The sequence below is a fragment of the Aotus nancymaae genome, unplaced genomic scaffold (assembly GCF_030222135.1).
Source record: "Aotus nancymaae isolate 86718 unplaced genomic scaffold, 86718_ANA_hifiasm-v0.15.2.pri h1tg000076l, whole genome shotgun sequence".
NCBI lineage: Eukaryota > Metazoa > Chordata > Mammalia > Primates > Aotidae > Aotus > Aotus nancymaae.
Window position 1 is genome coordinate 9,938,431 of NW_026988491.1, and position 140,749 is coordinate 10,079,179.

General features: G+C 49.0%; 4 protein-coding genes across 14 annotated transcripts in view; all 4 read left to right on the plus strand.

Moving 5' to 3' along the window:
- Positions 1-6,391: 6,391 nt before the first annotated feature.
- Positions 6,392-40,227, plus strand: HMGXB4 (HMG-box containing 4). Of its 4 annotated transcripts, XM_012434302.2 has the most exons (11): positions 6,425-6,473; positions 10,960-11,058; positions 11,713-11,861; positions 12,406-12,484; positions 13,266-14,221; positions 27,967-28,048; positions 30,892-30,956; positions 32,262-32,367; positions 33,121-33,290; positions 37,486-37,608; positions 38,105-40,227. In XM_012434302.2, the coding sequence occupies exons 2-11, from the start codon at positions 11,028-11,030 to the stop codon at positions 38,147-38,149; spliced, it is 1,806 nt and encodes a 601-aa protein (XP_012289725.1). In that variant the 5' UTR covers positions 6,425-6,473; positions 10,960-11,027; the 3' UTR covers positions 38,150-40,227. The 4 variants fall into 4 exon arrangements, with proteins under 4 accessions (XP_012289727.1, XP_012289725.1, XP_064224021.1 ...); XM_012434304.2 differs by lacking the exon at positions 10,960-11,058 and having other exon boundaries at positions 6,392-6,473; XM_064367951.1 differs by lacking the exon at positions 6,425-6,473 and having other exon boundaries at positions 10,149-11,058.
- A 3,815-nt stretch (positions 40,228-44,042) lies between these two features.
- Positions 44,043-88,481, plus strand: TOM1 (target of myb1 membrane trafficking protein). 8 transcript variants are annotated; one of them, XM_012434296.3, is made up of 17 exons: positions 44,069-44,158; positions 56,976-57,139; positions 60,515-60,599; positions 63,442-63,520; positions 64,525-64,674; positions 65,316-65,450; positions 65,579-65,725; positions 69,048-69,164; positions 71,697-71,830; positions 74,266-74,299; positions 74,688-74,781; positions 75,602-75,722; positions 80,830-80,905; positions 85,382-85,435; positions 86,842-86,901; positions 87,990-88,032; positions 88,115-88,481. In XM_012434296.3, the coding sequence occupies exons 3-17, from the start codon at positions 60,562-60,564 to the stop codon at positions 88,267-88,269; spliced, it is 1,437 nt and encodes a 478-aa protein (XP_012289719.1). In that variant the 5' UTR covers positions 44,069-44,158; positions 56,976-57,139; positions 60,515-60,561; the 3' UTR covers positions 88,270-88,481. The 8 variants fall into 8 exon arrangements, with proteins under 8 accessions (XP_012289716.1, XP_012289717.1, XP_021524451.1 ...); XM_012434293.3 differs by lacking the exon at positions 56,976-57,139 and having other exon boundaries at positions 44,043-44,158; XM_012434294.3 differs by lacking the exon at positions 56,976-57,139 and having other exon boundaries at positions 44,044-44,158; positions 87,990-88,029.
- Positions 88,482-112,372: 23,891 nt separating this feature from the next.
- On the plus strand, positions 112,373-124,252 carry HMOX1 (heme oxygenase 1). The gene is made up of 5 exons (XM_012434306.3): positions 112,373-112,470; positions 115,021-115,141; positions 118,891-119,382; positions 121,446-121,545; positions 123,503-124,252. The coding sequence occupies exons 1-5, from the start codon at positions 112,448-112,450 to the stop codon at positions 123,631-123,633; spliced, it is 867 nt and encodes a 288-aa protein (XP_012289729.1). The 5' UTR covers positions 112,373-112,447; the 3' UTR covers positions 123,634-124,252.
- Positions 124,253-129,400: 5,148 nt separating this feature from the next.
- The window catches only part of MCM5 (minichromosome maintenance complex component 5), a 21,123-nt gene continuing 9,774 nt past the window's right edge, over positions 129,401-140,749 (plus strand). The window contains exons 1-9 of the mRNA XM_021668775.2: positions 129,401-129,483; positions 129,699-129,873; positions 132,864-132,990; positions 133,071-133,199; positions 134,573-134,745; positions 135,023-135,178; positions 137,095-137,261; positions 138,900-139,071; positions 140,370-140,481. Of these exons, the coding sequence (XP_021524450.2) occupies positions 129,707-129,873; positions 132,864-132,990; positions 133,071-133,199; positions 134,573-134,745; positions 135,023-135,178; positions 137,095-137,261; positions 138,900-139,071; positions 140,370-140,481 (1,203 nt within the window). The 5' untranslated portion in view covers positions 129,401-129,483; positions 129,699-129,706. The remainder of the gene's footprint in view (positions 129,484-129,698; positions 129,874-132,863; positions 132,991-133,070; positions 133,200-134,572; positions 134,746-135,022; positions 135,179-137,094; positions 137,262-138,899; positions 139,072-140,369; positions 140,482-140,749) is intronic.

A 140,749-nucleotide genomic window follows, 5' to 3' on the forward strand; every position in this document is an offset into this window, starting at 1 on the left:
CATTACGATTACCTTGGCTGGAGTTATCTGCCCACTCCCGTAGCCTGGGCAGTGGCATTTTCTGCTACAGACAATGGGGGATGGACTGAGTGAACCAAACTCATTTTCAATACACCTCCTATAACTTTCCCAAACAATTCTCATCTGCTCCCTCTGAGTCCCAAGAAAAGTTCTTTGTCCACTCTTCATTCAGTGACATCTAATCAAAAGGATTCACTGAATACTGTACCTACCATGTACCCAGAGGGACAAAGATGACTTAGAAACAGGCCCTGTCCTTGAGGAACAGGGAACAAGGTGTGTAAAAAGATTGTTGCAATGCAACATGGGAAGCGCAGGAATAGATACATGCTACTAGGTGTGTAGGAAAATCAGATGACTTGGAGAGGGGGCATTCAAATTAGATTCTTTTTGTGGCTTTAGCTGATCTTTTTAAAACAGGTTTATTGAGGTATAATTGATATATAAAGAACTGTACATATTTAATGTGTAAAACTTGATGACTGAGACATATGCAAACACCCATGATACCATCATCAAAATCAAGTTAATAGACATATCCACCACCTCCCAAAGTTTCCCTGTGTCCTTTTGTTTTTGTTTTTGGTGTTTTGGTTTGGCTTGGTTTTGGTGATTAAAAAAACCACTGTACCTGGTAGTTTTGGCCAGGTCCAGCGGCTCATTCCTGTAATCCTACCACTTTGGGAAGCCGAGGCAGGTGGATCACCTGAGGTCAGGAGTTAGAGACAAGCCTGGCTAACATAGTGAAACTCCATCTCTATTAAAAATACAAAAATTAGCCAGATGTAGTGGTGGGCGCCTGTAGTCCCAGCTACTTGGGAGGCTGAGGCAGGACAATCACTTGAGCCCAGGAGGTGGAGGCTGCAGTGAGCCGAGATTATGTCACTGCACTCCAGCCTTGGCCACAGAGAGAGACTCTGTCTCAAGAACAAACAAACAAACAAATAAAAAACACTTAACATGAGAGCTACCCTTTTAATATGTTTTTGTTTGTTTGTCTTTTTGAGACTGAGTCTCGCTCTATCGCCCAGGCTGGAGTACAGTGGCATGATCTCAGCTCACTGAAACCTCTGCTTCCCAAGTTCAAGCATTCTCGTGCGTCAGCCTTCCAAGTAGCTGGGACTACAGATGCGTGCCACCATGTCTGGCTAATTTTTGTATTTTTAGTAGAGATGGGGTTTCACCATGTTGGCCAGGCTGGTCAGGTGTTCGAGGTCAGGAGTTCAAGACCAGCCTGGCCAACATGGTGAAAGCCCATCTTTACTGAAAACACAAAAATTAGCTGGGCATGGTGGCAATGCCTGTAATCCCAGCTACTCAGGAGGCTGAGGCAGGAGAATTGCTTAAACCCAGGAGGCAGAGGTTGCAGTGAGCCAAGATTGTGCAACTGCACTCCAGCCTGAGTGACAAGAGCAAAACTCCATCTAGGAAGAAAAAGAAGGAAGGAAGGGAGGGAGGAAGGAAGAAAGGAAAGAAAGAAAGGAAGGAAGAGAAAAGAAGTCATTAGCTGGAGTATAAGCTCACGTTAGCAGGGCTTTATCCTGATGGCAATGGCGGATGACTTGGAAGTGGGGAGGAGGCCCTGAAGATACAAATCAATTAGGAAGCTATTGTAATAGCCCAATGAGAGATGGCCCATCTATTGAGGCACATCTCTCTTTTACATTTGTACCATGGTAATTATGGACTTGGACTTGATTGACATTGCCCACAAAATACACACAGACACAGAGAAGATAATAAGTTGCTCAAAAGCAGGAAAAAAGTATCATTGCTTCACCACAGGAGACATTTATTATTTGTCTTCCCAGAATAGATCCCCTTTCTTTTGTGGAAGGACTAATGCCCTATTGCAACTTTATGGTGTGCCATGAACAGTCTGTAACAATACTGATCACATGACCCCATGCCAGCCAATTGGAGTTCTTCTCTGGGAGTGTGTGTGTGTGTGTGTGTGTGTGTGTGTGTGTGTGTTGCTGATGTGGGAACATGCTCTTTCCTCTCTGGTCAGGAGACTATAAAGACGTAAGCCTATGCCACCTGGGGCCGTGATTCCAGGCCCCTAGAGACTGCCAGCCTGAGAGAATAGAGTTAGAAGGGAAGGATTTGAATCCCTGGACCCAGCTTTCCAGAAGGCCTGCTTCTCTCTGGCTCTGAGTAGTTTCTGTTTTGTTTTGTTTTTTACATGAGTTACATATATTTCTACTGGTCTCTTTGTTTTTTTATTTTGCAATTTGGGGCATACACACAGACTGAGTATCTGTGGTATGTCCCTCTGCCTGCCTCTTAAGGTAGTTATAATTAGGTCCTGTCACTTCTAGCAAAAGGCACTGTCTGATGTATGTACCCAGGATGGCATCCTCCCATCAGATCTAATACAAAGAAGCTGCTCAAAACACATCTGGAAAGAGCAGAGCACAGAAAAATGGTCTGAAGAAGGAGATGCCCAAACAAAGCACAATTTGATAGGCCCTCACCTGCTGCTGCCATGCACCGGGCAGTTTTCTTGAGGTCAGGTGGACCAGAGAAAAGCCCACACTTACGGGGTGTTCCATCTTCACATATCCTAGATGCCATCCTCACTTGCCATGGGAAAAGGCATTCTTTTCTTTCTTTTTCTTTTTTCTTTTTCTCTTTTTTTTTTTTGAGACAGAGTCTCACCCAGTCATCAGGCTGGAGTGCAGTGGCGCAATCTCGGTTCACTGCAACCTCTGTATCCCAAGTTGAAGCAATTCTCCTGCCTCAGCCTCCCGAGTAGCTGGGACTACAGGCGCACGCCACCAAGCCCAGCTAATTTGTATGTTTAGTAAAGACCAGGTTTCACCATGTTGGCCAGGATGGTCTCGATCTCTTGACCTCATGATCTGCCCACCTTGGCCTCCCAAAGTGCTGGGATTACAGGCGTGAACCACTGCACCTAGCTAGGAAAAGGCATTCATATTCACAAACGTTCACCATGACTAGGCCACCCCAGGGGGTCCTCTTTTCTCTCTTTCCAAGTTTCAAAAATGCAAGAGAACTGTGAAAAGATATTCAACAAGGAATAGTTTTCCATCAAGGTACAGAGGAAGCACTTGAATCCATTCAAAGAACTATGACCTCCTGGCTCCCACCACCAACCCACTTCTGGCTGAGCTAGCTCCAGTATGCACCTCAACAGAGAAACTTCCCTGATTACTGTTTCAAAAACAAGCTGTTCCTACCCTCATTCCCTGCTAGTACTCTCTTAGCCAACCTGGCATCATTTTCTCCACCTCTGATTATCACTGAATGTAGTATTTCTATCTTAATTTTGTGTCCCTCAATCCAACTGGAATGTAAGGTTCCGGGGGACCAAGCACTCTCAATTCTGTTCACTGTTCTATTCCCAGCACCTAGGACAGTGCCTGCTACGTGCTGTGTTTTCGATAAATATCTGTTTAATGAGTGGACGTGCAATGATCCAAGACTGGGAACAAGTTAATAGCATTTCGTAATTGAGAGAATAGGCTGAGGAGGGATCTGACTTCAGGTCTCCAGGAGCTTAAGATAAGCAAGAACCTGATATACCCCATCTTCAGGTGGAATAAAAGAAGCAATGGGACCAATGGGACTCATAAGGCTTTTAGGTTCAAGCTAGTGGTACACTGTGGGGACAGCTACTGTTTTTGCCTTCCTAGCATGCACTCACCCTTCTGACAACAACCCCTAATTTTCCTTGTGTCTACCCCGACCTACTTTTGGAGGTAAGCAAGTGACCTAATTTAGCCAATCAGCAGACCCAACGCCTTTGCTCATAGTGATTGTTTTTTGTCTGGACACACGATCCAATTCAGGCAATAAGAGTCAATCCCAAGCCTTTTGCCAAAGCAAAAAGGAAAAAGAAACTCCCTCCTAGGTAAGGCTTGGTGGCTTACACCTCTAATCCCAGCACTCTGGGAGGCCAAGGCAGGTGGATCGCTTGAGTCTAGGAGCTTGACCAGCCTGGGCAACAGGGTAAAAACCCCATCTCTACAAAAAATACAAAAATTAGCTGGGCATGGTGGTGTGCACCCATGGTCCCAGCTACTTGGGGGGCCGATGTGGGAGGATTGCTTGAACCCAGGAGGTCGAGGCTGCAGTGAGCTGTGATCATGCCACTGCACTCCAGCTTGGGTGACAGAGCAAGACCCTGTCTCAAAACAAACAAAACCTCTCTCTCCAGGCGGACCCTGCTAGCAGGAAGGAGGATGAAGCTTGGGGCTGCCGGAGTCATCACCTGAATCAGAAAATAAAGCTAACTCGGAGGAAAGCACCACAGAGACGTCAAGGGACCAGCTTGAGTTATATGCCTGGATGTAACCATGTCTGCAGGTACTAGAAATTTCAATCATGTGAGCCAATAAATTCCCCTCTTCTGGGGAACTACGTGGAATCGGGTTTCTGTCACAACTGAAATCATCCTGACCAATGGATTTAGGATTCTGAAGAATGAAAAGGAAATACATCATTAGGGCTCTTAAATGCCTCAAAGGGAGGCCAGATGCGGTGGTTCACGCCTGTAATCCCAGCACTTTGGAACGCTGAGGTGGGCGGATCACAAGTTCAGGAGTTCGAGACCAGCCTGGCCAACATAGTGAAACCTCAACTCTATGAAAATTAGCGGGGCGTGGTGGTGGGCACCTGTAGTCCCAGCTACTCAGGAGCCGGAGGCAGTAGAATCATTTGAACCTGGGAGGCAGAGATTGCAGTGAGCTGAGATTGCGCCACTGCACTCCAGACAGAGCGAGACTCCATCAAAACAAACAAACAAATCTCAAAGTGAAGCCTAACATCAGGCAAAGTGTCCCAGAAATGTAATCTAACACCTTTTGGTGAAACTCATTGCCTGTCTTTTTGGTGAGTAGGATGGAAGCTGCAGAGAAAAACGCTATGCTAGTTTTATTAAGTATTTGCAGTTACATTTTGCAAATAATTTCAGCAACTTTAACTCAGGTGTTTTAACATCTCAGCATCTCACAGTTGTAAGAAACAGAATCAGTCTTCAACTCAGTGCAGAGGGAGAGAGAGCATGACATAACAAAAAGAGCACTGAACCAACAATCTGGCTTTTAATCATCTGTATCTGATCACGAATTAGCAGTGTGGTCTTAGACAAATCACCTTGCTTCTATTGGTCTCATGACCACATCATCTTCAAGCACTCGCCTAATTCTGCAATGATAAATCCACTAGGAGAGGGGTTCTTAATTTTTGATGGGGACACACATTGCACAAACGTACTATTTTATGTTGCATGGGGTTCACAACTCTAGAAGCCAATCTACATCTCTAACCTCTCTGCTTAACAGTAACACCAGCTTCTGTTGAGCTCCTCCAGTGAAAGGGAGCTCACTACTCACAAGGAAGACCATTATACTATTGAACTGTACTAGAAAAATAAGTTCTTCTTCATATATATATATATATTTGAGACAGAGTCTCGCTGTCGCCCAGGCTGGAGTGCAGTGGCTTGATCTCGGCTCACTGCAGCCACCGCCTCTTGGGTTCAAGCGATTCTCCTGCCTCAGCCTCCAGAGTAGCTGGGATTACAGGCGCCCGCCACCACGCCTGGCTAATGTTTTGTATTTTTAATAGAGACGGGATTTCACCATGTTGGCCAGGCTAGTCTGGAATTCCCGATGTCAGGTGATCCGCCCGCCTCAGCCTCCCAAAGTGCTGGGATTACAGCGTGAGCCACCGCCCCTGGCGTTCTCCTTCATATTAAAGCAAGTTCTGCACACCGTAACTTCCACCCATTGGTTCGAGTTCTCCACAGCAAATCGGAAAAATTGTGTTCTCGCCTGTAAATGACATCTCTTCCTCTCTTCTGAAGACTGTTTCTAAGAAATGTAGATGATTCGCCATGCAAATTATTTTGCTGTACATTGTTACAAAGATAAGTTCTTCCACCTCACTCCTAATCTGCCAAATAGCCAAATGTAGATGCTGAAGTCCAAATAAGCACACTGCTATTAATCTGCATGAATCTAGGTTTTGCAAAGAGGAGAAGTGCTGTATATAAATATCTTGAAAGAAACAGCATAGTATTTTGGGGAAAGCACCGCATTCAGAAGCAGAAGACTGGAAGTAATACTCCGTCTCCTATTCCAACTACCTGCGCATCCTTGGGCACGTCACTTCTCTCAGCCTGGTTCTCTTCTGCAAAGTGCGACAGGAATACAGTGAGGATTAAGCGAAATATTTGTAAGCTTCCAAGGCAAGGCTGGCACATAGCAAATTCTTAATAAATAAATGCCAGCTCCCGCGCTCAGCAAGCTCCGAGTTTTATTCGATGCTCTCGACGCTCTTGGTCAAACGGGATTCCCCCTCCGGAGCCTGAGTCTGCGCTCTGGGCTCGACTGAGGCTCCCTGGCCGCTCGCGCTTTTCTCTCCTTCTCCAAGATGGCGGCGGTCGGCGGCGCTGAGGCGGGATCCGGGCGAGACGAGTGAAGGTAGCGGCGAGCGGAGCCCCCAGGAGGCCGGGCTGGGCCCCCACCCAGAGGCGGCAGCAGCCGAGCCCCGCCGCCACCCGCCGTCCTGGGCCCGCGACACAGCCTCTGAGGCGCCCCAGGCCCGTCGCGGCCTAGCCCAGGGGCCGAGCCGGGGACTGGAGTAGCGGCCGTAGCCGCCCCCAGGAAGGGGCTGGAGCGGGCAGAAGGAGGAGGGCGGGCGGGAGCTGTTCAAACGGGGAAGGCGGGAAAGCTGCGGGGCCGGGAGGGGGCGTGCGGCCGCCCCGGGGGCCTGCGGACCCGGTGCGCCCCTCCCCCTGCCCGGGCCGTCTCCGCCCTCGGGGGCGCCGTGAGGGCGCCGGGGACGCGGGAAGCCGGGTCCAGGTCGAGCTGTGCGGCTCGGAACCCGCGATGCGGGGGTCCCGGGGGCTGTCAGGGGGAAAGGGCCCGGGGCCGCGGCCACGGGAGAGCTGGGGCCGCGGCTGGCAGGAGAGGGTACGAGGAGCTTTCTTCTTTGCCTCTTCATAGAGCTTTGTTGAAGTAGCTGTTGCCGCAAAACTGCCGGGAGAATCCCACTGGTTTGCCGTGGGGAACCACAAAAATGGTGGTCCCGGGGGCTGATGGTGTAAATCACCTGGTATTGTGTGTATTCTTTGCGTGCAACCCGGCCTGGCCTTGCCTTCGTGGTGGGAGCCTTCTCCATGCAGGCCCATTTTCCCTCCACAACTACTACTTGTAGATTCACTTTATAGCGTGCAGAAGCGGAGAGACATCTCTGTCCCCTCTTTCTGAGGGCTAACTGGTGGCTGATTATATTTCCTCCTAATAGAATACATTAAAAAAAACTGAATCCCAAATAAAGCCTGTTGATTGGACAAGGCTTGTCAAAATTTCTATTGCTAGTCTTTTGGAATGTGTGTTGTCAGCCAATCTGTGCGGTGGTCGTGGTTCCGGTTAATTGCACTGCAATGAAAGGATTCCATCCCCATCCCAGACTGTTGGGATCTCTGCAGGTTCCAGAGCTGGCAGGGGCTGGGAGTGCTGCCTAGGTAGGTCCCCGGAGAAGGGAGTGGCAAGAGGATTCGGAGCCGCTGTGTTCGGAGATTGGAGGAAACCTGGACGAAAATGAGAAGGCATCACTTACTTGTATCCTAGAAGTAACAACAAGAAAATTTCAGAAATTGGCAACCGGTGGATGCTCATCTTCCTTTACCTGCACTGACTGGCATTTTGAGTTCTTGAAAGGAGTGTTGGAAGAAGAGAACGCAGAATCTTGGACAAGGCTCTTATCCTGGAACAGACCTGGATTTCAGAATTTCTCTCACTGGCCCTTTTGTGGGGCTCCCTTTGTTTCCTTTTTTTTCGATATTCATTTACATTATGGGGTGAAGAAGCTTGTTAGTGATTGCAGGAGCTCACGTTACTTCAAAAAAACAACCATCTGAAACCTTTTTTTTTAGTATTATTTGAAGTTTCAAAATAACAAAGATTTGTTATAATATGATTTCAAAATCATATCTGATGATTTTTCCCCCTACTTACTTTGGGCATCCCAAATTAACATAACTTGTATACTTGTCTACAAAGGAAAGAGCAACTGTGCCGCCTCCTTTTCATATCCTGAAGAAAAGTCCCCGAAGAGCTATTTAACAATTTGTACATAAGTACACATTTTTGTATTACAAGTAAAAAATAATGAACTTTTACTTCTGTTGTCATATCTTAGCACACTGAGACTAAGTTATTCCTTCCTCTTGGAGTTGACAACATTGAATTTTATAAACTCCCAAATTATTGAATTGAAAATGGATTTCAACACCTGTTTCACATTTGCCAACATTTAATGTAATTATGACCTCCCTTTTCTAATGTGAAAAACCTAATATTTTTCATTTCCATTAATCCTCACAATCTACTCTCTACCCCTGAACTCTGAATTTTCACGGATCATATTCAAGACCTGGAAGGAATATCAGGGGTTCATCTGATCTTATATAAATGTTGCCTAAACTCTGGCTTTCTTTCACACTGTTGCTTGAGGTTTATCTGGTATCCTTCTTCTATGAGTCAACAACCAAAACTAAACCCTGAGTTGCAATAATATCTTGATTTTAAAGAATCTAGAAATTCAAGGCCCATCAGTCTGCCCAAGCTGTGAGTGATATAGTCTGTGTTTAATTTTAGTTTTTCAAGCTTTTGGCTGTCCCAGTTCTTTAGTGAACTGGACTTGTCTTCAGGCCTCATTCATTTTTTTTCTTCAGGTTATTTAATCCAGTAATTTATAAAATGCTTTTCAGTGTTTTTAGGAAAATTAAACAGTAGCAGACCTAATCTAATATGTAATGCTAACACCACATTTTCTGTGTTGGTCTGTGCCTCTGAGAAGCAGTTCCTAATTTTCTATTCCCTCTCACAACTTTTTAATCCACTAGTTTTTTAAAGCAGTCAGTAGCGAGACCACGATACAGTCATCTTCTTACTGTCTTCAGAGGTACTTATTTCTATTCTGTTAGGTTGCCCTACTATGTTTTATGTTGATTTTGATGTTACCAAAGGGAAGGATTGTTTATAAGTCTCAGGACCAGCCTTTGCTTACATTTACAAGTGCATTTTGTTGTTGACAAAATTGATGTTGTTGACAATACATTGATGGCTGTATTTATGACATTTAATATTTAAGTTTTTGCTATTATTTCTCAAATATTCTTGCCAAAATTCATGCACAGAAAGCATTTAATTTGAGGTCTCCAGTGGTAGTTCTTGGCATTATCAGCCTATGAAAACCAATATCATCTGTATATTTTTCTTATAAACTCAGTATTTTAGTGCCATTGAGAGGATGTGCTGTTTTCAAATAAATGGATGTAATTCCCTATATTTCACTTCTTCTACCTGCACCCCTTTTGGAGTTAGCACCACTTGGGTGGAAAGGGGAAAACAGTAGTTTCCATTGAGAAAGTTTCATACTTAAATGCTGGAACATGAAAAACTGGCTAAATTATATATCTTGCCTTTTCACATTTTTATCTGAGGGCTGACCTTATGTCCCCTTCATTTCCTATGAAAAGGCCCTTCGAACAGGCAGTTCTCCAGTTTATCTTTAAAACAATCCAGGTTAATGTAGTTTCATTACTCTAGCTTCTCTTACTTTGACTAAATCCATTCTTTATTTCACTTCTCAGAGAAGTGAAGAAATGCTTTTTTATGTTTCTTTTCTTAATGTCACTTATAAATCATTCTTGGTAATGCTTCGTTTTCCTGTTTTCATTTTAGGCCTACCTGTACATTGTATTTTATCTGATTTGTGCAAATAAGTCTTTTATTTTTAAAAATATATATATAACTCTTATGAAAGTTTCCCTTGTTAATCAAATTCATCTTTTCTTTCACAAAAGTTCCATGCTTTGGTATTGTCTACAGCTACCTGAAGGAATTAGTAATGTGTAATTTAAGTGTCCTTCAGTATTTCTAAATCCCGTTATAATAATGAAGGTAAATTTAAATAAATGATCAATTAGATTAACTTTATAATCATTTGACTTAATTGCATGAGAACATTTCCAAAATATTTAATATATAATTTTAAATTTCCTGAAGGACTTGTGACATTGCTTGTTCTTAAAACATTTAAAGAACTTTACCTTACAGTGCATTTTATAGCACTGTCATCTTCAGTCAAGATGGGCATATAAACTGAAATGCCAAAAAATGTTGTAAAAATTCAATACAATATCTAGAACATTTAAATTATATCAGTTATTAGTGAAGATATTAATAATCATAAAAGTTTTATGACCAGTGGACAAATGATAAATATCTCCCTGTTTTCACCCAGGCTTTAAGAAATTCTTGGTAGTGGTGAAAGCTGTCATATGGTCAACTGATGTAAGGAGTGTTCCTGCTTTTACAGTTATATAAATTTGAACAAATTCATGTAGGCCCCCAAAAAATGCAAAAGAAATTGTGCTCTGAAGATATTTAATATCCCTATACACTTAATCATTTCTGTTTAAATTGCAAAGCAGTAGATGTTACCATTTCACCAATTCAGTTGGTAGGATTTTATGGTCTTCAACTGTTTGGTGTGATCTGTCTTCTCTGCGCCTTGCTTTACCTGTGTATTTTTTAACCATGATTGAACCTATCCCTCTAACTTACTGTTGGTTTCTACCCTGTCTCAGTGTTGTCAGTCCTGTTGGCATTTCAGAAATTCTCATTAATTTTGAAAATACTTTTTATATTGGAGGTATTTTATATACTTCCCCAAATGACAACTTTAATTCATGACTGAAATCTAATTAAGCCTAGTGTACTTCCTGCAGTATCAACCCCAGTATATTTACAAAGAGAATGAGGAGGTGACAAGACATTTCTTTATTTCTTGCTGCCCTTCCGGTCGGCCCTTGGATCACTACGCGTTTCCATCTGGAAGGTTGCTTCTCCACAGTGATTTCGCATTACAGGAGGGTTTTCCTTCTTTGTTTCTCAGACCTGGCCCTGTAGACGGGAAGGAGACTGGACACAGTGACACATTCTCAAAGGCCCTGCAGGACCGCCATGGCTTATGATGACTCCGTGAAGAAAGAAGGTATGACCCCATAATCAGAAGCATTCCAAAGGGGGTATCCTCTTCAATTCTTGCAGCCCATGGATATAGAGACCAGGACTGGGCACCACAGCCTGGACTCCCAAGTGATGGTCCAGAGCACTGTTATGACACTCAGCCTCCACGCCATCCCCAGACTGGGCCCATGGAAACGAAAACCAGGACAGGGGTTCCTACATGAGAGTCTGAAATATGAGTCTTTTAGTTTATTGGGGTGATCCCCTGCAGCACTCTTGGTCCTTGCCAGCTCCAGTGTGCAGGAGTCTGGGGATAGGAATCACATACTGGACTCCCACAGCACAGCACAGCACAGCACATGAATCCTTATTCTTTTCAGCCTTTCCTCCGCAAGTCTGTGTCCACCTACCAAATCACAACTAAGAAACCATGTCTCAGGTTGCACATGGGGCCTTTACATAGCATGGAAACATTGTTTCTTCTGGTTTCATTCTTGTGTTTGCAGCCAGATCATCAAGAAATACTCTGTTCCCCTGGGTCTTGCCCTGTATTTCAGTGGACCGTACTGAAACATTTTAATTTGGAAATAGAGGGACTGTTGCATTACGTGCATGGTGATTTGGTCATTACTTACTTGACTTTCTGATTTCCTTTCTTAAATAAACCTGTGCTTGTCAGATTGTTTTGATGGTGATCATACCTTTGAGGACATAGGACTTGCTGCTGGCCGAAGCCAACGAGAAAAAAAACGTTCTTACAAAGATTTTTTAAGGGAAGAGGAAGAAATTGCTGCTCAGGTCAGGAATTCTTCCAAGAAGAAGTTGAAGGTAAGTCCGGAAAATTTAAATTAGGAAAGTTTTAAATTACTCTTTTTTTGGAGGCGGAGTTTTTTTGCTCTTGTGGCCCAGGCTGGAGTGCAGTGGCACGGTCTTGGCTCACTGCAGCCTCCACCTCCTGGGTTCAAGCGATTCTTTTGCCTCAGCTTCCTGGGACTACAGCCATGCGCCACCATGCCTGGCCAGTTTTTGTATTTTTAGTAGAGACAGGGTTTCACCATGTTGACCAGGCAGGTCTCAAACTCTTGACCTCAAATGATTCACCTGCCTCAGCCTCCCAAAGTGCTAGGATTACAGACGTGAGCCACTGCACCCAGAAAGTCTTAAACTACTTCTTACCATATTTCCTAATATTTGAAGAAGGAAGTGTTTTTTAATAACTTTAGAACAGAAAAATAAAACATCGTGCACGTCTATTTTTATTATTTCTTGTGCTTTGTTTCCCAAAGTCAAAAATCATCAAAGACAAGTTTGGTTCCAAACTACATTTGCCTCATCATCTTATTATTGGTCAATTCTTCTTCTTTAATTATAGGATTGTGAACTTTACTTCTTGGGGACGGACACACACAAGAAGAAGAGGAAGCACTCCTCTGATGATTACTACTATGGAGGTGAGGATGGGAATGGGCAACAGGTGGGATAAACACTTCTCTGGTTCTTGGAGTCGGGGTAGGGGAAAGGGATCCAGATGTTGCTGACTCAGTGGCCTATTTAACAGGACAGTGGTTCTTGTTCTGAGTGCCGATAAACCAGTGTGAAGGAGGAGAGAGGTGGAGGGCTGGTATTTTGGAGGATTCAGCATAGAAGAACAGTCTGCATTTGTGATACACCAGGTACCAGGTTCCTTCTCCCCCCAATCATCCACTTATCTTGTGCCCATTGTTATCTAGCATCCCTTTTGCCATATGTAGTCCTTGGGCCCTCTGGCCTGCACCTGTGGGTCAGTTCTCAACCAGCATATATCCACTCACAGAACCAGTTTTCTTAGCTATGTTATGCACATAGCTGATGAGACTCAACTTTCACCGAAATGGGTTTGTCCTGAACACAGAAACAGATGATACTCTGTCTGCAATCTGGATTATTAACTTCCCATAATCCCACAGCTATAGTCAAATCTTCTGGGTATGTGCTCTTTGGTTGCTTCTGAAGACTTAATGAAGAAAAACAACTTTAGTGGCAAGAACTGTGTCCAGGGTCAGAGGCAGAATCTACCAAGCTGAGAAGCACAAGGCCATCATTTTTCAATGTTAGGAATCAGTTAAAGGGTCTCCCTTAAAATCATTCCTGTTAGCCTCTTTCTCATGTTAGCTAGGTGCTTTTGATGAGAGAGGAGACTTGTTAGAAGTTGCTTCCCGTCATACTGACAGTATTTCTCTTGATTATTTCTAGATATTTCCTCTTTGGAATCGTCACAGAAGAAAAAGAAAAAGTCCAGCCCACAATCTAGTGATACAGCGATGGACCTGTTGAAAGCTATCACTTCCCCACTGGCAGCAGGCTCCAAGCCCTCCAAAAAGACTGGGGAGAAATCCTCTGGCTCTTCAAGCCATTCAGAGAGTAAAAAGGAGCACCACAGGAAGAAAGTCAGTGGAAGCAGCGGAGAACTACCCCTAGAGGATGGTGGCTCCCACAAATCCAAAAAAATGAAACCTCTCTATGTGAACACAGAGACACTGACCCTTCGGGAGCCTGATGGTTTAAAAATGAAACTTATTCTCTCACCAAAGGAGAAGGGAAGCAGCTCTGTTGATGAGGAGTCCTTTCAATATCCCTCCCAACAAGCGACTGTGAAAAAATCCTCAAAGAAATCAGCTCGGGATGAGCAGGGTGCTTTACTCCTAGGACATGAGTTACAGAGCTTTCTGAAAACAGCCCGGAAAAAGCACAAGTCATCCTCAGACCCACATTCATCTCCTGGCCCTGAAGGCTGTGGGTCTGATGCCTCCCAGTTCCCAGAGTCCCACAGTGCTAACCTTGATCTTTCAGGACTTGAACCTATTCTGGTAGAATCAGACTCATCCTCTGGTGGGGAGCTAGAGGCTGGGGAGTTAGTGATAGATGATTCTTACCGGGAAATCAAGAAGAAAAAGAAGTCAAAGAAGAGCAAAAAGAAGAAGGACAAGGAGAAGCATAAAGAGAAGCGACACTCCAAGTCCAAGAGAAGTTCAGGACTTTCTGCTGTTCCAGTGGGAGAGGTCACAGTGACATCTGGCCCTCCTCCCAGCATCCCATACGCTGCAGCAGCGGCTCCTCCCCCACCACTTCCTGGCCTCCACACAGATGGGCATAGTGAGAAAAAAAAGAAAAAAGAAGAGAAGGACAAAGAGAGAGAGAGAGGAGAAAAGGTAAAGCATCTTTTAAGTGTGGTGGGGGTAAGAGATGAAGCAGGTTCTTCCTGGATAGTCAGTGGACTTGGAAGTTAAGCAGTTGAGGTAAACCACTGGGAATTTAGCATGGTTGGGGGATATGTTGGAATGATATAAAGTGTAAAATATCACCAGTGGCCCAGTCTGTCTGATACAAATATAGGAGCAATCTTCCCCCCTCCCCCGCCGAGAGGGAGTCTCGCTCTGTTGTCCATGATGGAGTGCAATGGCACAATCTTGGCTCACTACAACCTCCACCCCCCAGGTTCAAGCCATTCTCACTGCCTCAGCCTCTTGAGTAGCTGCGATTATAGGCACCCACCGCCATGCGTGGCTAATTTTTTGTATTTTTAGTAGAGATTGGGTTTCACCATGTTGGCCAGACTGGTATTGAACTCCTGACCTCAGGTGATCCACCCGCCTTGGCCTCCCAAAGTGCTGAGATTACAGGCCTGAACCACCATGCCCGGCCAGAGCAATCTTAATTATTCATGGGTTTTCTTTTTTTTTTTTTTTAACTGTAAAATAGAGACGGAGTCTTGCTCTGTCACCCAGGTTGGAGTGTACTGACATGATCTCAGCTCACTGCAACCTCTGCCTCCCGGGTTCAAGCAGTTCTCCTGCCTCAGCCTCCCAAGTAGCTAAGATTACAGGTGCTCGCCACCACGCTTGACTAATTTTTTTTTTTTTTTTTTTTTTTTTTTTTTTTAGTAGAGATGAGGTTTCACCATGTTAGCCAGGTCTCAAACTCCTGACCTCAAGTGAACCGCCCACCTCAGCCTCCCAAAGTGCTAGGATTATAGCGTGAGCCACTGTGCCCGGCCTGGATTTCTTAATAGAATTTTTTTCCCATTGTGCCAGGAATAGGTTTAGGTATACTATGGCTTATTCTAGCTGGTTCTTGAAATTCATAGAAGGAGCTAAACCCAATTTATTTCACTAACCATCACTGTCTGCTTAGGGCAGTTGGGAGATGTAAAATGGTATTCTTTGAGTTCATTTTGAAAAATAGATTATAAAAATTGGTAGAACAGTGAGCAATCAAGTTAACAGAATAGCTAATGACTTTCTACCAGCTGGTCTTGGCTACTTCCTGGCATTCTTTTTAGTGTCAAATGTATGTTCTTTTACCGTCTTACTGTATGCCAAGTGCTTACTGTATGCCAAGCTCAATGTTGTAGATGGTGCCAGGAAGTAAAAACACAAACAGGACATACCTGTTTACTGTAGGGAGCTCACTGTTGATTAGGGAGATAGGAATGATATATGAGTCACCTTGGTTTGTTTTCTTTCCTCACAGCTCAACAATTTCTGGCAGTGAACTCTAGGGTCTCATAACTTTGTCATTAAGGTTTCTTTTTTTTGTTTATAGTTCTGCAAAATGCGCCACCATGCCGGCTAATTTTGTATTTCTAGTAGAGACGGGGTTTCTCCATGTTGGTCAGGCTGGTCTCAAACTCCTGATCTCAGGTGATCCACCTGCCTCAGCCTCCCAAAGTGCTGGGATTACATGTGTGAGCCACCGCGCCTAGCCATACGTTGCTGTCTTATTGCATATAGGCATTATCTTTGTACATATTCTATTTCCCTTATTAAAGACTATAAGGGAAGACTGGTTCTTAGAATTCATAGAAGGAGCTGGGCACGGTAGCTTACATCTGTAATCCCAGCAGTTTGGGAAGCTGAGGCAGGCGGATCACTTGACTGGCCAACATGGTGAAACCCCATCTCTACTAAAAATACAAAAATTAGCTGGGCATGCTGGCGTGCGCCTGTACTCTCAGCTGCTCCAGAGGCTGAGGCAGGAGAATTGCTTAAACCTGGGAGGCAGAGGCTGCAGTGAGCTGAGATCGTACCACTGCACTCCAACCTGGGCAACAGAGTGAGACTCCATCTCAAAACAAACAAACAAACAAAATAGAATTCATAAAAGAGGCTACATCCAATGTCTTTAACTTAGCACCACTGTCTGCTTGGGGCAGAACATAAGCTCCTATACCACCTTATTTAGTATCTTCAACTCCTCAATGTCCTTAGTAAGCACTTTGTAAGTATATGTCAGATGAATGAATATATGGATGAAAACATAGTACTGAAAAGGTAGGTTGGGAGCAAATTGTAGAGAATCTTAAATGCCAAAATAAAGGGCTTGGCAGTGGGCAGTTTGGAGTTTATAAGCAAGGTTTAGTTATGATCTAAATGATATGAATAAAATGAGAGTTGTACAAGGTAGACTAGACTAGAGAGAGACTAGTAACCAAGGGATTTGTTATACTCCAGAAGGTTAGTAATAAAAGCCTAAGAGACAGGAGGATCACTTGAGGCCAGGAGTTCAAGGCTAGCCTGGGCAACCTAGCAAGACCCAGGTGTGGTGGCGCATGACTGGAATCCCACCTACTCCTGAGGCTGAAGTGGGAGGACCACTTGAACCCAGGAGTTCAAGTCTACTGTGAGTTGTGACTGTGCCACTGCACTCTAACCTGGTTGACAGAGCAAGACCCTGTCTCTTTAAAAAAGAAGAAAAAGAAAAAAAAAAAAGATTGAGAGAAATAAAATTGAAGAGATTGATTCAGGAGAGGCTCTGAAGGAAAAATTGACAAGATCTACCTAGAGCAGGGGTCTGCAGTTCCCAGACCACAGATAAGTAGCCCTCCATGGCCTGTTGGGAACCAGGCCACACAGGTGAGCCACAGGCACACAATTGAAGTTTCATCTGTATTTACAACCATTCCCTGTCACTCACATTACCACCTGAGCCCTACCTCTTGTCAGATCAGTGGCGGCATTAGATTCTCATAGGAGCACAAACCCTGTCATGCTCTATCTACCCTGTCGCAAACCCCAGCAGGCTCCTTATGAGAATCTAATGCCTGATGATCAGTCACTATCTCCCATCACTCCCACATGGAACCATCTAGTTGGAGGAAAACAAGCTCAGGGCTCCCACTGATTCTACATTATGGTGAGTTGTATAATTATATGTTACAATGTAATAATAATAGAAATAAAGTGCATAATAAATGAATGCACTTGAATCATCCTGAACCCCACCCTGCCCCCGCCCAAGGTCAGTGGAAAAATTGTTTTCCTTGAAACCAGTCCCTGGTGCCAAAAAGGTTGGGGACCGCTGACCTAGTGGGCTTGTGTCTGAGAAGCCAAAAATATAAACATGTCTAAGAAATATCTCTTCAGGTTCGAACCTAGATATGTTGGAAAAATCATAAGCTCTTCAAAGTTAATGACTTACTTATCTATAATTTGCCCATGTGGCTAGCAGTTGCTACTGAAAAATTAATTTTAATTTATAGCAAAAACCTTATTAACAGTTAATATTTGATTGTAGCTGTCCAAAAAATCTTAAGTAGTCATAATCTGAATTTTATCACTTATTTGTCCAACAAATATTTATAGCGTATATACTGTAGTTTTTAAACCTGACTTGTGCATAAAAAATTCCTATAAAGCTTTTTAAAAATATCTTTTCTTGGGTTTTGCTTCAGTGTAAAAAAGAACTGCATAAAAGTCAGGGACAGGCTGGGCACAGTGGCTTATGCCTGTAATCCCAACACATTGGGAGGCTGAGGCAGGCAGATTACAAGGTCAGGAGTTCAAGACCAGCCTGGCCAATACAGTGAAACCCTGTCTCTACTAAAAATAAAAATATTAGTGGGGCATGGTGGCAGGCGCCTGTCATCCCAGCTACTCAGGACGCTAAGGCAGGAGAATCGCTTGAAGTCAGGAGGCAGAGGTTGCAGTGAGCCAAGATCACACTACTGCCCTCCAGCCTGGGCAACAGAGCGAGACTCTGTCCTCAGGGACAGGCAGGCACAATGGCACACAATGTCATGCACCTGTAATCTGAGCTTCTTGGGAGGCTGAGATGGGAAGATCATCTGAGCCCAAGAATTTGAGACCAACCTAGGTGATACAGCAAGGCTCTGTCTCTTAATTTTTTTTTTTTTTTAATTAGCCAGGCACAGTGGCAAGCACACCTGAGTTCCAGCTACTTAGGAGGCTGAAGCAGGATTGCTTGAACCCAGGAGTTTACAACCAGCTGGGCAATATGATCAGACCCCGTCTCAAAAAATTTTTTTTAAATAAAAGGTCAGGGACAAAGTCCACTCAGAAATAGAAAAGAATGCTTTAGGAATAGTGTTTCTTCAGCCTACTGGAGAGCCAACTGGTAGAAATGCCAGAGGCCTCTGTGGGCCCCTTCTATCTTAGATTCTAGGACCAGGACTCTAATAAAAGAAGGTGAGAAGAATAGCTGGTTTGGGAGAATAAGATACGTTAGATTTAGATCAGGAGATTCAGCATAGCTAAGTGGTTGAGAGCATGGGCTGTGGAGCCCACTTGAGTCCATTTCCTGGCTCTGTTTGACCACTTACAAGCAATGTGGTGCTGGATAAGTTACAGAACTTCTCCATCTCTAAGTTGGGGATAATAACAGACTTACCTCCTAGGATTGTGAGGATTAAATGAGGCAATACATGCAAAAGTGTTTAGGACCTCAGTGTGCCAAGGTGCTCTGGGATGTCACATCAAACTTACCAGGACAACACTTGATATTTTAAAAACATTTTGAGACAAACAGCAGTACTTGACATGTCTCAGATACCTTATGAACTATTAGTTCAAAATTATTCCCAGTTTCAACAATATATGTTAAATTCTTTTCAGTAGTGCCATATCTTTTCAAAACCAAGTGTAAGTGTTCTAGAAGTAAAAAGCAACTACCACATTGAAAACCCACATAAGTACCGCGAACCAAGAACATTGGAGAACTTTGTCCTTGCACGATGCTCAGCACATTAGTGAGCATTCAATTAATATTATAATCATCATCTCAGTCGCAATGGAAGTTCAAGACCTAGGATTTAGTAGAATAGTTGGAACTTGGGTTAGAAATCTGGTGTTCATGTGCGATAAATGAAATAGGTGAATGAATAAGAGGAAACTGAGCTCAGAGCAGAATTTTTAGAACACTTACACAGAGGGACTTAGAGAAGGAAGAGGGGGCAGCTATGTTGGAGGAGAAACACAGAAGGGAGGAGAAAGTTTCAGGGGTAGACTGATCTTATGCTAGAGAGACCAGGGAGTTCAAGTGCAGTGGATATGAATGGAGCTGGATCAGGGGTTGAGGGAAAGAGTAAGCGGTGTGGAAGTGAACGCAGCGGTGGGCTCTTACTCTAGAATTTTTTTTTCTAGTTCTTTTTGTTGTTGTTGTACTTTAGGTTCTGGGGTACATGTGCAGATTATGCAGGATTGTTGCATAGGTACATACATAGCAAGTTGGTTTGCTGCCTCCATCTCCCCATCACCTATATCTGGCATTTCTCCCATGTTATCTCTCCCCAGCCTCCCCACCCGCCATTGTCCCTCCCCTAGCCCCCACAACAGACCCCAGTGTGTGATGCTTCCCTCCCTGTGTCCATGTGTTCTCATTGTTCAACACCCGCCTGTGAGTGAGAACATGCAGTGTTTGATTTTCTGATCTTGTGTCAGTTTGCTGAGAATGAGGTTTCCAGATTCATCCATGTCCCTTCAAAGGACACGAACTCATTGTTTTTTATGGCTACATAGTATTCCATGGTGTATATGTGCCACATTAAAGAATTTTGACTGACACAAAGAAGGGAAATTGGACTATCTCCTGGGTGAAAAATAGCCTTTCAGTTGTTTCGGAGGTGGTTTTTGTCTGTTTGATTGGTTTTGTTGGTTTTGAGTTCTGCTTTTTAAGGAAGAGTAGAGAAATCATATGGTAATATCTTGATGATTTCCCACTAAAGATCATCTCAATGGAGTAGAATTTTTTGTTTATATAGGAGGAGCAGGATACAGTTACATTTTAAACTTACCTTACTTTTGGTTTTACCAAATAAAAGCCCATTCTTTGTCATTTAAAATAGTATCAGCCAGGCACAGTGGCTCACAGCTGTAATCCTAGCACTTTGGGAGGCTGAAGCAGGTGGATCACAAGGTCAGGAGTTCAAGAACAGCCTGACCAACATGGTGAAACCCCATCGCTACTAAAAATACAAAAACTTGCTGGGCATGGTGGTGTGCGCCTGTAATCCCAGCTATTCAGGAGGCTGAGGCAGGAAAATTGCTTGAACCCAGGTGGCGGAGGTTGCAGTGAGCTGAGTGCCACTGCGCTCCAGCCTGGGTGACAGAGCAAGACTCTATCTCAAATAAATAAATAAATAAATAATATCCTGTAATGTTGCCATTTCAGAGACATGCCTTTGGTTATCTGTATGTTCCCAAAATATGCATTTTCTCTAAACCTAAGGCTGGGCCAGGTAGCCTAGTGCCCAGCACACCCAGACATTGTTGATCTACTAATAAACAAAAGTCTGAGATATAACTAGACTTGTGATGCTATTACTTTAAGTTCTCTCTCTGGCAAACCTGAGGCTAAGTAACAGCAACAATAAATGGTAGAAATTAGTCAGTACCATCTATTGAGTGGCCGCTATGTGTCAGGTTCTCCTAGGCATTTTCTGTATTTTACCACTCTTGATTAATAAGTACCACTAGCCCCACTGACAGAGGAAGAAGCTATAATCTTTCCACTATGCTACATGCCTTTCTAAAACTTTAAGACATGGTTACTCGGTGTCATGATACATCTTTGACTCAAGTTCAGCAGACTTGGATTCTTCCTCTCTTCTGCTACTTACTAGGTCTGTTCTCCTGAGATTGCTTTCTTGCTTCTGCTTATTTGCAAATTGGGGTTAGATTAAATTAGGTGGTACATGTAACACGCTTAGCACAGGGCATGGCTTAGTAAATGTCAGCTGTTACAGTTACTTTCACTTACATCTTAAGTTCTTCAAAAGCACAAAATATGCTTCAAAACATCTTTTTAAAATTTTGTTTTCAGCCATTCATTTCATATGTTAGACTAAGCAAGGAGACTATGTTTTATGCATATAATGCCCTGCCTTAATATAAATAACCTCCCACCTTCGGGAACCAAACTCTTTAGTTACCTCACATATTTGGAAAATAGTTAAGAACCAGAAAGAAAACAGGGCCTCTAAGGTGCAAAACAGATGTTATAAAAGTCCTGGCTTTGGAGCCTGTACTTGTAACCGTTTTACCACCTGATGCTCTTCTGAACTAACCTGACTGATTTCCCCAAATCTGATCTGGCTAAAAGGAAAGCTAGCAGATAAGTAAGGTTTCCACACCAAAGTTTTTATTTTAACCACTTTGAATGAAAATCTTTCTGAATGTACTCTATACTTCTATAGCATCCACCTCCCTCAGTAGGATCTCAGCCCCATTTGGACAAGGATCTTGGCCTGTCATTTACCATTGAGTCCTCAAAACCTTCAATATTTCTTGTCTGAATGAATGAGTGAGTGAATATTCTCAGGAATGAGCCTACCCAGGAAAATGTCATTAAGCCCCTTCTAAACCACCACCTGAGGTCTGGGGCTTTTACATTTTATTTATTTTTAATGTTATTATTTTTGAGATGGGGTCTCACTCTGTCACCCAGGCTGGAGTGCAGAGGTGCAATCCTAGCTCACTACAGCCTCGAACTCCTGGGCTCAATCAGTTATCCCACCTCGGCCTCCTGAGTAGCTGGGACTACAAGCACACACGATCACACGCAGCTAATCTTTTAAAATTTTTGTAGAGTTGGAGTCTCACTATAGCAATAGCAAGACTGCATCTCTACAAAAAATTAAAAAATTAGCCAGGGATGGTGGCATGCACTCGTAGTCTTAAGTACTCAGGAAGCCGGGGAATCACTTGAATCCATGAATTCAAGACTGTAGTGAGCTATCTATGATTGCACTGCACTCTAGCCTAGATTACACAAGTGAGATGTTGTCTTAAAAAAAGAAAGAGAGAGAGGGATTTTTGAATAATAATTATTTATCAGCTTTTGGATAATAGTCCTTTTTCAGCTATGCCCCTTGCAAATATTTCTCAACCTATGGATTATCTTTTCATTTTTTTAAGTGTCTTTTACAGAACAGAAGTTTTTAATTTTAATGAAGCCCAGTTTATCATTTCCTTCTTTCATGGATTGTGTTTTTGATTTCTGTTTCTAAAAAGCATTTGCCAAACTTAAGATCATCTCCTGTGTTACCGTCCAGGAGTTTTGTAGTTTGCATCTAGGTCTGAGGCTTATTTTGAGTTAATTTGTGAAGGGGGTAAGGTCTGTGTTGATTCCTTTTCTTTTTTTTTTTTTTTTTGGCATGTGTGTCGGAGTCACATTCGGGGGGTCTGTCCTGCAGACCCTGACTCAGTGACGGATGAATAAAGTATACTGACACACCAATATCATGCTTTGCCAGTTCTACTGAGTGTGTCCAGGCAGCTTGCAGGCACCCTGGAGAGTGCTGTAAACCGTTGAGACCACCAGCCCTCATCAGCCAGTGAGACTAATATTTATTCAGTAAAATTTAATTGACAAAGGCTTCAGTCAACACCACTAGAGGTTGAAGATTAAAGGACAGGTTCCAGTGCCTAAATCAGACACCATTAGTGGATAATATCCCTGATGAACCTCCCCGAGAGAGCCATCTAGCTCAGAGGTTAGTCTTATGACCACATGAGTAAACCAAGTTATTCAGATAAACTCCCATGCATACCCTAGCTATTTGCTTTTCTTGTTAGCTAAGTGTAAAGGGAATTTAGACTGCCTTCCGCCGAAACTTCTATTGAAACTATGCAGACTTTTTGGCCTTCCAAGAAAGTCTGTGACTATATTCTGTAACTTTCTCTAATATTTTTGCCACCACCCTGAGTGAATCTGCACACATGTGGGTATCCAGTTGTCCCAGTATCATTTGTTGAAAATACTACTTCATTGTATTGTCCTTGCTCCTTTGTCAAAGATTAGTTGACTGTATTTAGGTAGATTTGTTTCTGGGCCCTCTATTCTGTTCCACTGATGTATCTGTGTATTGTTTCACCAGTGCCACACTGTCTTGTTTATTGTAGCTTCATAGTAGTATTGAGATATGGCAATGTCAGTCCTCCAACTTTGTTCTTCATACTGTGTTGTCCATTCTGGGTCTGTTGCCTCTTCATACAAACTTTAGAATCAGTTGATACCTTCAGAATAACTTTTTGGGCTTCTTACCTCTTTTATGTGCTCACCTGCTACGATCAGGCTCAGTCAGAATAATCTCCCTTTTGACTAACTCAGAGTCAACTCACTGGAGACCTTAAGTACATCTACAAAATCCCCTTTGCCATATAACATAATATGACCATGTCTTGCCCATACTTATGGGTGTAGGGTCCAGCCATACAGGGTCCTGTCAGCCCCTCGCTACAGGTGTGGAGACGAGAAACTGTGGAAATAAGACACAGGACACCAAGAAAGAGAAAACAGAGTTTGGGCCCAGATGTCCACTGCCAACCAAAGCACGGGAGTCCAGCAGTGGCTCCGAGTGCCTGGACACTCTGAATTTTATTGAGTACAAAGCAGGGGGCAGGGTAGGTAGGGTGAGGTAATAGTGGTCTGTGATAGGGTCAGGTAAATCATGTGTCTTGGAGATAGGGGCCCAGGTCTTTGAAGTATCCGAGGCGAGGAATAAACCTAATGCATCAGCACTTTTCTTATACTTGTCAAGAAAGAATAAAGACATTAAGATTTATGTTACTATTACTGATTCTATCTTCTAAGAAAAAGAGGGGCCAGGTGCAGGAGCGGAACATGAAAGTAGACATGGAACGTGACTGCTGAAGCACAGCACCACATAGAGACAGTTAAGCCCACAGATGTCTGTGGGCCTTCCTGACAGCCATCAGGCCTACCACAAGAGCTTGGAGAAGTGGAGTTTTCTCCTAACTCCCCCGAGGAAGGAGATGTCTCGGACATTTTGGACATCTCCTTCCCTAGCTGGCTAAACAGCAGGCGCTTTCCCAGCGCTGGCACTGCTGCACAGCTGAGGTGCCCTCCAGCAGCCCTTATGCGGGTGTGACAGAGGGCTTAGAGCATCTTGCCTTAGGATCACTTTGTTCACAATGTCACCTCAGTTTCATGCTTCATAACCCGATAATCATTAGTAAAATTCAAAGGTTATATTGAATATATATATTTCTGTGATTACATATGAATAACTATGATTATTTATGATTATATACAGGAATAACTATGTAACTATATCTCTAATTCTTTTCTAGTTCTGTATTCATATGGGAACAGGCTGAGGCTTCAGACTCTTGCCTCGGCACTTGTGGGGTCTCGCCCCCACATATGGGAATGCAAACCCCGGAGCAGGGGCCTTGAGTGCCATCTTGTAATTCTGCCTGCCACAAAAATAACATCAAGTACCTACTGAAGTGCCACACACCAATGGAGTAATTCCCACTTTTGAGTTAAATGGTGTTATCCAAGTTTTACTTGTAGAGAAATGGAATGTCAGGAAAATGAAGCGATTTGTGTAACTAGCAAATAGTATGGTCAGGATTCTAACACAGATTGACTGGTCACTGGTCTTCAGAGTCATTTTGCCACACTATCTCTAATAAATCCTGTCACATCTTCCTCCTTCCCAGTTTATTTGCTTTTCTCCCAGCCCCGCTGTCTTGATTGTAGGCCATCATCATCATTCCTTCCTCGCACTCCTGCAGCAGCCTCCTGACTGGTCTTCCTTCCTTTGCTTTTGTTCTTTGGTTTGTTCTCCAAAGTCCTTAAGTGTAACCCTGAGTGTTTAACTTCCTGCTTAAAATACTTGAATGGCTTCTTGCAGACAGAATCCATACGCTTTCATATGGGTTACACGGCCTTAGTTTATGGGCTCTGCCTCTTCTCTAACATCATCTCTTACCTGTCTCTTCTTTGATGAATGTGCCCCTATGTTGTTTCCTCTGCCTAGAACACTCTTAACCACCCTTAATCTGCCTATTTCTACCCAACTCTCAGGTTTAGATTAAATGTCACTTCTTCCAGAAGGCTTTCTTTGACTCCTTAATTTGGTAAGGTACTCCTTCTATGTGTTCCCATAGCACCCAGTGCTTTTCCTATAACACCACTGTATTTTATTAGAATGACATATCTAACTGTCCATTTGTTAGATCCTGTGTCTGATCCTTATCTGTATTTCCAGTGTCTGGCATATATGGATACTCAGTAAATATGTATTAATAAATGAATAGGAGAATACTTCAATGGGTGACTTTTTTCTATTACCTTTGAAATCTTAGTCTCTGCTTTTCCTTCGTTGCCATTGAAATATTTCTAATATCACATATCAGAAAAGCTGTCTATGTTTTATTCAGGATCAAATAATTAGTATATGGTGAAGCTGAGACAAGATTGTGGGTATTTAAACTTTAAATTTCATGTGTTTTCCACTATTTTATGCAGCTTAACTGCCTTAGAATTAGATCTGGGCTTCAAAAGCTTACCTTCCTAACTATTTACTATACCACCACCCAGCACAGGTACTGAATAAATGCTAATCTACTTTCTACATAATTGAATAAAGTCCTTTATAAGAGTTATGAAGGAAACCCTTTTCTTCAGTATGTGAATTTGGATCTATAGTATATTGGCCAAGAATTGCGGTTAGTGTGACAGCTATGGATAGCCTTATAGAATAGGAACATTAACCTTTTACAGTATTATATTGTGTTTGAGAAAACATTGTTAAATGCCTTCCTTGCAAGTTTTATAATATGGCCAAACACAAGCTATGAAATCTCTCAAGCATATGTACTTTCTGATGTTCTCAGTATTTAGTAGTGAGATTGATTCGACAGTTGGGAAAGATTTGGCAGTGTATAGATTTCTACAGATTATTCTTTGATCTTGTATTCTAGTAAATGTCAGGCATATAGATAAGCCATTATTAAAAGGTTAGTATGAAATTTAACAAACACGCCACAAATTTTATCTTTAAATAAGTGCTATCTCATTCAAAGCAGTTACCTTGGAAGGCATTCTAGGAACGTTTCTTTTCATCAGATGATTTCAGAATTGCTTTTGGAATTAAAGTCAGAGTCGTCACATAAGCTTTTTATTGCCATCAGTTCAGCCAGTCTTTGTCCTTTGAGGGTCGTTATTTTATGAAAACAACATGAAGAACTAAGGTAGCTAAGCAGAGTGCACGATCAAGCTTGGTTTAAAGCAAGAGACAACACTGTAGTTATGAGGCAGGACTGTGTGGCTGGTTTGTTTTCCATCACAAAACCTGACTCTTAATTCAAACAGAAGCTCCCAAGGGCTTTTAAAGCACCAAACATTTGTGTCATTTTAATAACTGTAGGGCCAGAAAGGACTAGGAGTAGATAAAAAACTGAGAATCATATTTTGATGCTTCCAGATGAGTTTTTGAGGAAAGCCATACTGAAACTATTTGTTCTTAGATTAAGATTATTAAGTGATAACCCTTTCTTTATTTTAAATAGTAATTTTTTCTGTAAGGGAGCAACATATATTCTTTCTTGGTCCCATAATGCATGGCCCTGAAAGTCAGGGCTACCTGAGTTGTAGTTATAACTGCCAGGGTCTGGTATTACCAACTTAGTGGTGATACCCTCAGCAAGCTACAATTTCTCTAAATTTTTTTCCCATCCTTACAATGAGAAATTTGGACAAATGAACCTAATTGCATGCCCCTTTATAGATAGGAAAAACTTAACTTTTTCCCCTTAAGCCCATGTATAATTATAAAATGGAGTGCATAGAAATATAATCTGTTTCATATGTCTCTTGTTGAACTGACTTTAAAAATAATTTGATTTTGTTTCTCAAAAATCATATATTCCTTTTGACATTGTCAGAATGTAGTGAAGAACAAACATGCCTCAGAGCGGTTTGTTGAAGTGAAGGAATTGCATCTGACAATGACTACCAAAGAATTGTCTTCATTTATTTGTTAACTTCTCACCTTGAACCCAAAGAATGTAAATAATCCAATCATGAAAAGCTACAAATGACAGTAAAAGCAAGATAAGAGAAATTACAAGATTAGAAATCAAAACCAGAGAAACAAAAAGAACACAGATTTGGCTCTTGGATTTCTGGCTCCAAAGTTTAAAAGGAAATTATGTGGTTCTGATTTTCAAAGATGAGAAAAATAGACATCACAGGAGTGGTAAAGATTTCCTTAGCACTTAATTCTGAAAGAAATATGTAACATGGTATTGTATATAGGGAGAAGGAAAGTCTTTGCAAATAATATAGCATGTGGCTTTTACCTACTAAAATTAAAACTGATGTTCATCCCTGAGTGATAAGTAACGTAGATTAAAAATTTATTATCCTGCCCAGGCACAGTGACTCACGCCTATAATCCGAGGCCGAGGTGGGTGAATCCACCTGAGGTCAAGAGTTCGAGGCCAGCCTGGCCAACATGGTAAAACCCCATCTCTACTAAAAATACAAAAATTAGCCAGGCATGGCGGCAGTCACCTGTAATGCCAGCTACTCAAGAGGCTGAGGCAGGAGAATCGCTTGAACTCAAGAGGTGGAGGTTACACTGAGCTGAGACTGCACCACTGCACTCCAGCCTGGGCAACAGAGCGAGATTCCGTCTCAAAAAAAAAAAAAAAATATATATATATATATATATATATATATATATATATATATTATCCTGTTTAGGAAAGCTGGTTAGTAGTTTCGAACTCTTCCCTTGATTAAAAAATTTAGGTACCTTTCTATTTTATTACTATGGATTCAGCATTACTAACCTTGGGTTCTAATCAAGTCTTACCCTGTTGTATCTTCTATGTGGTACTAGCCAAAAAAGAAGAACATGTCGGCCTACCAGGTGTTCTGTAAAGAGTATCGCGTGACCATTGTGGCTGACCATCCAGGTATAGGTAAGAGCATTTCTGATCTTTAGCACTTTTGCTTAAGCAGTGCAATTAATTTCTTCTTCCTGTAGCATTAGAGCATCTATCTTGTTTCTTTCCTCAGTTCTGCAAATCACTTTAGATTTTGCCTTTAGTTTACCTCATCTGTAAGAGAGATGAACTTTCTATACATATCTCTTAATCTGATGAGGTGGCAAACTATGTAAAAATAAATGTTATAAAGCACACACATAAATGCACATAAATCTGCAGTTGTTTATTTCCAATATTCTATAATTGGCCTTTTCCTTGAACTGTCCTTGGATATAAAGTTTTAATGAGATATCTTTTATTATAATGTCGTAAAGATGCTCTTCAACTTATGATAGTGTTACATCCTGCTAAACCCATTCAAAGTTGAAAATATTGTAAGTCAAAATTGCATTTAAGGTCGAGCCTGTAATCCCAGCACTTTGGGAGGCTAAGGTGGGTGGATCACGAGATCAGGAGTTCAAGACTATCCTAGCCAACATGTTGAAACCCCATCTCTATTAAAAATACAAAAATTAGCTGGGCATGGTGGCTCACACCTGTAATCCCAGCACTTTCGGAAGCCAAAATGGGCAGATCACAAGGTCAGGAGTTCGAGACCAGCGTGACCAACATGGAGAAACCCCATCTCTACTAAAAATACAAAATTAGCCAGGCATAGGGGCACATGCCTGTAATCCCAGCTACTCAGGAGGCTGTGGCAGGAGAATTGCTTGAACCTGGGAGGCAGAGGTTGCAGTGAGCCGAGATTGCGCCACCGCACTCCAGCCTGGGAAATAGAACAAGACTCCATCTCAAAAGAAAAAAAAAAAAAAACTTAAAAAATAGGCCAGGTGCGGTGGCTCATGCCTATAATCCCAGCACTCTGGGAGGCCGAGGTGGGCGGATCACAAGGTCAGGAGTTCAAGACCAGCCTGACCAACATGGTGAAACCCCATCTCTATTAAAAATAGAAAAATAGCCAGGCATGGTGGTGCGCACCTATAATCACAGCTACTCAGGAGGCTGAGGCAGGAGAATCACTTGACCCGAAAGGCAGAGCTGAGATCACACCACTGTACCCCAGCCTGGGCGACAGAGCAAGACTCTATCTCAAAAAAAAAAAAATTTTTTTTTTTAATAAAAGTAAAAATACAAAAATTAGCTGGCCATGGTGGTGCACACCTGTAGGCCCAGCTACTCAGGAGGCTGGGGCAAGAGAATCACTTGAACCCAGAAGGCAGAGGTCACAGTGAGCCGAGATCGCACCACTGCACTCCAGCCTTACAGAGCAAGAGTCTGTCTCAAAAAAAAAAAAAAGCATTGAATACGCCTAGCCTACAGAATCATAGCTTAGCTGAGCCCACCTTAAATGTGCTCAAGACACTTACATTAGCCTACACTTGGGCAAAGGCATTGAACACAAAGCCTGTTTTATAATAGTATTGAATATCTTGTGTAATGTATTGAATACTGTACTGAAAGTGAAAAATACAATGGTTGTGTGGGTACTAGAAGTACAATTTTTACTGAGTGCATATTGCTTTTGCATCCTCATAAAATTGAAAAATCAAAAGTCAAACCATCATAAGTCAGGGACCATCCGTATTTGTCTCTGTATTAGAAGTTAGTGAGGTGAGAAAAACACCATACCCAGAGACCTTGGACAAGTGTCACATAACCTCTATAGATTTCATTTGCCTAATGTGTCAGATCACCGCCCTACTCACTCTAACAGGTTGCAATGAGGCACACTTTCATGCTTTATAAAGCATGAAACTGTTACACAGTAGAAGGGTAAGATTACACATCTAGAGGATTGCTTCTGAACTACTACAGGGAAATCCTTCTTTGGTTCTAATCACTCAGAAATTTGGTAAAAACCTAACATCTTTTATCAAATTCTACACATTCTTTTTAACCTAAGTTGATAGGCCTCATATTGTGGGATCAAATTAAAGATACTAGAGGCAGAGTTGAAGTGGCTCATGCCTGTAACCTCAGCACTTTGGGAGGCCACAGCAGGAGAATTGCTGGAGCCCAGGAGTTTGAGACCAGCTTGGGCAACATAGTAAGACCGCATCTTTACAAATAATAATTTTTTTTTTTTTTTTTTTTTTTTGAGACGGAGTCCCGCTCTTGTTACCCAGGCTGGAGTGCAATGGCGCGATCTCGGCTCACCGCAACCTCCGCCTCCTGGGTTCAGGCAATTCTCCTGCCTCAACCTCCTTAGTAGCTGGGATTACAGGCACGCGCCACCGTGCCCAGCTAATTTTTTTGTATTAGTAGAGACGGGGTTTCACAATGTTGACCAGGATGGTCTCGATCTCTCGACCTCGTGATCCACCCGCCTCGGCCTCCCAAAGTGCTGGGATTACAGGCTTGAGCCACCGCGCCCGGCCAACAAATAATAATTTTTAAAAATTAGCTGGGTGTGGTAGCCCATGCTTGTGGTCCCACCTACTTGGGAGGCAGAGGTGACAGGGTCGTTTGAGCCCAGGTGGTTGAGGCTGCTGTGAGCCATGATCACACCACTGCACTCCAGCCTGAGCAACAGAGCCAGACTCAGTCTCAAAAAAAGACACCAGAAAGATGCTTAAGGAATAAATCCCTAGGGTGTAGATGTGTTAGGAGTTGAGACTGTCTCGTGACCATCAGAACATCCCCTTCTCTATAGAAAAAAATCAGAAGAAAAGTGATGGGGTTGGAGTTGGTTTTCTGAAAGAATCTTGCGATGTTTAATCTGACATTCAAAACCCTTTTCCAGTTTTCACTCTCATCAATCTTCTGTTTTGTTAGTAGCCAACACTTTACTGTATTGTTTTACTCTTTTATGCCAGATTTTGGGGAACTTAGTAAAAAACTGGCTGAGGTATGGAAGCAATTGCCAGAAAAAGACAAACTGGTAAGTACACTTTACAAACATATTTTTCATTGCTGTTTGCCTTCCAAAATATGTAATTCTTCCATAGACCAACCAGACAGCACTGAAAATAGTGAAGAAAATTACAAATCAATAGAAAATGGTTTAGCAGAGGACATTAACACTGTTAGTGTCAATTCACTGTACATGAGGATTTAGCTATAGCAAGACTGTCTTTTCTAACCTGGTCTAATTTTTTCCATCAGTGTTACATTTGAGTCAAAAGATGATCTTAGTTGGGGAGTAATTAAAGTGTTAAAAGAAAGTCTAAAATCAGAGCCCTTTACTGCAAACACCTAGTCTGAAAACTGAGGAAGGTTTTCAGCCATAGTCTGAAAACTGACGAAAGTTACCCACTTAGTAGTCACTGCAAACAATAAAAGCATGAGAGCCGGGTGCAGTGGCTCACGCCTGTAATCCCAGCACTTTGGGAGGCCGAGGCAGGCAGATCACAAGGTCGGGAGTTCAAGACCAGCCTGGCCAATATGGTGAAACCCATCTCTACTAAAAATACAGAAATTAGATGGGCGTGGTGGCGTGTCCCTGTAGTCCCAGCTACTCTGGAGGCTGAGGCAGGAGAATTGCTTGAACCTAGGAGGCAGAGGTTACAGTGAGCCGAGATCATGCTACTGTACTCCAGCCTAGGTGACAGAGTAAGACTCTGTCTCAAAAAAACAAAAAAAGCATGAAAATGTGCTTAGTAGGTAACCAGGTCCAAGGTCATCGTCCTTATCAACCATTACCAAATAATGTACCCTACTATCAAGAAGCTAGTAAGACATTGATAGACAGTCATACCTGAATCATTGACACTTTGCAGGTGGATGATATGTGATATGAAGGTCATATAGGAGCAGGATGTCATCTAGATGAACAACCATTTTTCACTCAGATAGATTATCCTTAGGATTTGTTTTCCGTGTTATTGTTATCGTGCTATTGTTTCGGTATTGCCAACCAGCAGGTTAGAATAACCACATAGACATTATATTGAGCCAGTTGTTTAATCTGTGACTTTACATTTCAACTTAGAATGATCTAAAAATCAGTGCAGAGAATTGACCATTAGCACTAAGGAGTGTTTATAGTCCTCTACTAAGATATTAATGTAATCAGCTCTGTGAAGTCAGTTCAGTGATCCCCATCTTAAAAGTTGGCATTAACTCTCTCTCTGCTCGCCTCCTCCTATTGCCTTTTTTTTTCTCCATTTTGTTCTTTCATGACTACTTTTCCTTTTCCTTTTTTGTCCTTTTAAATCTAATTTAGTGTTCACTGATGTGATTGCAGATTTGGAAGCAAAAAGCTCAGTATCTGCAGCACAAACAGAACAAAGCAGAAGCCACAACTGTGAAAAGGAAAGCATCCAGCTCAGAAGGTTCCATGAAAGTCAAAGGTAGTGACCACATCCCCTTCCTGCTTTTCTCTAAAGCTTGTGAATTTTGCTTCCTTGCTAAGAAACTGGGAAAACAGCTTGCAATTTAGAAGCAGACCTTGTTCTCAGGTATTATTACTGAATGTTACAGGCCACCAAAAAGAGATGTTCAAATTTAGAAATTGTAAATCAGCCGGGCGTGGTGGCTCACGCCTGTAATCCCAGCGCTTTGGGAGGCCGAGGCGGGTGGATCACGAGGTCAAGAGATGGAGACCATCCTGGTCAGCATGGTGAAACCCCATCTCTACTAAAAATACAAAAAAATTAGCTGGGCATGGTGGCACGTGCCTGTAATCCCAGCTATTCAGGAGGCTGAGGCAGGAGAATTGCCTGAACCCAGGAGGCGGAGGTTGCGGTGAGCCAAGATCACGCCATTGCACTGCAGCCTGGGTAACAAGAGCGAAACTTCGTCTCAAAAAAAAAAAAAGAAATTGTAAATCAGAAGTCAGCAAACATTTTCTTTAAAGGTCCAGAGAGTAAATTTTATAGGCCTTGTGTCACATATTCTTTGTTTTTTATAACGCTCTAAGAATATAAAACCATCTTAGCTCACAGGCCATAAAAAAAGAGACCATGGACTGAATTTAGCCCACAGGCCACAGTTTTGCTAATGCCTGGTATAGTTCATAAAAAGGAAAAATCAGGAAGAACAGTTTTGTGTTGTTCAAGGCTGTAGGGAAGTTTTACCTGTCTACCTCATTGCTCTGTTCTCAGCCTCTTCTGTAGGAGTACTGTCACCCCAGAAGAAGTCCCCACCCACCACCATGCTGTTACCAGCCTCACCAGCCAAAGCCCCTGAGACAGAGCCCATTGATGTTGCTGCTCATCTTCAGCTGTTGGGAGAGTCCCTAAGCCTCATTGGACACCGTCTGCAGGAAACTGAGGTGAATACAACTATCAGCAGCATGACTACCGTTTCCCATATAATTTGGATTCATTCACTCATTTTACATACATTTATTGATCATCTACTTTATGCTAAATTATGCCAGATAATCAGGATGCAGTGATAAAGAAGATATAATGGTAACAGAAATATCTAGAGATTTGCAGTCTACCTATTAGCTCTCAAAGTTTCACTAATGATATCCTGTTGAAACAATGGCACAAAAAGAAGTTGGAATACCCCGTAACTTATTTTTATTTTTTAAAAATGCAGTGGAGACTGGGCGCAGTGGCTCACGCCTATAATCCTAGCACTTTGGGAGGCCTAGCTAGGAGAATCGCTTGAGGCAAGGAGTTCGAGACCAGCCTGGTCAACATAATGAGACTCCATCTCAAAAAGATATGTATACTAAAAAAATTTAAAAGAAATAAAAATGCGGGCCATGTGTGGTGGCTTACGCCTGTAATCCCAGCACTTTGGGAGGCCGACATGGGCGAATCACAGGGTCAAGAGACCGAGACCATCCTGGCCTAGATTGTGAAACCCTGTCTCTACTAAAAATATAAAAATTAGCTGGGCATGGTGGTGCACACCTGTAGTCCCAGCTACTCAGGAGGCTGCGATTGCAGTGAGCTGAGATTGTGCCACTGCACTCCAGCCTAGTGACAGAGCAAGACTCCATCTCAAAAAAAATAGGATAAAAATGCAGTGGAGGCTGGGCACAGTGGCCCATGTCTGTAATCCGAGCAATGTTGTCTTGTAATCCAACCAAGGCAGGAGGATCGCTTGAGGCCAGGAGTTGGAGAGCAGCCTGGGCAATGTAGCAAGACCCCATTTCTGCAAAAAAAAAAAATTAAAATATTAACCAGGCATGGTGGTACACACGTGTAGTCCCACCTGTTCAGGAGACTGAGGCAGAAGGATTGTTTGAGCCCAGGAGCTCAAAGGCTGCAGTAAGCTGTGATTGTTACACTGCACTCCAGCCTGGGTGACAGAGCAAGACCCTGTCTCTTAAAAAAAAAATAAGAAAAAGTATGAGTACAAATTCCAAAGCAGTTTTGATTACTTCTACTACTAAGAGACTTTGAATTTTTCTGTGCATTTCCAGCAATGTCTTGAATAGAGAGATTCAGTTGTATAGATTAAGAGTTCCTTATTTACCTAAGAAAATAGGTAGCAAATGGAGAAGTTAAGGTTCCCAACTCTTCATTCCTCTGCACTTAAATTATACAGTGCTATGTGCCCTAGGGAGATTTTTGTCCTTTTAAGCTTCAATTTCAAAATCACACAGCTGTCGTGTTTTGTTTCTATTACCATATTCAGTTTCTAACTACATTGTCTTCTTAGCTAACTCAGAGTATAGTAGTTTTGCTCTTCACCAAGTTCTAATAAGACATTTCATCAAAGAAGTCAGTCTAAGCTACTAAAGCCATTTTTAAGCTAAGAAATTTAGTGTAGGAATGTAAAACTAATCACTTGCTTCTATGTAGAAATTGAATTATTACTCAACAAATAAAATGCCAAAGGCCACAAGAGCCAAAGCTGTATCTAAATTCTTTGGCTAGTTTCAAAAAATTTAGCAGGAGTCAAAAGAACTTTAGCACTTTCATACAGGCTCAACATCTGAATGGATATAGGTATTTCCAGAAGAAATATTCTGTGAATTACTTTTTATAATAATCATTCTTACACTTCTTAAAAAGTTAGAAGTAAAAAGTTTGTTTTAAGCATATTCCGAATTTTCCCAGATATTTCCATTTAGTTTAGTAAGCACAAAGTTCACCCTTTTAAAGTGCAGAATTTAGTGATTTTTTGTATATTCACAGAATTGTCTCAATCTGTGGGACTACTGTCTCATTCCAAAACATATTATTACCCCTCAAAGAAACGCTGTACCCATTAGCAATTATTCCCCATTCCCCCTCTAGTCCACTTTTTACCTGAATTTAATCATTTGCATATATTCCCACAATTTTACAGTTTCCACATACCACTTAAATTATTATTTACTTTATAGTTTTATTTAAATAAACTTGTCTGTGCTTTTACAGTGACGTTCTTGATGTCTCAAGGGTTATAGTCTATTTTTTTATGTACATCATAATGGACATACAATTATCAAAATAAGATATTCAACAATAAATTAACATTCATCATTTTAGCAATAAAACTGGAACATATGATGCATAAGTTACAAAATTAAGGCTAGAGGCCCAGCACTGTGGCTCACGCCTGTAATCCCAGCTCTTTAGGAGCCAAGTTGGGAGGATCATTTGAGGCCAGCAGTTCGAAACCAGCCTGGCCAACATGACAAAACCCGTCTCTACTAAAAATACAAAAATTAGCCAATTGTGGTGGCGCATACCTGTGATCCCAGCTACTTGTGAGGCTGAAGCAAGAGAATTGCTGGAACCGGGAGGCAGAGGTTGCAGTGAGCTGAGATCACACCACTGCACTTCATCCAGCCTGGGCAACAGAGTGAGACCCTGTCTCAAAAAAATAAAAATACGTATATATCTCTCTCTCTTAAGAAAGTTAAGACTAGAACCCAAATTGCAGAGGGACTTCATAGACATTGTGAAGTGTGTATACTTTACTATTGAGGAAATACAGGAGTTTTTAGAGTAGGAAGGGATGTGATCCGAGCTCTTTTACTTTTCTCTGAGAATATCTTTTATTTTAAATTGGAAGTGAAAAGAGACCAGAACTGGGGAGAAGTTATAACAATAATCCTAGTCTAGATATGACAAAGATAAATTAGCTATAAGTAACTATAGGGCAAAGGTAATGGAATACTAATTACTGACATTTTTGGTTTTTTAAGCTATTATCTTCCCCATATATAACATTTTATTAAATGTTTACTCACCCAGCTTTGGTTCAGAGTGCTTAATATGAATTATTTAATTCACACTACAGCTTTGTGAGGCAGAATTTTCGTTCCCTCTGTTTTGCAGAAGAATAAACAGACTTAGAAAGGTGAAGTCACTTTCTCAAGAGTTCAGCCCCTAAGTGATAAAGCAGGGACTTGAATTTGCAGTGTGGCCTCGAGGCCCGGGCTCTTAACCTCTTACTGTACTGCTGCCCTCAGAAAGTATAGAGGGGAGATATTGACAAGGAGGGTGAGAGAAGGGAAGAGTCAGTGATGGCTAGGCCTTGAGACTGGGCAGTTGTGTGAATAGTGGTGAATTTGGCAGAGAAGTGGATGCTAAAAGGAGGGCTAGATTTGGATGGGAAGGTTATTCTCCCTTACAGCATGTTGAGATTGAGAAATATCCAAAAGGAGAGACCCAGAAGACAGCCAGGAATGCAGTTTTGAAGATAAAGACGCTAGTAGTAATAGTCATAATTACTGATATTTTTTGAGTACTTAACCATGTATTAGACACCATCCCAAGTATATTGTATCTGTTATGTCAATCCCTTCTGCTGCAGATGCTGTTAGTATTTTACAGGCACAGCACAGTAAGCAACTTGCCCAGGTACAAAACAGTGAGTAGTGAAGCCAGGATCTGGACCCAGGCGGTCTCGAATCCAGAACTCATTTTCTTAAGGACTCTGCTGTGCTGCTTCCCAACATGACAAATCCTCACAGTGCTTCTAGTTAAAGCAGATTATACAAGAACTGGGCAGCAGCAACAGTCTTTCTTATCTCTTTGAATCACAAATATATAGACAATGTGAATTACATAAAATGTTAAAATTTGAACCAAATTCACTTCTTTTGAGAGTGAACGACTTAACGTAGAAAAATTTTATCATGACCTATCAAAAGCTACATACATGTAGGGTTGTAGGATTCTCATAGTAATCACATATGAGCTGTATTTGTGGAGTTTATAACAGACATACTTCGCATACGTAATCACAAATCTTAACCAACAGCTCTCCAGAGTAGGTAAAGCATTTTTTACTGTTCCTGTTGAGGAGACAGAAGTTAAGTATGTGACCTCCCCAAGGTCCCATAGAAGGTAAGATGGGCTAGAATTATAGAAAGGAAACCTGGGAATGTGTTGTAAAAGCTTTCTTTCTAGACAACTTACAGAGTTTTCAAAGTAATCTTTTCATTTCTGCTGTAAAATTTCAAATTGTAGGATTAGAACTGCCTAGGATTTAAAGTACTTGTGAGGAAGTTAGCCAGAACACAGAGCATCAGGAGTGTGACTCAAGCAACGACCTCCTCTCCTTTTCAGGGTATGGTGGCTGTGTCTGGCAGTTTGTCAGTGCTTCTGGATTCCATTATCTGTGCCCTTGGCCCCTTGGCATGTCTCACCACACAACTACCTGAATTGAATGGCTGTCCCAAACAGGTCTTGGTGAGTTTTCCTTGGATTTTTAGGGTCAAACCCATTGGGAGTCAGAGAGGCCCTGCCTTAATGAGCACTGTCAGAGACAGGCTCATAAGGCTTTGAGACACATAGTGCTTCCTTCATATGTTGGTCCATGGAACACGATGCTATATTACCAAATGCATGCTGCACTTTCACTGAACTAGAAAACAAGCCATTTACCAAAATAACGCTTAAAGAGAGAAGCATTCTAGCCCTTAAGGTACTGCAACTCTTTTGTTTCTTGTTTGCTATTCTACACACAAAGACAGTACAGGAATTGTCTCCTTCTTTTTTACTAGGATTAATAGGAGAAGTCAGCAGAAAAATTCCTAGCATAACAAACAACAGGATGCCACCTTCGTTCTCACCTGTTTTTCTAACTCCATTTGATTTTTCTTATCTCTTTCCTTGAACAAAGAAACATGTATCAGGAAACCAAGGTAAAGAACTCTTCAGTTGAACTTTTTTCTTTGTTTTGCAGTCAAACACACTAGACAACATCGCTTACATCATGCCTGGACTGTGACAGCAAAGAATCCTGGGGCAGAAACCTTGTCCTACACCATTGCTGGTTTGTGTATATAATGACTGTTCCAGATTCCTTCACTGGCTTCTGGGTGTAGGTTTTAAATTTTTACATCTATACATACATATATACATATATATATATAATGTACAATATATACATAGGACTGTAACTACTTTGCTTTTGATAATTTTATGAAATGGCAAAGGTTTAGCCAAGAGGAAATTTTGGCATGAATACGGGCTTGGGATTCTTTTTTCTCCTGTGGTGGATAAATCTGCCTTAAAAATCAGTGTAACTTGGGGGCTGGGGGCTTGTTCTGGGTGCCAAGTGCATCTCTTTATGGACAGCTAAAATGTGATTATTTTCCAAACTCAGTTGGACCTCCAGACCCATCACTGACCATTTGCCTTACCTGTCTTAGTCTGAAATGTAATAAGAAAGATTATGGAAAGATGCCAGTTAACTGAAAATACAAAGCCTTTCCATTTGAAGAGGACCTAGGTGGGAGGTGATAAAATTGTTCCCATTATAGTTATGGAGATGGCTTAGGTGATTTGAGTAGGGGGTTCATTCCAATTCCTACTATATAGGTGTCCATGTCTCAAAATTTATTGTAATATTGGTACCATTGGCGGCCTCAACAGAGGCCAAGGAGTTCTGTGAGCCCAGGCAGCAGAAAACACCTTGGAGGGTTCGTGAAGCTGTCAGTGCCACCAGTTGGACTTCCATACATTCTGAGCTAACCCAGAATATTTGGTCTGCAAAACTAAGAGCTGGTATCTTTCGTTGGCAGCATGAAGTTAACCACCAAGTCCTCATAAGCCATGCTGCTTAGTTGCTTGGTGGTTATGGATAAACTTTGCCCAGCATGATTTTTGGGTTCATCTTATCGGTTCCCCTGGTGGGCAGATACACAATGTTCTGTATTCCACATATAAGTGAATTGCAAAAACAAAACAAAACAAAACTCTCTCTCGTAGGTTTATTTATGTGTGCGTGTGAATGTATATTTTAATTATGTGTATTTAACTCTTTAAAATCTCTTAGATTTTAATTTATCCTGTAAATTTCTGTATATATAATTTAATAACAAAGCCTCCACCAGCAACAGCATGTGGAAGATACAGATTTGTTATTTCTCCTTCCCTTCTTTCCTTCCTTCCTTCCCTCCTTCCTTCCTTCCTCCTTGTCTGTTCCAATAACTCTGAATCATCTATATTTTAAGGTATTTTACCTCAAAAATGAATCATGTTAGGATTCTAATTCTTTATAAAGAACTTCATGGCCTTCAATAATGTCTAGAAAGTAAAATAAAGAGGAATAATAAAGAGGACTATTACCATCCCCAGCTGCCCTTATTTCCAAAGAACCAGACTTTTGCTTCCCAGTTGGAAAGAAGACAGTTGAGCACTTCAGAGTGGTTTTTAAATTTGGTGTGGGATTTTCTGCCACCACCAAGCTCTGAGTCAAATCCTACTTAATTTCTTCCCTTCGCCCCACCAGTTTTGTCTCGGGGCTATGTTGCTTAAGGGTAGCCTGGCTGCTGAATCCCTTTCTCACCAGAGCAGTTTTAAGATTTAATTGGGAATACAGAGAAAGAAACAGGATTGTTTGGGAACCAAAATCAAGAGGAACAGAAGTCTTAACTTGATTTCATGTGTTAGAACCTTGTACCATGCCTATTCTGTATCTGTAGAAGTTTCCTGTTTGACACAGGGTATCTAGGAGGGGCGGGGGAGACATGGATAGTAGAAAAGACATTAATCCTAGCATTGTCATTTATATACATTAATGAAATCCTGACAAGGACCTGCTTTTTGTTTGTTTTCCTTTGAAACCTAGCCCTACTGTATTTGTATTTAAAATTTGTACACATTTGTATAATAATCTGTACCTTGTGGTATTTGGTACTATTAGAGGAAAAACTTTGGAATCAGACCTTCTTGCAGTTTTTATATCATTGTTTTATTTTGTTTTTTAAAATTCTAGTGGTTTGATCCAAATCCCATTACAGTTGTATAAAGAAATAAAATTTTGTACTTATATTATTAAAAATCACATTTTTAATATTTGTAGTCCAGTCTCAGCTGTCTTTTCCCTAATCATGATAATCATAGTTGCTATGAAATTTTAAAACCTGTTTTTCAGTCTATTCTACCATAATTTTCTTAAGAAAAAAAGCAACCTACAGTGGAGATTAAATTTCTAATCTTGGCCATTTTCCTAACATGCGCTTTACTCTGCTTCTGTTAGTTTTTACATTGTAGAGGCTCTCATTTCCCCTTTCGCAAATTGTAAATTTAGCAAATCTGATAACTGTCCCTCCGTTTGTTGGCAAACGAAAGTATGTACATTATGGTGTTGGCCTAAATCAAGAAAATGTTCATTAATCTTATATAAGGGTTGCATCTGAATCATGTGCTAAATGATATGTTTCAGTACTGTCCTGGCTTAGTAATGCTGTTGATAAGTCACTTAATCTTAACAGGTTTCCAAAGTCCCATCTGTAGAATAATGTTACTTCCCTGTCCGTAGACCTGCAGCCAGCCAGCCTGTCAGAAATGTTTAATAATATTATGAATATTGAATATTGGAGATTCAGTCTTTCAAGGTAAAAATTTCAGTGCAAACACAAGGTGTTAAAAGTCATAAATAGTGAATTAGTATGATTAATTAAAAGGTGAATGTCTTATGAAGGGCAGTAAGGAAGAAACCACCATATCACTGAGTGGCTATTAGTGAGAGTGATTTACATACTTGGTCTCACTCATCCTCCCCCAAAGACTCACGAATATTATCTCCCTTTATAGATGCAAAAACGTACTTTTCCTAAGTTTATACTGCTAATAAATGGCAGAGGCAGAATAAACACTGGAATAGCTGACCCCAAACCCTAGACTTTTTCTAACCCAAGCTACTTTCAGATTTAAATCATGTATATAATTCATCAGAATGCTTTCCAGTATCTCCATTATCTCAAGTCCTGAGCAGATGTGATTGTAGGAAAGCCAGCTGAGATCTCTGCATTGTTCAGATATCTAGCTGGTTTTCACTCTTGTCATACTATTGTCTTTAAATTTTGAAGGCAAGGTATCTTGATTTTTGTCTGTAAGAGCTTAAAGGATATAATAGCTTACATTTATGCAGACTGTCAGTCTGAAGAAATTTGAACATTTTAACCCTCAGTAAAGCATGATGTTAATATTACTAAAACACTTGAAAAAGTAAATTGAAACACCATTTACTAAATGAGTTTGCTCCTTATTAGCATACTTTTTTAAGACAGTTTTATACTAACTTAATGTTTGCCATTTACATCCCTATCTACTGTGTTGATAAAATCCATATACTGGCTGGGTGCAGTGGCTCATGTCTGTAATCCCAGCACTTCAGGAGACTAAGACAGGAGGATCACTTGTGGCCAGGAGTTTGAGACCAGCCTGGGGAATATAGCAAAACTCCATCTCTACAAAAACTAAAAATAGCCAGGCATGGTGGTACGCATCTGTAGTCCCACCTACTTAAGAGGCTGAAGTGTGAGGACATTTGAGGCCAGGAGATCGGGGCTACAGTGAGCTACAATTGTACCACTGTACTCCAGCCTGGGTGACATGGAGAGACTCTGTCTTTATAAATAAATAAATCTATATACTTCCATTTCTGTTTGAATAGCTATATAGTAATCAGTTTGCATGGAGTTTTATGATTCCACTTCCTTTTGGGGGTATATGAGTTGTTTCTGATTTTTTTTTTTTTTTTTAACCATGAAGAATAAAGCTTACAAGAACCTGTTAAAAGCTTAAAGGAAGAGTCAGGCATGGTGGCTCATGCCTGTAACCCAGGACTTTGGGAGGCTGAGGTGGGAGGATCACTTCAGCTCAGGAATTCAAGACCAGCCTGGGCAACATAGTGATATTTTGCCCCTAAAAATAAGTAAATAAAGGTTAATGGAAGAATTCGAAAGAAGTTCATGCTAAACATACTCCATATGACCAAGCAATAAGGTTAAGTGAAGAAAGACACAGAAAGTACCTGACATGAAGGTCATCTTAAATGGACATCTTCCCGCTTATACTCCAAATACCATTACTGAAAGGTAGATATATTTAAGCTTTCATATGCTAGTCAGTGGGTTAGACAATAGTGGTGAGTAAAACAATAATAGTAGCCCAGCCCTCATGGAGATCCAGACTCGTGGGGGCAAGGGTATTTGTGAACAGGTCTCATGAGTGTTGTGGAAACACTTCAAAGCAGTTCTTACATTGTACAGTAAAGACCATCGGGCCCCATGGCTGCTCAGACAAGTGAATCTACAGAAGTGATTAAGTTCTAATTTAGGTTTTGTTTTTGTTTTTTTGAGACGAGTCTCTGTCACCCAGGCTGTAGTGCAGTGGCATGATCTCAGCTCACTGCAACCTCTGCCCCCTGGGTTCAAGCAATTCTCATGCCTCAGCCTTCTGAGTAGCTGGGACTACAGGCGTTCACCACCACACTCAGCTGATTTTTGTATTTTGGTAGAGACGGCATTTCACCATGTTGGTCAGGCTGGTTTTGAATGCCTGACCTCAGGTGATCCGCCCGCCTTAGCCTTCCAAAGTGCTGGGATTACAGGTGTGAGCCACCACGCCTGGCTTAATTTAGGTCTTCTATCTAAAATTTGTGCACTTTACTAGCCTTTCAGATTTAAAAACCACAAACATCACAATAAATACTAAAGCACCCACAGTAGCCAGACTACTAAGGCCATGGTTATTGTATTTTTGGAGTACATGCCAGAAGAAAAGGTCATAACCCATAGATAGTGTGTAGGTGTCAGCAGACACACCACACACAGCCAGGAAGGCTGAAAAGATTAGAATCTCAACGCTGGGAAAGGCCTCTGTGATTATTAGCTTGGGGTCCACGGTTGTACTTCAGGGACCCCAGAAACTCCCTAAGGTTATAAGCAAAATTGTATCGCTGCCTTTTTTCTTCAGAAAGGCTCATGGCTTTTGTGAAATTCTCAAAGGAGGCTGTGACCTAAATAAAATGGTTACGAGTCCTTGATCTAATTCCAGTATCTAAAGAAAATGGGAGCTGTGTTTGGCTCACACAGAAAATTTATGACAGAGACAGGTTATCAGAGCTCCACTCGTGACTACGTCTCTGTGCTTTCTGCCATCCTGGGCGCTAGCGGGAATTGCGATGCAATCCATTAAATTGCCTCTCAGTCTCAAGAGATGACAAAGCCCTTGCCCTTGCTTCTGATTTAAGGTAAGATAATTTGGGCTGCAAGCAGGGTGCATCTTAGAGCAAGGAGGCCTCGACATCAAAAAGGAAGAGTCCCAGGAGGCTGAGGCAGGAGAATTGCCTGAACCCAGGAGGCGGAGGTTGCGGTGAGCCGAGATCGCGCCATTGCACTCCAGCCTGGGTAACGAGCGAAACTCCGTCTCAAAAAAAAAAAAAAAAAAAGGAAGAGTCCTATCGGGACAAGGAGACAGCCCAGAGAGGCTGTCACCGAGGGAAGGTAGGTGTGCAGTCACAGTGAGGTCCCAAAGACTAAGGGCTAAGACACTAAGAGTCTCAGCTTCTGTGTAACCTCACCCAAGTCACTTCCCTGGTCTGCGACCCGGTTTCCCAGATATGTAAAGGGTCCTTTAGACCACGCCCCTAAAACCTCTTTTTAAAAGTCAGGGGCGTGGCTTAACGAGGCCCGCGCTTCCCGGGTCCCGCCCCCAAGCCCTACGTAGTGCTTGTCGCCCGCCGCCGCCGAGGAAGCCGCAGTGAGGTCGTCGCCCTCCGCCTCGGGGGCGGTACCCTCGCGCATCAGGGCGGGGCCTGTGGTCGAGCTCCGCGGTGCCGCTGCCCCGCCCACGCCAATTCGCCGGTCGTCGGGCGCGTCACGTGACGGGTCGGCGGCGCTGGCGGTTGCTGTCAGCTGATTCCCGGGGTTGGTGGCAGCGGCGGTAGCAGCGATGGACTTTCTCCTGGGGAACCCGTTCAGCTCTCCAGTGGGACAGCGCATCGGTGAGTCCCTGGAGCCCCCCACAGGTCCGCCCTGGTGCTCCGCACCCAGCTTCGGTCCCCTGGGTGCCTCCGGGTGCCTAGTCACGGAGGCAGGGAGGGCAACGAGGCTGGCGTGTCGCTCTCCGACCTAGCCCTGCCCAGCGTTCCGCCCTCCATTAATTGACAAGAACTTGGGCCATTAGGAAGCCTCGACTTGTGATAGATGTATATGACAGCTTGTAGGTAGGGAGAGAGGGCGGGTCCGGATGTCCACGTCGCAGCCAATGTGCGTCTGCTGGGGGTCCTGAATCGAGGGAGAAAGTTTTAGGGGTTAAAGGGACTGCGTTGTTGGCTGTGGCTGGGTCGCTCTTCTGGGTCCCGCCTCCTGGGCTCTGGCCGGCTCCTTCCTGGCTCACCGGGCTCGCCGGACAGGGACACCTGAGAAGGGCTAGAAGTCCCTTCTCCGAGGACCGCGGACCCCGGGGCTTGGCGTCTAGGGGGCGACTGGCCGGAGGGGGCCCAGCACCGGACAGCCCACGGCCAGGCCTCACAGACCTGGGTCTCACTTAGGACGTGTCCGCCTGGGCTTCTTTCTCGACCCAGCCTCAAATGGACCCGCACAGACTCTCAGAACCTGAGCGGAAGGTGGTCGGAGAAACCCCCCAGGTCAGCCCGCCTCGGTGTTCCGTAGATGGGGCAGCCGGACACTCGGACCAAGCCGAGCCCAGGGCACCTGGCGCCTGGCTGCTGGTCCGTGGTTGTTTGCACCCTGGTGACAGGAGACTTAAGTTTTGTGACGCAGCCTCTCTGGGCCGAGGTTTGTTCGCCTGTAATTGGCGGGTAATAATGGTTCCCACCTCCGTGGGCTTGTTGTGAAGATTAAATTCATTAATAAATGTGAAATATTTAGAACAATGCCTGGTACATGGCCAGTGCCGTATATAAAAAAAAAAAGAGTGGTAATATTTATTATCATTTATTATCATTGGGCTGGGCGCAGTGGCTCCCGCCTGTAAACCCTGCACTTTGGGAGGCCAAGGCGGGCAGATCACTTGATCCTAGGAGTTTGAGACCAGTCTGGGCAACGAGACCCCGTCTCTACAAAAATACATATATATACAAAAATTAGCCGGGCAAGGTGGTGCGTGCCTGTGATCCCAGCCACTCCATAGGCAGAACTGGGAGGATTGCTTGTACCTGGAAAGTCGGGGCTGCGGTGAGACCTGATGGCGCCACTGTACTCCGGCCTGGACGACGAAGGGAGATCTCAATCTCTTGAAACACATACACACACACATACACATACATACATGTACATATACATACACATACATATGTATTTACACACACACATTGTTCCTGAGATGCCACCAAGTGACAATTAGGAATCTGGAAATTGCTGGGCAGTAGGTCTCATAGGGTGCTCATTCGTGGATACCAACACCGTGAGAACCGACATGCCTTGGCCCAAACAACCACACTTCTCCAGGCGATGGTCTGGGTGTTCCCCATTCTTGCATGAAGAAACCATCGCATTACTATGAAATTACTTGTCATCTTTTTGATGATGACTTTTCGTCCTAAGTCCATACTGGGAAAATTTTAAGACAAGACATTCTTTCCATTCTTACTGTCTTGGAAGCCAAACCTCACTAAAGCTTGTCGACCCAGCTCTGTGTTGTAATCGCCACCGTGGCTGTTGGTGGCTATTCCGAGGTTTTGTAATCAATGCTCTCCAAGGGGGAGGTGCCGGTCCAGGATTTACACACCAGGAAGCTCCTGAACCAGGGAGGTGAACTGCCCTCTCAAAGGACCCCCGCCCTCCCCTGGACACATGCCCACCCCTCAGTGAGTCATGGTTTTGGAGCTGAAAAGAGAAGGCAGCTCTCCTCTCATCTTTATTTTTCTCTGACTACAGAAACCACTGCTTTTATCACATGCCAAGTTTAAGACTTCCTACTTAAAAATAAACAAGTAAATAAAAGACCTGGTTTCAAAGTCAGCCGCATATTCTTAAGGCTTTCTGGAGAGGCTCACCTGGGTTCTGGATTTCAGCTGGTCAAAGAAAACTCTTCTTACCCTGAAGGGTCGCCTTTCTTGGGCAAGAAAATACTTCTGTCCAAAAAGAATGCTACTAATTCATAATACCTTAGAGCACAAATAGAATTGTACCACAAAAAGAGCCTTACCTTGGAGATCTAACCTGGTAGTTCTCATCAGAATTCCTAGGAGGGCTTGTTAAAGCAATGATGTCTGGGCTCCAACCCCAGAGTTTCTGAGTTGCCAGGTCTGGAGTGGGACTCTAGAATGTGAATTTCTTTTTTTTTTTTTTTTTTTTTTTGAGATGGCATTTCACTCTTGTTGCCCAGGCTGGAGTGCAATGGCATGATCTTGGCTCACTGCAACCTCCGCCTCCCAGGTTCAAGCGATTCTCCTGCCTCAGCCTCCCTAGTAGCTGGGGTTACAGGCATGCACCACCACACCCAGCTAATTTTGTATTTTTAATAGAGATGGGGTTTCTCCATGTTGGCCAGGCTGGTCTCAAACCCCTGACCTCAGGTGATCCACCTACCTCAGCCTCCTAAACTGCTGGGATTACAAGCGTGAGCCACCGCGTCCGGCTAGAATGTGAATTTCTGATGAGTTCCCAGGTAATGCTAATGCTGCTGGATTGGAGACCACATACTGAAAGCCTGTGCGCCAACCCATCCCCTTCATTTTACACTGGCGGAGACTGAGGTCCAGAGGGGAAAAGTGGAGGCTGTGACTCACCAAGACCCCAGTGAATTGACAGCAAAACTGAACCATTGAAATTTGAACCAAAGCTGAAGAGACTCCAAAAGTAGAATTAAATGAAGAGTTTGAGTTAATCCCCTCAGTATTCCATATTCTTTTAGATAAAGAGGCGGAGGAAGTACTGCTCACTGGCTGTGATTACTGATGACGTAGTAAAGCTGCTTGTAATTCTGTAAACCAGGCCCGTCTTTGCTGCAGGAGTGCAATCTCTTCTCAAGCCTGCCGGCTCCCATGCATTTGTTGATAGTAGAGTTGTAGAGCAGTATGGAACTGACATCCCTCAGATGGCAGGTTCTAATGATGCTAATCAGGAATGAGTGTCAGTCACTCAAATCACAAAGTTCTCATCTACCACCCCCCCCAACACACACACACACACACACACACACATATACACACACTCCTTTGTGCTTGCTGGTCCCTCTGCCTGTGTTGCTTACTCCTGTGCCCCCACTGAGGAGCTCCAGATCACCCTTCAAAGTACAGGGCATCATCACCTCCTCCCTGAGGCCCGCCCCAACCCCTTTGGAACCAGACATTGCTCTTTTATTCTCCCATTATCCTAGGTCCTCGGGCCCCCTCAGTCTGTGACTTGGAGCCCTGAGCCTCAGCTTCCTCCTTGGTAGAATGTTGCTAACAGCATCTGCCTCACAGGGTGGTTGCTAGAATGAAGCAAGATAGTCCTCTGAGTGCCTGGCACAGTGTGAGTGTATGGAAGCGTTAGCCCTTCTCGTCATCACCATCATCATTTTTATTCTCTCTCTCTCTCTCTCTCTCTCTCTCTCTCTCTCTCTCTCTGAAGCAGAGTCTCACTCTGTTGCCCAGGCTGGAGTGCAGTGGCACAGTCTCAGCTCACTGCAACCTCTGCCTCCCGAGTTCAAGCAATTCTCCTGCCTCAGCCTCCTGAATAGCTGGGATTACAGACGCATGACACCACACCCAGCTAATTTTTGCATTTTTAATAGAGATCTGGTTTCACCATGTTAGCCAGGCTGGTCTTGAACTTCTAACCTCAAGTGATCTGCCTGTCTCAACCTTCCAAAGTGCTGGCATTACAGGCATGAGCCACCACGCCCAGCCTATTTTTGTTATTTCTACCCTCATCATACTAACATGCCACCATCACACTCTGTTGGTGGTTGTGCATATCCGCCTCCTCATCTAGGCTGAAGTTCTTGACAGCAGGAACTGTGCCTTATTTCTCCAGACCCTCAGCACCTAGCACAGTGCCTGGCACGTAGCAGGAAGGAAGAAGGGAGGAAAAGAAAGTAACATTTTATGAGCAAACACCATGATACCTCCGCCAGGTATTCTGCTAGTGTCCTGGGTATTAATCATGTGGTTACGCGATGCGGTTTGGCTATTTTTTCCCCCATTTCACCAAAAGTTAGTCTAAGGGAAAGCATCACTTTCCAGCATTCCACAGCTACTCAGGGTCAGAATCCAGACCCAGATCTTCTCTTGTACCCTCACTGCACTGCCTCGAGCTGCCCAGGGCTTCTTTAGAATTTCTGTCAGTCCAGCCCTTCAGGATCCACTACTCTTGTTCTACCCCCCAGACAAGGACATGCACATGGGTCCGCACGCTTGCAGGTCCCTCTATCCCTATCGATGGGTAGGGGAGCTTCCCAAGGACAGCACCCGTAGCTGGGAGGATTCTCAATCCTTTGTACAAGCTGGTGTTGCCACAGCCCACTTCTTTCAAGGATTTCAAACCCTTTCCAGGTATTCTCTGAGGACAAATCTTACTGGCTCTGGCTTTTTTTTTTTTTTTTTTTGAAATGGAGTCTTGCTCTGTCACCCAGGCTGGAGTGTAGTGGCACGATCTCGGCTCACTGCAACCTCTGCTCCCGAGTTCAGGAGATTCTCGTGCCTCGGCCTCCCAAGTAGCTGGGACTACAGGTGTGTGCCACCACACCCGGTTAATTTTTTGTATTTTTAGTAGAGACGGGGTTTCACCATGTTAGCCAGGATGGTCTTGATCTCCTGACCTCGTGATCCGCCCACCTCGGCCTCCCAAAGTGCTGGGATTAGAGGCATGAGCCACCGTGCCCCGCCCCTGGCTGTTTTATAAACAGATGTCAAGAATCCCATTTTTCATTTCTGGCTATCAGCTCACCCATAAGCACTTGGAGTCCAAATCCTAGATGATTGCTGAGAGCAAGTTGCAAACAACAGAGGTGGTAAATATGGGCAGTCCCTAGGGCGAGCCTCCGTGGTTAGGGTGGTGGGAACTGAATGTGAGGGGAGAAGAGCCCAGAGCCTAGAGACTCAGCCCTGGAGGGGAAAGTGAGAGTCAGAGCTGTCTTTGAATCCACAAAAGCCAAGCCAGGGAGCCACAAGAAGGAATCACAGAAGAGGCTGGAAAGTGGACACTTAAGTGATGCTGAGGAGACAGCAGGCTGGGAGGCAGGACACCTGGTTCCAGCTCTGCTTCTGCTCCTATGTCCCGGTCCCTCTCCATTGCCCGTCTCCCCTATCAGCAGCACAGAGGTGCCACCATTCTCCCTCTGCTTCCCAGAGGATTGGTGAGGAGCAACAGAGGGGATATATAGGGACAGAGAAGGGTTGATACCAGAGGGAATCATCCAATCAACCGATGGCTGTTGAGGAGGATGATAGAACTGACTGTGCAAGGCTCCAAGGACAGAGTGCGTCGTTACAGGAATAAGCAGTTCAGTTTCCGTATCAGTCGCTGTCCCTAGAGACTTGCAAAGATGGAACTCTCTGCCTTGCTTGGTAGTGAGCTCTCCACCACAGGAGCTGTGAAGGCAGAAGCTGGGGTGGGGAGGGCGACTGTAAAGAGCATTCCTGCGTTGGTTAGCAGAGCAGCGTAGACCAGGGTCAGTGAGCTTTTTCTATAGAGGGCCAGATAGTAAATACTTGTGGTTTGTGAGCCAGATGGTCTCTGCTGCAGTTACCCAGCTCTGCCATTATAGCACAAACCAGCCAGAGACCGCAGGTGAATGAATGAGAGTGACTGCGCTCCGATAAAACTATTGTCAGTGAAATTTGAATCTCATGTAATTTTCACATACCGTGAAATATTCTTCTTCTTCAGCGTTTCTTCCCACTATTTAAAAATATAAAGACCATCTGTAGCTTGAGGACCATACAAAAACAGGCTGAATATGGCATGTGGGTTCATAGTTTGCTGACTTCTGAATCAGAGCAGCTGGCCAGAGGCAGAATGATGGAGCACAGTGTTCCTCAAAGTGGGTGCCAGAGCACCCACGCTGGGGATGCTTGAGGGTACTTACCCCCGCAGCATGCCTGCAGGAGCCCTAATATCTTGAAGCTTCTGTTTCCTGATCCTTAAGTACAAGAGCCACATCAGAGCCCCAAGTTCCTGTCTTGAGGTTGACAGAGCTTTGTCTAGAAAAGGCTTTGTATCAGCTGTACACATATTAGCTGTACACATATTAGTAGGGCCCAGGGTGAGCTTGAGTCAGACTGAATGGTCTGAGTCCTGGTTCGTTCTTCACCAGCTTTGTTACCTGGAGCAAGTTACTTAACCTCTCTTTTCTTCAGTTTCCTCATCAATGAGGATAATAATAGCACCTGTCAGATGGAGCTGCTGTTGTGTTGTAAAGCACTTCCTGCCAGACAGGGAGTGCCTGTAATTGTTAGCTGTTGTGATTCTTTACTGGTGTTATCATTCCTGGGACCCAGTCTAAGTTAGTAAGTAGCCAAGCCAAGTGCCAGCCCAAGATTCTGACTCCAGTGCAGCCTTTGTGATGGTCTTTGTGTCCCTGGCAAATGAGCAGTCACTGGCTGCGTGGCAGCCACATTCACAGACAGGTCAGGTTTCAGGCTGTGGGGAGGAGCAGATTCTTACTTGGAAATTAAGGCCTTGGCCTGCCCCTATGGATAGAATTGGTGAATAGGTTTTGTTCCCTTAGTGAGCTTAAAGAAATAAGAGTAAAGTTCCAGACTTCCACCTTTCTGGTTTAAAAAATAAAAACCCTCAGTAAACCCTCAGTGTCTCCTAATTAGCCTGGGGCCATCACCCCAGGAGAAGCAGGGGGATTCAGGACAGGTTAACTCTTTACTCCCTTACTAAGGAGATCTGGAGGGCCAGCTGCGGTGGCTCGTGCCTATAATCCCAGCACTTTGGGAGGCGAAGGCAGGCAGATCATGAGGTCAGGAGATCGAGGCCATCCTGGCTAACACGGTGAAACCCGTCTTTACCAAAAACATACAAAAAATTAGCCAGACATGGTGGCCCGCACCTGCAATCCCAGCTACTCGGGAGGCTGAGGTAGGAGAATCACTTGAACCTGGAAGACAGAGGTTGCAGTGAGCCAAGATCTCACCACAAAGATCACCTGGGTGACAGAGTGAGACTATCTGACAAAAAAAAAAAAAAAAAAAACCTAAGGAGATCTTGATCTAGGCCAGTGCCCTCCAAGCTCCTGTCCTTCACATAGCTGCTTTGTGATTTGTGGGTACCCCTCACCACCTTCATTATTATTTTCAGAGGCTTTTCTTTTCATTGGCTTAGCTGTTAAAATTCGACGTCATCCTATGTGATTATAGCCCTGAAATCATGGCTTTGATGTTCATGTTTTTTTTCCTATCCTGCATATGCCTCCCTAAAAATGTCTTTAAGTTTCCCCATGAGTCCACCTGGCGTGATCTCAGGTAGCTTATTTTGATCTCTGGGACGTAAGCAGCCTGAAATAGAGTCACAGCTTAGTCTCCGCATCAGAAGAGCTGGGTTCAGGTGCCAGCTCCGCCACTTCCTGGCTGTGTCCCTCAGGTCTCTACCTCAAGGGACATGGGAAACTTGGAAGTTGACAGAGCACTGCAAAGTGCAGTGAGAACCACTGCGCAAGACCTGAGGAGGGGAACTGGGCCTCGCTCCTGCTGGGGAAGGTTGCGAAGGGAAGGGTGAGCCAGGGGAGGAGGTAGGGGGAGAGAAGAACCAGCCAGACCACAGGCGCTGAGACAGACTGAGAATGTAGGGACAGACAGAGGTGTCTACTGTTTGAACTTGTTTGTGTTGGTGCAATATAAACCCTGTAGTGGTTAACTTTACCTGTCAACTTGGCTAGGCCAGAGGAGACACATATTTGGTCATATATGACTTTAGATGTTTCTGTGAATGTATATCTTACATGAGATTAACATTTAAATCACTAGACCAGTATAAAGCGGATTGCCCTTCATAGCGTGGGTGGGCCTCATCCAATCAGTTGAAGGCCTGAATAGAAAAAGACTGACCTCCCCAGAACAAGACGGTATTTGGCCAGCAGACTGCCCTTGCCCGTGCACTCAGACGGCATCTGTTCCCTGGATCTCCAGCCTGCCGGCTCGGCCTACAGATCTTCAACTTGCTAAGCCTTCACAACTGCACAAGCCAATTCCTTAAGTGCTCGCTCGTGCTCTCTCTCTCTCTCTTTCTCTTTCTCTCTCTCTCTCTCGTGTGTGTGTGTGTGTGTGTGTGTGTCTTTTTCTTTCTGTAGGTTCCTTTTCTCTAGAGAACCCTGACTAACACAAACCCCGCTCCACCCCTGACCACCCAGATTGTCAGCAACGCCTTTTACACTCCCAAGTGGGGAATGAAAATAAATGCCATCTGCACCTCGGCCAGCCACTTCAAGCCTCTGCCTTCACAGCCTCACTCCCTCTTACCTGGGGAGTTTTAGAAAGCCTTTCTTCATCTCACTGACATTTCCCTTTGTTAGGTACTATAGTTAGTTACATTGACTTTAAGATTGTGGGTTGCGGAAGCAATACCCTCTGCAAGGTATTTTAGGGTTTCTCTTATGGTCTGTGGTTAAAAAAATAACAAGGGACAGGCAGCCAAGGTTTTGAGGAAGGGTGGCTCGGGAAATTAGGAGACGGATGGAACTTTCCACACTGGGTCTGGAAAGAGTTATTCATTTGGAAAATAGGCCTCAAGACAAGCTGCTGGCTGAAAAAAAAAAAAATGGCTTCTGCATATTTGTGATTTTAAAATCTCATGGGAGTGCTTAAAATTTTCAGTCGTTTTGTACTTGATATGCTTGTAGAGAATAGCATTTATTTTGGCACTTGACATGTGTACTCTCCTCACACATCCCTGGAAGGTGAGTGCTTTGGTCATCTTTATTCTGTAAAGGAGGAACTGAGGCACAGAGAGGCCGAGGAGTCACCCGGGGTCTCACAGCTGGTAGGTGCTCGAGAGTCTGGGCAGGATTTATCTGTGTCTGCATCTCATCCTCCCAACTTTTTCATCTCACTGATTCACCTTAGAACTGAATGAGGCCAGGTGCAGTGGCTCACGCCTGCAAACCCAGCACTTTGAGAGGCCAAGGCAGGCGGATCACCTGAGGTCAGTTGTTCGAAACCAGCCTGGCCAACATGGTGAAATCCTATCTCTACTAAAAATGCAAAGAATAGCTGAGTGTGGTGGTGGGCGCCTATAATCCTAGCTACTCTGGAGGCTGAGTCAGGAGAATCGCTTGAACCGATGAGGCAGAGATTACAGTGAGCTGAGATCGCACCACTATACCCCAGCCTGGACGACAGAGTGAGACTCCATCTCAAAACAACAGCAACAACAAAAAAAGAACTAAAAGAAACCTGCTGGGTTTCCCTTTGAGTGAAAACATCGTGTCCATCTAGAATGAATTTGTTCGGTGATGGCTCCTTCTACATTTCTGCCTAACCTTCTTTACCACGTTAGTTTCATCCTCATGCTTGTGTTCTCATGGTAGGAAGCACAGGTGAAGTCACCAACTGCCGGTGTCTCCATTACCAAGAAAACAAAACTTTCCCCAGGAGCCCCCCAAGAGACTTCCACTTACGTCTCAGTGGCCAGAAGTCACAGGGCCACCTCTAGCTGCAAGGGGGCCTGGAAAAGCTAAATGCTGTGAGCTGGGGGACTGTCTTTCACAACTACTAGAGTCAGCTCCATGTGGTGGGGTTAATAAAGATTTCATCTAGTCACTGGGAGCAGTAATAGAAATACAGGGAGTGTGGGTTCCCACACTGCATTTCCAGGTGGACAGCACAGCTGGCCTTTGTCCAGAAGGATCGGTCAGAATAGTAAAGGCTTTGGAGATCATGTCCAAAGCGGAGTGGTCACAGGTCCTGAGGATGTTAATTGGAGGACTGATTAAGGAGGGATGTGGTACTTTTTAAAAGTATTCAAAGGACTGGAAGTTGGAAGGAAGATTAGGATTTCCACACAACCACACAATAGCTACTGAGGGATCAATGAGGGCCAAAGGGTGGAGGTATTTCCCTTCATTTACAATGTCATAAAGGTTTACTGTGCTGGTGAATGTGGCCTCATCGTTCATTCAGTCATTCAGCAAACAGGTACTGCAGGTTTCTCATGGGCCAGGTCCCATCTAGGGTAGAGAGTTGGACCATTCCTGAGCTAGCTATAACCCCCACCCTTAAAGAGCTCACAGACTCCTGGGAGAGAGAGATGAAGAAACAAAGAAATCTCACATAGAATTATTTTAATCACTCCACTAAGCAGTGCTTAGAGTTGTGGTCTGAGGAAAATGCTATTGGCCTTGACTAGAAGGAATGGGCCCTGTGGGGGGTGTCAGGGCAGACTCCACCAGGAGACCTGACCTTTGAGCTGGGCTTAGAAGCATGAGTTGAGGTGGGGAGGAGTACATTTGACATCCTGGAAGAAGGTTCAGGCTGGGCGCGGTGGCTCATGCCTTTAATCCCAGCACTTTGGGAGGCCGAGGCGGGTAGATCACCTGAGGTTGGGAGTTTGAGACCAGCCTGATCAATGTAGAGAAACCCTGTCTCTACTAAAAATACAAAAACTTAGCCAGGCATGGTGGCAGGCGCCTGTAATCCCAGCTACTCAGGAGGCTGAGGCAGGAGAATCGCTTGAACCCGGGGGCAGAGGTTGCAGCAGCCCAGGCAACAGTGAGAGACTCCAGCTCAAAAAAAAATAAAAAAGAAGATGAAGGGAATTCAGCCGACTCACACCTCTGCTTCATCAGCATGCCCGCACTGTCGCAGCACCTGGTCCTTCCCCCGGTGGAACCTTAACCTTTTGTAATTGTCAGTCATGACATCGAACTGGACTGACTGTAAATCACCCCTGGGGCAGGACCTTGCTGGATTTGCTCACTCACCGCTCCCTGTAGCCTGGATGACAAGCGTGGAGAATCTTTGAGAAGCACGTAGTGTAGTGGTTACGAATTTGGACTTGAGAACCCGACCTCTCTGGCTTTGAATCTACTCTGCCTCTCACAAACTGTGTGGCCGCAGGCAAGTTGCTGACGTCTCCATGCCCCTCCATTTATTCATCCTCTATCTTAAAGGTTGTGGTGAGGGGTGACTGAGGGTGTGACGTGCTTTATTAGTCCTATGCCGGGTGCATGCTGACTGCCAGATGAGCATGTGACCTGGATGAGCCTGACTGAGGAATGGCATCGCAGACGGGAGCTCAGAGGCGTGAGAGGACAGGCCACATACAGGGAGGGGGTACAGCTGCCTGGCTGATGCCAGTCCCTAGAGAGTTCAAGCTTTTGGTCCTCAGGCAGTGGGGGTGATGGACAGTGTTTAAACAGAGGAAGTCGTGCTTGGAATTATGTTTGAGTAGAGTGTGGAGGTGACAGCCCAGGCCTGGGAGGTGGCAGCCTGAGCCAGAGCTGTCTCAGTGATCATGAGACTGTTAGAATGTGCAGGGTGAGAGCGAGACAGCTCCAGGCTGCTTCCCAGAAGGCTGGCGTCAAAAGGGGTGGTACCAGCTGGACGCAGTGGCTCACGCCTGTAATCCCAGCACTTTGGGAGGCCGAGGTGGGTGGATCACCTAAGGTCAGGAATTTGAGAGCAGCCTGGCCAACATGGTGAAACCTCATCTCTACTAAAAATACAAAATTAGCCAGGTGTGGTAGCAGGTGCCTGTAATCCCAGCTACTCGGGAGGCTGAGGCAGGAGAATTGCTTCAACCCTGGAGGCAGAGGTTGCAGTGAGCCAAGATCGTGCCACTACACTCCAGCCTGAGTGACAGAGTGAGACTGTTGAAGGATAGAAAGAGAGAGAGAGAGAGAGAGAAGAGGAGGGGAGAGGGAAGGGAGACAGAGGGGAGAGGGAGGGGAGGGGAGGAAAGGAAGAAAGGAAGGGGTGATACCTACCATGGCCCCCATCTCTGATGCTGCCCATGGTGCGGTGTGTCTTTGCTGACCACTCATTCTTTGTCTTGGCTGAAGTCACAGTCATCGTAGCTTGGTTACTCATTACTAACCTTTCCTGATGTCATACTGACATTGTCTAGCTGCAAGATCACAGCACCCTGTGAGGCAGGCAGTCTTATCCTGATTTTACAGGTGCAAAAACAGAGACCCAGAGGGGCTGAATCTTTGCCCACAGTCTCTGAGTTAGGTGAGGCCAGTGTCGTCCCATGCCATCCTGATCTCCATGACGGGAAAGTGAGTCTTGCCATCATGCCAGGAAGATTATCTGGAGTCCTCCAGGGAGGTGGTGTCTGCACCAGGCCCAACAGGGAGAGGACAAACTGCTGTACAGATGCACAGGTGCCCAGGGATCCAGAGCCACAGGCTTGCCAGCCTAGGCAACCGCAAAGCCTCCTGATGACAGGTGGAGGATTGCAGGGCCGGCTCTGTCAGGAGCTGGAAGACAAGCGCAGCTGCTACCCAGAGGCCCTTGAAGGTTACTGCCAACAGCTCGGAGGTCAGGGAGTCAGTTGTCATTCTCGGTAACTGGTAACCACTGCCAGTGTTTTTATTCTGCCTTCTTAAAATAGCAAGCTGAGTTACTTCTGTGGTTAAGAACAAAAACAAAGCAAATATTGCCAGATTCCTGTGGGTTTAAAATTCTGCCCTGATGGAATATGCCTAATCTGTGGGCATCTGAAGGAAATCCATGACTCTCCCCAGTCCTGCAGTCCACGCCTGGACCTGGAGGAACCTGGAGGAGCCCAGAAGGGGTTGCCTAGCCATAGTCGGGACAGATGTGTCCCACGGCCTCCCAGGAACTGTCTCGAACCGTAATTGCTCAGATCAGTCTTGTCCCGATTTTATCTCCTCCTCCTCTTCCTCTCCCCTTTCCTGTTTAGGCCACATGTCCCTTCCCACCCTGCAGAAAACCTCCATCTTCTGATTGGCTCTGCCCACTGCTGCCCGCTGCCACTCAGGGCTAAGCAGCTTGGCCGCTGCTTGGGTCACATCAGACTCCTGCACGGGAAGGGAGGCGGTCCTTCTGCACCCACCTGATTCCCAGGTATGGGATTTCTCTTATTTATCAGTGTCCCCGCTTTCCTTTAAAAGCCACTGGCTTGCCTTTCCAAAGCAACCACAGCCTCTCCTGAAACGCTGATGTTCAGTCCTCCGGGAGATGAGAGGTGCCCTTCGCTTTCAGGGGTACTGGGGACAGAAGGGGATCTGATAAGGGGAACCTCTGAGGGGCCTGCTGATGGAGCTCAGGGAGGAGAGGGCCAACTGCCTGCATGGTTGGGAAGGACACCCCTGGGAGAGCAGAGCTCCCAGCCCCCGCTGAGAGATGGGGATGATCACAGAAGCCTCAGGCACCTGCACCACAGCATCAGCAGCTGCTCCACCCTTTCCTCTGTGTGCTCTTTGGTTGCTGACCTCTCTGTGCCTCAGTTTCCTCGTGAGATGAGGGCATAATGCACACCTTACAGAGTGTGAAAACTAAATCTCATTCTTCCTGTGAACAGCTAATGTTGCTTGATAGTCTATGGCATATAACTTGGTTAAAATGTTATTGTGGGAGGGCATGAGGCCTGGCCACAGACCAGGGAGACGCAGAAGGATTTGGTCAGGAAGGACACTGTCATTTTCAGGTTTCAGAGCGTTCCCTCTGGTCCGTGTGGAGAATGGGTGGGAGGAGGGAGGCAGGAGGAGTGAAGAAGCTGAGGCGGTGGTCTAGGGGGAGGATGGTGGCCAGTCTGGGGAAGGGGCAGTGGCAGAGGGGATGGCAAGAAGGGGATGGTGTAATGGAGAGAGATCTGGGAGCTGACTTTGCAGGACTTCGTGGCCTTTAGATGTGGGCGGGGAGAGAGATGACACTAATCCTCTGGCCCGTGTGACTGAGGCTTGCTGAGATGTGGCCCATGGTGGAGGAGCAGGTTCTGTAGGTTAACACTGATCGACAGGACTAACACCTGCCCCAAAACCCTCCAAAGCAGGGCACGAACAGGGTCGCTTGTTCAGCCTGCTTCGTTCTTCCCAGGTGGCTCTGTGGGCGTGGAACCCCCAAGGGCAGGGGTGTGGTACAAAGAAGCCACACTCAATAAACCTTGGCAGGACGGACGACTCTGTCTTTCAGCCCTGTCACAGGAGCCCTCCTCCACCCCTCCAGGCCTGTCTAGGGGTAAAGCAGCCATCCTCTGCCTCAGCCACCTGGCATGTGTCCTGGGCCACCTTGGCATCCATCTGGCTCAGGACCTTAGGGTGGAACTCAGGTTGGGCCAGTTGCAAAGCCAAGGTCTCAGAGCCACAGTTTTAGAGTTGGTTGGGCCAGCCTGGCTAGAAGAGGACCCTGTCCAGTCCCACAGAGACTGCCCTCCTCCTTCCTCCAGCAGACTGGGTTTAGCATGCACTTTAGCGTCTTTCTGGTACCCTAAGGCAGGGACCATGCCCATCATGTCCACATGGTATCCCAGTGCCTGGAATCGACCTGGCTTACAAATAGCTGTGTAGCAAGTGAGGCGTCACCCACCCTCCCCGAGCCTCAACTGTTTCCTGGGCACAGCCATGAGGAGAGAGCCTGCCTTGCAGGACAGCGTGACATCACGTGGAATAACAAACTCTACGTGCCAACTCTGTCACACATTCCTGATAGATAATAGACACCTGGCAGCACTGTGCCCAAGTGCCAGGACCGCCAGCCAGCAGGTGTGCCAAGGCTGGCAGGACGGCTGCAGAGGCCAGCAGGTGGATGCGTACTCCACATTGGACACACGTAGGGGAGGGGGACTTGGGTAGTGCCCTACATCAAAACAGGATCTCACCCTTAAAATGCTAAGCATGGCCTGTCTTATCACACAATCCTCCATGTAATCACAATATAGACCAGCCAGAGTGATGTGCGTAATAAAACGTTGCCTGCAAGGAACAAGGCATACAATTGCCTATGTGCACGTGGTTGAACTGATCTGCGTGAGAATGGCATCTAGGAAGGCGCAGAGAACAAAAAACAGGTCACACATTTAAGAGGATGGACAGCGCTTTTCTTTCCTGAAGACGGTTTATGAAAGTGCTGGTATTGCCAGTCCCTGTATTCATCATTCATGTAACACCAGTCGGTGCCTCCCACATTACAGTTCACAAAAGGCTGCCAGCCCGGTACCTGCCACCCAGAAGACCTGCAGCCAGTGGTCTCTGCCATGAACCCGGCTTCAGGAACTCTGCAGCCAACTCCTGGCCTGGAAATCTTCCCTTAGGAACTGCTACCAACTGAAAATTTTGTGGAACTGAATGGAGGTGGTGGAGGTTGTATTTAGTATTACGAATATACCAAATGCCACTGAATTATACATGGTAAAATGGCTTTATTTTATGTGACTTTCATGTCAACTTTTTAAAAAAAGAAACACCACCACTTACAGGCCAGGTGCAGTGACTCACACCTATAATCTCAGCACTTTGGGAGGCCGAGGTGGGTGGATCACAAGGTCAGGAGATCGAGACCATTCTGGCTAATATGGTAAAACTCCATCTCTACTAAAAATACAAAAAATTAGCCGGGCACAGTGGCACGCACCTGTAGTCCCAGCTATTCTGGAGGCTGAGGCAGGAGAATCTCTGGAACCCAGGAAGCGGAAGTTGCAGTGAGCCAAGATCGTGCCACTGCACTCCAGCCTGGGCAACAGAGCGAGACTCCATCTCCCAAAAAAAAAAAAAAAAAAAAACCGCCACCACTTACTGAGTATTTATTTTGTGCCAGTACCGTGCTGATACCTTGCATGAATTGTCACCTCTTCTTGGGGCAGTTCTGCGGAGTGGCTTGGCCTTGGTCCCTTCTGTGAGTGCCTCGGAAGGGCGCAGGAGGGCAGGGCCACCTGTTGGTAATCGAAGTCCTTGCTTCCTAGGTAAAGAAGGTCCCTGTGAGATTCTAGAGGAAACTGGTTACAGGGGATGCCTCTAGGAAAAGGGGCTGGGACAGGGACAGAAGGAGATTTACCTAACTTCATTGTACACCCCTGGAGAACTTTTATATGTTGAACCAATGAATACTTACCAACTCAAAAAATAATTCTAAAGTCAAAGGAGGACATCTTATCTACAGAAATGAAGCAAAGCACTGTCTCCATGTTGTCATGTCAGAAACAAGCACACGGAGGCTGCCTAGATTCCCCTCTGGCGCATCCCTTTGCTACACTCAGAGCCATGGTTTCCTCATCTGTTGAAGGACAGAGGTACTCCCAGTCTCAGTGACTACAAGAATCTGGTGACGATGGGCCTGTGTGTGTCAAGCAGTCTCACACAGGGCCAGGCCCTGTGCCCGGGAAGCGTCTGTCATCTTCCTCTTCCCCATCTCTTCCAGCCCTGCACTCCCCTCCCCTCCCACCCCGGTTTGAGTTTACCCATTTGGGACCCCCACATGCCTTTATGACTCATGGTTTCTTCTCAGAGAAAGCCACAGATGGCTCCCTGCAGAGTGAGGACTGGGCCCTCAACATGGAGATCTGCGACATCATCAACGAGACAGAGGAAGGGTAAGGGCCCCCCAAGGAGAGGTTGTGGGGCGCGGGTAGAGATGGCCATCCACCATGCAGGCAGTGGCTGCCAGGAGCCTGCTGGTGTCTTCCTCAGCCCCGCTCCCTGGTCCTGCCAAGGACTCACGAGAGTGAGGGTGGCAGAAGGAGTGGTGGGCAGAGGTCAGGAGAGAGAAAGCAGGAGGCAGAAAACCTCAGCAAGCCTCTAGACAGGCCCGGGAGCTTCATGGACGTCGCAGCTGCAGATCACTGCAGTATCCTTGGGGACAGCAAGCCCCATGTCCCTTGTAACCATGGGAGGAACAGGCTTAGCGTCATTCAAGTGCATTGCTGTTTATTTGGGCACCTTGTATACTTCAGACACCATAGGAGGCACGAGGGACCCAGCAGTGATCAAAGGCTGGTGTGACCCTAAATCTTACCAAGTGTGGCACTTAAACATAGTCTCATTACTTAAGTGTCTCCCTCATTGGGTTGTGACCTCCTTGTCACACCCTTTGTGCTCCTAGCAGAGTGCTGGACACCATGGGCCCACAGCAGCGGCAAGGCCAGAACTTCCGATTCCCAGAGCTTCCCTCTAGGGAGGGAAGGTGTCCAACAAGGACACTATCCCTGCCCTCTAGGAGGCTGCTTCTCTCCCAGGGCGGGCCCCACCCCCCAGGTCAATGGCTCATGGCAGAACACACCAGGGAATGATTCTGATTCCCTGTTCTCTAGGCCACCATAGAAGTGGAAACAAGTCCCTATAAAGCACTGAAGTAGCCCATGGGTCAGTGGCCAAGCCAAGAGCAGGAGCCAGGGAAGGGAGAGGGGCTGCCCAGGGAGGCAAGGGTTGGAAACTGCTCTCAGGCTTCTGGGCCAGGACTTCCCTTTGTCGGCCGTAATCCCTTTCCCCACCGTGTCCCTTCCACTGCAGGCATGACCGTCTCCACAGCTCCAGCCCTCAGGCAAACTCGTCCCTAGAAAGCCTTGCCTCTGCCTTCACTGCTGCTGAGAATCGGTGCCACGGTTCCAGGCTCTCCTGCCTTAGTCCTGCATGGGGTCAGCACTGACAGGCAGGCAGACAGCAGAATGGGCCCCAGGGGCCACTGGCCAGGCTGGGAAATGTTACTCACGCTTCGGCAGCAGGCTGGGCTCTAGGAAGGGAAGCTGTCCAAAGAGAACACCATCCCTGCCCTCTAGCAGGCTTCTTCTCCCCCAGGGCAGGCCCCCAGTTCAGCATGGCAGGGCAGAACTGGCCGGGGAGACTGGAGGACCTAGGAGGGTGTCGTGGATGGGATGGATTCTAGCCGAGCTTCACCTCATGGATGTGGAGATCAGGGTGCAAGTGGGGCCCCTGCACAAAGGCTTTTAGACAAGAGCAGTTAGAGCAGCACTGAGGATGCCTATATCAGGCCAAGGGTGGAGGGTGGTGGGAATCACAGAGGGGACAGGGAGTGCAGGCTGGCACCCGAGCTCAGGGCCTCCCACCACCGTGACCCCTAGGCTCTTCAACCCTCCCCGACCTCCCCCACATTCACTGTGGCCTCCTCTTAGTTCCTCCAAGGCACCAAGCTCCTCTGCACCTAACCTTGGTCTAGGCTCTGACCTTGACCTGAGCTGCTCTGCCCTCACTCTCCCCGGCTGGCCCTTCCATCTTTCAAGGCCCAACTACAAAACCACCTCCTTGGAGGTCTTTTCTGACCACCCCCATCCTCACCCCTGCCCTTTTGCCGGGGCCTGCTTATTCCCTGCTCTTCTTTGTGTTTCCCCGCAATGTGAGGAGGAGATAGGGCCATATGGTCTTGCCGCCACTGTATCCCCAGCACCTAGCATGGTGCCACACACATATTAGATGCTTATAAGACTACTATGGGCCAGACATGGTAGTTCACACTGGTAGTCTTAGCATTTGGGGAGGCTGAAGCAGGAGGATCACTGGAGCCCAGGAGTTCCAGGCTGCGAGCTGTGATTGCGCCACTGCCCTCCAGCCTGGGCAACAGAGTGAGACTCTGTCTCAGGAAAAAAAAAACTTGAATGGAAGGATAAATGGACAGAGCAGCTGGCCAGGACGGGGCATCAGAACACTATGCTGGTTGGGCTCAGGGGCTCATGCCTATAATCCCAACACTTTGGGAGGCCAAGGTGGGAGGATCATTTCAGCCCAGGAGTTCGAGACTAGCCTGGGCAACATAGCAAGACCCCATCTCTTTTTTTTTTTTTTTAATAAAAGTACTATGACTCCAGGTTATTTGTTCTTAAACTTGAGCATGCATAAGAAATCCCTGGGGAGCATGAGAAGCATTCAGATTCAGAGGCCCCAGGCTTTGAGAATTTAGTTCATGTGGTCTAGGGTTGGGGCAGTACAGTGGCGCGATCTCAGCTTACTGCAACCTCTGCCTTCCGGGTTCAAGCAATTCTCCCGCCCCAACCTCCCGAGTAGCTGGGATTACAGGCTTGTACCACCACGCCTGGCTAATTGTTGTATTTTTAGTAGGGACAGGGTTTCACCATGTTGGCCAGGCTGGTCTTGAACTCCTGGCCTCAAGTGATCCACCCACCTCTGCCTCCCAAAGTCCTGGAATTACAGGCATGAGCCACCGTACCCAGCCAGGTTCTGCATTTTTAACAAAATACTCTAACCTTTTCTCAAAGTGACTCTGCTGCAGGAGGTCCAGGGGCCACGGGCTGTGGGTCCTTGCTAAGCAGTGGGCTAGGAAGACTCGGATGAGATCAGAACCTGGCTGGATACACAAAACAGATGGGTCACAGGGAGGACGGCCAAATCAGAACTGTTCCAACTCTCCAGGGCCTCTGCTGTTGGGTAAGGGGCTCTGTTCCTTCTTCTTATCCTCCTTCTTAGTCCCAAAGATGCCCTCCGAGCAGTGAAGAAGAGAATTGTGGGGAATAAGAACTTCCACGAGGTGATGCTGGCTCTCACGGTGAGTTCCCCATCTGTCTGTCCTATGGTAGGACCACAATCCAGTGAAAGTCACCTCTCCTCAGACCCAGCAGGACTCCCAGCCCCGCCCCCCAGGGCTCCTCATTTGAGGCTGGAAAGGAAATGTCCGTGGGCAAAGCACCATCCTGTCTACACTGCAGACAGATACAGAATGGCAAGAGGCCATTTGGCAAGGTTCTCTCCAATCCTGCAGCATGGGAGCAGACGCTTACATCACTCCAGAACCACTGGCAGGGAGAGCCTGGGCCAGAGCACCTGCGGGTGACATGGAAGCCCACTAAACCCAGGCCTCCCTGGGGTCCGGGAGGCTGGTGGACTGAGTTGGGTGCTGCCCAGCACTTCGATGCTCTGGAAAATGAATGTAAAATAAATGCCAGTGGCTGAGAACAGCCTTGTCCACACCACTGAACCGGTGTAGATCTCAGGATGGCCAGACACGTGTGGGCCTCCTGGCTGGCAGCATGGGTTTGTCTGGGGAAGATAGAAACGCTGTCCCATCCCATCCTCCCCACAAGCAGCATTTACATCCAGGGAAATTGGCTTAAGCGAAAAGCAAAGGCAATTCCTGCGACTCAGTAGGAAGCGGAGAGTGGGGGAAGGGAGTTCAGTGTGTTTTCCCTGGGCTGCAGGCTCACCAGTTGATTGACAGCTCAGGTTCTCCTTGATTTCCTCTTGGAGAGCCCCTCCCTCTAGACCATATCAGCTCAGAGATGGCATCAGGATTCTGTGTGCACTGACGCCGGTCAAGCAGGAAAGTCCAGGCCGCACACCACCCCTCTGCCCACCCTAGGCCATTCCTTCCGGTAAACAAGTCCCCCAGTCCTGGCATTGTCCCATTCTTCCACGTTCAGGGTCTCACTCTAGGAAGTCCCATCTCCTCTGCTGGGCCTCCTCTCCGGGACACAGGAGGAGCCACGAGGGTGGGGGTCCTGGGCACCACCCCTCCTCTGACCAGGTGCTCAACAGCACCTCTTGTCCCTCCAGGTCTTAGAAACCTGTGTCAAGAACTGCGGGCACCGCTTCCACGTGCTGGTGGCCAGCCAGGACTTCGTGGAGAGTGTGCTGGTGAGGACTATCCTGCCCAAAAACAACCCACCCACCATCGTGCATGACAAGGTGCTCAACCTCATCCAGGTGAGTTCCAGGACAGGACAGGGCAGGGCAGGGCAGGGCCAGGAAGAGCCGGCAGCACAGGAGGTTCCTGCCCAGCCGAGAGCTCGAGGCCATCGTGTTTGCCCCAGGCTCCACTTCTCTTGCCGGGGCGTCTCGGTTGTCTGCTGGTTGGATGTTCTGTGCCAGGAGGAAGCTTGCCAACTGCGTGCTTTGCTGTGGAGGGAGCAGGGCAGATGTCGTTAAAAAAAATAGGGAAAGGCCGGGCGCGGTGGCTCAAGCCTGTAATCCCAGCACTTTGGGAGGCCGAGGCGGGTGGATCACGAGGTCAAGAGATCGAGACCATCTTGGTCGACATGGTGAAACCCCGTCTCTACTAATACAAAAAATTAGCTGGGCACGGTGGCGCGTGCCTGTAATCCCAGCTACTCAGGAGGCTGAGGCAGGAGAATTGCCTGAACCCAGGAGGCGGAGGTTGCGGTGAGCCGAGATCGCGCCATTGCACTCCAGCCTGGGTATCAAGAGCGAAACTCCGTGTCAAAAAAAAAAAAAAAAAAAAAAAAATAGGGAAAGAATGTCTCTCCTCTTTCTGGGTGCCAGGTGGGCGGGCTCACGGGGGGAAGATGAGCTGTGGTTACTGGCCGTGTCCCCTTGTCCCCTCTCAGTCCTGGGCCGACGCGTTCCGCAGCTCGCCCGATTTGACAGGTGTTGTCACCATCTATGAAGACCTACGGAGGAAAGGTCTGGAGTTCCCCATGACTGACCTGGACATGCTGTCGCCTATCCACACGCCCCAGAGGGTGAGAGAATTGCCGCGCCGGGAGCTAAGGGAAGGGAGGCAGGACTCAACATCCCCAGCCTGGCCCCTGACTTCCTGGGCTCTTGACGTTCCCAGGAGTCCTCACTGATCCTGTTTTCCTCCATCTAGACCGTATTCAACTCAGAGACAGCATCAGGACAGGATTCTGTGGGCACTGACAGCAGCCAGCAGGAGGACTCTGGCCCGCACACCGCCCCTCTGTCCACCCCGGCCATACTCTCCGGTGACACACCCATAGCACCCACCCCGGAGCAGGTAAACAAGCCTGGGTTCGGAACCGTCAGGTCCAGGCAAGTGGGCCACACACATCAGGGAGGGCCCCTGTCAGCACTGACCATCCACGCCTCCACTTCTTCCTCACAGCAGCCCACAGAGGGTGCGTGGTTCTTCCTGTTTGAGAGATGAGGCTCAGAGAGGTCCATTCACTTGCCCAGAGCAAATAGTCATCACGCAGCTGGGACTCCAGCTCACGTCTGTCTGACTCCTGGCAGGCACTGCCCTGTACCTTGGCCATTTGCCAACCCGTGTTTTCCCTCCGACAGCACGATGGAGAGGAGATCCCTGTAGGTGGCCCCTTCAACCAGGGCAGCGCCACCCGTGTGGTTTCTTACACACTCACAGCTTTCATTTGAGCCGGGCATGGTCACGTGCATCTGTGATCTCAGCTTCTCAAAGGTTCAGGCAGGAGGATGACTTGAGCCAGGAGCTCAAGACCAGGCTGGACAACATAGAGAGACCTGTTTTTAAAAAAAAAAAAAAAAAAAAAAGAAGTTTCATTTGAACAGAGGTTCTGCCTGAAAAGTTTTAAAACATCTGTGCAAAAAATAAAAAACATGTCCATTGCACCATGCTGCTTCCTATGAAGTCTCAAGGTTTGAGGCTTTTTGGTTTGTTTGAGACAGTCTTGCTCTGTCACCCAGGCTGGAATGCAGTGGCACTCAGAGACAACATCAGGACAGGCTAATGCAAAATGTTTAGGCTGACTGCAACCTCTGCCTCCCAGGTTCAAGCAATTCTCCTGCCTCAGCCTCCTGAGTAGCTGGGACTACAGGCATGAGCCACCACGCCCAGCTAATTTTTTGTATTTGTAGTAGAGAGGAGGTTTCACCATGTTGGCCAGGCTGGTCTCGAACTCCTGAGCTCAAGTAATCTTCGTCTCGGCCTCCTAAAGTGCTGGGATTGCAGGCATGAGCCACCGTGCCCAGCCAAGAAGGTTTGAGACTTAGCGTGAGATTCTAGGGGGCAGGTTTTTCCAGAACCTGTGATGGGCTTTGAAGGATTACCCACCTCAGGGCAGATGGCACCCTGACTGAGGCAGCCTGGGCATCTCTCTTCCTTCCTCCTGAGGCTGGAGGTGGGCCAACTTGCCCACTGGGCCATGAGCTACTTGTGGAGTGCCACAGTTGCTGTGTCTGCTAAGTGACCTCTACAGCCATGACCAGCTTGTAGAGCTTGGGGGCTTGTCATTCCGGACTTTTGGCTGCTGGGGTGGGGGCACCCACTTTAGAGGTGTTGTACACACTTCAGACTCATCACATCAGCAGAGCATAAAGGCGGAGCTGCTGAGTGTGCTGGGGAGGAAGACGTGGATACGTGAGGGAAAGAAAAGTGAAGCTTAACCTTCCAAATAAGCGTCCTCACTGCCCGCTTTATGTATCATTTGAACTCATTCTGCCCCTAACCTATTTGAACAGAAACTTCTGTAATTTGTTATCTCATAGCAAGTTATGAAATCACCCCCCAGAGTTACAAATATTACTAGAAAATTTTGCTAACTGGACCAAATTATTAACGCATTTCCTGCTTGCCCCAAGAATTAGGATTGTCTCTATCCTAATGTAACATCATATACGTTTCTATTACATTGGGAGTGGAGACACATCTGTTTAGAAATAACTCCAAGAACAGTTTTTTTATGTTTTATTTTCATGTTGAAAATCAGATTTGTTTCAGCCTCAGAGCGTGTTTATGTAAAATTAAATGAGTGCTGACAGCAAGCAGCACTTTTTTTTTTCTGAATGGGTTAAAGGTGTGTAAAAAATTGTAAAACCACTTTGTGGTGCAAAAAAATTGTCTAATTCAGTTACGATTTTAATCAATTGCCTGAAGTCTAGCATCTGTGTGGATTGAGACTCTAATTACTTCTAATGCAAGAGCTGCTTGCTAAACAAAACTAAGTAGTCTTTGTTTAATTCAAGAGTCCCCTTTTGTCTCTTGGGACGTGTTAAGACATCAGGTGTGCAGTGATGTTACTCCCAGACTCCTTGGTAATTAAGTCCCATCTGATTTGGATACATGGGGTTTGTGATCAGTGGTTTTTCCCCTCACTCATACGAAGAGTATTCATTAAATAAGCCAAATAGATCAAACGTTTTGCCGGCTTTGGAAGGTGTCAGTGAACCATAGTGGATATACTGCTTGTCTCTACGCTCCATTTCTTCAGCTGTAAAAGCAGGGATATCGGTGCCTACCTAGGGTAAAAATTAAGTTAGCAATATATGTGCGATGTGTGGTGCTTATTAGTAGCTGCTTCACAATCGCGAATGTATGTAGTGATACTCCGAAATCAACTATAACTCAGCCACATGATTTAGAATGTACCAGCATTTCTCAAAACGTAAAAGGGTTCTTCGGTCAAATGAACTTTGGAAGCTTTCATATTGATCTTTTCCCGGGCATTCCTAGTGTATATAAGGATGTTAAACACCCCCAAGGTCCCACAGCATAAGGTCCTTATATCAATCGCCTTTCACAACCTGACCTCTTTGAGGAGACTGTAGCTTTATTGAAAATGTTTCCCCAACTTCTTGGAACCCTGTGACTATTGAAAACCTGCTCACATCCCTTGGAACAAGTGCTAAATCTGAGTTTCATATTCAAGGTGGGGGACAGGGCAAGGACTATCCTTAGATGAGCCTGGGACACCAAAACAGACCAGAAACAAGACGAAATCGCAGTCCTCTAGGAGGAGAGAGGGCAGAATTCCTGTCCTCTAGGAGGGGAGAGGGGGCAGAATCCCAGTCCTCTAGGAGGAGAGAGGGCAGAATTCCCGTCCTCTAGGAAGAGAGAGGGCAGAATCCCTTCCTCTATGGGACGAGAGAGAGGGGGCAGAATTCTCGTCCTCTAGGAGGAGAGAGAGGGCAGAGTCCCCATTCTCTAGCAGTGGAGAGAGAGAGGGCCTGCAGCCTCCCTCCTCCCCTTGTGGGGAGCCGCCCTCCAGGGCCTCGTTAGCTGCTGCGTTAGACCCAGGAGATGGTGGAGTCTTCCAGCCACATTCGGTGGCTCGTTTCCCCTCAGCTTGTTTTCTTTCAGCCTCTCCCTGCACCAGGATCCCCAGTGTGGAGATGGTAACAGTAAGTAGCACCTCTGTGAGGGGTCTGTAGAAGGGGCGCAGCAGGCCCCACACAGCCTCTCGTGCTGGGCTGTAGCCTGGGACCCAGGAGGGAGACTGCCTAGAGTGGCTGCTGGGAGGTCCCTGGTGCTGCACCCAGCATTGGTGGTCCTGGGTTCTGTCCCTGTGAGTGACATGGGCTCCAGACCTCGGGCTTCTCTCACCATGACACACCATGTATTTCAGATTGGGAAGCTGCGCAGTGAGCTGGAGATGGTGAGTGGGAACGTGAGGGTGATGTCGGAGATGCTGACGGAGCTGGTGCCCACCCAGGCTGAGCCCGCAGACCTGGAGCTGCTGCAGGTGAGCAGGTGGCGACTCCCCGGGGGCTGATGACTCCCACCCAGTTACCCACATGCATTCCTTCCCAGCCCGCACGACAGTCTTCATGGCTTACTCCACACTCCTTGGTCACAGTGGGGACATGTTACCACCAGGGACTTTGGACGCCATCAGATTGGAATCAGATCTCAACTCTACCACTATCTGGTTTAACAAAGTAGCCCCTCTTGCCTCAGTTTCCTCATCTGTAAGATTGCTGTGACAATAGCCTTTATGGCACAAGTTTGATGTGAGAATTAAATAAGGCATTGCATGAAAAGCACCCAGGCCTGTGCCTGACAGAGTAAAGCACCCAGCAAGGGGTCATTAGAAAAAGCTGGAAGGTGAGATTTCCACCATATGGAATCCGAGACTCAGCAGGCAGGTGTGAGAGGGTGGTGCCAGCCTTGAGATGGGCCAGCCACTGGTTTTGGGGAGCCAGGGCAGGTGGGAGCTGGTCGTTCCTGTTCCCATGTCTCACATGGTATTCCCAAGGCCTCCACCCGGGTTGGGGGTCACTGGAGCAGAAGGGGTACTGAGACTGGGGAAAAGCACCCTCCCCGTGGAGGTCAGTTATAAAGGCACCAAGAAAGCTAGGAATCCCCAAGGCCCAGGAGTCACCAGATTGCATGAGGGGACAGAGTGCTTCATGGAACTGTTCGAGTTCCTATTGTTAGTCCACCAGGCCTCAGACTCCTTGAGGGCAGCGCTGTGTCTTCCTCGCCACTGTGTCTGTGTGCTTGACCGTGCTGACTGTCCGACTGTGCAGGGGTCCTTGCAGGGGTGGGGTACAGGGTGAGGAGAAAAGGAGCAGCCTCAGAGTCGAATGAGTACATGAACTTGAAACCCAGTAAGGGCTCAGGAAGAGAGAAGACCAAGAGGGATTGCTCTAGCGCAGGCAGTTTCATATGTCCCAAGCCAAGGCCATGAGATGTGAGCAGTCTGGGGACTCAGAGGCTGAGCAAGATGGACGCAGTGACAGCTCCCACGTGCTGGCCACTTCCTGTGCTCCGGGCTATATGTGGACACTTGGTTCACATCACTCACGTAATCCTCACCACCCCATTTTCCAGGTCAGGAAACTGAGGCATAGGGAGATCAGATAACATGTCCAAGGTTATATGGCTGATAAGTAACAGAGCTGGGATTTGAACCTGTGGGCCTGGCTCCAAGTGCCGCTCTTCTGCTCTTGAGAGGGGCCAGCTGGGAAGTGGAAGCAAAGCCACCGTGTGCTTGATCACAAGAGCACGAGGGGGGCCCACAGGATGTTGAAAGGCACTCGCCCTGCCCCCGTGCTAAGGGCGATAAGGAAATCCCAGAGGCCTGACCTTGGAGGGGGTGGGGAACAAGGTCCACACAAGAGCCAAAATAAACACGGGCAGTGCTGGGCCTCAGCGATGCCTCCAGGAGAAAGGCATGCTGGCGCAGGGCCACAGTCGGCGATGCTGGGCAACTCCTGGACCTCAGGACCCAGGCATCTGCTGTGACCCAGGGACCTTCGCTTGGTGGCAGGTACCTGAAGAAACAACCAGTCTTTTTTTTTCTTTTTTCTTTTTTTCTTTTTTTTTTTAAAGCTGGGGTTTCACCATGATGGCCAGGCTGGTCTTGTACTCCTGACCTCAGGTGATCCACCCACCTTGGCCTCCCAAAGTGCTAGGATTACAGGCGTGAGCCACTGCACCCGGCCCACAAATAACCAGTCTTAAAAATCAAAACCCTAACACTGTGGTTTTCAATTTTTTTCTTTTCTTTTCTTTTTGAGGCAGAGTCACACTCTGTGACCCAGGCTAGAGTGCAGTGATGTGATCTCAGCTCACTGCAGCCTCTGCCTCTTGGGTTCAAGCTGTTCTCCTGCTTCAGCCTCCTGAGTAGCTGGGATTACAGGCTCATGTCACCACGCCTGGGTAATTTTTTTTGTTTTGAAAAGGAGTTTCGCTCTTCTTGCCCAGGCTGGAGTGCAACGGCGCGATCTCAGCTCACCGAAACCTCTGCCTCCCAGGTTCAAGTGATTCTCCTGCCTCAGCCTCCTGAGTAGCTGGGACTATAGGTGTATACCATCACGCCCTGCTAATTTTTGTATTTTTTGGTAGAAACAGGGTTTCACCATATTGGACAGGCTGGTCTCAAACTCCTGACCTTGTGATCCACCTGCCTCGGCCTCCCAAAGTGCTGGGATTACAAGCGTGAGCCACCACACTCAGCCTCAGTTTTTTCAACTAAGCAAAGATGGTGGCACAGCCTTTATTCTGCAGTCGGCACGAAGCCAAGTTAAACCAGCAGCACAGTTGAACACTGAAGAGTTGGTGGTTTCCTGTGGATGAAATTTTATAACACTTGAAAGTGCAGTTCAAGTTCATGTTTGTAGAACCCACAAAGCTGTTCCGTGGAAACTTGAAGTCCAGTTTGTACACCTCTCCCTCCTTCAAGGCTTGCGCAGGGGCTGGAGGCCCGTGTGTTAGAGATGGCATCACTCTGAGTCACGTGACTGTGGTTATTTCACTTCTTTCCTGGCAGGAGCTCAATTGCACGTGCCGAGCCATGCAGCAGCGGATCCTAGAGCTCATCCCTCAGATCGCCAATGAGCAGCTGACAGAGGAGCTGCTCATCGTCAATGACAATCTCAACAACGTGTTCCTGCGCCATGAACGGTAGCCCCAGCACCTCCCCGGGCTCTGGCCAACTGCCCCAACCCTCTCCCTTCCCTTCTTCCCTGTTCTCCTGGTCTCCTCATACATCTGAGCCTTTTCTCATCCTCCTCACAAACACAAGGCAGGCTCCTGGGGCGTGTGCCCTCAGCTGTCTTCTTCCAGGATGTTTATGAACGCCTGTCCTTCTACCCATCCTGCCTAACTTTCCAGTGTTAGCCCTGCTGCTTGTGCCCAAGTCCAGCCCTAGGAGATGGTCACAGGTCACAGCTGAGAGCATGGCCCTGCAGTCAGACAGGCTCGGCGTGTCCTTGCTCACTCCACCACTTCCTGGTTCTGGAGCCTTCGACAAGTGACTTCAATGCTGCAAGCTACACAAAACATTTCTGGCTAACTTAGAAAGAAGAAGCATTTGTTAGGATAATACTCTTTATTAAATGGGTAGCTTTCAAAATCTAAAGAAAAGTGAAACTGACGTCTCCCAACAGAGCAAGAAAGATAGATCCCAGGGCAGCTCAGATATCTCAGGGGCAGAAACTCCTGGGTCACATCCCCAGGGTGCTGCCATCAGTAACTGGATCAACTTAAACACTTGTCCACAAATACCTGTCCACTTTTTTTTTTTTTTTTGAGACAAGGTCTTGCTCTGTCACCCAGGCTGGAGTGCAGTTGCGTGATCACGGCTCACTGCAGCCTCAACCTCCTGGGCTCAAGCAATCCTCCCACCTCAGCCTCCCAGGTAACTGGGACCACAGGCATGTACCACCACACCCAGCTAATTTTTTTCTTTCTTTTTTTTTTTTTTTTTTGCAGAGACAGAGGTCTCACTATGTTGCCCAGGCTGGTTTCAAACTCTTGGCTTCAAGCAGTCCTCCCTCCTTGGCCTCCCAAAGCATTGGTATTTCAGGCATGAGCCACCACACCCACCTGCCCACGTTGTATCATTCCGTTCAAGAGTCACATTGCCAAGAGAGACTTGGATTGGCTTAGCTTCACGGTGCCCACCAGTTGGGAGAGGGGAGAGGACCTTCTGATGGCAGCCCCACTGGGATGATGTGAAATAGGGGAGGAGCAGTTTCTCTAAAGAGCACGTAGGTGCTTTAACAAAAGAAGAAGGGCCAGGCATGGTGGTTCGTGCCTGTAATCCTCGCACTTTGGGAGGCCGAGGCAGCGGATCACTTGAGGTCAGGAGTTCAAAACTAACCTGGCCAACATGGTGAAACCCCATCTCTACTAAAAATACTAAAATATTAGCTGGGGTTGGTGGTGAGTGCCTGTAGTCCCAGCTACTTGGGAGACTGAGGCAGGAGAATTGCTTAAACCCAGGAGGCGGAGGTTGCAGTGAGCTGAGATCCTGCCACTGCACTCCGGCCTGGGAGACAGAGTGAGAGTCTGTCTCAAATAAAAAAAAGAGAGAGAGAGAGAAGGAGGACTGCTGGGCCTGCAGAAGCTGCATGCCCATCACACCTCCTCTGTATCTGTAAAGCGAGGCTTGTGGCATAACTGAGAGCCCATGAAACAGTGCCTATAAAGGCTTAGCAGTCAAAGCTGTCTGATAAATGACACGAGTTATTCTAGCCTCCTCCAGCCCCTTGTTCATTTTCGGTGTCTTTCTCCATCAAAAGACACTCACTGATTGCTTCTAAATCAGTGGAGAGTAGGGGGTGCCCTGCCGGTCACATCTGCCTACCTTCTCCTGCTCATTGGCCCCGTGGAATGAAAGGTTTTCCCTGCCATTTTGGGGTATGGGCTGTGAGGTGACTGAGGGGCCCCATCTGGTCACAGCTGGGACCCTCTGACACCCACAGTCGTTAGGCTTAATATTTGCCAGAGCTTTCAGGTTCACAGTCACTTAGACCTATGTCTTAATTTGAGCCTCACCACTTTTGGGAGGCAGGTGCCTGCAGATACTGGACAAGGAGACAGAAGTTCAGAAGTAGTGTAATTTACCCAAGGTCATGTGATAAGTGACAAGGCCACAACTTGAACAGATCCCAGACTGAAGTCTTCTCGATCTATCTCACCAGCCCCTAAGTAGCTCCATAAAGCAAGGTTAGAGATACGTGTGTCTTTCTCACACCACTGTAGAGAGCCACTAACACACACACAGACACACAAATAAATAATTGCCTACCGTGCATTCCCATTTTCTTTGCTGTTCTATTGTTTATTTGTTTCATGCTAGTCATGACTAGGGTTGCCTTATAATTGAGGCAACCAAATTGGGACACTTTTGCAAGTGAAAGAGGAACACTGCTAGTTACCCAGGGACAGCAGGCATAAACTGGATCTGTCCAGGGCACACCAGACATATCGTCACCCTGATCATAACCCACTGTGTTGATTTTGAGACCCACAGTTTGTAAAGCTCTGCCTGGCCGTGCGGTGGGACCCTGTCTCAGTCTGTCTCCATAACTCGTGTCTTTTCTATCTTGTAGGTTTGAGCGGTTCCGAACAGGCCAGACCACCAAGGTAAAAGGCTTCTTTTCTGGGACTAGATCAAGCCATGTTCATGGGAAGAAGGAGTGCCATTCTCACCTCCCTCCCCCAGTGTCCTGGACAGGGTGGTGCTGTCTTATCCAGGCCCATAGAAAAATCCCCTTCTAACTTTTTATGCCCCTGTCCCTTTAAGGTAAATAAGGCTGCGCCACCACCTGATGCCCAAGGGTCTCCCCAACCTCCCAGGGAGTCCAGTTGAGCTGGAGCCTAAGGGGAGGAAGGAAACCCCCTGACGCCCAGTCATGGCTACCGGGGCCCTGGTGACAGATCCTTGGGCAAAGCCTGCAGGCCCCGGTGCTTGGGGCGGACAGGAACGAAGCTGCAGGCAGAGGGGATGATCACAGCATCTCCTTCCCACCAGGCCCCAGGTGAGGCCGAGCCGGCAGCTGACCTGATCGACATGGGCCCTGAGCCAGCAGCCCCCGGCAACCTCTCCTCCCAGCTGGCAGGAATGAGTAAGTGTGGTTTGGAGGGCTCCATAAGCTGAGGGTACATTATGGTGCTGTGGGCACCCCTACAGTTTTGGGGGGTACCCCTGTTATACACCCAGAGCAGAATGTCAGTCTAGACCCCACCTGGCTGGGGTCCCAGGCTGAATGTTGCTGCAAGATTGGGCACTCAGGGCAACTGCCCCTGGCAGCCCAAGTCGGAGCCCCCTTGGATCCCACCATCCTAGGACTGGCCCTCTACACAGAGTTCTCCATGGCTTCAGACATCTGCGTGAGCTTCAGCAAGCTCCTTAAACCTGAGCCGCTTTCCTCTTCTGTAACAGGAGTAGGGAGGGGAGCTCTTACGGAAGTGCTTAGACCATGCCAGGCCCACGTTGCACTCTGGCTGAGGAGTTGACCCTTGTCACTGTTACCGCTGTGATAGGTTTTAATATAATTTACTGTCTGTTTCCTGCCAAACCCCGGGAAATCATTAGCATTCCATTTGGAATCACTAATGCTACACTTTTTTGAAAACAACGGACCACACGTCTGATTGCCATCCTCGTGCGCAGCCGCTTCCCTCGCAGATACAATGGACAGCATTTTGCCTGTTCTCTAACACTCACAGCAGCCCCAGGAGGGGAGAGTAAACTAAAGCTGGAGAGAGGAAGCCGCGTGCCCAAGGCCCCACAGCCAGCAGGTGCCTGCCTCGCACCTCCCCCCACCCGCACGGGCCTCGTCCCAGCACCAAGCCCTGGGCCTGGCAGCGGGCAGCTCAGCAGCAGCTCAGCACACAGGGGCGGCGTGTAGACGGCTCCTTCACGTGGCCTTTCTGTCCCTGCAGACCTAGGCTCCAGCAGTGTGAGAGCCGGCCTGCAGTCTCTGGAAGCCTCTGGTCAACTGGAAGATGAGTTTGACATGTTTGCGCTCACACGAGGCAGCTCACTGGCTGACCAACGGAAGGAGTGAGTGGCCTGGCCCTGCCTTGGTCCCCTGCAGGTTGGGTGGCTCTCTGCTGGGGAAAGCCTCTCTCAGGGCCCTTGAACCTGGCTTAATGATGGGCACACCATGAGGAAGGGCACATGGCCCCTGCCGCACCCCTTTAGTATCCCCTAAGGCAGTCCAGCATGGCCCGGCACCCCTGTGGTCAGTTGACAGACTGCGTTCCCCACAGGCCGGGCTGGGTGGGGGAGGGGTGCCTAATGACCCACTGTGTGCCAGCGTCTTCCATAGTCTGATCAGAGGGGGAAACTGAGGCACAGAGAGGGGCAGGGTTGTTTGCCCCAGATCAAGCAGCTAATATTTGGCAGCACTAGGTTAGGAGCCCAGGGCTGTCTGGTTCCAAAACACAGTGTCTCCACCCGCCCCCTCTTCCGGGCACTGTGTACCGCATCGTAAGCCCTCCAGGAGCAGGGAAGTCTCCTGATAAATCCTCAGGGACTTTCAGGTCAAGTCTTTTTCTGTTGTTCCATAGCCACCGTTAAGTTCCAGAGAAAATTAAGCAGGTTCTATGGCCTTGCTCCAGAGCTGGGGCTCTGCCCTTCCCTGCGCACTGCATGTTTTCAGGAGGTGCTTTCAGCAGCATAGGCATGTGGCCTGAGTGTGTCCACCAGGGTCTGCCCCTTGCCAGGACCTACAAGAGAACTGGCCCCATACAGGCTTGTAAGAGGAACAGTCTGCCTGATGTTTCTTTAGCCCTTTGCTTGTGACCCTCAGGGCTGAGCTATGGGCAGCCAGGATTCTTTTTTTTTTTTTTTTTTTTGAGGCAGAGTCTTGCTCTGTCGCCCAGGCTGGAGTGCAGTGGCACAATCTTGACTTACTGCAACCTCCGCTTGTGGGTTCAAGTGATTGTACTGCCTCAGCCTCCCGAGTAGCTGGAATTACAGGTGCCCGTCACCACGCCCAGCTAATTTTTGTATTTTTTAGTAGAAATGGGGTTTCACCATATTGATCAGGCTGGTCTTGAACTCCTGACCTCAGGTGATCCACCCACCTCAGCCTCCCAAAGTGCTTGGATTACAGGCATGAGCCACTGTGCCCAGCCCAAGATTCTTATAGCTAAGGAAAGTTCTAGATTATGGGATCCTCCCACTGACCCCACTCAGCTCCTTAGAGGTCATTGTGGTATCTTTGGGAGCTTTGTCAATGGACCTCCAGAAGGCCCAGGGATAGCCTCTCCACACCCACAAATCCAGGTCAAATCCAACAGGCTGCAGCCTGCCTGGGTCCTTAGGGCTGCCCCGGCCATTAGCTGTATCTTTCTTTCTTTTTTCTCTTTGAGATGGAGTCTCGCTTTGTCTCCCAGGCTGGAGTGCAATGGCGTACTCTCGGCTCACTGAAACCTCCCAAGTTCAGGCAATTCTCCCGCCTCAGCCTCCCAAGTAGCTGGGATCACAGGCACGCTCCACCACACCTGGCTAATTTTTGTATTTTTAGTAGAGATGGGGTTTCACCATGTTGGTCAGCCTGGTCTCGAACTCCTGACCTTGTGATCCGCCTACCTTGGCCTCCCAAAATGCTAGGATTACAGACGTGAGCTACCGCGCCCAGCTAGCTGTATCTTTCTTTAGTCTGGGCAGAGTCTGTACTTTTAAGCCTGAGTGCCCTGGGACCAGCAGCTCACAGTTGCCATGGAGTTAGGGGTGCTGCCAAGGCTACCGTGCAGAGGCAAACAGGTCTGGTGGGGCTTGCACCCTGGCACTGCCAGCCACACTGGAGAGCCCTGGCACCTGCCCTGGATCACCGGCCTGGCTGAGGTTTGCTGTTGTGACATCACTCCTCTGGGGAGCAGGCCCTGGGGACAGGGAAAAGCACACCAGGAGCTGGTCCCCCAGGGCCTGCAGTCTCACAGGGAGAGTGACATGCACTGGGACCACCGCTGCGAAGGCCTAAGTGCTGTCTTGGAGGGGGCACCAGGCTCTGTGGACACAGAGGAGGGGGCATGCAACTCTGCAGAGGGCACTCAGGGCTGGACCAGGTGCCTGGTAGTCAGGAAGGCCATTTCAGGCACTAGGAACAGCATGTGCAAAGGCTCAGAGGTAGGGTGGGAGAGAGGTGCCCTGGTTCCCGCGCAGCAGCTAGGAAAGACACCCTTCACACAGGGAAGGGGGCAGGATGCTGAGAGGGTGGCGGGTCCCACTGGAGGCAGTTGATTTTTTCTTTTTTTGAGACGGAATCTCACTATTATTGCTCAGGCTAGAGTGCCATGGTGCAATCTCAGCTCACCGCAACCTCCACCTCCTGAGTTCAAGATCACCACACCCAGCTAAGTTTTTGTATTTTTAGTAAAGATGGGGTTTCTCCATGTTGGTCAGGCTGGTCTCGAACTCCACACCTTAGGTGATCCACCCGCCTCAGCCTCCCAAAGTGCTGGGACTACAGGCGTGAGCCACCGCGCCCAGCCGCAGCAGTTGATTTTATTATAACATGAGCAGAAGGGAGCATAGGAAGGATTTCTCTTCTTACCAGATTTTCATCGTTGAAGCTGCCTTCAGCTGGGCACAGCTGAAATGACATCAGGCACCTTCTCAGGCCATTGGTCCTCCCACAGGCCACCCCCCCAGGGCTTGGTTTCTACCCTAGCAGAAGACATCAGCCAGGGTCAGGCGTGTGCCTGAGCATCCATGTCCTCATCCCTTTGCTCTCCTGCTTGGCCGGCCCCCTTATGCTTCTGGGGGATCTTCCAGCTCTGGTCACCTAACTGGCCTTTTCTGCCTGCCTGGTGTCCAGCCTCCTCCTCCCTGCACCTGCCTGGCCCCCCACTTCACACCAGCCTGTGACTGGCTCTGCCTTGGCTCTCAGGGAAAGCAGCTTCTTAGCAGCTGCTGTTTCTGCTCTACCTTTGACCACAGCTGGCACTGTTACAGCCTTTCCTACAGCTGGTCCCATCCACTCAGTGCCTAGGAGCAGTAGGGCATCTGGGCAAGCCGTGGCAGGGATGCCTCAGTCAGGCCTTCACAGGGCAGGGGTGTCCCTCACCCCTCTGCCCGCATCTTCGTTAGTGCTGCTGTGCACAGAGGCTGTCTCTACAAGGAGCACTTAGACAGGGGTCACCCCAGTGGCCCAGGTCCAGCTCCTGTCCAACAGCCTCACCGGGACCACCTGAGGAGTGACCCTCCGCCCTCCTGCGCTGGACGTGGGGCAGCAGACCCCGCCGCAGGGGCCGCAACCCAGTGCAGGAAGTGCGGGCTTCCTCCAGGGGAGTGCTTGGCCCTCCACCACCACAGGCGTGGCCCTCGGGGACAGCCAGGCTTCAGGGCCGTGTGTGGGCAGGATAGAAAGGCAGGGGAGGCGAGGAGCACTTAGGAAGGGCAGATAGTGCTTTTGAGCAAAGGGAAAGCATCGCTTTCTGCGTGTTCCTAGGGCTGGGCATGTTCTTCAGCCTTGCCCACAATGTGCCAAGCATGTGTTAGAGACAGCAACATGCCACCTCCAGACTCTCAATTAGCAGGCCTTCTCTGGGTCAGAACTGAGCAACCTTACGCCTCCCCATGCCACCACCACTGGCCCTGGCTTTAAGGTTGGCTCCAGCAGGGCCCTGCAGTAGTCACTGGCCCACTTGCCATGGATGGGAGCCTGTAACCAGGGAATGGCTCAGCTAGTGGCCACACTCCACCAGCGAACTCTGCCCCTGGTGGGAAGGAACAGACAGCAGCGCTCTTCGAAGTGACTGCCTGGGAATGGGGGGTCTTACTCAAGCCCCTTTCAGTGCCAGCCTACTCCATTCCTAGGAAAGCAAGTTGATATTGCAAGAGTTCAATGTGGCCGGGCGCAGTGGCTCACTCTTGTAATCCCAGCACTTTGGGAGGCCGAGGCGGGCAGATCACCTGAGGTTGGAAGTTCGAGACCAGCCTGGCCAACATGGAGAAGCCCCATCTCTCCTAAAAATACAAAATTAGCCAGGAGTGATGGCAGACACTTGTAATCTCAGCACTCGGGAGGCTGAGGCAGGAGAATCACTTGAACCCAGGAGGCGGACGTTGCAGTGAGCTGAGATCTCACCACTGCGCTCCAGCCTGGGCAACGAGAGAAAAACTCCATCTCAACAACAAAAAGAGTTCAATGTAATGCTGTCCCAGTTCCTGAAGCTTCCAGTTAGACCAGCCCCTGCTTCACCAGAGTGTCAGGTGTCCTTATCCCTAGCAGGAATAGCAGACCAGAATTCTGTGGCTTCCTTCTTCACCTGAAAGCTGGACTGAGCCAGTGCTGAGGTCCTCTCTGCCAGCAGTTCAGGGCGAGAAGAATGGAGCTCTTTCTCTGCATCAGGACTGGATCCCCAATACCTGCCCTGGACATCCCCACTACAGCAGCTGGGAAAAACACCCTAGCCGCCTCTCCTCCTTAGCCAGCTTCTCCGGGGCTATTCTCTTGCTCCCCAGGAGACTTAACTTCAAACATCAAACACAACACACCCCTCCTTGCCTCTCCTCATCTGCCCAGCAGCTGCAGGGCCAGCCTCTGCCGCGCCCAGCCCATCAGCCCTGCGTGCCCTCCCAGCTCCTGCCTCCCCACCCTGCCTGGCTGGCTGGCATCCTCCAGAGGACATTTAGAAGAGCTGTAACCAAGCTACCTCCCATGTTGCTGAGACAAGGGGTGGGGTGGAGTGCAGGTGGTCATCTCTGTGCTGGTGAGCCAGTGCAAGACAAGATGGCACCTCACCCAGCAGTTTACAGGTTTGTTTTCAGCAGCAGAATGGAATCCCCCATTCAAATACAACCTCATACAGAACCACAGTCTAGAAAATAGGAAACAAGACCTGCTCAAGAAAGGGTCTGCAGGGAATTCTCCACGAGCCTAGGGGTGCTGGAGCAGTTTCTCAGTCTGAGTTTAGCCAGTCTTGGTCACAGCCATTGGTGGTCTTGGTCTCCCTAACCTCTCCAGCCTTTGCTGCTGCCTGTCATGGAGGTCACCTGTCAGATCCTCATATCCAGAAGCAGGAAATGAGACCCTTTCTACCATTTCCAGGCAGGCCTGGAGGGTGGGAGCCCTCAACCCAGGACCCCCGACCCGTTCCATTATTGCATCAGCCATTGGTAAGGGCAGCTTCTGATGGCCTGGTGGTCTCTGTTTCAGGGTAAAATATGAAGCCCCCCAAGCAACAGATGGCCTGGCTGGAGCCCTGGACGCCCGGCAGCAGAGCACTGGTGCGGTAAGCAGGGGGCCCTCCTGAAGGAGGTGAAGGAATGCTCACCTGCTGGGTGCCGCTGTGGGCCACGCCCTGGCTCAGCACATCCACAGGCCTTTCCTCGTTTGGCTCTTCAGTCGGTTCTTGTTGGCTAATGTGGTTATTCCCAATTTACAGCTATGGAAACTGCTAGGGAGGCCAGGCCATTTGCCCAAGCTCACACTCACGGATTCACACCTGGGCTTGACTTGAAACTGGACACCAGAAGCCCTGGCTTCACATTCCAGCTCTACTGCTGACCAGCCCTGTGTGTCCTTAAGCAGATAATTGGCCTTACTGACCCTCAGTCTTTTGAGACAGAGTCTTGCTCTGTCACCCAGGCTGGAGTGCAGTGGCGCAATCTCGGCTCACTGCGACCTCTGACTCCCTGGTTCAAGCAATTCTTCTGCCTCAGCCTCCCAAGTAACTGGGATTACAGGCATGCACCACCATGCCCAGTTAATTTTTTTTTTTTGTATTTTTAGTAGAGATGAGGTTTCACCATGTTAGCCAGAATGGCCTCTATCTGACCTCGTGATCCACCTGCCTCGGCCCCCCAAAGTGCTGGGATTGCAGGCATGACCGTCTCTTTTTTTTTTTTTAGATGGAGTTTCGCTCTTGTTACCCAGGCTGGAGTGCAATGGCTTGATCTCGGCTCACCACAACCTCCGCCTCCTGGGTTCAAGCAATTCTCCTGCCTCAGCCTCCCAAGTAGCTGGGACTACAGGCACGTAGCTGGAACTACAGGCACGTGCCACCATGCCCGGCTAATTTTTGTATTTTTAGTAGAGACGGGGTTTCACCATGTTGACCAGGATGGTCTCGATCTCTTGACCTTGTGATCCACCTGCCTCGGCCTCCCAAAGTGCTGGGATTACAGGCATGAGCCACCGCGCCCGGCCCATGACCGTCTCTTTATCTGTACATTGGGGCTTATCCTAGCACCTAGACTTGTTTACAATAGAACATGTGAGAGGATGTATTCAGGGTGCTTTACAGGGAGTTAGAACCCAGTCAATATTACTCCTCTCTGCCTCTCTAGAGACTTTTTATTTGCAGGAGTGTGGGCAGAGAGGGAAAAAAGCAGACTGTGAAGCGGCAGGGAGAAGTGCCAGGGTGCTCCTTGAATTCCATTTAGTTCCTTGACTGTGTTGAGTGACAGCCGCTTGTCTAGCACCAAGCACACTTTGTGGGTGACCCCACGCCCTTTAGCAAGAGCTCCAGGCACAATTTTCTCATGCATTTAAATGTGTATCTGGATGCGTTTTGGGCAGTGTGAGAATTTCTGCTCCAGCAAGTGAGCACACAGAGCGAGTCTTATGGGAGACGGTTCGAAATAGCAGGAACTGTGTGTCCGGGAAGTGAGGTGGCGGGCCTGGGGCCGAGGAGGCTCGAGGCAGTGTGGGGACTTCTGAGGCCAGCATGGGGTTGGGGGTAGGAAATGAAACTCCAGGCGTAGCTGGGACCAGAGGACCTCGGGGCAGCTAGGAGCACTGCAGATTGCACCCTAAGTGAGGTGGAGGCTGCAGGGAAGTCTTAAACACAGGAGGGACATTTCTCTGACTTCCGATCCAAAAGGATCAGGATGGAAGCTAAGAAAGCAAGGAGGGCCAAGCGCGGTGGCTCACGCCTGGAATCCCAGCACTTTAGGAGGCCGAGGTGGGCAGATCACTTGAGGTCAGGAGTTCAAGACCAGCCTGAGCAACATGGTGAAACTCCGTCTCTACAAAATATTTTAAAATTAGCCGGGCATGGTGGCCCACCTTTAGTCCCAGCTAGTCTGGAGGCTGAGGTGGGAGGATCACTTGAGCCCGAGAGGTGGAGGTTACTGTGAGCTGAGATTGCACTACTGCACTCCAGCCTGGGCAATGGAGTGAGACCCTGTGGCAAAAGAAGAAGGAAAGCAGGGAGGGAGGAGTTTTGGAAACCTTCAAGTCCACTCCACTATGGGCACAGTGTTCGTGACTCTCAAAGGCACTCTGCCTCTGCCACCGGGTCTCCAACATCTCAGGAGCCATTCCCAAGTCAGAACAGGGCAAGGTCTAGGACACTGGGTGTGCCACGTGCACCTCTCATGGACAGAGGTTGACTCCACTGCCCAACGGGCAGCAGGAGAATCCAGGACTTCCCAGTGTGGCATGCGACCTGCCGCCAAGCGGAGCACACTGTGCCCCCATGTCAGAGCCTCCTGTCCTTTTTCGGGTGGAAGCCATCATTTACTGAGCCTGTGCCCTGGGCCAGGCCTGCGCTAAGCCCTTTGCATCCCCTCTCTTACAGAGTCATCACACAAACCCTTAGAGTATATGTTATTATCCTGTTTTACAGATGAGAAAACTGAGTCCCAGAGAGAGGTTAAGTGAAACAACAGGTGTAGCGTCCTCAGCATGGTGCCTGGCGCACAGTACAGTATTTCCGCCATGTGCTTATCCCATTTACAGATGAGAAAACTGAGGCTGAGAATTGAGACATACCTTGCCCAGGGTCTCGCAGGTATTGGTCTGCCTGGCTTCAAAGCCACGCTGAGCGCAAGTACAGCAGATGTGAAAAGCTAGGTGCAAAGGAGGGTGAGTGGGGGTGTGTGTATCCCTCCTTAGCCTCAGGCTCCCAGCATGTCAGGTTCATTAGAAGTTCCACAGAGGTTGACTCCACTGCCCAGTGAGCAGTAATCCCAGCCAATCTGCTCCTGCTGCAGCCCAGAGACAGGGCTCACTTCCCCAGGGACACACAGCAATCCAGGTGACTAGAACTAGAGCCCAGGTGTCCTGGCTCCCACACCACCTTTGCAGCCCGCCCGCAGGGAAGAAGCACACCATGCAGCTCCACCAGCAGCAAAGCAGAAGCTGATGAGCCGGTTATCACTCATTTATCTCCGATAACCTGGGAGAGTTCAGCCCCTTCTGCCACATCGGGGTAGGATTTCTTAAAACTGTGTGAGCAAACGCCTGCTCCTGGGGTGCTGGAGTCCGGCTGGTGGTAAGGCCTTCACACACTAAACCATGAGAAAACGATTCCCAACAGCAAAGTACAAAACAGCATCAACACCAGGCGTGGTGGCACGTACCTGCAGCCCCAGCTACTTGAGGGGCTGAAGTGGGAGAATCACTTAAACCCAGGAGTTTGAGGTTATCGTGAGCTGTGATTGTACCACTGCACTCCAGCCTGGGCAACGTAGTGAGACTCCATCTCAAAAAAGAAAAAAATAGAATCAAGTGCCAATTGTGGGCAGCCCATGTTTGCACCCTGGGATTCAGAGCAGGTCTCACAAGTCCTGTGATGAAGTGGCGTTGCATGCTGTGTGCCAGGTTTTAGTTCCTTCACTTCCTGACAAGTCTGCCATGTGCCAGGCCCCACGCTGGTCTGAGCTGGGTCCCAGCCAGGCACTGGGCGGTGGGCTGGGAGCTGGACTCTCATCTCCCTCCATTCTGGGGCACTAGGAAACCGCTTGGTGCTATGGATGAATTTGAGAAGATTGGATAAACTGATATTCCTAAAACCTGGGTGCCCGTCAGACCCCACTGGGGGCCTCCAGACCATCTGACAGCCACCTGCCCTGCCGTCCTGGGGTTGCTGAGGCCCAGCCTCTGGGATCCTTGAGGAGAGGGTTGAGAAGCTTTGTTTAGTTCGCTATCAGCTCTGCTCCAGCCTACTCAGGGCTCTGGCATCCCAGAGCTGTTGTGGTTCACCCCTTGCTGGGTACCACAATACCTGCCTCATCCCTCTGCACAGCCGCCACATCCACCACACACACCTACACACACACACACCACACCTACACTCACCACACGCATCTACACACACACACCACACACATCTACACTCATCACACACATCTACACACACACCCCACATACATCTACACCTACACACACACCTGTACTCACCACACACATCTACACTCACCACACGCATCTACACATACACCCCACATACATCTACACCTGCACACACACACACCCCTACACTCACCACACGCATCTACACACACACATCTGTACTCACCACACACATCTACACTCACCACACACACATACACACCTCACATACATCTACACCTACACACACACACCTACACCTACACACACACACCACACACATCTGCACTCACCACACACACCTACACACACACCCTGCATACATCTACACACACACCACACACCTACACCTACACACACCACACACATCTGCACTCACCACACACCTACACTCACCACACCTACACACACACACCACACACCTACACCTACACACACACCTACACACACCTCTACACCTACATACTCACCTATGCCCATCACACTTACACCCCTACACACAGCACACCTACACACTCACACATACACCTACATACACACAAGGCAGCAGGCCTCCTGACCCAAAATGTGCACCCCGTTAGAAGCTGTGACACTCAGTGGCCCTGGCGCTGCCACCCCTCTGCCATCAGCATGACTCTCTCTTACCCAGATGGGAGGCAGCCATGAGAAGAGCCTCAGTGACTGGATGGTGAGACAAGGCATGGTGAGCAGGGGCCAGGCCTGGCCGCCGAGAGCTGGGGCTGCTCGCAGGTCTCCTGCCAGGCGTGGGCATGGGGCATGGTGCTGCTGTCTTAGGGAGTGGGACCCGGGAGAAGACCCAGAGGAGTGTGGAGGGGCAGCTGAGGGCCCTGCAGGGCCCCTGTGCTCAGGCTGTTCCCAGATTGGCCCAGCCAGCCCAGCTTCTGCAGCTCCTGTGTGCCCGGTTCCCACTCTTGACTCTCGGGCAAGGACAGGGCAGCCCCTCTGGCAGCTAAGAGGCGACTGGGACAGCACACCGGGAGAGGGAGCTGGTGTGGACAGCCCGGGCACTTGCTGCTGCCGCTGCTGCTGGGAAGTCGGCTCCTGCCTTCTCTCTGGCTCTGCTCCTGCCTACGGGGGGCCTCAGGTGCTGGGTGACGGAGCTTGGAGACCAGACTGGCCTGGTCGGGCAAAGACTCTGTCTTTTCCAAAATAGCTAACTAGTAACTAGTGCTACTAGTGTCGTTACTAATAGTATATAGGAACTGGCATTTCTTGAACACCTCCTCCGTGCCAGGCCCTGTGCCAAGCTCTCCACATCCATTCTCCCATTTCATCCTCACTGCTGCTAGCCTCACCCAGAGGTTGAGGGAAATGAGGTGCGAAGAAGTTAAGTGACCCACTCAGAGTCGCATGTGTTAAGGGGTGAGCCAGACCCACATCTTTCTGACTCTGAAGTCTGTGCCCATGAGCACCAACTGGAGTCTGCCGCTGCAGAAGCCGCTAGAGGAGAAAGCCTCCAACAACTCCTGGCCCTGTGTGGGAGCCATCATGGCACAGCCCAAAGTGAAATGTCCCCATCTGGGCCTACCCACCTGGCCTTGTCTGGTCAACTTGGCGCCTCTGTTCTCAGGCCCTGCTATGCCCTCTTCTATCATGAAGTCTGCATCTGCAGAGGCACCAGGGAATGGAACCTGTGGACCCCGGCCCACTAACCATGTCCCCACCCCAGCCTTCATGGCCGGAGAAAATGCCTGGGGTTCATCCCTGGGCTTCGCGTGTCCTTTGTCAGATGCTCCTGAGCACCTGCAGCAGTGGCCTAGCCCCTGCCCCAGGCCATTGCCCAAAGCCTCTCCTCCAGCCTAGAACCCTGCCCGCAGGGTGTGAGAACTGGGGGTCCTCTCCTTAAGGGGAAGGAGCTCCCTCTGACCCCTGGCCCTGCTCCAGCTGCTGGGAGCTCTGTCTCCTGGCTCTGCACCTCCCTTGCTGACACCCTGCCACAGTGGGCCCACGGGTGGGTCCGGGCAGCTAGGCAGCTGGGGCCTGGGTGGAAGGCTGCCCAGGGCCACCAAGCTGCGGGACGCTGAGCTGGCACTACCTTCTTGCCCAGGGCACTGCCCTCCCTGCCTCACCCTCTGCCCCTCCTTCCAGATCCCAGTCACACAGGCCTGCCTCATGGAGGACATCGAGCAGTGGCTGTCCACTGACGTGGTACGTTGGGGCCCAGTCAGCTCGGACACAAAGGCTCAGGCCCCCTCCTCGCCCACACAGCAGGAGGACCCATTGTTCTCACAAAGAAATGACCCGTAGGGCCGGGGTAGAGTGGAGGGGCGCACTTCAAGTCCCCATCTCCTGCCCCCTGCCCACCTCCTGCTTGGCACGCTCGCCCCCCCAAGAGAAGGCCTGGGCACAGTAGCCTCTCAGCTGCTTCCCAGAGTCTGCTCCCAAGGTGAGGCCCAGTGGGTGCCTGCCCATCACAGGGATGTGGCAGGCTAGAGAGGCTGACCAAGGACACGTAACGGTGCCAGGCTCTTCCCTGCAGTAGCTCAAGGAGCCTCCAGCCACGAGCAGAGCGAACCCATCACCAGCCTGTTTACAGATCAGATGATAAGCAGCTGCCCTCTAAAGGGGAGCACCCAGGAGGAGGAGGACGGGTGCCAGGAGACAGGGAACCCAATCCCTGCCACCCTCCCAGAGAGCAGAAGGAAGGAGAAGCAGACTCAGCTCCTACCCCAGCACCTGCCGCACCCTTTCTGGGCACCAAGGCCCACATGGGCGCCTGGGCACTTCAAGCCCAGAAGCCACCTCCTGCAGGTGGAGAGGCCGTTTCTGCCCAGGACTAAGCCACAGGGCAAGGACTCAGGCTCTCTGACTGCTGGCAGAAGCCTCGCCCCCCTCCCTAGTTTGCAGTGTTAGCATGAATGGCCATCGGTCTCTGGGTATCAGCCTTTCTCCCCACGGGTGAGGACCATCCACCCCTTGTGACCCTCCAAGGAAAGGAATCAGCACTCATCCAAGACACACTGGGCACCAGGTGCTGGGCTTGGCGTGCGTGTATTATCCCATTTCAGCTCCCCAGCAACCCTCCAAGTTAGCTTCAACCCCCCCACCCCAACTGCATTTTACAGAAGGAAAAAACAAGGCTCAGGAAGTTGGGTGCCACCTAAGGAAGGCCCCACGGCTCAGGGAGGAGCCCAGGTCCTGGGACTCGGGGCGGTGCCCGAGCTGTGGCCCCACTGCCCCGGCTGACTGTCCTGGGGCCCGGCTAACCTCTGCCTCCTTTCCTTCTACCTTCCCAGGGAAATGATGTGGAAGAGCCCAAGGGGGTCACCAGCGAAGGTAGTAGTCCCCGCCCCTGCCCGCCCTTTCCTTTCGCTGGGGCTCTGGCCTCAGAGCCCACGGTCACCCTCTCCCTTTCCTCTAGAATTTGACAAATTCCTGGAAGAACGGGCCAAAGCCGCGGATCGACTGCCCAACCTCTCCAGCCCCTCAGCTGAGGGGCCCCCGGGTCCCCCACCTGGCCCAGCGGCCCGAAAGAAGACCCAGGAGAAAGATGATGACGTGCTGTTTGCCTTATGAGTGTGGGGTCTGGCACCCTGCAGCCCAGGTCCCTGCTGTTCTCACACCCTTAGGCTGGGGCCTCCCTCCCTCCCTCTGGTGTTAATGCTGCTTTGGGGGTGGCTCGTTACCCCCTCTTCTTCTCCTTGAAGATGGAGCTGCCCCAGCTGTGGCTGGGGGACAGATCAGCGCTGCACTGGGATCTGGCTGCTCCGCCTCCTTTCCCACCCCAGCCGACCATGAGACTTTGCTGAGAAGTGGAGCCCCCAGGACAGGCTGGCTTGCTGGCTGGTTGACCCAGGGTGACTCCTTCACTGAGTGATGCCCTGCTCCAGACCCATGCCCCAAGGAGCCGTTCAGAGCCCACACTGCTAGTGGAGGCCTGGCTGGAGGCTGGCCACACTGGAAGTTCTGCCGAGCCTCTGGTCCATTCCCTGCTCTGCCACATGGGGCCCCATGGCTTCGGCTGGCCATTAAGGGCAGGGCGTGGAGGTGTGGAGGCCCCCTGAGGAGCTGCCGTGACCCAGATACAAAGCTGCAACTCTGCACGCAGTGGGTGAGAGGCTGCAGGTGAGGCTCCGGGGGATGCTGGATGCTGGGCCCCACCTTCCCTCCACTGGCTTGCCCGTACCCTTCCTCTGTTCCTCCTGGCCGGGCACCATGGCACTGGGGCTCACCTGTCGGTTGATCCTCTCATACTGGGAGAGGTGCCTTTTTTATCCCCCATTAAAGGTAGAAAACCACCCTGCTAGCAGCATTGTCGAGTCTCCTGGTGAGAAATGACTTCTTGGCCTCACAGAGGTGACTACTTTGGGCGGGCCTGGGGGCCACCCGAGAAGTGAGCATCTGTAGCTGGTGCAGGCGGAAGGACGCTGCAGGCGCCGCCTCCTCCCACCTCAATATGGCAGGCTCCAGCCACTGCCCCCGCCCAGAGGATGCATGCCTCCGCGACTGACGTCCCTCCCTCCTCAAGGCACTGCTGTCCCATAAGGCCAGCTCCTGCCCTGCACAGAGCACACTAATCACGAGGGCGGGGACCCGTGTGGACTGCGTGGGTGTGCTGGGTAAACAGGCCACGGGAGGATGCTGGCCTTCCGAGGCCGGGTGCTGGGCACCGGGCACTGCCTGGGGCTACACACTAGCTTGTAGCATCACAACAGCCTGGGAGAAGCGAAGTGTAGATGTGGAGACTATGACTCCAGGAGCCACATGAGCCGCCCAGCTCAGGGAGGGAAGCTCGTGCCATTGTCACGTGCCAGGCACATCCTCACACATAAGCGCATCCTCCCCATTTTCCAGGCACTGAAGCTAAGTTGGGACACCATGGCACACGGTTCCAGACGCTGGGCCCCAAGTCAGGTGCAGGGGGCCCATTCTTACCTCCATGGCAGCTCAAGAGCCCCAAGTCTTGGGGTACCACCTTTTCAGGTGTGGGATCTCTAGGCCAGACTCCCCGAGAGTCACTGCCGAGGCATGTTGGAGCCTCTTGGCCCAGGACACAGTTGAGGAACAAAGGGGGCTGGTGTGGAGCCTAAGCGATTAGGTCCGCAGGGGCCTGGGTTCCTAGGGGAGGGCCCAGGTCTGTGTGAGCAGCCACCGGTTCCCGTGGGCAGTGAGCACGCAGCACTGCCGTCTGAGGTGTGGTCTGGAGCTGGGCACACAGGAGACCAGGCCCAGCCCAGCCCTCAAGATGGAGTTGGGGCAAGGAAAGCAGCTGGAGCAGGCACGGTGGCACCGAGACCGGGCAGGAGAGCGGGAGGTACTGCCGCCATCAGGACGCTCATGATCCAGGCCAGGCTCCCTTCACCGCATCCAGGGTATCTGTGAGCCCCTGCCGGATGCTACCCTGGCCTGGCCCTTTCCATACCTCACAACAGCCCTGGGGGCCAATGGTGTGGGCCACCAGTTACAGGTGGGGAAACTGAGGCTGGGGAGGGAAGGGACTTGCTTGGTCATACACTACATCATGGAAGACTGGGACCCCCAACCTTCCTCACTGCTGCCTCGCCTGCCTGCCCCACCCACACCACTGCCTGCTTCCCTCATTCTCCCCCTACTCAACTGGGGCCCCATTAGAGGGAAGCTGATTTTACAAAGATCGAAGCTGAGGCGTCCTCTCCCTGTTAGCCAGGAAACCCAAGGAAACATCCACAGATGGCTCCCAGGGATGGGGGGGTCCCAGGGCCCTGCTAAGGGTGAAAACTGCCAGGTCATTCATTCCTCCCTGTGGGTGCGTCCCCTTCGAGCCAGCTGCACACAGCATAGCGTGAGGTACCCACCAGACAGAAGCCAAACGGCAGGTGCCAGCCCTGTGGGGTCACGCGGGAGGGAAAGGGACAAGAAAGACAGAAACTCATTGTTTCCTGCTTTGAAATGAAGTTGGGACGCGATGCTCAGGGTCAGCAGGATGCTCTCTGAGGGCAGCCCAAGGCTGCAGAGGTAAGATGGGGTGGGCAGGACCTTAGGGCTTTGAACGCCAACAGGAAGCGGCCCCTGCAGAGGTCTCTGGCCCCTTCGCTGGCTGGAACAGCCCCGAGCTGCCTGAGGGCCTCCTTCAGAGAGAAGGCTGCTGGGGCTGTGTCAGGGCTGGGGACCACTGGCGGGAAGTCTTCAGCGCAGCCAAGCTGGGTTTCCTGGCAGCAGGCTCTGAGGCCTGGGCCTGGGCCAGATCACTTTACAGCTGCAGGAAGTCTTGGCCCCAAGCAAATAAGGGCCAGCTGCCTGGTGGGGGCCTACACCTGGCACTGCAGGGCAGGATTAACGCGAGGCCACAGCTCCTGCTGGCCCAGCTGCATCAGAAGGCAGTACTGGGCCAGGGGTATGGTGGCAGGGGTTGAGTGGAGCTTCTGGGGGGGCCAGTGGGCAGGCCTGGAGGGCAGCCCCCAGGGCCTGCCTTTGAGGAAGCCTTTGGCAGAGCCTCCACTGAGCCCTCTCCCTCCTGGCTCCCCTGGGCACCAGGATCCCACCCTGAGTCTGCATACTGACCCCTCCACCCCCTGCCCTAGTGTCAGTACCCACCTCCCTGACCAGCCACTTCTAGGCTGTGTGACCTTAGGCAAATTACTTAACCTTTCTGTGTTTCTGTTTTCTCACTTGTAAAATGCGTGAATAACAGTCACTCCCTCATAGGGTTGTGAGGGTTGACTGAGCCAACAACCCAGCATGTGCCACGTAGAAAATGCTCTGTACACATTATTGTCATGGATGGTGCCCCCCCTCTCTTCCAGAATGGCCTCTGCTCCAGACCCCTGGCTCAGAGCCCTGCCTCTCAGACTCCTGAGTAATTTTGGGGACCCCTGCTCAGCCTCTGGAGCTGCGTTCCCAGCTCCAGAACAACCTCTGTCCCTACTCCCCACTGGGGGAGAACAGGAGGAGGAAGGATGGTGTCTGTCTTTCCTCCTGGTCTGGGCTGCTACCCCTAAGAGGGGCAAAGGCTGTCTTGATCCCGGCAACGGGAGAGAGGCAGGATCCCCGCGGCGGTCCTGGATTGGACTCTGCTGACTCACAGTAGGCGCTTTTAGAAGCCTCTGCCCTCTCCTAGGTGATTGCAGGTGGGCACAGCTCTGAGTCCTGAGCACGTGCTCTGGTCCCGGCTCAGAGTCAGTGTTCCAGAGTGACCACAAGATGGCAGCAGCGCTGCGTGTACAGGGCTTGCCGGGGCACTAGGGTGGGGTCCACAGCGGCCAAGTCAGCCCCTCCCCAGTAGAGACTCTGGGAGAGAGGGGCAGGTGCTGCCGGTTCCTCCCTGCCCCAGCGAGCTCACAGGCACGCGTGCACACACACACACACACACACACACACACACACGTGCTGCCGGCTCCTCCCTGCCCCGAGCGAGCACACAGGCACGCGTGCACACAAAGACACACGTGCTGCCTGCTCCTCCCTGCCCCGAGCGAGCACAGGCACGCGTGCACACACAGACACACACACACACACAATGCAGCCTCTGACTGGTGGTGCTGAGTAACAGTGGTGATGGGGCTGGCAGCTGGAGCCTGAGGATCTGGCTTCACCACTGGGCCCTGCTGGGTGACCGCACAAGTGATTTCATCTCTAGACGCCTCAGATCTTCTTACACCTCCGGACTCACAGGGTTGTGGGGAGGATTTGGTGAGACAAGCTAGGGGCTCCGCCACAGGAGCTTTGGGTGGGCAGAAGCGAGCCCAGTCCCCTCTCTCTCTTTACAGAGCCCTGGGTGTGCCCTCGATGGGGCCCCTGCTCCCATGCCTTCTCAGCTGATGCACTCAGATGCATGTGCAGTGCCCTTCCTGTCTGCACATGTAGACAATCATGAGCTCGCACAGTAACTCCAGCTCCACCACAGACTCCTTCTTTTCCGCCCTTCCCCTGTGTGTAACTCCCCTCTCCAGCAGTGAGAAGCCTGCTTCCCGCCGTCCTTCATTCCTTCACTGCCTCCATCCTGGCAATAACCAATCTCTGTTGCAACCACTGTCCCATCCTGCCCAGTGCCTCCCACCCTCTCTGGGTGGACCACCACCACCCTGCCCCACAGACAGGGCCTATAATTCCAGCACTATAGGAGGCCAAGGCTGGTCAGGAGTTCAAGACCAGCCTGGCCAAGACGGTGAAACCTCGTCTCTACTAAAAATACAAAAATTAACTGGTCGTGGTGGCAGGTGCCTGTAATCCCAGCTACTCGGGAGGCTGAAGCAGAGAACTGCTGGAACCCAGGAGGCAGAGGTTGCAGTGAGCCAAGATTGTACCACTGCGCACCAGCCTGGGTGACAGAGCAAGACTCTGCCTAAAAAAAAAAAGGCCTACCTCCAAATGCAATCACATTCTGATATACTAGGGGTTAGGGATTCAACATTTTAACATATGGATTCAAAGGGATGAAGCAGCCATGGATTGCCCTCTGCTGCCCTCCAGGCCCTGGTCCATTCTCCAGGCACACTGCCCTTTCCCAGGTGGCCACTGCATCTTCAGTGGGGCTGACACATGAAACACACACCTCCACTCCCTGCCCCCTGCACTAGTGGGAGTTTGAGGGTGGCTAGATTCATCCTTGGGCAGTCTATGATTCGCCATGGGACCAGGGGCAGAGCAGGGGAGAGCAGGGGTGCCGGCAGAGTGGAGGGTGATATGTGGGGCTAGAAAAGTCACTGTGTACATTGTCTGTGTGTGCACGTGCCAGAGCACAAATGTGTAAGTGGCCCTGAGCCCTACAGGTCACTTAGGCTTCAGAGGCCGCTGCACCCCTGCAGGGAAAAGGCTGGCTGCCAAGGCAGGGCCCTCACTCAGGGGTCCTTTCTTGGGCCCAGACAGGTGCAGAGACTTGCCCAAGGCCACATAGCAAATTTGCATCTCTCCACACTGCACTGAGCTGTTAATATTGTTCCCTTTTGTGCATCAGTAATCAGACTTTTTTTTTTGAGACAGAGTCCCGCTGTGTCACCCAAGCTAGAGTGCAGGGGCACGATCTCAGCTCACCCTAGGTTCAAGCAATTCTCCTGCCTCAGCCTCCCGTGTAGCTGGGATTACAGGTGCCCACCACCGCACCCAGCTAATTTTTGTGTTTTTAGTAGAGACGGGGTCTCACCATGTTGACCAGGCTGGTCTTGAGCTTCTGACCTCAAGTGATCCACCCGCCTCAGCCTCCCAAAGTGCTGGAATTAGGCCGGGCATGGTGGCTCACGCCTATAATCCCAGCACTTTGGGAGGCCGAGGCGGGTGGATTCTGAGGTCAAGAGATGGAGACCATCCTGGCCAACATGGTGAAACCCTGTCTGCTAAAAATACAAAAATTAGCTGGGCATGGTGGCGCGTGCCTGTAGTCCCAGCTCCTCGGGAGGCTGAGGCAGGAGAATTGCTTGAACCCAGGAGGTTGCAGTGAGCCAAGATTGTGCCATTGCACTCCAGCCTGGGTAACAAGAGCGAAACTCCGCCTCAAAAACACAAAAACAAACAAACAAACAAAAAAAAACAAAGTGCTGGGATTACATGCATGAGCCACCGCACCTGTCCAAGACTGAACTTTGTCATGCTTGAAAGTGACAAGAAAGTTAGCAAAACTGCCCAGGATGTCACGAAGGACTCTGTTGGAGGATGGGCATGGTTGAAGACTACAGTTGGAGAAAAGGAAGCTCTGTCATGTCCAGGTTTGTGCACAGTGACTTTGGATCTGCAGGCGTGGGGAGGGAGCTGGAGAGAGCTGGACTGCTCTGCACGTAAGAGGGAGGTGAATGACACCGGGCCATCTGGAAGAGGGGCTGAGCACAGAGACAAGAAGGGGAAAGGGGAAGAGAGAGAAGGCAGGAGAGAGTGAGCCACTGTGCCCATCCCAGGCAAAGAGTTGGGGGAGGATCAGAGGTAAACTACGGGAGTGGAGGGAGGGAAGGGAGAGGAGTAGCCAAAAGATTTGGAAGAACAGATGCTTCGTTAAATTGTTCTCTGGGTGCTGTCTTATGTCACCCCTCTCTGTGGCCCCGAGATCTTTAGTAAATGCTCTGCTCACAAGTATTTGTCAAGAGTAGGTTTTGGGCCAGGTGCGGTGGCTCACACCTGTAATCCCAGCACCTTGGGAGGCCAAGGCGGGTGGATCACCTGTGGTCAGGAGTTCAAGACCAGCCTGGCCAACGTGGTGAAATACAAAAAATTAGCCAGTCTCTACTAAAAATACAAAAAATTAGCCAGACATGGAGGCAGATGCCTGTAATTCCAGCTGCTTGGGAGGCTGAGGCAGGAGAATTGCTCAACCTGGGAGGTGGAGTTGCAGTGAGCCAAGATCTCACTGTTGTACTCCAGCCTGGGCAACAGAGCAAGATTCCATCTCAAAAAAAAAAAAAAAAGAAGAGTAGGGGTAGGGTTTGGGGGAACTGGAGAAGGGGCAAGTTTCACGTCTGAGTCAGCACAGTTCAGAGCAGAAATAGGAAGAAGCCAGGATAGCAGGCAGAGGAAGTGGGGAAAACACAAGTGCCCGGGATGGCTGGAATCTTGAGGAGGACTTCGGGCTTTCACTAGACCTGTAGCTAGGGGAGGACTTGGCCCTTCCCTCCGTGACTTCTTCACATGCTGCCAAACACATTTCTTTCTTTCTTTTTTTTTTAATTAAAGAAATAGTATCTTGCTCCGTTGTCCAGACTGGAATGCAGTGGCATGATTGTAACTCACTGCAACCTCGACTTCCCCAGTCCCCTGTTTCCCCCACCTCCTGCTCAAGCAATCCTCCCACCCAGCCTCCTGAGTAGTTAGGACTGCAGGCACAAAGTTCTTGCTTTTGAGGAGCTTTTCCAAACAAATATATATGTATATATATATGTTTGGAAGTTTGGAAAAGCTCCTCTCACTGGACAAGAACTTGAATGGGGTGGTAGTAACTCTGTATATATAGAGTATGTATACTTTACATATTTATAGCGATCCCATTTCTACAAATATATATCTATATATATCTATATATCTACAAAATATCTCTGGCAGCTTGGTGAGCTCGTTCAAGTAAATACCAGAACCAAAGAGCTTTGCAGAAAAGCAATTTATTTGGCAGAGAGAGAGAAAGATATATATGTATATACGTATATATATTTGTAGAGATGGGATCTCACTATGTTGCCCAGGCTGGTCTCCAACCCCTGGGTTCAAACAGTCCTCCCGGCCGGGCGTGGTGGCTCACACCTGTAATCCCAGCACTTTGAGAGGCCGAGGCGGGCGGATCACGAGGTCAAGAGATGGAGACCATCCTGGCCGACTTGATGAAACCCCGTCTCTACTAAAAAATACAAAAATTAGCTGGGCGTGGTGGCGTGCGCCTGTAGTCCCAGCTACTTGGGAGGCTGAGGCAGGAGAATTGCTTGAACCCAGGAGGCGGAGATTGCACTGAGCGGAGATTGCACTGAGCGAAGATTGTGCCGCTGCACTCCAGCCTGGCGCCTGACAACAGAGCAAGACTCTGTCTCAAAGAAAAAAAACAAAAACAAATGGTCCTCCCACCTCAGCCTCCCAAAGTTCTGGGATTACAGACATGAGCTACTGCACCCAGCTGAAAATACATTTCTTTTTTTTTTTTTTGAAACGGAGTTTTGCTCTTGTTACCCAGGCTGGAGTGCAATGGCGCGATCTCGGCTCACTGCAACCTCCAACTCCTGGGTTCAGGCAATTCTCCTGCCTCAGCCTCCTGAGTAGCTGGGATTACAGGCATGCGCCACCATGCCCAGCTAATTTTTTGTATTTTTAGTAGAGATGGGGTTTCACCATGTTGACCACGATGGTCTCGATCTCTTGACCTCGTGATCCACCCGCCTCAGCCTCCCAAAGTGCTGGGATTACAGCCGTGAGCCACCGCGCCCGGCCCGAAAATACATTTCAAAGGGCAAATCCAACCATGTTTTAGAATACCCACACCCCCAAAACCCAACACACACACCTAAAACTTTTCTCTTGTTCTCAGGCTGAAGACCCATCTCCTGGCCTGGCCACCAGGGCCCCTGCAGTCTGTCCCCTGCCACATAATTCAGTTTCTCTGCACTCGACACATAGGCTGTCTTTCCCAACTCAAAAGTTTCATGCCCTGATCACATAGCCTTTGTATGTGCTATTTCCTCTAAAACATGCCCCCCACGGTGGCTCACGCCTGTAATCCCAACACTTTGGGAGGCTGAGGCAGGTGGATCACAAGGTCAGGAGTTCAAGACTAGCCTGGTCAAGATGGTAAAACCCATCTCTATTAAAAATTCAAAACTGGCCAGGCGCAGTGGCTCACGCCTGTAATCCCAGCACTTTGGGAGGCGGAGACGGGTGGATCACGAGGTCAAGAGATCGAGACCATCCTGGTCAACATAGTGAAACCCCGTCTCTACTAAAAATACAAAAATTATCTGGGCATGGTGGCGCACGCCTGTAGTCCCAGCTACTCGGGAGGCTGAGGCAGGAGAATTGCTTGAACCCAGGAGGCGGAGGTTGTGGTGAGCCGAGATCGCGCCATTGCACTCCAGCCTGGGTAACAAGAGCGAAACTCCGTTTCAAAAAAAAAAAAGAACAAAAAATGCAAAACTTAGCTGGGTGTGGTGGCGGGCGCCTGTAATCCCAGCTACTTGGGAAGCTGAGGCAGAGAATTGCTTGAACCCAGGAGGCAGAGCTGCAGTGAGCTGAGATCGTACCATTGCACTCCAGCCTAGGTGACACAGCGGGACTCTATCTCAAAAACAAAACAAAACAAAATGCCCCTGCCCTTACCTAACTCATTCATCCTTTAGGCCTCAGCTACAGCGTCACCTCCTCAGACAAGGTACTCTAATTTCCTGACTTCTCATTTACCCATCATGGAATTCACCTGCATGATTACGCTGGCAAAGAAGAATGGCAGGACCACAGATGGCTTAGAATCTCTCCGCAACCTCCACCTCCTGGTTCAAGCGATTCTTCTGCCTTAGCCTCCCTAGTAGCTGGGATTACAGGCAGGTGCCACCATGCCTGGCTAATTTTGTAGTTTTGGTAGAGATGGAGTTTCTCTGCCCAGGCTGGAGTGCAGTGGCACAATCTCGGCTCACTGAAACCTCTGCCTCCGGGGTTCTAGCAATTCTTCTGCCTCAGCCTCCCAGGTACCTGGGATTATAGGCACCCACCATCACACCCAGCTAATTTTTTGTGTTTTTAGTAGAAACGGTATTTCTCCACATTGGTCAGGCTGGTCTCACACTCCTGACCTCAGGTGATCCATCTGCCTCAGCTTCCCAAAATGCTGGGATTACAGGTGTGAGCCACCATGCCTGGTACCAAAAATTGAAAAAAAAAATAATTTTTTTTTGAGTGGGAGTCTTGCTCTGCTGCCCAGGCTGAAGTGCAGTGGCGTGATCTTGGCTCACTGCAACCTCTGCCTCCTGGGTTCAAGGGATTCTCCTGCCTCATCCTGCTGAGTAGCTGGGACTGCAGGTGCCTACCACACCCAGCTAATTTTTCGTATTTTTAGTAGAGACGGGGTTTCACCATGTTGGCCAGGATGGTCTCAATCTCTTGGCCTTGTGATCTGCCCGCCTTGGCCTCCCAAAGTGCTGGGATTACAGGCATGAGCCACCGTGCCCAGCCCCAAAATTGAAATTTTCTAATTTCTCATTATAAAAAATAACAATAGAGAATGTCTTGCCTGGTGCTGAGTTCCAGCTGCCCCTTCAGATGGTCACAGTCTGCACCCCACCAGCTTGGCTCCTCAGGTGCCTGGCCATGCTGCAGGCCCCGGGGTTTGGGATTTCTAATCCTATCCAACATTCCTGTGTCCCACATTCGTTCCATGAATCCCCATGAGGACAGGTGGCTTGCCCATGGTCACACAACTAGTAAGTGACTCATGAGGGACCAGAAAGATCTAGAATCTCGGTGGGGGGTGGCATCCAGCATCCACTCAAATCCTCCAAACGACTTCCAGGGTGGACTGTACCTCAGAGTCGTTATGACTCACCTCTGGCACTGGGCACACCCTCCCTAAATCTATGATTCCATCTGGATCTCAAACAAATTGGAGTTCTGTTACCGAGGGGAAGAGGGCATGGCCGTTGAGTAGACAATCAGCAGTGTCCACCATATTGCCATACACTGCACACTCCACAACCCACCCTCACTTGAAGGGGAGGAGGGGAGTTATGAGACGTTTCTGGAAGGTGATCGCAGGCAGATTGCTTGAGCTCAAGAGTTTGAGATCAGCCTGGGCAACATGGCGAGATCTTGTCTCCATCAGAAATACAAAAAATTAACCTGGCAGACATGGTGGCACAGGCTTGTGATCATAGCTAGTTGAGAGGCTAAGGTGCAAGGATTGCTTCAGGCCGGGTGATGGAGTCTGCCGAGATCGCGCCACCGCACTCCAGCCTGAATGACAGAGTGAGATCCCGTCTAAACAAACAAACAAAAAAGGCAAAGATGATGATGATAATAAACCCAGGGAATATCATTAAGTGAACGAGAAATTATCTTTATTCCTCACTTTTAAGATGGGGAAACTAAGGCCTCAGGAAGATAACCAGGTGTTTGCTGAACTGGGCTGAAGGAGATCTCCAATCACTCAATAGCAACCACCACCTTCCCAGGCGGCTATCAAAGTTCTCACGATGGGCCAGACACCGTGGCTCATGTCTGTAATTGCAGCACTTTGGGAGGCTGAGGCGGGTGGATCACGAGGTCAGGAAATCGAGACCATGCTGGCCAACATGGTGAAACCCCATCTCTACTAAAAATACAAAAATTAGTCGGGCGTGGTGGCGCCTCTCAGCTACTCGAGAGGCTGAGGCAGGAAAGTTGCTTGAACCTGGGAGGCGGAGGTTTCAGTGAGCCAAAATCGCACCACTGCATTCCAGCCTGGGCGACAGAGCAAGACTCCTCAAAAAAAAAAAAAAGAAAGAAAGAAAGAAAAAAGTAAGTTCCTAAGATGCTGCTGAGCTTGTGATTGGCAGAGGCATTCGTTATTCGTTCAAGGTTTTTTGTTAAGGGACCCGGTAAGTATCTACTACTAGGCAGTTCTCACTTTTGGGCTCACTTAAGCCTCCCAGCAGCCCTGCTGTTAACCACTCTTTAGAGCTTAGAGAGGTGAAGAGGCAGGGGCCAGGTCTGAAAGAAAGGCACACTGTCTCCATTATATGGAGAGCCTGGGGCGCACATCCCCCGCACCCCCCTCCCCCGCGCTCAACCCGTCTGGCGCCGCTGGCCCCTGCTGAGTAATCTTTTCTTAAGCCAGGTGGCTCTATTTTTCCTGCTGAGTCACGGTCCCGAGGTCTATTTTCGCTGAGTCACCGCCCCAGATCTGTTTTCGCTGAGTCACGGTCCCAAGGTCTATTTTCGCTGAGTCACGGTCTGGAGATCTGTTTTCCTTGAGTTCCAGCTGCTCCAGGTTTAATCTCTTGGGGTAAAGTCCGGAATGTCAGGGTGGAGTCTGGAGTAGGGATGTGCCTGGGCGAGCACGTCCGCGGCCTCGTCTGGTGCCTGAATCCTAGGGAAGCCGCAGCAGCTCCTCCACCCTGCCTCTCACTCCTCTAGCCTCTTGCTATTCTCCGCACCCCTGTTTTAGGGAACTTCTATGTCCTGACGGCCTGCCGCAGGCCAGGCGCTGTGCTGGGGGCTTCACACTTTAAATGGCGGTTGGGCGGGCGCAGGGGCGCTGCAACCTAAACGTGGGAGCTACTCAAATGGAGGGGCATCTGTAAATTAGCTGGCCTGTCATCTTCAAAAACTTCAAAGGCTGAGGACGCCAAAGAGGCAGTACAATTAAATACAATGCATGCTCTTGGGCTGGAGCCTGGTCTAGTAAAACGGCTAAAGAGGAAGTTATCGGGGCAATAGGGGACACTTGAATGTAGGCTTTATATTGAAGAAGTTCAGGATATGCCACCCAAAATGTGCAACTTTGGATTAAGGAGCATTATTATTTTGAGATAGGATCTCACTCTGTCACCCAAGCTGGAGTGCAGAGGCACGATCTCAGTTCACTGTAACCTCCACCTCCTGGGTTCAAGCGATTCTCGTGCCTCAGCCTCCCGAGTAGCTGGGATTACAGGTGTGCACCACCTTGCCCAGCTCATTGATTAAGGATTACTTTGAGCTGATCAGGTGTCGTGGTGCACGCCTGTAGTCCCAGCACTTTGGGACGCCAACGTGGGGACATTGCTTGAGCTCAGGAGTTCCAGACCAGCTTGGGCAACATGATGAAACCTTATCTCTACAAAAAATAGAAAATACAAAAATTTTGCCAGGCATAGTGGTGCGTGGATGTAGTCTCAGCTACTTGGGAGGCTGAGGCAGGAGGATTATTTGAGCTCAGGAGGTTGAGGTTGCAGGCCACTGCACTCCAGCCTGGGCAACAGAGTGAGACTCTGTCAAAAAAAAAAAAAAAAAATTATTTTGAGGTAAAAGCACTTAAAAAACAAAACAAAACAAAACAAAAAAAACAAGTGTAAGAAGGTTGCTCTGGGTCGTCCATGGTGGCTCAGGCCTGTAATCCCAGCACTTTGGGAGGCCGAGGTGGGCAGATCTCCTGAGGTCGGAGTTTGACACCAGCCTGACCAACATGAAGAAACCGCATCTCTCCTAAAAATACAAAATTAGCCGGGCGTGGTGGTGTATGCCTGTAATCCCAGTTACTCAGGAGGCTAAGGCAGGAGAATCGCTTGAATCCAGGAGGCAGAGGTTGCGGGGGTGAGCCGAGATCGTGCCATTGCACTTCAGCCTGGGCAACAGCAATACTCCATCTAAAAAAAAAAAACAGTTGCTCTGACCTTCTTTTTTTCTTCCTGAAAGCAGGAGATGAAATTCCATATGGAAGACTTTTCTCTATACGAGGAGAAAATTAGCATTCTTCTCATCCATGGCAGGAAGTTGAAGCCAAAAGAAATCTGTACAAACCAACCTTGTTAAAGCCAGATCTTCGCAGTCTCTTCTCTACCCAGTTAACTACCCTAGCCCACGCCCACACGCCTTTACCTTGTCACGTTTTCACAGTTTACTACTCTGTGTCCAAATCAGCATGTAAGTGTTTGGCTCTGTTTCCTTGAGTCTTCTTTTCCTTAGAAGGGCTCACATGTTACATAAATGCACGTTAAATAAATGTATATGCTTTTCTCCTACTAATCTGTCTCATGTCAGTTTCATTCTCAGGCCCAGGTGAAAATTCTAAAAGGGTAGGGGTAAAATTTTGCCTCCTCTACAATATAATGAATTTGTATCAAAGTCAAATTTCCTGATTCTTATAATCATATGGCAGGGACTGCCCTCCAGATACAATACACGCTAAATAATTTTCGTGTAGGTGAGCATGGTGGCTCACTCCTGTAATCCCAGAACTCTGAGAGACCAAGGCAGGAGGACAGCCCCTGACATCAGGAGTTGGAGACAAGCCTGGGCAAAATAGCAAGACCCCATCTCTACTAAAAATAAAAAAAAATTATCCAGGTGTGGTGGCACGAGCCTATAGTCCCAGATACTCGAGAGATGGAGGCAGAAGGATATATATATATATGTAAATGTGTGTGTGTGTATATATATCTGTTCATATATATTCAAAAATATATATGCATATATATCAAGAGAGAATATGATAAAGCAAACGTGACAAAATGCTAACAAATGATGAATCTGGATGAAGGTATACAGAAATTCTCTGTGCCATTCTTTTCCGGACATTTAAAATTATTTCAGAGAATTTTACTTTTTGAGAAAAAGGTAAATATGCGCCGAGTACAGTGGCTTATGCCTGTAATCCCAGCATTTTGGGAGGCCAAGGCAGGTGGATCGCCTAAGATAAGGAGTTCGAGACCAGCCTGGCCAATATGGTGAAACCCTGTCTCTAATGAAAATACAAAATTAGCCTGGCATGGTGGCATAAGCCTGTAATCCCAGCTACTCAGGAGGCTGAGGCAGGAGAATTACTTGAACCCAGGAGGCAGAGATTGCAGTGAGTGGAGATCGTGCCACCGCACTCTAGCCTGGGCAGCAAGAGCAAAACTCCATCTCAAAAACAAACAAAAAATATGGGCCAGGCACGGTGGCTCACGCCTGTAATCCAGCCACTTTGGAGGCCAAGGTGGGCGGATCACCTGAGGTCGGGAGTTCAAGACCAGCCTGACCAACATGGTGAAACCCATCTTTATTAAAAAAAAAAAAAAAAATGAAGAATCTTGAGATTCAAAACTCCTGAATGAAATCAAAGTTTGTTGAATGTTAGTAACCCCTGCCCTACTGCAGAACCATCAGAAATTTCTAGATACAAAAAAGGCTCTGGCTGAATCATAAAAGGGGAACTGGATGCCTCTCTGAACAACATAATGGCTATCATGTACTATGTGCCTCCTCTGCCAAGCCTCACTGTAAGCATTTTTTTTTTTTTGAGATGGAGTCTTGCTTTGTCACCCAAGCGGGAGTGCAGTGGCATAATCTTGGCTCACTGCAACCTCTGCCTCTAAGGCTCAAATGATTCTCTTGCCTCAGCCTCCCAAGTAGCTCCCAGGCACCCGCCACCACACCCGGCTAATTTTTGTATTTTCAGTAGAGACAGTGTTTCACCATATTGGCCAGGCTGGTCTCGAACTCCTGACCTTGTGATCCACCCTCCTCGGCCTCTCAAAGTGCTGGGATTACAGGCGTGAGCCACTGCACCTGGCCTGTGAACTTCTTACATACGTTAAACTGATTTAGTCCTCACCACATCCCCTTGAATCAATGCTGTTATTATTCCTCATTTTGTCAGATGAGGAAATAAAAGCTTAGGGGGTTCCAGTGTACACAGATGGGAAGTCATGGATCCTGAATTTGACTGCAGTCCTTCTGCCTAGAGTTTATTGCTTTACCTAGTCTACATTATACCAACAGTACCTTGATCCGGTTGAACCAGGGCATATCAGATCTTGGAGCTATAGTCAGGCTCCGTTTTGGCAAGACTGGCCTGATAGTCTGCACCCTCCAAAGACTAGAGTGCCCTCCTGTCTGGCTGTAGGTCTTTGGTCACTGGGAACCTGCTAATGGAGGCTGCACAATGTTTGGAAAAGGTGTCACTGTTCTAAGGCTGGACACAGTGGTGCACGCCTGTAGTCCCAGCACTTTGGGAGGCCTTAAAAGTTTCCTAGTACTCCTTGGTAATCCCCTCACTTCAAGTAGGTCACCAGTGTTCCAATTAGACTCGCTTGCATAATTTTCTAGAATTTTATATAATTCTATGTATATTATGCATGTGTGTGTGTATTGCTTTGGCAAGCTCTATTATTAGGAATGTTCATCTTTCGTTTGCTATATGTGTGGCAAACACTTCCTTCCAGTCTGTTGGTAGGGTTTCAACCTTATTTACTGGGTCTCTTGTCATCAGAAGGTTCAGTGTTTTGCAGTTCAGTCTACAGATTTTTTTTTTTTTTTTGAGACGCAGTCTTGTTCTTTTGTCCAGGCTGGTGTGCAGTGGTGTGATCTCGACTCACTGCAACCTCTGTCCCCTCACTGCCCCTGGGTTCCAGCGATTCTCCTGACTTAGCCTTCTGAGTAGCTGGGATTACAGGAGACCGCCACCGCACCTGGCTAATTTTTGTATTTTTAGTAGAGATGGGGTTTCACCATGTTGGCCAGGCTGATCTCGAACTCCTGGCCTCAGGTGATCCACCTGCCTCAGCCTCCCAAAGTGCTATGATTACAGGCATGAGCCACCATGCTTGGCCTAGTCTATGGATTTTTAAAAATGACTTGGGCTTGTCTTCCTTGCCTTAGAAGGCTGTCTTCCAGCCTGTCACACAGCAGTTATACTGCAGATGCTCACTGGTGCACCTGCCTTGCAGAATCGAGTATATGTTCTTGTTGGGTCTGTGTGGGGTGTGGGTGTGGTCAGGACACTCTCTGTGACCTTATTTACTGTGGATGTCCCCCTGCTTGAGGATATCCTGGCAGGGTCTCATTCTCTTTAGCCACCATCCAGCTTGGCCAAGAGACCTCCCCATGATTCCCCCCACCCCAGGGCCTTGCCTTCGTTTTTCAGTTAGGAGCTGGGGAGCCACTGACCCGCCCCCTCCCTGCCGCCCAAACCACTTCTGTTTCCTGAGGGTGCCTTGGGAATGCTGAGTCGTGATTTCCTCACTCCCCTCGTGCAGCTGCATTTCTGCTGAGTCATGGTTGGGAGGGGGGACTCACCGAAACAAAGGGAAGGCGGATTTCCTAGATTTTGCTGAGTCACTAGTACCGCCTCCGCTTCTCTTTGGGTGGGAGGTGAAAGGGCAGTTTTAATGGTAGGCAGGAGGCAGCGAAACTTCTAGAAAAAGGCAGAAGCCTCTTGTTTGTCTTTTCTAAGTCTTTACACATTGTTTGCAAGGCCCTGTTCCATACATCTGGAAATTAATAGGTCCAAGACAGAGTCGCTGAGCTTCCCCTCAAACCTCCCGGTTGCTTGGACTGAAAATGGGAGACTCCTTGACTCCCCTTCTCTCTTACATCTGTTTCTTTTTTTTTTTTTCTTTTTTTAAATTTTTTTTTTTTTGGAAACAGAGCCTTGCTCTGTTGCCTAGGCTGGAGTACAGTGGTGCAATCCCGGCTCACTGCAACCTCCACCTCCTGGGTTCAAGCGATTTTCCTGCCTCAGTCTTCTGAGTAGCTGGGATTAGGTGCTCACTACCATGCTCAGCTAATTTTTGTATTTTTATTAGCGACGGGTTTTATCCACGTTTGCCAGGCTGGTCTCGAATGCCTGACCTTGTGATCTGCCCACCTTGGCCTCCCAAAGTGCTGGGATTACAGGCATGAGCCACCGCATCTGGCCACTTTTTTTTTTTTTTTTTTTGAGACGGAGTCTTGCTCTGTCATCCAGGCTGGAGTGCAATGGCATGATCTCACTACAACCTCTGCCTCCCAAGTTCAAGCAGTTCTCCTGCCTCAGTCTCCCAAATAGCTGGGACTACAGGCACCTGCCACCATGCCTGGCTAATTTTTGTATTTTTAGTAGAGATATAGTTTCACCATGTTGGCCAGGCTGGTCTTGAACGCCTGACCTCAAGTGATCCACCCACCTCGGCCTTCCAAAGTGCTGGGATTACAGGTGTGAGGCACTGCACCTGGCTACTTTTTTATTTTTGAGACAAGGTCTTGCTCTTGTTACTCAGGCTGGAGTGCAGTGGCACGATCATGGCTCACTGTAGCCTCCACCTTCTGGGCCTAAGCAATCCTCTGCCTTAAGCCTCCCATGTAGCTGGGACCATAGGCATGTGCCACCACACCTGGCTAAAGTTTTTTTTTTTTTTTTTTTTTTTTTTTTTTTTTTTTTTTGAGACGGAGTTTCGCTCTTGTTACCCAGGCTGGAGTGCAATGGCGCGATCTCGGCTCACCGCAACCTCCGCCTCCTGGGTTCAGGCAATTCTCCTGCCTCAGCCTCCTGAGTAGCTGGGATTACAGGCACGCGCCACCGTGCCCAGCTAATTTTTTGTATTTTAGTAGAGACGGGGTTTCACCATGTTGACCAGGATGGTCTTGATCTCTCGACCTCGTGATCCACCCGCCTCGGCCTCCCAAAGTGCTGGGATTACAGGCTTGAGCCACCGCGCCCGGCCTTAAAGTTTTTATTTTTGTAGTTCTCTACTTGTAAAAGCTCCTGTGATTAGACTGCTCTCACCCAGAGAAGCTAAGATAACCTCCCTATTTTAAGGTCTGTAACCATAATTACATCTGCAAAGTGTAATTAAGCTATTCCAAGGCAATGCAACTTAGTTACATTGTACAGGTTCAGGTACTAGGGTGTGGGTGTGGAGGGCCTATTCTGCCTGCCATGTCCTGTGTTTGGTAAGGATTACACGAGATCATGCTTGGGAGACTGCTTGGCTCAGAACAGACCTCAAAGTATCTTTCCGACCTCTACACCCATTTGTATCTTCTGTGGCCCTGCCCGCTTTGTGAGTCACTGTTCCCATTTCCCAGGCTTCCTCCATTAGGAACCTGAGCATGTGCGCATGCCCGGTCACGTAGCCTCCCATCCACTGTCTGCAGTCTTGTATCTCCAGCATGCACAGAGAGCTGGCCTGTTCCAGTTGCCCAAGCATTTGGCTCTCAAAGGAAAGCCCAGAGAAGAAGGCAGTGGATTACTGACAGAATAAAGCTTTTTTTTTTTTTTTTTTTGAGACGGAGTTTTGCTCGTTACCCAGGCTGGAGTGCAATGGCGCGATCTTGGCTCACCGCAACCTCCGCCTCCTGGGTTCAGGCAATTCTCCTGCCTCAGCCTCCCGAGTAGCTGGGACTACAGGCACGCGCCACCATGCCCAGCTAATTTTTTGTATTTTTAGTAGAGACGGGGTTTCACCATGTTGACCACGATGGTCTCGATCTCTTGATCTCGTGATCCACCCGCCTCGGCCTCCCAAAGTGCTGGGATTACAGGCGTGAGCCACCGCGCCCGGCCCTTTTTTTTTTTTTTTTTTTTTTGAGACAGAGTCTTGCTCTGTCACCAGACTGGAGTGCCATGGCGTGATCTTGGCTCACTGCAACCTCCGCCTCCGGGTTCAAGCGATTCTCCTGCCTCAGCCTCCTGAGTAGCTGGGACTACAGACGTGTGCCACCGCGCCCAGCTAATTTTTGTGTTTTTAGTAGAGACGAGTTTCACCACGTTGGCCAGGATAGTCTCAATCTCCTGACCTTGTGATCCACTGGCCTCAGCCTCCCAAAGTGCTGGGATTACAAGCGTGAGCCACCACGCCTGGCCTCAGAATAAAGCTTTCATGGTGGATGCCAGACGGCACACTGAGAGATGTATCCTGGGAAAACAGTAGTTGAGGGGAACACCCCAGGATCCTTAGGGTCTCTATCTGTCCTTCCCTGCTTCCCAAAGCTGAGGGTCTGTCCCAGGTATGAGCAAGACAGACTTGCAGTAGGGGAGAATTCATTTCCTATTGCTGTCATAACAAGTCACGAACTTTGTGCCTTAAAGCAGCATGACTTTATTCTCTGCGTTCTGGAGGTCAGAAGTCCTAACATGGGTAGGCAGAGCTGCATTTCTCTGGAGCTCCAGGAAAAAATCCATTTTCTCACCTTTTCTAGCTTCTGGGGATTTGGATGTGGCCATCTCTCTTTTTTTTTTTTTTGAGTCTCACTCTATCACCCAGGCTGGAGTGCAGTGGTGTGATATCAGTTGACTGCAACTTCTGCCTCTGCATTTCAAGCAATCCTCCTGCCTCAGCTTCCCCAGTAGCTGTGATTACAGGCAGCTAATTTTTGTATTTTTAGTAGAGATGGGGTTTCACCATGTTGGCCAGGCTGGTCTTGAACTCCTAACCTCGTGATCCATCTGCCTCAGCCTTCCAAAGTGCTGGGATTACAGGCGTGAGCCAGTGCACTCAGCGGATGTGGACATCTTTCAGGGGCTGCTATTTGGCCTACCAGGAGGAGAAAGAATAGCATTTGGATCTTTCTGTTGCTTGAGGAAAAAGAAGGGGAAATCAAGAAGCTGAATCAGCATGCGACAGGGCCACAAGCTCAGCACTGGGACAGCAGACAGGACCAGAACATCTCCAGCCTGGCCTCTTCCACCCCAGCAACCTCTGTATGGGGTGTGTGTTCTAACTAAGTCTGGGGCTTACAGAGAGCAAGCCCAGACTGGGAGCCGGGAACCCTGGGTCACTGGAGGTTCTGTTTCCAATGAGGGGCATAGCCTGGTCAAGTCCCTCCTGCTCTTGGGGTCTCTGCTTCCCTGTGTTAAATAAAAAGGGTTCAGATCTCGTGAGTTTTACCCTCTAGCATCGCTGATTTGACAGACTTTGGATCTACACATGCCAACTCATCATCTCCCCTAGACTCCTGCACCCTCTGTGAGAGGGGTTGGGGTGTGGTAGTCAGGACTGCAGGGGCTGGCTTCAAAGTGCTGTAGTTTGAATCCTGGCTCTACCATCGTTAACTGTGTGATTTGGGAAAATTACTTATCCTCTTTGTCCCTCAGTGCTTATGTGGGCAAAATAGAGAGAAAATAATGGGCCGTGGTGGCTCACACCTGTAACCCCAGCACTTTGAGAGGCTGAAGCAGGCGGATCACCTGAGGTCAGGAGTTTGAGACCAGCCTGGCCAACATGGTGAAACCCCATCTCTACTAAAAATACAAAACTTAGCTGGGCGTGGTGGCATGCGCCTGTAATCCCAGCTACTTAGGAGGCTAAAGCAGGAGAATCGCTTAAACCCGGAGGTGGAGTTTGTAGTGAGCTGAGATCCTGCCACTGCACTCCCGCCTGGGTGACAGAGCGAGATTTTGTCTCAAAAAAAAAATAAAATGATGCGTGGCCATACCTTGCAAGGCTGTTGTCAGGTTGGGCTGATACCGTGCACATAAAGTCTCTGCACATAGTAAATTCTCATTAAAGCCTGGTTAGAATGACAGTTTGGAATTGTAGCTTGGTTCCAGTCCACTCTATCAGCCCAGCAATATTACAGGCTAACAACATTATTATTTTTCCCAGAAAGAGACCCTGAAGCATCTATTCATTCATGCCTGCATTCAGTATTAACTGTCTGTGACCTGCCAGGCACTCCTTCCCAGGAACTGCAGACTTACAAAACAAATCGGACGAGGTCTCCATCCTTGTGCTTTGCATGCCACTACTGGGGCTCAGGAAGTGATGCCAGTACAACTGGTGCTCTGACGTGATGAGAGGCCTTAGGTACTGCCTCAGAGTCAAGGTCCCTCTAAGCTTGCTTGTCTTGTACCCCCAATAAGCCCAGGGAGAGACTCTCTGGAATTTCCTTATCTGATCAAGAACACTTCTTCCCAAAAGGAATACAACTGTGTTAAGCCCTTTTTCTAGGAATCTCATCAAATATCCAGGAAAGATCGACCACTGGAGAGAGAAAGAAACTGGAGTCATCACCAGGCACAGACAGATTTATCTGTTCTTCTGAGGGCAGGTAAGAAATTACCTGGAGCTGGGTCCGGTGGCACATGCCTGTAGTCCCAGCTACTCGGGAGGCTGAGGTGGGGGGATCGCTTGAGCCGAGGAGTTCTGGGCTGCAGTGCGCTATGCTGATCGGATGTCCGCACTAAGTTCGGCATCAATATGGTGACCTCCTGGGAGCGGGGGACCACCAGGTTGCCTAAGGAGGAGTGAACCGGCCCAGGTCGGAAACAGAGCAAGTCAAAACTCCCATGCTGATCAGTAGTGGGATCACACCTGTGAATAGCCACTGCACTCCAGCCTGGGCAACATAGCAAGACCTGTCTCTAAAAAAAGAAAGAAAAAAAAGATTACCTGGTGGACGTTATCTGCATAGAATGACCTTTGTCCCTGTGCAGCTCCTCCTCTCACCTCCCTTTACTGTCTGCCTTTCACCTCCAGGGCCCGTTCTTTCTTTTTAATGATTGACCATCTTTCAAAACAATTGTCTGCGTTTCCTAGCTACCTTCTCCCCTATAAAAAAGGCTAGATAGGATCTGTACTGCCCTGGGTTACAGGGTCGCCTTTCTTCCATGATTACCGCATTATAATACATTCTTGTATGCCTTTTCTCCTATTAACCTGTGTTAGGAAAAACAACAACAACAAAAAACACAAAAAGATAACCTGCCCTTTCTCAGGTGGTTTTTAGGGAACCTTCAGAGAAAGAAGGGGGATTTTTTTCAAGGACCTTAGCACACCGTTGGGAGAATGATCCTTTCCAATTCACTCAGAAGTGCCTCTGGGAAGTAGTGGCCCTATGAAGAAGTTCCCCCCCACCTTTTTTTTTTGAGAGACAGGGTCTTGTTCTGTTGCCCAGGTTAGAATGCAGTAGCGTGAGGCTGGAAGTGGTGGCTCAGGCCTGTAATCCCAGCACTTTGGGAGGCCGAGGCGGGCGGATCACTTGAAGTCAGGAGTTCAAAACCAGCCTGGTCAACATGGTGAAAGCCCGTCTGTACCAAAAATACAAAAAAATTAGCGGGGTGTGGTGGCAGGCACCTGTAATCCCAGCTACTTGGGAGGCTGTGGCAGGAGAACTGCTTGAACCCAGGAGGCAGAGGTTTTAGTGAGCCAAGACCATGACATTGCACTCCAGCCTGGGTGACAAAGCAAGACTTCCATCTCTACAAAAAAAAAAAAGTAAAGTAAAGAAAAAAGAATGCAGTAGGGTGATCACAGCTCACTGCAGCCTCTACATTCCAGGCTCAAGCAAACCTCCAGCCTCAGCCTCCCAAGTAGCTGGGACCACAGGCATGTGCCACCATGCCCGGCTAATTTATTTTATATTTTGTAGAGACCGGTCTCCCTATATTGCCCAGGCCAGTCTTGAACTCCTGGGCTCAAAGCAATCTTCCCACCTCCACCTCCCAAAGTGCTGGGACTACAAGTGTGAGCTACCATGCCAGGCCTGAAAGCCATCTTAAAAAAAAAAAAAATCTTAGAATGAGAATCCTGATATTGGGAAAGTGCTTTATGAATCATCTGGTCCATTTGTTTTGTCCTCTGTGCTCACCCAGTCACTCTATTTCCCCCGAGGCCTAAGCAGTCCTCCTCATGTGGAATTGATTCCATAGGCGATTAGCAAGGGCCAGGTGTGCTCGGGGCCCTGAGTAGTCACTGAGTTTAAGTCAGACCTGAACATACCTCGAAGAGTGTCCCACACATCCCAGCAGGGAAGCAGTTCTTATGACAGGTGTCCCAGTCCAGGCAGGTACCACGTGCTGCCCGAGTGTGGAGGAGGCAGGCAGGGACTCAGTCTCCTCTCTGGGTTTGGACACGGCTTCCTGCTTTACGTGTAACACCACCGCATCCCTCTGGGCCGCGGTTTCCCCATCTGTAAAATGTGAGTGACCTACCCCCACAGGACAGTTGTAGGGACAAACCATAAAAATACGAGTCTCTGTTTTTTGATAGGAACTCAAAAAACAGATCCTAAATGTACATTTAAAGTGGGTGTGGCCAGTCGCAGTGGCTCAGGTCTGTAATCCCAGCAAGTTAGAAGGTAGAGGTGGGCAGATCACGAGGTCAGGAGTTCTAGACCAGCCTGACCAACATGGTGAAACCCCGTCTCTACTAAAAATACAAAAATTAGTTGGGTGTGGTGGTGGGTGCCTATAATCCCAGCTACTGGGGAGGCTGAGGCAGAATTGCTTGAACCTGGGAGGTGGAGGTGGTGGTGAGCCGAGAGTATGCCACGGCACTTCAGTCTGGGCAACAGAGCGAGACTCCGTCTCAAAAAATAAATACATAAATAAAGTGGGCGTCAGAAGACAAGCTGTCAGCAGAGGATTCCAGGAGGTGACATTTTAGGGAGTTGGAGACAGCAGGGTCTGGGTTGCTAAGTCCCCGATGTTGCCCACCAGCCTATTGCTCTGAGAAGCGCTGCCTCCCAGCTTTCTGGAACCTTCTGTGATACCTGGGGTGCATCAAGTCCCATGGGGACAGGGAGCAGAAGCGGGGTGGGGGGGCTCTGGAAGGAGCAAAATCACACCCAGAGCCTGCAGCTGCTCGGATTTCCTTAAGAGAGTGTGTGTGTGTGTGTGTGTGTGTGTGTGTGTGTGTTTTCTAAAAGTCCTATGGCCAGACTGTTTCCCGAGGGTCATATGACCGCTCCCCAGCACCCGGCACTGGCCCGGGGCGGGCTGGGCGCGGGCCCCTGCGGGTGTTGCAACTCCCAGCCAGAAAGTGGGCATCAGCTGTTCCGCCCGACCCACGTGACCCGCGGAGCATAAATGTGACCGGCCGCGGCTCGGCACAGTCACCGCCCGCCTCCTCTCGAGCGTCCTCAGCGCCGCCGCCGCCCGCGGAGCCAGCACGAACGACCCAGCACCAGCCGGATGGAGCGCCCGCAACCCGACAGGCAAGCGCGGGGCGCCCGGGCGCCTTTCCCCTCCCAACCCTGCTCGCGCCCCAGCCTCTCCCCGGGACACTGCCACGCAGCGACAGAGCCCAGGAGCCAGGAACTTGGGCTCTCCGGAGGCAGGAGGCTCAGGGTTATGATCCTGCTCGTGCCAGTAGGGTAGCTGGAGGGAGGAAAGGTGATTTACATGCCTGGCATCCTGGTAGGCGGTAGGTGACCAAGATGGGAGTGTCCCTAGGGTACCCAGCCTTTGAAGTAGCCAATTTTTTTAAATCCAACTTTCGAGGTGTGTTTGGAGATGCTCTCTGCTGAATATAGATCTCTGGGGCTCCCCCGTGAGGGAGCCAACTTTGTTTTAATCCAACTTTTGAGGTGTGCTTGGAGCTGCTGTCTGCTGAATCTAGATACCTGGGGCTCCCCTAGCCTGGGGGAGCGTGCTTGGTTCTCTTGGTGGCATCTGTCCCTCACCAGCTACAGAGGAGCTCAGCCAGACATCACTCTGGCTACTGTATTCCGAGTCTCACAGATAAGGATCACACGGTTCAGGGAGCCAGCATCTCCAAGATTGCTCAGTCAGCAGCTGTAGAACTGGGCCTTGAACCTTGGTCTGCCCACCTCCAGGTCTCACTCATTCCCTTCTTTGGGCCTGGTGGCTCATGCCTGTAATCCCAGCACTCTGTGAGGCCGAGGCAGGCAGATCACCTGAGGTTGGGAGTTCCAGACCAGCCTGACCAACATGGAGGAAACCCTGTCTCTACTAAAAATAGAAAAATTAGCTGGGTGTTATTGCAGGCTCCTGTAATCCCAGCTACTCAGGAGGGAGGCTGAGGCAAAAGAATCACTTGAACCCGGGAGGTGGAGGTTGCGGTGAGCTGAGATCACGCCACTGCACTCCAGCCTGGGCAACAAGAGGGAGACTCTGCCTCAAAAAAAATTTTATTCTTGGGCCGGGCACGGTGGCTCAAGCCTGTAATCCCAGCACTTTGGGAGGCCGAGGCAGGTGGATCACGAGGTCAAGAGATCGAGACCATCCTGGTAAACATGGTGAAACCCCGTCTCTACTAATACAAAAAATTAGCTGGGCATGGTGGTGCATGCCTGTAATCCCAGCTACTCAGGAGGCTGAGGCGGGAGAATTGCCTGAACCCAGGAGGCGGAGGTTGCAGTGAGCCGAGATCGCACCATTGCACTCCAGCCTGGGTAACAAGAGCGAAACTCCGTCTCAAAAAAAAAAATAAATAAAAATAAAAAATAAAAAATAAAAATAAAGAAAATTTATTCTTGTTTTTTTTTGAACTCCTGGGCTCAAGCCTCCTCCCACCTCTGCCTCCAGAGTAGCTGGGACTACAGGTGTGTGCCACTTCTCCCAAGGATTTGACTAGCTGTATTGTAGAACTGGGGATGATGTTCCTGGAAGCAGGGTGGGAGAAAAGGGGAAAATGACAATTCTAAGGGAGGCAGGGATATGGACTCATGACAGAATACTCCCGGAAAGGCTGTTTCTTTGACTAAAGCAGAGTTTCTCAGGCTTTTTCACCCTGATGCCTTAAGGATGAGCATACCGTGATGGGGGGCATGAGATTTGCATCTGAAACTTTAACAAAATAACAGAATTAAATATTGGGTTTAAAAGCCAATCAAAGTAATTACAAAGTTGGAGAGGGCCTGCTGCTTCCTCCTGGGTTGTGCGGTACCTCCTCCTCCTCTCCACTGGGAACTACCAGTACCAGGATTTCTCCCTTGGCTTGGGGGACTATATTGTTTTTTGTTTTTTGTTTTTGTTTTTGAGACAGAGTCACTCTGTTACCCAGGCTGTAGTGCAGTGGTGCTATCTCGGCTCACTGCAGGCTCTGCCTCCCTGGTTCAAGAGATTCTCCTGCCTCAGCCTCTTGGGTAGCTGGGATTACAGATGCCGGCCACCACGCCCGACTAATTTTTGTATTTTTAGTAGAGATGGGGTTTCACCATGTTGGCCAGCATGGTCTCGATCTCCTGACCTCGTGATCTACCCATCTTGGCCTCCCAAAGTGCTGGGATTACAGGCGTGAGCCATCGCACCCAGCCTATTTTGTTGTGTTTTAATGACTGAAGAGTGTTTACAAGACTGCATTTTGTTTTTGTTGTTGTTGTTTTTTGAGACGGAGTCTTGCTCTGTTGTCCAGGCTGGAGTGCAGTGTCACAATCTCCGCTCACTACAACCTCTGCCTCTGGGGTTCAAGAGATTACACCTATAATCGCTGGGATTATAGGCACCTGCCACCACACCCAGCTAATTTTTGTATTTTTAGTAGAGACTGGGTTTCACCATGTTTGCCAGGCTAGTCTTGAACTCCCAACCTCAGGTGATCTGCCCACCTTGGCCTCCCAAAGTGCTGGGGTTACAGGCATAAGTCACTGCCCCATAACAAGGCTGCTAATCTTAGTGCGATTGGGAACGTGGCCTGAATGAGGATGAGAGTCGGCAGCACCCTGAGCTCAGCAGTTGGGAAGGACCCCCTCCCCCCGCTGCTCCTGTCAGCTTCGTATTCATCCTTCCCATTTCCTCCTCAGCATGCCCCAGGATTTGTCAGAGGCCCTGAAGGAGGCCACCAAGGAGGTGCACACCCAGGCAGAGAATGCTGAGTTCATGAGGAACTTTCAGAAGGGCCAGGTGACCCGAGAGGGCTTCAAGGTATGTGGCTTGGTGGGACTAGCCCTGGTGGGGGTGTGGCAGGTGTGGGTGGGCCCAAGGCTCAGGCCCGTGGTTTAAGTGGGGATCCTGAGGGGCTAGATGGGCATGTCCAATAGAGCCATCTTAAAAATGACACTCATCTTAAAAATGAGGCTCAGAGAGGGAAGGTGAGTTGCCCATAGTCACACAGCAAGTTCACAGCCTGCTCTGTAGTGTTGTGGAGGGGTGGGGGCAGCAGTGCCATTGACTGAGCACCTGTTGCATGTTGGGCATTTTGTACACTTGGTTTCCAATCTGTGCTTCAACCCTGATGGGAAAGATGAGGAATGGAAGGCTCAGAGAGGTTAAGTGACTAACAGAAGGTCCCACAGCTGGTAAGTGGAAAAGCCTGAAATCAACCAAGACCGCTGTTATTTCAGAGCTTGTACTCCTGACCTAATTCTAATTTGCCTCTGAAGACAAGGAGTAGTATAGGTTGGAGCTTTAGCAGAACCCTTTTCTGGAGGGTGCCTCCTCCAACCTCCCTAAGCCACCTTTTCCTCATCTGTAATAGAGGATTTCAACAGCAGGGTTTTCTTAAGCACCCACTATATGCCAGGTACTGATTTTGCTGTTTCCCAGCACTGTTGTGAAATTCATGCAAATAGAAGGAAAGCACTTGACGAAGAACCAGGAAGATATTGGGTGTTAAAACATCAGTGTGGGGAAAGGCTTGTTCAGGCTGAACAGAGGGTGTGGGGTGGGGAGTGGGGAGCTGTAACCCACCACCTTCACCCTAGTCCCTTTTGAAATCTGTACTTTCTATCACTCCCCACTTCCAACATGAGACATGCTTTATGTATTTATGTATTTATTTATATTTTGAGATGGAGTCTTGCTCTGTCACCAGGCTGGAGTGCAGTGGTACAATCTCAGCTCACTGCAACCTCCACCTCCCAGGTTCAAGTGATCCTCCTGCCTTAGCCTCCCGAGTAGCTAGGATTACAGGTGCCCGTCACCATGCCCAGCTAATTTTTCTATTCTTAGTAGAGATGAGGTTTCACTAGGAGTTCAGGTCTCGAACTCCTGACCTTGTGATCCACCCACCTCAACCTCCGAAAGTGCTGGGATTATAGGTGTGAGCCACCATGCCCAACAATACTTGCTTTATTTTATTTTATTTCATTATTTTATTTATTTTATTTTGTCTGAGACAGAGTCTTGCTCTGTCACCCAGGCTGGAGTGCAATGGCAAGATCTTGATGCCCTGCAACCTCTCCGTCCTGTGACCAAGCGGTTCTCCTTTCTCAGCCTCCTGAGTAGCTGGGACTACAGGCACCTGCCACCACACCAAGCTAATTTTTGTATTTTTTTTTTAGTAGAGATGGGGTTTCACCATGTTGGCCAGGCTGGTCTTGAACTCCTGACCTCAGATGATCCACCCACCTTGGCCTCCCAAAGTGTTGAAATCACAGGTGTGAGCCACTGTGCCCGGCTGAGACACACTTTGAAATGAGGAGAAATTTAACCTGTGGTTCCAGGCTGGGTCCCTTGGGTCTGTAATGGGTCTTCTTCATCCTCCTTCCCTCTCCCTCAAAAAGATGAGGTATGCCCAGTTGCTGCAGTGTGACGAGGCAGTAGGGGCAGGGAGGTGAATGCTGGAATATCCCATCCCCAGCCAGCTTAGACTTTGGATTTTACCTCTAAGTCACAGAGTTCCAAGAAGGCACTGAGATCGATGAGAGAACCCAGTGCTTGCTTACATTACGCAGGTGGCCGTGGTACTTATCATAGCCTTTCTCATATGAGCGCTAAGTGCCAGGCTGCCCCCTGTGCTGGCCCAGATCGTCTCACTTAATCCTCACACCAGCCCCATCTAGTATGTGGCAGGTGAAGGAGCTGAGGCTTGGATAGCACAGAGTCACACAGACCTCAGATCATCTGCTCTAGGATAGGAAGCTGGGACCAGAGAAGGCAAGTGGCTCACCCATGGCCACACAGCTAAGGACTGGCAGAGCTGGATGAGAACCAGGTCGGTCACACTCAAAAACCCAAGCTCTTTTGTACCAGGCTACCTGGCTTTCTGCTCCCTCATGGAATAGAACTGCCAAAAATGTTTACGGCTCAGAAATAACTTGGAAACCCCAACTTGAACATCTTAACTTTGTCCTTCAAATTCAAACTGGGGCATTAATGTGTAACGGCAGTTAGTGCCCCAAGCCAAGGTACAAGCAGGACCTGTTGCCCCAGCCCAGCATCCAGAGGTGGTGGGGTTCAGAGCAGGCCTCCGGGAAGAATTGTACCTGGCAGTTGAGTTGGTTACACAGAAGTCAGAAGCCAGAAGCACATGGCCAAGCTCCTTGAAGCACTTTCATTTCAGTTACTGCCGTCTTGAGTCATGGTGGGTTCCTAGCAATGCCTGGTCTTCAATCCAGTTCCATTTCGTACTAACTGTGCAACCTCAATGTCTCATACCCTCTCTGAGCCTTAGTTTCCTTTTCTGTAAAATGGGAATAGCAATTCCTTTGTTGAATTTATTTATTTATTTTTTATTTTTTTTTTTTTGAGACAGGGTCTTGCTCACTCTGTTCCCCAGGCCTGGAGTACAGTGATAGAATCACAGCTCACTGCAACCCTCAAATCCTGGGCTCAAGTGATCCTCCTGCCTCAGCCTCTGGAGTAGCTGGGACTATAGGCATGCACCACCATACCTGCCTAATTTTTTTTTTTTTTTGAGCTGACAGAGTCTCACTCTGTTGTGCAGGCTGGAGTGCAATGGAGCAATCTTGGCTCACTGCAACCTCTGCCTCCTGGATTCAAGTGATTCTCCTGCCTCAGCCTCCCGAGTAGCTGGGATTACTGGTGCTCACTACCACGCCCAGCTAACTTTTATATTTTTGATAGAGACGGGGTTTCACCATATTGGCCAGTCTGGTCTCCTCACCAGGCTGGTCTCAAACTGCTGACCTTGTGATCCACCCACCTTGGCATCCCAAAATGCTGGGATTACAGGCGTGAGCCACCTTGCCTGGCCCCGGCTGGCTAAGTTTTTTTTTTTTTTTTTTTTTTGAGATGGAGTCTTGCTCTGTTACCAGGCTGGAGTAGAGTGGCATGATCTCAGCTCTCTGCAACCTGTCTCCCAGTTTCAAGCAATTCTCCTGCCTCAGCCTCCTGAGTAGCTGGGACTACAGGCGCACACCACCACGCCCGGCTAATTTTTTATATTTTAGTAGAGATGGGGTTTCACCATAGCCAGGATGGTCTCGATCTCCTGACCTCGTGATCCGCCCGCCTGGGCCTCGCAAAGTGCTGGGATTACAGGCCTGAGCCACCGCACCCGGCCCGGGCCGCCTAATTTTTTAAAATAATTTTTTGTAGAGATGGGGCTTGGGCTATGCAGCCCAGGCGGGTCTCAGACTCCTATCTTTAAGCAATCCTCCCACCTTAGCCTCCCAAAGTGCAGAGATTACAGGGATATAAGCCACCGTACCAGGCCAGTTTGCTGGATCTTTATATAAGGATTCAATTAGGCTGCTTGTTTTGCCCAGTGGGGTAAAAGGGTTGTAGGCTGAGAGTGCACGATCGTCTTTTTCTCTTGTAAAAATCCCTCTGGCTGCTGTGTGAAGAGGATTGTAGTGAGGGGTGGCAGAAGGAGTCAGAGCCCAGATGAGAAGTGATGAGGGCCTTTCCAAAGGCAGGAGTGGAGGGGATGGACCGAGGTGGGGGTCTTCTATGTGGCTGGTGGCCTGACCTGCTCGCTCTGCTTTCAGCTGGTGATGGCCTCCCTGCACCACATCTACGTGGCCCTGGAGGAGGAGATTGAGCGCAACAAGGAGAGCCCAGTGTTCGCCCCTCTCTACTTCCCAGAAGAGCTGCACCGCAAGGCCGCTCTGGAGCAGGACCTGGCCTTCTGGTACGGGCCCCGCTGGCAGGAGGTGATCCCCTACACACCGGCCATGCAGCACTATGTGAAGCGGCTCCACGAGGTGGGGCGTGCAGAGCCCGAGTTGCTGGTGGCCCACGCCTACACCCGCTACCTGGGTGACCTGTCTGGGGGCCAGGTGCTCAAGAAGATTGCTCAGAAAGCCCTGGACCTGCCCAGCTCTGGCGAGGGCCTGGCCTTCTTCACCTTCCCCAACATCGACAGTGCCACCAAGTTCAAGCAGCTCTACCGCTCCCGCATGAACTCTCTGGAGATGACTCCCACGGTCAGGCAGCGGGTGATGGAAGAGGCCAAGACGGCGTTCCTGCTCAACATCCAGGTGAGGGTTGGGCAGCCTGGGGCAGCCTCTGCCTCCCCGAGCTTTTCCTCCAAGGGACACTTCTCATTGTAGGGGAGAGTGCTGTGGGAGGGGAGGGTCATGGTTAACACAGGGAAGCAGGGTTCCAGGACTGCCACTTACTAGCTGGGTGATCTTGGGCAAATGCCTTAATCTCTCTGTACTTCAGTTTCCCTATCTGTAAACAAGGGATAATAATGGTACCTACGTCTTAGACTTGTAAGGCTTGAGTGAGTTAACAGCAGTGAAAGTCCCCGCAGCAGTGTCTGGCACAGAGGAAGCCCTCAGACATTCACTACTGTCATGATGGGACATGAAAATCAGTTGTAGCTCTCTGTGGCAACGTAGAAGTTGTGTATGCACTAGTGTGTAGCCAGGTTGGCACTCCCAGGGTTACAGGTGGCCTCTGCCTTCCAGGGACTCTCAGCCTGCTAGCCAGAGAGGTTTACCTCTCTCTACAAGTGCCTCAAATCCAGGGGGGAGGTGGGGTTTGGGCGAAGCCTGGAAGAATCTGGAGCAGAGGTGGAGGGGTGAGGGGCTCCTTCTAAACAGATGTCATAGAGCCTCTCTCTCTGCCACCCCCTGGAGGTGCCATGGGGCCTGGGTCTTGGGCTCATGCCCTCCTGGCTCCCTACTCCTAGCCTTGTATTGCAGAAGATTCTAGCCCTGGCCCCGATTATGGAATAAGGCCTTTCTTTTCCACCCTCTTCACTCAGAAAATCCAATCAGTCCTCCAAGAAAATCTGTGTTTTTCAGAGAAGTGTAGTCAAAAGAAAAGGCAGTGGCTCATACCTGTCACCCCAGCACTTTGGGAAGCCAAGGCAGGCGGATTGCTTGAGCTCAGGAGTTTCAGACCAGCCTGAGCAACATGGCGAGACCCTGTCTCTATAAAAAAAAAAAAATGTAAATAAAAGGGATTTGGAGTCAGAACTGGCTCTCAGGCTCATGCCTGTAATACCAACACTTTGGGAGGCCAAAGCAGGAAGATGGCTTGAGCTTGGGAGTTTGAGACCAGCCCTGGTAACACAGTGAGACCCTGTCAAAAAAAAATGAAAAAATTAGCCAGGGATAGTAGTGTGCGCCTGTAGTCCCAACTACTTGGGAGGCTGAAGTGGGAGGGTTGCTTGAGCCCAGGAGGTCAAGGTTGTAGTAAGCCCTGATTGTGCTACTGCACTCCAGCCTGGGCGACAACAACAGAGCAAGACTCTGTCTCAAAAAACAACAACAAAAAACTGGGCCGGGCACAGTGGTTCACATCTGTAATCCCAGCACTTTAGGAGGCCGAGGCGGGTGGATCACAAGGTCAGGAGTTTGAGACCAGCCTGGCCAACATGGTAAAACCCCATCTCTACTGAAAATATAAAAATTAGCTGGGCATGGTGGCCCATGCCTATAATCCCAGCTATTTGGGAGGCTGAGGCAGGAGAATCACTTGAACCCAAGGTTGCAGTGAGCCGAGATCATGCCATTGCACTCCAGCCTGGGCAACAGTGGGAGACTATGTCTCAAGAAAAAAAAAAGTCACAGCTCTTGGTACCTGACCTCTGCATCGGTCCTTGGGCAAAGCACTTAACCTGTACTTTCCTCATCTGCAAGACTGACAAATACCATTCATGGTACCTAAGATGTAGGTACCATTATGATCCCTGTTATCACCCACCAAAGCTGAATTTCACAAATCTTAACTCAAGAGGAGAAAGCAGCCACAGAAGAGTGCATGTAGTAGGATGCCGCTTAATATTATTTCAAAACAAGCAATGCAGCCTTTTGCATGGAGAAACAGGCTGAGGGCACGTGTGGCCACAGTGAACTCCAAATCCAGGATCGTTGTTATCGGTGGGGAGGGCAGGAGCAGGCAAGCGAGCCAACTGAGCTTGGAATATCTTACCTCTGAAGTTGGGTGAAAGGGACATGAATATCCAACATTTTTCTAACCATCTTGTTATTTCCAAAGTACTTCCTAACACAACGTAAGGTCCTACCTACAACTGGGACCTGGCAGCATCTCTTGCTGAGATAGGCATGTGTGTCTTTTGTCTTTTTAGCTCTTTGAGGAGTTGCAGGAGCTGCTGACCCATGACACCAAGGATCAGAGCCCCTCACAGGCACCAGGGCTTCGCCAGAGGACCAGCAACAAAGTGCAAGGTGAGAGCATCCAGGGAGGGGCATTTCCTCTGGGCTACAGATGGAGAGGGATGTGCCCTGGCTGTCTGACTCTAGTATCTCTAGTCTTCTGTTTTCTGAATGTTTGGTGTGGTGGGTGTTGTTTTCTGCCACCTCCCCCTTGCACCCCGGCCCTGTAAGGACAAGGTCTCGATGTGTTGCCCAGGCTGGTTTTGAACACTTGACTTCAAGCAATCCTCCTGCCTCTGCCTCCCAAAGTGCTGCAATTTCAGGCAAGAACCACTATGCCCAGACTGAATTTTTTTTTTTTTTTTGAGACGGAGTTTTGTTCTAGTTGCCCAGGCTGGAGTGCAATGACACAATCTTGGCTCACTGCAACCTCAGCCTTTTGAGTAGCTGGAATTACAGGTGCCGACCACCATGCCTGGCTAATTTTTTTGGTATTTTTAGTAAAGATGGTGTTTCACCATGTTGGGCCAGGCTGGTCTCGAACTTCTGACTTCAGGTGATCCACCCGCCTTGGCCTCCCAAAGTGCTGGGATTACAGGTGTGAGCCACCATGCCTGGCCGCCTGAATTGTTTTATATGAGAAGTGGAGTGCAGGCAAAAGGACCTAGGATCAACCTTCAGTGTGTAGCTCTGGGCAAGCCATGAGACTGCCCCCTACCTCAGTTTCCCCTCCTGGAAAAATCCAGGGAGGTTCAGCTACTTCTAGTTCATTGGCTTAGAAGTGCACAAGAACCCCTCAGAAGTCATGGGAAACTCCCGCCCCTTAATTTAGACTCCTTTGCTCCCCTGATGTGGGCCAGGGAGTGGGGACCTTTATACAGCTATGAACCCATCAGAGGCAGACGTCCCTTCCGAGTCTTGTTCGTGAGCCCCTCCCTCGTGTGCCTGAGAGCGATCGAGGCTGGCTGTAGCGAAAACATCTGGGAAACTTCCAAAAAGACCAAAGCCCTCCATAAAATGTATCTTCGCTAAGCCTAAAACATGGAGGGAGGGAGTGTGGCTTTGGGATCAGTAGCAATAAAGGGGTAAAGCTTAGCTGCCTCCTGGTCAGTTATGTTAGGCCTCCCCTCCCATGCCACCCTAGCCTGCCAGGCCTGCAGCTTTCTCAGTTGTGCCAGACCACACGGACCCCTCTACTGGGGTGGGGGGGTTGTAGCCCCAGAGGGCTTGGCTACCTGGTGGGGTAGGGAGACGTCACCCTAATGCAGCAGTTCGCAAAATGTGGTACCCTTGCTTGGGGGTGGGGGTGGTAGCTCTAGTATCCCCTCAAGGGGGTCTCTGAGGACAAAGCTCCCGCCCCGTTCACCATGCTTAGAAAATGTGTGAGTCTGGCTGGGCACAGTGGCTCACGCCTGTAATCCCACACTTGGAGGCCGAGGCAAGGCGGACCACAAGGTCAGCAGTTCAATACCAGCCTGACCAACATGGGGAACCCCCACCTCCACTACAAATACAAAAAAATTAGCTGGGCGTGGTGGCACGCGCCTATAATCCCAGTTACTCAGAAGGCTGAGGCAGGGGAATTGCTTGAACTAGGGAGGTGGAGGTGCCACTGCACTCCAGCCTGGGTGACAGAGGGAGACTCCATCTCAAAAAAAAAAAAAAAGAAAAAGAAAATGTGTGAGTCCAAAATGAAGATTTACAGCTCAGACCTAATCACTGGCCAAGTTTAAGGAGAGGACAGGTAGCAGGCAGAAGTCTGAAAAGCATGCCTGGGTCCAAGAATGTTTTCACAATGTGGCTTGGCTACACATGGAAGAACAGACAGCTTGGAGAAATAGTAAGCCACCCATCTTTGGAGGCATTCAAGCAGTGGCTAGAGTGATGCCTGTTTGTGGTCTGGCAGAACCCTGGTGTTGGGCAGGGACTGTACCACAGACACTGAGGCCACTCTGCTTTGCTTTTCTGTGACATCAAACACACGATGCATGCCCACCTGTTACTGACCTTGCCCCATTTTCTCTTTCAGACTCTACCCCAGTGGAGACTCCCAGAGGGAAGCCCCCACTTAACACCAGCTCCCAGGCTCCGCTTCTCCGTTGGGTCCTTACACTCAGTTTTCTGGTGGCAACAGTTGCTGTAGGGCTTTATGCCATGTGAATGCAGGCCTGCTGGCTCCCAGAGCCATGAACTTTGTCCAAGGGAAGGCCTTCTTCCTAGAGAGGGAAATCTCTTGGCGGCTTCCTTATCTGGGGCACTGGAGGCTTTTGGGGCCTCCAGCCCTTTCACTGTGTCCCTCTCTCTGGAAAGGAGGAAGGAGCCTATGACATCTTCCCCAATGAAAAGCACATCCAACCAATGGCCTAAACTTCAGAGTGGGGCAAGGGGTCTATCCCTGCCCTTCAGCATCCTCAGTTCCTGCAGCAGAGCCCAGAAGATGCCCCAGAAGTGGCAGCTGTCTCAAACCTCCAGAAGCCATGAATTTGAAGTATCCTTGTTGACACGGCCATGACCGCTTTGATCACTTTCCCCGTGGGCCATGGCAATTTTTACATAAACCTGAAAAGATGTTGTGTCTTGTGTTTCCGTCTTATTTTTGCTGGAGCCACTGTGTTCCCAGCTCAGCCTCAACTGCAGTATTTTTGTTGTGTTCTATTGTTTTTATAGCAGGGTGGGGGTGGTTTTTGAGCGGTACGTGGGTGGGGAGGGAGGGGTTTAAAGGCGCTGTGGCCTTGGTCTCTAACTTTTGTGAAATAATAAACAACACTGTCTGATAGTAACTTGAAGTATTTTTCATGGGCTTTGTTATTCTTGGGGAGCTGACCATATCCTCACTGTTTTCTTGTGTGCTCAGTAGAAGAGGTGGTGATGGGGGGTTGGCAGGAGCGAGTCTGTTTGAGAATACGGGAGGTGAGCTTTAAGCAGCTGATTGCGAATCTTTGTGCTGAACCCTGCTTGATGCAAGACTCGCCTTTATGGAGGATGGGGCTGCCCCATTTGGCTGAAATGACAAGATTCTGGGGCAAAATTTGTATTTTCTGTTCAGTGACTATTAGGGACTGGAGTGAAATTCTTGGGTTCAAATTCCTGCTACACCATTTTGAGATTAGTCACTTAACCTCTGGGGTTCCATTTTATTACTGGTGACATGAATATAGTAATATCTAACTCACCTGTCTGTCGTGAGAAGCAAATGACATCCATGTGAAATGCCAACACCGTACGTTGTTAGCTCCTATGATGCAAAGGAGACCAGTGTTTTGTGATTCTTGTACTGTGGGAGTCAGTTCATCTATGTCATCTCTATGTTGAGGGGGTGTTTTGGGTGAGGTCTTCCTAAGAAAAAAATATCAAAAAAGAAAAAAAAAAAAAGAGGGGGTGTTACCACTATTTGAGGGTCAGGATGGATTTCATTGAGGTCTGTCCAGCTCTAAAACCCAAGCCCTTCCTACTGCCTTAAGTCAAGAAAATACTCAATATGTAGCCTCCCAATCTGGGAGAGTGAAAAACCTTTCACTGAAGGTGTCCTGGGCAGAGCATGGGACAAGATTTTTTTTTCTTTTTTTTTTGAGATGGTCTGGCTTTGTTGCCCACACTGGAGTGCAGTGATTCAACCTTGGCTCACTGCAACCACCGCCTCTTGGGCTTAAGCCATCCTCCAGCCTCAGCCTGGGACTACAAGTGCATGCCACCATGCCCAGCTAAGTTTTGTATTTTTTTGTAGAGATGGAGTTTCACTATGTTGCCCAGTCTGATCTAAACTCCTGAACTAAAGTGATCCTTCCACTTTGGCCTCACCAAGTGCTAGGATTACAAGAGTGAGTCACTGTACCTAGCCAGTGTTTCTTTCTGGTGTTTTGTTTTGTTTTGAGACATTAGTCTCGCTCTTGTTGCCCAGGCTAGAGTGCAATGGCACGATCTCAGCTCCCTGCAACCTCAATCTCTCGGGTTCAAGCGACTCTCCTGCCTCAGCCTCCTGAGTAGTTGGGATTACAGGCATGCACCACCATGCCTGGCCAATTTTTGTATTTTTAGTAAAGATGGAGTTTCTCCATGTTGGTCAGGTTGGTCTCGAACTCTCAACCTCAGGTGATCTCCCCCACCTCAGCCTCCCAAAGTGCTGGGAGGATTACAGGCGTGAGCCACCATGCCTGGCCTTTTTTTTTTTTTTTGATATGGAGTCTCGTTCTGTCACCCAGGCTGGAATGCAGTGGAGTGATGTCAGGTCACTGCAACATCTGCCACCCAGGTTCAAGCGATTCTCCTTCCTCAGCCTCCAAGTACCTGGGATTATAAGCATCTGCCACAGTGCCTGGCTAATTTTTGTAGTTTTAGTAGAGATGTGGTTTCACCATCTTGGCCAGGCTGGTCTTGAACTCCTGACCTCATGATCCACCTGCCTCAGCTTCCCAAAGTGCTGGGATTACAGGCGTGAGCCATTGCGCCTGGCCAAGGTGTTTCTTTATATGACCAGTACCTGAGGACTGGGAGTCAGGAGACCTTTGTTCCTAGTCTCACTATGCCACTTCAAGGCTCATTTTGTTCATTGGCAAAATGAGAACACCACACATACCTCTCAAAGCCGGTGGGAGGATCCAGTGGTGCCCAAACAAGAGTCTATGCATGGTGGGATCAGAATTACTTGGAGATACTTAACCTTGGAATCTAGGACTCCACACTGAGAGATCCTAATTCTGGAGACCTAGGATGGGGCTCTAGAATTGGTATTTATGAAAAGTGCCTTAGGAGATTCCAATGTGCACCCAGGGCCAGGAACATGTATGGTCATGTATGCAAAGCACAGGCATTCAAATCACAAGGGAGGCCAGGTGCCGTGGCTCACGCCTGTAATCCCAACACTTTGAGAGGCTGAGGCAGGCAGATTCCAGGCCAGGAGTTCAAGACCAGCCTGGCCAACATGGTGAAAACCCGTCTACTAAAACCACAAAATTAGCTGGGAGTGGTGATGCACACTTGTAATCCCAGCTACTCTAGAGGCTGAGGCAGGAGAATCACTTGAATCCAGGAGGCAGAGGTTGTAGTGAGCCAAGATCCCACCAATGCACTCCAGCCTGGGCAACAGAGCAAGACTCCATCTCAAAAAAACAAAACAAAAACCAAATAGCAGCTGGGACTCTCCTGCCCTGGGCCCAGTTTCCTTATCTGTGAAAAGGGCATAGATTGGATATTCATTGTACTGAAAAAGAAAGGAAGGAAGAGGGGAGAGAAGAGAGAGAAACTATCTCAAATTCTACTAATAGGAGAATGGCGGAATGATTTTTTTCCTATCAATTGTCAAACAAAGCCAGACACTAGTTAAAGTGGTAAGGACAGATTTTAATCAGTAATGACTATTGCAATAGGGAAGAGTCCAGTATGAACTAAACTCAGATTTAATTTGTACAGAGGTGAATGGATATTTTAAAGGGAGATTGACCAGAGTGGGCAATATGGTAAAATCCCATCTCTACAAATGAATAAATAAAGTAGCCGGGCGTGGTGGTGAAGTTGAGGTGGGAGGATCACATTAGCCTGGGAGGTCAAAGCTGCAGTGAGCTGTGATTGCACCACTGCACTCCAGCATTGGCAACAGAGTGAGACCCTGTCTCAAAAAAATGCAAAATAAAAAAAAGGAAGTTTGAGGGAGGAAGGTGTGGGCAAGTGATTAGTAGAGTCAGCGAAGTGAAAGATTACAAAAGGTTAGTCAGTGTAAATGCAGTGAGGCTAGCTGTGTCTGCCAGTTGGCAATGATCAAAGTTAGAATTTTTGCCTCCCATAGAGACTAGGAGACAGAGGTCACATTGTCACTGGTTGCCTGGAATGAACCGTAAACATTTATTATTGAGTTTTCTCAGGCAGGCACCTTAGCAGGGGTTGGCTAGAGTCATTTTAGAGATGTTAGCAGCTGTTAGAAACAGTTGGTGTTTGTTTAAGTCTTTTTTTTTTTCTTTTTAGAGATAAGTCTCGCTCTGTCGCTCAGGCTGAAGTCCAGTGGCGCAATCAAAACTCACTGCAGTGGCCAGAAGTGGTGGCTCACGCCTGTAATCCAAGCACTTTGGAGGCCAAGGTGGGCTGATGACCTGAGGTCAGGAGTTCAAGACCAGCCTGACCAACATGGTGAAACCCCGTCTTTATAAAAAAGAAAGAAAGAAAGAAAGAAAAAACTGACTGCAGTCTCAAACTCCTGGACTCAAGCCATCCTCCCACCTTGGCCTCTTGATTAGCTAGGATTACAGGTTTGCTCCACTATGCCCAGCTAATTAAAAAAAAAATTTCAGGCTGGGCACAGTGGCTCACATCTGTAATCCCAGCACTTTGCGAGGCTGGGGCGGTCACGAGTTCGAGACCAGGTGGCTAACGTGGTGAAACCCTGTCTCTACTAAAAATACAAAAAATTAGCTGGGCGTGGTGACATACGCCTGTAACCGCTACTTGGGAGGCTGAGGCAGGATAATTGCTTGAACCCGGGAGGCAAAGGTTGCAGTGAGCTGAGATCCTGCAGTTGCACTCCAGCCTGGGCAACAGAGCGAGACTCTGTCTCAAAAAAAAAAAGAAATTATAAAAAAATTTCTAGACAGGCGGGATTTTGCTATGTTGCCCAGGCTGGTCTCAAGCTCCTGGGCTCAAGGGATCCTCTCATCTTGGCCTCCTGAAGTGCTGAGATTACAGGCATGAGCCACGGTGCCTGTAGATCAAGGTTGACGCTTAGAAGGGAGCCCAGAGGAACCAGGCTAGAGTTCCGTCAAGGAAAGAGTCTTTGTCACCATAGTACCTAAAATTAAGTAGCTGTTAAACAGAATGAGGCCAGGCATGTGGCTCATGCCTGTAATTCTAGCACTTTGGGAGGCGAGGCTAGCACATCACTTGAGGTCAGGAGTTCGAGACCAGTGTGGGAAACATGGTGAAACCCTGTCTCTACTAAAAATACAATTACCTGGGCTTGGTGGTGGACACCTGTAATCTCAGCTACTCAGGAGGCTGAGGCAGAATTGCTTCAACCCAGGAGGCAGAGGTTGCAGTGAGCTGAGATTGGACCACTGCACTCCATGCTGGGCGACAAAGTGAGACTCTGTCTCAATAAATAAATAAATAAAAGCAGTGTGTTATGGAGAGAGAACCTGGGTTGGGGACGTGGGTGAGCCGCGCGGGAATCGCCCTGTCTCGCCACCTGCTGGAGGCCAGGACTCCTCAGAGCCTCAGGCCAGAGGACCCGTCCCAACAGACAAGCGGATACTCCTCAGGGCACGGTCTCCCACGGCGCAATGGGCACCTGGACCCAATCATTTCTCAACTTTCTAGTTTTTTCTCCCTATGGCTATGAAAGGGGAAGGCTTAAGAAAAGCACGCAGGCCCGGCCCGGTGACTCACGCCAGTAGTCCCAGTGTTTTGGGACGCGAAGGCGGGAGAGTCACTTGAGAGAAGGGGTTTGAGACCTGGGCAAGATGGTGAGACTCCGTCTTGACAAAATATCTTAACAAAATCATGCACGCCTGTGGTCCCAGCTACACGCGAGGCTGAGACGGAAAGATCGTTTGAGCCCAAGAGGTCGAGGCTACAGTGAGCCGTGATGGCGCCACTGCATCCATCCTCGGCGACAGAGCGAGACCATGTCTTAGGAAAAAAAAAAAAAGAAGAAGAAACAAACAAAAAAAAGCATATAAAGGCGCTATCCGCCAGCTCACCCCTCCGCCATCTTTGCGCCCGCCCTGTCCTGCGCCGCCGCTTCTTTCCCAGTCAGAAGTTTCGCGCCAAATTGTTCCACACACAAAATGGAGCCCGGAAGGAGGCGAGGTCTTGCGCCTTGCAGCCAATCATCTTCGGCAGCCAATCCGACAGGCGGGGCGGGAGGGGATCAGAACAGTCCAATCGCTGGCCGCGAGGCTCCGGCGAACCAATGGGAGCGCAGCTACAGTGGCGTCGGAACGCCGCCTCTAGATTTTCCCGCGAAAGTCGGCGATTGAGCGTGGAGGTTCTTGTCTACCCTGGTTTGTCAAGTGCGGGAAACCAGAGGTGAGGCCGGTGGGACTGGGGCCTGGGGGCCACCAGGCACCTGCATTTCAGGGCGTAGTTGGAGTGGGACAGGGGTTTCTCGGGAACTGGGGTTGGAGTCAGGGAGGGCAGCCGGGGTCCTCTGGCTCCGCACTCAGGGCGGGGACCCAGGGGTCGGAGGGGAGGGGGTGCCAGGCACTGCCCCAACATGTTCTGGTCGTTTGTTCCCATGCCAGGCGCAGTCATGTCGGGATTCGACGATCCTGGCATTTTCTACAGCGACAGCTTCGGAGGGGACGCCGCGGCCGACGAGGGGCAGGCCCGCAAATCGCAGCTGCAGAGACGCTTCAAGGAGTTCCTGCGGCAGTACCGAGTGGGCACCGACCGCACGGGCTTCACCTTCAAATACAGGTGCGGCTTGCAGGACAGAGGCGGCTCCTGCGGGTCGGGGGCTCGCAGTTCCAGTGTGGCCACACACGCCGCCACCGTCCTGCTAGAGTCCTGGACAGTCAGAGCACAGATGGGCCCAGACAGGGGAAGGAGCCGGTCCTGGGTCACAGGGCTCATCCCGGTGGCCTTACCGCTTGGTATAAGGCTTTGTGTATTTTTTTTTTTAACTTTTATTTCTTTATTTTTTTTAAAGATGGGGTTTCACCATGTTGGTCAGGCTGGTCTTGAACTCCCGACCTCAGGTGATCCACCCGCCTTGGCCTCCAAAGTGCTTGGATTACAGGCGTGAGCCACTACGCCCGGCCCTTTTATTTTTTTTTTTTTGAGACCCAGCCTTGCTCTGTTGCCCAGGCTGGAGTGCAGTGACGTGATCTCTGCTTACTGCGACCTCCGCCTCCCAGGTTCAAGTGATCCTCGTGCCTCAACCTCCTGAATAGCTGGGACTACAGGCCTCTGCCACCATGCCCGGCCAATTTTTTGTAATTTTAGTAGAGATGGGGTTTAGCCATGTTGGTGAGGCTGGTCTTGAATTCCTGACCTCAAGTGAATCAGCCGCCCCAGTCTCCCAAAGTGCTGGAATTACAGGCGTGTGCCACCATTCCTCGGCTGCTTTGTGTATTTTATATATACCTGGAGTTAACTGGGTGAGTCACCTGTTGAGTGGGCCACCATCAACCCAGGTAGTGCCACTTGGACCCTTTGGTTCTTTATCCAGATCTTGTTCCTGTTCATCTGTTTCCTTTCATCCTTCTGTGTCCTGTCTGAGACCTTGTGAACTCAAGTTCCCTGTAGGTGTAAAAGGTGGAGATGACAGTTAGGATTCACTTCACTTTGCTCATTCATTTATTCATACCAGTCTTGCACCTTCATTGATTGAGCACCTGCTGCCTGCCAGACTGTTCTGGGTGCTGGGCTGCAGCGCTGAAGCTGGACCCGGCTCCTGCTTCTAGTGGATTATATGACCTGTGACATCATGAGAATCTTCATAGGCCCGGCTTCTATCCCTGAGACCTTAAAATGCAGAGAACATGAGGTTGCAGACTCAGCATTGGGCCCGAGCAATTACTAGCTGAGTGACTTCAGATGTCATCGTCTCTGGGCCTCACCAGGCCAGAAATATGTAAAGCCATTCCGGCTTTCACTTACTCATACAGCAGCTGATATTGACCACCTGTGTGCCAGGCACTGAGACACAAAGATGAAAAGACTTACTTCTTGCCCTAGAGTAGCTCGTGAGTCGTGAAGACCGAAAGATGACTTCTATGGTGATCATTTCCTCTGCAGAGGAAGGTGAAAGGACTTAGGGAAGTTTTCCAGGGGTGCTGAAGTTTGAGGTGACGTTTGAGCTAAGGGAAGAGTTGCAGGTGTAGAAAGCATTCTGTCTAGGTAGGAGCAATTGCTTGTGTAGAGGTGTGGGGCATCCTCAGAGCAAGGGGCTTTCAGTGCCAGCCTGGTCATTTGATTGGCTCCTGGACATAAGGGAGATGGGGATCAGGCCTGTGATACTGCGAGGATGGGGAGCTGCCTGTGCATTGGTCAGTGGTCTCCAAATGTGTTCTTGGAACAGTATTCTCATGGATGCTCTGCTAAGTATCTAGGTTAGATGCAGCAGCGCATGTCTGTAATTCTAGCACCTTTGGGAGGCTGATGCCAGTGGGTCTTTGGAGCCCAGGAGTTCAAGACCTGGCTGGGTAACATAGTGAAACCCAGTCTGTCTGTCTCTCTCTCTCTCTCTCTCTCTCTCTCTCTCTCTCTCTATATATATATATATATATATATATATTTTTTTTTTTTTTTTTTTTTTTGACATAGTCTTGCTCTGTCACTAGGCTGGAGTGCAGTTGCTCACCTCCGCCTCCCGGGTTCAAGTGATTCTCCTGCCTCAGCCTCCCGAGTAGCTAATTTTTGTATTTTTAGTAGAGATGGGGTTTCACCATGTTGGCCAGGATGATCTCAATCTCTTGACCTCGTGATCTGCTCTCCTGGGCCTTCCAAAGTGCTGGGATTACAGGCGTGAGCCACCGCACCTGGCTACCTGGTCTCTATTTAAAAAAAAAACAGAGGCTGACTAGAGGTTGATAAGACAGATGTGGTTTCTGCTGCTTTAGCGCCTCCAAGTTTTATTTGTGTGGGTGCTTTTTTTTTTTTTGAGATGGAGTCCTGCTATGTTGCCCAAGCTTGAGTGCAGTGACCTCAGCTCACTGCAACCTCTGCCTCCCGAGTTCAAGTGATTCTCCTGCCTCAGTTCCCTGAGTAGCTGGGATTATAGGTGCCTGCCACCACACCCGGCTAGGTTTTTTTTGTATTTTTAGTAGAGACAGTTTCTCCATGTTGGCGAGAATGGTACCTTTTTTTTTTTTTTTTGACACAGAGTCTTGCTCTGTCGCCCAGGCTGGAGTGCACTGGCAAGATCTCTGCTCACTGCAGTTTCCACCTCTAGGGTTCAGGCAGTTCCCACGCCTCAGTAGCTGGGACTACAGGTGTACACTACCATGCCCAGCATCTTTGTGTTTTTAGTAGAGACACGCTTTTGCCATGTTGGCCAGGGTGGTGTCGAAGTGCTGGGATCACAGGCGTGAGCCACCGCGCCCGGCCCCAGGTTTGAAGTGTGTGCTTTGTTTGTCTCCAAGACTCAGTTAAAGGCTCTGAGGAGTCCTTCAGTGACAGAACTGGGTTGCTGTTTTGTGCACACTGGCCTGATCTTGTGGATCCCTTCCATGGAGATTTCTTTAGGGCGCACCTGTGTCAGCAGTGAGTAGCCTCTGCAGGGTTAAATAATGGGATGACCTGGAATTAGATGTGTGTTTGGGAAGAAGAATGGTGAGGTCGTGGTGGCTGTGGTGTGGGCAGATTCAGGGGTGCAGGCACACCTCAGCCAAAAAAATTTTTTCGTTGTTGGTTTCCTCTTCTCTGCACCCTTCCTGCCCTACCCTGCCACATGCCCACTCCAGGGATGAACTCAAGCGGCATTACAACCTTGGGGAGTACTGGATTGAGGTGGAGATGGAGGATCTGGCCAGCTTTGATGAAGACCTGGCCGACTACTTGTACAAGCAGCCAGCCGAGCACCTGCAGCTGGTGAGTGGGACCCCACCTCTGAGCTCCCCAGGGCTGCTTTGCCCCAGTTACTAACAGCTTGTGCCCTTCCCTTTCTCTAGCTGGAGGAAGCTGCCAAGGAGGTGGCTGATGAGATCACCCGGCCCCGGCCTGCTGGTGAGGAGGTGCTCCAGGACATCCAGGTCATGCTGAAGTCGGACGCCAGCCCTTCCAGCATTCGTAGCCTGAAGGTGGGTCCACTGAGAAGCCAGTTGGAGGGTGGCAGTGGCTGCTGCATGGGCTTTGGATACAGGCAGACCTGAGTGCTAGCTGTGTGACCTTGAACCAGGCACTTGACCTTTCTGAACCTGTCTCTTCCTGGTGACAAAAGGAACTTTCCTTGCTTTTTGCTTTTTATTATAAAAAATTACCCAAAAGCAGAGAATAGTATAATGAACCCCATACAGCTTCACATAGATTTAATAATTAACATTTTGCATTGTTTGCTATTTTGTCCTTTTCATTTTTTGCTAAAGAATAAAGTAAGTTCACACATGGTGGCTCATGCCTCTAATCTTAGCACTTTGGGAGGCTGAGGCAGGAAGATTACCTGAGGCCAGAATTTTGAGACTCTGACTCTACTAAAGAAGTCTGATACATCATATAATTTCATCTGAAACTGTTTTGCCATGTATTTCTAAAAGATGAAGAATCTTTTTTTTCTTGAGATGGAGTCTTGCTCTGTCACCCAGACTGGAGTGCAGTGGCACTATCTCAGTTCACTGCAACCTCCACCTTGTGGGTTCAAGCAATTCTTCTGCCTCAGCCTCCCGAGTAGCTGGGATTACAGGCCTGTGCCACCACACACAGCTAAATTTTGTACTTTTAGTAGAGATGGGGTTTCACCATGTTGGCCAGGCTGGTCTCAAACTCCTGACCTCAGGTGATCCGCCTGCCTTGGCCTCCCAAAGTGCTGGGATTACAGGCGTGAGCCATCGTACCTGATCTTTGAAGAACCTTTTTTCTTTTTTCTTTTCACGTAATCAAAACATGAAAAACGCAATCATGTGAAGAATCATTTTTTAAAGCAGAGCTACAATAACATCACACTTAAAAGTTAATCTTATTGCCTTATTGTCCAATGTGGAAATAGTCATTAAGATGGGGAAACTGAGGCTCAAAGAGGGGTGACTGAGAGAGAAGGCTCCATAGCAGGTTTTGACAGAGCTTGAACATGGGCCGCTGTCCCCCAGGTTTGTTCTCTGTGTGGTATTGTACAGGCCTGTGGATGTTGCCATCAGAGCTAGGGTTTAGGTCTCTCTCCTGGCTCGTGCCACTTTGTAGTGAAATGTACTTTGTGTATCTCTTGCCCCCTCCTGCATTGTGCTGCAAGGTCCTTAAAAGCAAGACCTGTGCCTGAGGCTCCTCTTAATCCCCAGGTCCATGTAGCCTGGCATTGGGTTGATGCTCTGGAAGCAGTTTTTGAGCCAAACAGAAGAGCTGTGCCCCTCCCTGCAGCTCTGTGCCCACCTTCTCCAGGCCCCTGCCCAGGACATTTACTGGCACATCTCAGGTGTGTCCTGGCTCCCCTTAACCAGCAAACCTCCCGATGGCTCTGTTACAGTCAGACATGATGTCACATCTGGTGAAGATCCCCGGCATCATCATTGCAGCCTCAGCGGTCCGTGCCAAGGCCACCCGCATCTCTATCCAGTGCCGCAGCTGCCGAAACACCCTCACCAACATTGTCATGCGCCCTGGCCTGGAGGGCTATGCCCTGCCCAGGAAGTGCAACACGTGAGTGTGTGGCCAAAAGGGACTGTGGGAGGTGACCTGAGTGGAGATCAGAAAGATGAGAATAAGCAGCATCGCCTGCAGCTGCCTCTAGAGACCCACTGGGTCTAATCCAGTGCTAGGTCTGTCAGAGTTGCCTTTCTTTAGGGCTTATCTCCAGCTTTTCCAGGAGACTCCATAAATTGCTGCTGGCAGCGTCTCTGCTGACTCCTGGGATGATTGAGCCCTGCCTTTGGATTCTCAAGGTGGCTTTGGTGACTTTTTCCTTAACCCTGTACAGAGATCAGGCTGGGCGCCCCAAGTGCCCACTGGACCCATATTTCATCATGCCCGACAAATGCAGATGCGTGGACTTCCAGACCCTGAAGCTGCAGGAGCTGCCTGATGCAGTTCCCCACGGTGAGATGCCCAGACACATGCAGCTGTACTGCGACAGGTGAGGCAGACTGGCCTGGAGGTGGGCATCTATGAGGGTGGGTGTCCCAGCTATGGCCCTAACCCAAGTGTTGGGAGTGGGTCTTCTGGAACAGGGTGAGTGAGGTGGAGAACGTGGCCAGTTGCAGAGCACTTGCTCTGTGCCTACTGCTTCCATAAGTTCCTCTCATCTTTCTGTGATCTGCAGGAGCGCGTCAACCACATTTTGCAGATGAGGAAATGTAATTTGGAGAGGGTAAATGATTTCCTGTGTGGAGGACAGCCGGGCTTTCAGCCTGTGTCTGTTGCTTTTCAAAGTCTATGTTCTTTTGTGATAAGAGGCCCAAGATGCACAGCTAGACAACCAATAATTGGGAAAGCCTCTTCCCAGCCTGACACCCCACCTCCTACCCCTGGCTTTCTGTTAAGATTCTGCTGAACAGCCATGGTGACCTATGCCTATAATCCCGGCACTTGGAGAGGCTGAGACAGGAGGATTGCTTGAGGCCAGGAGTTCAAGACCAACCTGGGCAACACAGTGAGGCCCTATATCTAAAAAAAATTTTTTTTCCAATTAGCTGGGTGTTGGGGCGGATGCTTATAGTCTCAGCTACTTGGGAGGCTGAAGTGGGAGAATCACGTGAGCCCAGGAGGTTGAGGTTGCAGTGAGCTGAGATCGCACCATTGCATTGCAATCACACCATTGCACTCCAGCCTGGGCAATAGAGGGGGACCCTGTCTCAAAAAGGAAGAAAAAAGATTCTATGGAGGGGGAGAGGGTTTGGAGCCGGGACCTGGGCCCGGGCCTCTCATAGTAACCTGGGTGGAAGGTTTTGAGGTCTTTGATTAGGGTTCTAACCCGGGCTTGCATATCCTGAAATTGCATGCATGTTCTGAGGAGAGTGGATCCATAGCTTCTGTTAACTTCATTAGTGGCAATAGAGTGTGTAGGAGTTAGGCTCTTGCTCTCTTGGGCAAGTTCTGTGACTTTGTCCAGCTTCAGTTTTCTCATTAGTAAAATGGGGATATGGACACTGCTTAATCTCTCAGAGGGCTGCTTGAAAATGCATATCAAGTGTTTAGCACCATTCCTTCATGCACATTACGTACTCGGGATGTATGATTTTTCCAAGCAGTTCATGAATCCTGAAAACTTACAGAGTGGGTATGGGAAGAGGGGAGTTGGAGGCTCATGGAATATTAACAGTGATGGTGATGGTCTTTTCTGGAGCTGTGACACCTGATGGTATAAAGCACTTCTGTGTCTGCTGCCTCACCTGACTCCACAACAGCAGAGGCAGGTCACTTTATCATCCCCCTAGGCTCAGAGACGTGCAGTGACTTCTTTGAGGTCACACAGCTACTAAGTTTCCCTCCACCCCACACTGGCTCTGACTGAGGGACTTGGAGACTCCCCTATTTCAACATCTCATTTTTAAAAGAGGAAATGAAAAGCCAGAGGCAAAACATTCACAGAGCCATGAAGAGGCAAAAAGGGCGGGTGACTCCTCAAGGAGGCTGAAGGGCATGATGAGGAAGTCCTGCTCTGAGAGGCTAAAGGGTGCCACACAGCAAGCCTGACAGCAGACACATGGAGCTGGGGCTTTTGGAGGGCTCTGTGGGCTGGCACTAAGCTTCCTTCTAAACCAGCGTACAAGTGAGTTATCGAGTTCAGCGAGAGTCAGGCTACCACCTGCCTTTCTGTTTGGCTGACACCATTGGCAACACCATCCTCTAAGCAGCTGAGCATGGGCTGGTGATGAGAGGGAGAGAGGCCATTCTCTGGGCCCCACAGGGATGGAGCCAGCTCAGCATGTGGTGGTACCTGTGGCAAAAATACTGAGGTGGACCCTGAGTGTCGTGGGGATGGGTGGGATCAGAGACTTGCTGTCCCAGTTAGAATCTCACCTTTTCTCCTTTCTCCTATCCTCATCTCAGGTACCTGTGTGACAAGGTTGTCCCTGGGAACAGGGTTACCATCATGGGCATCTACTCTATCAAGAAGTTTGGCCTGACCTCCAGCAGGGGCCGTGACAGGGTGGGCGTGGGCATCCGAAGCTCCTACATCCGTGTCCTGGGCATCCAGGTGGACACAGATGGCTCTGGTGAGTTGGCTTTAGGGTCCTGGCTCAGCCCTGCCAAAAGGCTGTGCTTGCACACTTCTGGTAGCAGGCAGCTCATTACTTCACGAGGTAGCCCAGGATATCCTTGTGTTGCTCTTGTCGTTAGAATGTTCATTTTTATGTTAAGTGATCCCTGAAACTTCCACATGTTGGTTCTAGCTGTGGCTCCTGGGCAGGGGTGTCTGCCTAAGTGCAGGATTAAGACAGAAGGACTCAGGTCAAATCACTGGGGAATAACTGAATGTCACATCTTCACATCTGTGCTAGCAGTTGCAAGAGAAGTGAAATGTGGGGTTCCAGGCAGGAGGTGTCTAGTGCTTAGTTGGAGAAATAAGAAAACTGAGAGCCCTGGGGACATGTGGGTAAAGTGGCAGCAGATGTGGGCCATGCAATTCTAAGGAGGTACTAAAGGAGGTCAGAGAAGGAGGAGGTGTGGGCTGGGCCTTGGGGAAGGCTTTCTGGAAGGAGGGGAATCTGAGCTGGGCTTTGAAGAGTAGTGGGCATGGAAGAATTTCCAGGCAGGAGAGGATGGCAGGAGCAGGTGAAGACCCCAGCCTGGGCAAGTTGCTGAGTGGCTGGAGGGTGAGTGGGAGTCCAGGGGATGAGGGATCAGGCCGTGTAAGAGGCTTTGAGTGCCCAGATGGGGAGCTCCTACTTACACCTGAGGGCAGCAGGGGCCTCTTTGAGGGTTTTCAGGTTTGTTTTGGCCCTCTGGCTGCAGTGAATTGATTTGGAGGGGTGGCTTCCCCAGGGCTCCGTTCATGGCCCACATTTACACAAACTACCTAGATTATTGCGACTTAAAAACCACTGATGGGCAAGTAGCTCTCACATTTCCATTTCTAGCCTGGGCATCTCCCCATGTTCCAGACTTTAATAACCACCTGCTGACTTGCTGTGTTCACTTAGACATCGAAAGGCACCTGAAAGTTTACATGGCTGAGGCTAAGCTCCCCTTTCCCCACGCTCAGACTGGCTTCTCTCAGTCTTCCCATCTCCACCCTTTCAGTTGTTCAGACAGAAACCCCCAAGTCATCCTTGATGCCCTTTTCTCTCATCCCCCACATCTAATCAGTCAGCAACTCTGGCCGGCTCCACCTTCAAAACGTGTCCAGGATCTGACCACTTCTCACACTCCCTGCCTGCTCTGAGCCCTCATCGGCCCTCCCTGGATCACCCTGACCACTTCTCACCCTCCCCGCCTACTCTGAGCCCTCGTTGGCCCTCCCTGGGTCTCCCTGGATCACTGTTAGTCCTCCCCAGTGTCCATTTCCACCTTGCCCCTACCCTCTCTGTTCTACAGCAGCCAGTGAGCGATGCTGTCATGACCAATACACTAGATCACTCCTGGGCTCTAAGGGGAGACTTTCCAGTGGTTTCCAAGGTCCTGTGCCATTTGGCCCTTGGTTTCCTCAGAACCCCCTGCCTACTTCCCTTCACTCTTTGGAGCACACCAGGCCCACGCTTGATGGCTTGAGAGCTGGGATCTCTTAGACAGGTTGTGTTGTCCTGGCCCTAAGGACTTTGCCCTCTGAGAGGTCCCTGAGCTGGTGCCAGGAGGGGCAGTGGGCTGGAGGAGGTGCTCTTGCACTCACTCATGTGCTTACTTTGTCTACTCAGGCCGCAGCTTTGCTGGGGCCGTGAGCCCGCAGGAGGAGGAGGAGTTCCGTCGTCTGGCCGCCCTCCCCAATGTCTATGAGGTCATCTCCAAAAGCATTGCTCCCTCCATCTTTGGAGGCACAGACATGAAGAAGGCCATTGCCTGCCTGCTCTTTGGGGGATCCCGCAAGAGGTAGGGGGCCTGAGTTCCCTGGGGTTTGGGGAGAGGGCTGGTGATGGGGTTCACAGTAGGACAATTAGTGGATAATCAGGAGTGGGTATTCTTTTTTTGTGTTTCCTGACCCCTAAGTCTGCCAGGCACCTTTGCCAGCCCCCAGGCTTGTCATCAGCTGGCTGGTGGCTGATCTGTGTACCTGTTACAGCGATGCCCTGACCTTGGCTAGAGGGTGGACTGGGGACCTGGCAAGTGCAGTGGGAGAGCACTGAGCTTGGTCATGCAGGTCTCAGCTCCACTGCATATCGACTGTACAACCTGGAGTGAGAGTCACTTTTTTTGAACCCAAGTTTCCAATGAATGCAATAGTTAAAAATCTGACTTTTTTTTTTTTTTTTGAGATGGCGTCTTGCCCAGGCTGGAGTGCAGTGGCGCGATCTCGACTCACTGCAACCTCTGCCTCCCAGGTTCCAGTGGTCCTCCTGCCTCAGTCCCTCTCTGGTAGCTGGGATTACAGGCATGCACCACCATGCCTGGCCAATTTTTGTATTTTTAGTAGAGATGGGGTTTTGCCATGGTGGCCAGGCTGGTCTCAAACTCCAGACGTTAGGTAATCCTCTCGCCTCGGCCTCCCAAAGTGCTGGGATTACAGGCATGAGCCACCGTGCCTGTTGAAGAACCTGACTCTTAAAGGACATAATGTGTCCTTTTGAAACTAAAATAATAGAGTTATAGACAGTAGCAGTGATATTATTAGCAGTTACCATTTACTGTGTTCTTCCTTATGCACAGGCATTCTTCTAAATGCTTTATGTGTCTGAAGACCAGTCAGTCCTCACAGTAACCTGTTGAGAACGCAGCTATTGTGCCCATTTTATAGATGAGGGAATTGAGGCATAGAGAGCTAAAGGGACTTGCTCCCCAGCACATGCAGGGGAGCCAGGAGCCTGCCGTCATGGCACTTGTTCTGCCACACAATGCACAGCCCACGGGCAACTCCCTGTCTTTTTCCAGCTGGGAGGAACGTTACTCAGATGCTAGGTGTGCCTAAGCATAGCTGTAAGAGCCATTTCCTTTAACACTTCTCTCCTGGGAGGCAAGCTCTGTCCTCATTGCTAGGCAAGACCTACCATGGTTTGGGAGCTGCAGAGCTGGGTAGGAACATGGGTCTCAGGCCACAGCCCCTACATTCCTGCCAACTCTGAGGCCCATGATAGTTGAGGGAGTCAACTGCCAGCCCACCAATCTGGTGACTGGATGTCACATGCTATGCCCTCATGGGTTCTCACGTTGTCCATCTACCCTTCCTCCCCCAGGCTCCCTGATGGACTTACTCGCCGAGGAGACATCAACCTGCTGATGCTAGGGGACCCTGGGACAGCCAAGTCCCAGCTTCTGAAGTTTGTGGAGAAGTGTTCTCCCATTGGGGTGAGTGGCCTGGGATACCTTCTCCACCTTGGCTTGCAGGGAGGAAGGCTGCAGGGCAGGGCCTCTGGGTCCCCAGGACACCTGTGGTGGGCTGGCTCACCCAGAATCTCTTCCTCGTTTCTCTTGGCTGTGGTCAGGTTAGCCGAGGAGATGGGAGGAAGAAGGGAGCCAACAGGTGTATGTGGGTTTGGGGCAGGGGCGAGTATGCTGGACTGAGAGGATGGGGTTTGGGTCTCAGCCTGGCCAGTAATTGGCTGTGGGCTTTGAG

What these genes read in the sequence shown, in the direction of transcription:
- HMGXB4 (XM_012434302.2), top strand. Translation starts at nt 11,028, where the DNA reads ATGGCTTATGATGACTCCGTGAAGAAAGAAG. An exon ending in TGCCAGAAAAAGACAAACTG is followed by an intron (nt 30,957 to 32,261) that starts GTAAGTACACTT and finishes ATGTGATTGCAG; the next exon opens with ATTTGGAAGCAAAAAGCTCA. An exon ending in GCTGTCCCAAACAGGTCTTG is followed by an intron (nt 37,609 to 38,104) that starts GTGAGTTTTCCT and finishes TTTGTTTTGCAG; the next exon opens with TCAAACACACTAGACAACAT.
- TOM1 (XM_012434293.3), top strand. Translation starts at nt 44,107, where the DNA reads ATGGACTTTCTCCTGGGGAACCCGTTCAGCTCTCCAGTGGGACAGCGC. An exon ending in CTATCCACACGCCCCAGAGG is followed by an intron (nt 65,451 to 65,578) that starts GTGAGAGAATTG and finishes TCCTCCATCTAG; the next exon opens with ACCGTATTCAACTCAGAGAC. An exon ending in GTGTTCCTGCGCCATGAACG is followed by an intron (nt 71,831 to 74,265) that starts GTAGCCCCAGCA and finishes TCTATCTTGTAG; the next exon opens with GTTTGAGCGGTTCCGAACAG.
- HMOX1 (XM_012434306.3), top strand. Translation starts at nt 112,448, where the DNA reads ATGGAGCGCCCGCAACCCGACAG. An exon ending in GAGCGCCCGCAACCCGACAG is followed by an intron (nt 112,471 to 115,020) that starts GCAAGCGCGGGG and finishes TTTCCTCCTCAG; the next exon opens with CATGCCCCAGGATTTGTCAG. An exon ending in TGACCCGAGAGGGCTTCAAG is followed by an intron (nt 115,142 to 118,890) that starts GTATGTGGCTTG and finishes CTCTGCTTTCAG; the next exon opens with CTGGTGATGGCCTCCCTGCA.